Source organism: Syzygium oleosum, unplaced genomic scaffold (assembly GCF_021117445.2).
Source record: "Syzygium oleosum isolate NSW1041296 unplaced genomic scaffold, Sole_v2.1 Sole_v2.01, whole genome shotgun sequence".
Taxonomy (NCBI): Eukaryota; Viridiplantae; Streptophyta; class Magnoliopsida; order Myrtales; family Myrtaceae; genus Syzygium; species Syzygium oleosum.
This window is the reverse complement of record NW_026607485.1, coordinates 19,300,822-19,439,390: the sequence shown is the minus strand read 5'-3', so window position 1 is coordinate 19,439,390 and position 138,569 is coordinate 19,300,822. Positions and strand designations below refer to the sequence as shown.

Below are 138,569 nucleotides of genomic sequence, written 5' to 3'. Positions count from 1 at the left end.
GTACGTGTATCTCCTTGGATTGAAGTCTTGTGCTGTTGGTGCTTAGCCACATGCTGAGTGATTGATTGCTGTTGTGTTAGTTCCCTGCCTAGGACCTTAGACCGATTTAGCTTGGTTTAGGTCTCTAATTCCTGAATGGAATTATAGCAGGTAGGCGGGTAGTGAGGTCAGTAAAGATGAGAAGAAGAGGAAAGGAAACCCAGAGGCAGCCGAGTGCTATGGGCTAAGAGGCCAGAGATTCTAGAATGGATGAGGTTATTCAGACTCTGCAAGAGATAGGAAACCTGATGGGTAGGCAGGCTCAGGAAAGGGCCGCCAATATTGCCCAGTGCGCTGAGGCGCGGCAAGAATCTGCATCGAAATAGAAATCAAGCCAATCTTGGGCGGGCTCGGGTAGGCCGGGAATAGACGGATGCACCGAGTTGGTAGAGCAGCTTCTTGAAGTTGAAACCACCTAAGTTTAATGGAAGGGGTGACCCCGAGGCTGCACCGCGTTGGGTAGAAGAGTTAGAGAAAGCCTTCGAGGTATTGGGGTGCACCGAGACTGAGAAAGTGACCCATTGATATATCAGTTGTAGGATAACGCGAATGATTGGTGGAAGGCCACTAGAGATAGAGTGTTTCCGGAAGGTACCGCCCAGACTTGGGCCGCGTTTACTGAAAGTTTTTATGGAAAGTATTTCTCGGAGAGTGCACAAGAAAGGAAACTAGCGGAATTTATGCGACTTCGCCAAGGACAGATGACCGTGGACCAGTATGAAGCGGAGTTCGCTAGACTGTCCAAGTTTGCACCTAGAATGGTTGAAAATCCGCAAGATAAGGTTCGGAGATTCCGGGATGGACTGAAGCCGGATCTTCGAAGCCAGATGATTTCGTTGAACATCCGAGACTACGGGGAAATGTATGAGCGGGCCCAAGCCATAGAACGAGATCAGTTGGAAAGGGCAGCCGCTTCTGGGTCGCGGTTCGCTCGGAATAGGGACAACCGTCGTTTCGGGAAGAAGCCGATGGCGGGAAACAGGCGATTCGTCCCACCGGCTAGAAAGAACGTTGGGAAGCCGAGCCACCAACCGAATCAATTTGGAGCTTGTTTTAAATGTGGGAGTTTGGAGCACCAGATCAGGAATTGTCCCCAGCAGCGCTCTTCAGGACTTCAGATGCAACTGCAACAGCCCCGAGTAGGGAACCAAACCGGAAATCTCCCACCGGCTAATCAAGGACGACCGCCTGCGCAAGGACGAGTTTATGCGATAGTGCGAAGAGAGGCGGAGGACACGCCGGGCGTGGTCACAGGTACGATTTCTCTATGCGATCATGCTGCGTATGCATTATTTGACCCGGGGGCGACCCATTCGTTTATATCAGAGCAGTTTGTTAGACTTGTTAGGATTGAGCCTATTATGCTTGAGACTGTGCTATGTGTGATGACCCCATTGAATGATAAGGTGTTAGTGTCGTTATGGTGTCCTAACTGTAAGATAGTTATCGGGGGTAGAGAAGAAAAGATTGACTTAGCAGTGTTGGCCATGTTCGACTTTGATGTGATCATCGGAATGGATTGGCTAGTAAGGCAGAAAGCCGTAATGGATTGTGGCAATAGAGTAATCCAGTTTAACCCGATTGGACAGCCTAGATTTGAATTTCAGGAAAACCGAGGAGGAACCTCAATCCCTTGGATTTCTTCACTCGAGGTGACCAAGTTGTTGGACGAAAGTTGTGAAGGGTATTTGGTGAATGTGGTCGATCCGACAGTGGCGGAACCTAAATTGGAAGAGATACCCGTAGTGTGCGATTTTCCCTAGGTCTTTCCCTAGGAATTGTCGGGTTTGCCACCAGAGCGAGAAGTGGAATTTGTGAAAGAATTGGCCCTAGAAACAGAATCGATCTCAAAGGCGCCGTATCGAATGTCCTTATCAGAATTGAAGGAATTGAAAGTCCAGATGCAGGGATTATTGGACAAGGGTTTTATCCGTCCTAGTGCGTCTCCGTGGGAAGCGCCGGTCCTGTTTGTAAGAAAGAAGGACGGGACATTGAGGTTGTGTATCGACTACCGGCAGTTGAACCAGGTGACAGTTAAGAACAAGTACCCACTGCCGAGGATTGACGACCTGTTTGACCAATTGCAAGGAGCCTCAGTGTTCTCTAAGATTGATCTACGGACCGGATATCATCAGTTAAGGATGAAGAAAGAGGACATACCTAAGACCGCTTTTAGAACGAGGTACGGGCACTATGAGTTCATAGTGATGCCCTTTGGTCTGACCAATGCCCCTGCTGCCTTCATGGACTTAATGAATAGGGTATTCAAGGAGTTCTTGGATCGGTTCGTCATTGTCTTCATTGGCGATATATTAGTATATTCGAAAAGCCCCGAAGAGCATGAGGTACACCTGACCGAAGTACTACGGACCTTAAGAGAACACGCACTCTACGCCAACTTCAGTAAGTGCGAGTTTTGGCTTAGCAGAGTAGCGTTCTTTAGACACATAATTTCGGGAGATGGAATTTCTGTGGACCTGACAAAGATTGAAGCGGTAACTAAGTAGCCAAGGCCGACATCAGTGACGGAGATTCGAAGTTTCTTAGGTTTGGCTAGTTATTATCGACGTTTTGTAGAAGGGTTCTCATCTATAGCCACGCCGTTGACACGGCTGCTTAAGAAGGAAACTAAGTTCGAGTGGGATGAAAAGTGTGAAAGGAGTTTCCAGGAGTTGAAGCATAGACTGACAACCGCCCCGGTATTAACCATTCCGTCCGGACCAGGAGGATTTGAGGTCTATAGTGACGCGTCGTTAAGAGGACTTGGATGTGTATTGATGCAGCACGGAAGGGTAGTCGCATATGTGTCACGCCAGTTAAGACCGCATGAGATGAACTATCCGACGCATGATTTAGAGTTGGCAGCGATCATCTTCGCCCTCAAGATTTGGAGACACTATTTGTGCGGGGAAAAGTTCCAGATTTACACGAATCATCATAGCCTCAAGTACCTATTTTCGCAAAAAGAATTAAATATGAGGCAGCGCCGATGGATGGAACTTCTGAAGGATTACGACTGCGACATCATGTATCATCCCGGGAAAGCGAATCGAGTAGCGGATGCGCTAAGTCGTAAATCGAGTATGGCGCATATGATGGTCAGGGAGTAGACCCTGTTAGAAAGGCTCAGAGACTCAGAGTTTAAGTTCGAAGTGAGCTGGATGTCTAACCTGCTAGCTGCATTGAGAATCGAACCGGAGATCCAAACCAAGGTTAAGGCACTATAGTCTACGGACCAAGAGATACAAAAGATTGTTGGAATGGACGCCGCTACAAGAAAATCGGATTTTCAAGTGGGCGAGGATGGAGTTTTAAAGTTTCAAGGACGACTGTGCGTGCCCGATGATGCGGGACTTAAGGAGGAGATTTTAAGGGAGGCACATCGCAGCAATTATAGTATCCACCCAGGCAGTACAAAGATGTACCAGAATCTGCGGCAGCATTATTGGTGGAATGGATTGAAAAGGGATGTGGCCAAGCATGTGGCGAAATGCCTGATATGTCAGCAAATGAAGGCACAACACTGTAAGCCTGGAGGGTTATTGCGACTATTAGAAATCTCTGAATGGAAATGGGAGCATATCACCATGGATTTCGTCACGGGATTACCAAGGAGCCAGAGAGGACACGATTCTATCTGGGTGATAGTAGATCGACTGACTAAGTCAGCGCACTTCCTGGTGGTGCGAAAGGATTTTGAGTTGGAGAAGTATGCAGAGTTATACGTGCGTCAGATTGTCCAGTTACATGGAGTACCAGTATCGATCACTTCGGACCGTGATCCGAGATTTACGGCCAATTTTTGAAAAAGTCTGCAGACGGCCTTAGGAACAAAGTTGCAATTCAGTACGGCCCATCATCCACAGACGGATGCCAATCAGAAAGGACGATCCAGACCTTGGAGGATATGTTGCGCGCCTGTGTATTGGATTTCCAAGGCAAATGGGAAGAGCAACTACACCTGGTGGAGTTCGCCTATAATAATAGTTATCAGCAAAGCATTCAGATGGCGCCGTTTGAGGCCTTGTATGGCAGAGCGTGTAGGACGCCAGTGTGTTGGGACGAAGTTGGAGAGCGAAGTATCACGGGCCCAGAATTGGTACAGCAGACGGTTGAAGCAGTCGAGATTATTCGGGAAAGGTTAAGGACCGCTTAGAGTCGCCAGAAAAGTTATGCCGATCGGAGACGACGACCCTTGGAGTTTCAAGTTGGAGATCATGTATTTCTCAAGGTGTCGCCTATGAAGGGATTGTCCAGATTTGGCAAGAAAGGAAAGCTGAGCCCAAGGTATGTCGGTCCGTTTGAGATTTTAGAGAAGATCGGAGATATAGCCTACCGACTTGCCTTACCGCCCAACCTGTTGCAAGTACACAACGTGTTCCACGTGTCGATATTGAGAAAGTATGAACCAGACCCGACCCACGTTCTAAGGTACGAGGAAATAGACGTGGACGACAAGGTGTCGTACGTGGAGAGGCCAGTAAGGATTGAAGATAGAAAAAATCGAGTACTACAGAACAAGACGATCCCGATGGTCAAAGTTGTTTGGGAGCACCACGGGACAGAAGGTGCCACCTGGGAAAACGAAGAGGCAATGCGACGTTAGCACCCCCATTTGTTTGAATAGATAGGTTTAGATTGCAAATTTCGAGGACGAAATTTTTGTAAGGGGGGAAGAGTAGTAACATCCTGAATTTCGACCCAATCCCGGGATCAATGAAATAGATATTATTTCTCATTTTATTTTAGTGAGTCTCGCCCGGAACTGATCACTCTCGGGATACTAACCAAAAAGGAATGGCTAACTAGGAAAATGGTGCGTGGACCAGGGACCCGATCGCGAATCGGGCACCGATTCCGAGAAACGACGAGGAAATATTTTGGATCAATGTGGGCCGATCCTAGGAAAGTAACGGATTTGGTTTGGCTAACGACGTACGATCGGATCGCGGGTGATTCCGCATGACCGAGAGTACGCGTGGCCAACAAATCCCGAACTTAATCCGAACGATCGCGACCTCCGGAACTAGCGATAATTCATCGCGTTCTCCCGGTAATCGAGACCGTCACGACTCGAGTAACCCTAGGTCGATACGCGTAACCCCTAAACAACCGCCCGTTAGTGAGAGACCCTAAAATTGTAATTGAGCAACTTGGATCGCGAAATTGGATCCGGACTTGGACGTCGAATTTCGTGGACGTACGCGACTATTTTGCGAGGACGACGTCATTTTGGTGTGGCCAACTAAATTTGGGATCAATACAGTCGAAAAATGGAAATTCGGCCCGGAAACGGAAAATTACGATTTTGCCCCTAAACCTATTCCTAGTATTTCGAATTTTGGGTTTAATTGGAGGGTATTTTGGGGTTTAAATTTTGGTCTAATCAGCCCCAATAATTCAAAAAATATTGGTCAAGTCTACCCCTCAATTATTGGATGAGAATTGATCTCAACCCTTGAAGTGAAGGGCAAGATAGGCAATATGGAAAGTTAGCCACTAATTCACTCTCCACTCACTCTCTCTCCCTCATTCTCCCTCACTCTTCACCGGCCAACTCCCTCCCCTCTCTCAATCTCGCCTCTCTCTCCCTCACCTTCCTTCCCCTTCGGTCGTGAGCAGCTGAGCACGTCGGAGCCGCCGCCACTCGCGCCGCCGCACGCCGTGCCGCTCGTCCGCCCGCCTTGCACCACCACCAACCGGTCCGCCCATTTTCTCTCTCTCCCTCTCCATTTCTCCCTTCGGCCGTGTGAAGCAACCGCCGATCAGCTCGCTTAGCCATGAACCGCCCGTGCGAGCACCGACCGCCGGTCCGCCGCTCAAGCCGCCGCCCGTCTCGCCTCACCACCACCACCACCACCCGACCGTCCTGTTTCCTCCTTCATTCCGTCCCGCCATCACCACCGACCAGCATCATCCTCTCCCCTTCGCCGTTTGAACCGCCCGTCGTCACCACCGTCGCGGGAGCCGCCGATCGCCGCCGCCGCGAGGTCACCGTGATCCAGCTCAGCCGGCCCGTTTTCCCCTTGCTCAACCTTAATCGGAGCTTAGGAGCCTAAGTGAGTAATTACCCTAAATCCTAATTAGGCTAATTAGCATTTCTAGATAGGTTTAGGTTAATTTAGTGGTTGATTAAGGTGACTTAGGGTTGATTAATGGGCTGTTGATTAGTGTCTGGTTTGGTGATGATTTGGAGAGCCTAATGAAGTATTTTGAGGGTAATTATTGGCCTAGATTGAACTGATTTGGTGGCTGTCCATAATGTGGTTAATTGGGCTAAGTTGGCCAAATTGAGCTTAACCGTATAATTGCCGTGAATGCCTCGTATTGTCCTCGTATTGGTTGATGCGTGTTGATTGGTGATTGATATCGTGATGCCATGTCGCGTGCCTAGGGTGGCCGAGAATGAGGAGGCATGATGGGTCGTGTGTATGTGCAATGGTGTCGCTCTAATCGCGTGGATTGGGTGTGCCGGCTTTATGCCATGCAAGTTTGAAATTGAATTGCTTATTTGAACATGCTAGTGTGTTAATTGGGCACGTTATGACTAAATTGAGAATGTTGAATTGTTACTAGAGCACGTCGTGGCATTAGTTGAGCATGACTTGGCATGATTTGATCATGTGCCTATGATTGGAATTGCGTGCTCATTGTGAATTGCATGGTTGCCCTAGTGTCGGACTGCACGGCCATGCATTTCACATGCCGAGTATTGGCTTGAGACGAGACTTGTGCGAGTATGCGTGCCTGACATGAGCATGTGATCACTTAACCATCCTGATGCGTTTTACGCAGGACGATGCCCGGTTCTACCGGAAGACGGCCAGCCTGATGCGTTTTACGCGGGTTTTGGTCCGTATATGGAGATCGGTGTCGCCTGATGCGTTTTACGCGGGCTAGAGACACTGGGAATGATGCGTTTTACGCGGGCTAGGAAGTGTTGGAATTGTTATAGACCTGATGCGTTTTACGCAGGTCAGACCTGATGCGTTTTATGCGGGTCGAACTCTTAATGGGAAATTGGCAATGTGCAAGTGTGCATCATAGAGCCGGATCATGAGCATGGACATATTGGTGGCATATGTGTGCAAGCATGTGCGTATCGGTGACTCGTGTGTGATACAAGCATTAATGAGCATTAGTATGTGCATGGCGTACGTGTGACTAAGCTTGTTGCGTATGTGCCATTATGGTGATTATATTATGCCTAACCTGTAGGGTCAATTGGGTGCTCGATCTGGGCCCGAGGGCCTAGGTTAATTGATTGTCAATTGTTGCTGGTTATATGTGTTTTGTTTGCCTGTCAGGAGGTGCATGTTAGCCTAGTTTAGGTTTAGGGGGTTTTACTCGCTGAGATTCATTCTCACGGTTGTTAAAACCAACTTTTCAGACCCCTGGCCCTGAAGATGTCTGAGGTACCAATACGTTTTGGGATTCTGTCCCGGATAGACCGGGATGTGACCGAGTACCCCATAGGGAACGGGGATACGTATATTAGGCATTTTACTACGGTGTGGGTTGACGTGGGTGAGCAGCACTTTCAGTCCCACGAGTATATCGCTTGGTGTTTTAGGGACTATTCCGGGACCTTCGAGCCCCTCTGGACTTTTGATGTCCCGTTCAACGGGCTAGGTGACCTAGATTCCCAGTGTGCCGATGGAGACCTGGCGAGCCCCGAGTACACATCCAAGGGGAGTTCTAGTGCTGACGTCGAACACGGACCTATTGTCTGAGAGATAGACGAACCAGACCCGATGGACGAGGAGCCGGTGGATTGGGACTCTGACCCGGAGCCGATAAAGTCGGATGAGGAGCTAGAGCCTATAGAGCAGGACCCCGAGCAGGAGAGCGAGCCTGAGGAGATGGATTCTGAGGAGGAGCTGGCAGAGGCCGAGTCCGAGCTGGATTCCCTAGACTTAGAGGTCGAGCTGTCTGACAGTTCTTCCGAGTTCTCGGGATCCGACCCGGACTGGGTTCCGTAGGGTTAGCCTTAGCCTCAGTTAAATCGGGCCAGTACCTTTTTGACCGGAGCCCCTTCTAGGCTTAGTATCCCAGACCGCCCTGGCCGCTTACCCCCTTTTTGTTAGTAGTAGCCGTTGACCCGCTTTTGATGTGTTGTATTTTGGTGTAAATGGATAATGTATATGTTTCCCGATGTTAATGCAAGTGTATATTTGTAACCCTGTTGTTTGTTGTTTGTGCTATCCTTGATCTCGTGTTGTTGATTTGTTCGGGTGATTTAATTGTTGCTTTCGTGTGTGCTTTAATCTCTGCGTTGGGTATTGGGTCGGCGACGCGTCCTGGGACGTCGCACAATAATATCGACCACGGTTGGGATGCTCGCGCACCGTAGGGCTCGGGGCGTGACATTAGTCTTGTCAAAGGGATAAAATTTTAAGAAACGTATTTTTTATTTTCAATGCCGCCAAGCAAATTTGTGAATTAATTGCCAAGTAACATGAACAACTTTTTTTGGTACAATCAAATGTTTTTTCACTTTTATTTTTATTTTATATATCACCATCAAATTCTTTCTTATTAGTTATCTTTATATACACATACATATAATCGTATGATGAAACAAAAATGACTTCTCTTTAAAGATTTTCAATGATAAAATCACAGTTACATTGCCAAAGTAAATCAAAAGTTTCCACAAGATAAGAATTTTTCTTAAATGCTAGTGAAACTTTATCATTTTGGATCGACAAAAATTAATATCGTTCATGTTATGTGGGAAAAGGGCCTAATTCCCTAAAAAACTCCAAACTTTAGTTGTAGTCCCAAATCTGCCCTAAACTTTTTTTTGTCTCATAAAAAACTACAAACTTTCATTTGAAACCCAAATCTGCCCTAGGTTAATTTTCTGTCCAAATGTTAACAAATTTTTTCCAACTTGTCATCCACATGTCATCTTCTTTTTCCACGTAAGCTCGGGTTGACATTTTCTTTCTTTCTTTTTTGTTTTTTCATTCTCTTCTCCCTTTCACTTTCCGCCATGGACAACAAGAGCACCATCATGAACACAGAGGAAGGCCAGGTGCTGCCACACGCCGGTCATCGCCGTAACAGCTTGAGTGCGCGTTGCCACGACTTCCTTGTCACCTCGTCGTTGTTGTAAGCCCATATGCTTCCATTAGCCGAGCCTCCACCCCCTCTAGTTGTCGGTGGATAGTCAAATTTGGGATCAGGACGTCGGATCCAATGCCGCCTAGCCCAGATTCGGAGTCGTTGGCCTTGGGCGACCCTGGATCTTGTGTCGCCGGCAGTCGCCCAAGGCCGGCGACACCATCGTCGCTTTCAATCTTCACATTGCGACCTCTCCATCTATCTCTGCATTGGTCAGTCATTTGGGCCAAAATCTTCCCTTTTCTCTGCTTCTGATGAAACTCTAGGACTAAAATGGCGACCAGAGGCAGCAGATCGGAGAAGGTGAGGCGAGTTTTCCAGCATTTGACGGGAACCGTGATGGAGGGCTCAACAGGGAGGAAATGGCCACGCTCGCGGTGGCCGAGAACCCGAGGGTCAAGTTCAAAACCTAGGGCGAGTGCATTGACGGTGAGAAGGGGCTCACCTATGAGGGCTTGTTGAGGACTTACGATAATGGCACCGGCAACGTGGACCGCGACTTCAACGTGCTGGGTCTCGAGCTCAATTCCGACGACACCAAGAACAAGGAAGTGAGGTCGGGTTTGGACGAGGTGTCGTCGTTGATTGCTGACGAGAGGGCAATGGAGATGCAGAAGAAGCAGAGGACAACAACTTGGGCTGGTGTCACTTAACCATGGGATGGTGTTCAACCATACTTGGAAGATTGCGGACGATTTGGAGATCTAGGTGAAGAGGTTGAAGGCGAAGGATGAGAAGCTGAAGCTGATAATTTAGACCATGTTGTCCATGGCGGAAAGTGAAAGGGAGAAGAGAATGAAAAAACAAAAAAGAAAGAAAGAAAATGTCAACCTGAGCTTACGTGGAAAAAGAAGATGACACGTGGATGACAAGTTGGAAAAAATTTGTCAACATTTGGACATAAAATTAACCTAGGGTAGATTTGGGTTTGAAATGAAAGTTTGTGATTTTTTATGAGACAAAAAAAAGTTTATGGCAGATTTGGGACTACAACTAAAGTTTGGGGTTTTTTAGGGAATTAGGACGTGGGAAAAGTGTCCAAAAAGTCCTAAACCTTTTGCATTTGTGCCAATTCAGTCCTAAACCTTTTTTTGGTGCCAATTCAGTCATAAACCTTTTGCATTGGTGTCAATTCAGTCCTAAATCTTTTACATTGATGCCAATTCAGTCCTAAACCTTTTGCATTGGTGCCAATTCAATCCTTCGACACGTGAATAGCTATTAGCTGAAAAGACTGAATTGACACCAATGCAAAAGGTTTAGGACTGAGTTGGCACCAATGCAAAAGGTTTAGGACTGAATTGACATCAATGCAAAAAGATTTAGGACTGAATTTGCACTAATGCAAAAGGTTTAGGACTTAATTGGCACCAAAAAAAGGTTTAGGACTAAATTGGCACCAATGCAAAAGGTTTAGGACTGAATTGGCACTAAAAAAAGGTTTAGGACTAAATTGACACAAATGCAAAAGGTTTAGGACTTTTTTGACACTTTTCTCCATGTTATGTTCACATGAAATTATTAAGATGCGAATCGCGAGGAAATTGTTACCTAATTTGAAAATTCTCGAGCAACCATGTTAAGCGTTATTATTTAATCTTTTGTAGTTTCTATTGATTTACGCGTATTTGGAAAATAAGAATAGATAGAAACGCGAGCTTGGAAGAAGATAAAAAATCATTAGAAGTCCTCGAGAAAATACCATCCTATTATTGTTGTATCCATCTTTATTATTTCATCCAATTATTTACAGTAAAAATATTGAATGCAAATACAAGTAGTAATTTTAATGTTAGGCGAAAAGAAAATTACGGTGTGACGATTAGGCATCCTTAGACGAAAGAGTAATCTTTCAAAATTGGTCATCGTGTGTCACCACCTCCCACCTATCCTACACATTTGATCAAGGTTATGGGCCCCGACAAGATGCCCGCATGATGGGCTATTAGCTCAGTGGTAGAGTGTGCCAATGAGAATTGCGGGTCTTCGGTTGTGCATGTTTTGTATTATTGCCTAAACGTGAACGCACCAAGCTCTTCCCAAATTGGTAGAAAACTATAGAGATCTATATGGACCTGCAACTGTCAACTTTGTGGCTCATGTCGAATCGGTATCAACTAGGACAGAAATAAAGCGCATTACTTTCTTATGTTATGTTATGGGGTCTCGAACCGTAGTCAGCAATCTGAAAAAGCCATTTCCCCGCATGAGATACAAGCAACCCTTTGCCTTTGATCATTAAGAAACAAAAAAGAAAAGAGTTGAACGTAGTAAAATAAGAAATTGTTCGTCTCTTATTCATATGGCTATTTCTATTTCCAGAGTCGATCGAACCCAAAACTAGTCGGTTGGAGTAGATAATTTCTTTGTTAAAATACGTAACAGAAATCCCTCCCCAAACCGTGCTTGTGTTAAAAAGAAAAGTTTGTTTAGGGAAAAAAAAAAGAACAAAAATCATGGAAAAATCCTAGAATATCACATCAACTCATTATCATATGATCCGACGGTTCCTGTGAGCGTTTTTGCATAAAACCGGACGCAGGCAATACACGCTCCTCGCAGACAGACAAGTGGGACCCCCATGGTGGGGACAAGTGGGGGGCACTCACGAGCGACGGCGTCGTTTCTGTCCGAATCAGCGGCCTTGGTAATGAGAACTGAAAGCCGACGTTTGAACCACGTTAATGGAAAAACCGAAGGCTCATCATCCATCCCATCCCCACCAAATCCAAACCCAAAAGCAGCCTTCTCGTCCACGTTCGAACTCCGGATCGGCGCCGGCCGTCCATCTTCATCCTTCGTCCTCCTCCTTCCTCGCCTCCTCACGTGCATCCAAATCGAGGGTGTCGATCACCAACACATGATTCGCGTCCCCACGAACTGAACTGAACTGAACTGCACTGCTGGGTGAGTCCATACAGAATCTACATGTCTTCTCCTGACCCTCTTTTTCCTCGTTATGCATAGCGTTGTCGCTGCATCTTCCGTTTTGGGTAGCTTATTCTTATTGCAAGTTTCGAGCTTGTTGGGTGGTTGCTCTGAATCGTTGCGAAAATGGGGAGTGTCCGTTTGTATGATTTCTTTCTAAAAGTAGGCTCCGCATCCGCGGAGAATCAGCCTCTGGGGTTTCTGCTTCATCTGAGTAGGTGGGAGCTTATTTTTATGGTTGGGGTTCTGTTTTTTCTTTTTTCTTTTTTCTTTTTTTGCTTCCCCATGTTGTTTTAGTGTTCTTCTATGCGTTTCGGTCTCTATTCAGTGCCTTAGTTGACAAGTAGAGGATTTGTTGATTGGTTTTCATTGGTGGAGTGTGCAGAACTTGTGTTGAAGGGACGATGGAGTGCGACGGGATGCGTTTTTGGACTTTTAGTGGGTTGGTGGGTGCATTTCTTGATCTTGCCATCGCGTATTCTCTGCTGTGCGCAGCTACTCTTGCTTATTTCACCTCTAAGTTTTTGGGGGTTTTCGGGTTGTGTTTGCCCTGTCCCTGCAACGGACTATTTGGGCATCCAAATGGCAATGGCTGTGTGAGGAAGGTTTTGGTGGACCAACCGTTTGAGAAAATATGTTCTGTCCAAATGTCTGTGAAGAACAACTTCCCTTTCGATACAGCATTGATTAATGACCGGGATCGTGAGATGATTTTGGAGCCAGAGGAACAGAGGATTTGCAAAAATGGGCGTGTGGAATTGGAAGGTGAAGCATCATGTAGTTCGTATGCGGAAAGGAGAGAACGAGATATAGGTGTAGGAGGGTCAAATCCAACAAATGAATCGGATGCCGTGTCCGGTGCAGTGGACTCGCTTTTGGGGGAAGAAGGAAGGTTTGACTATAAGGGAAAGGGAGCTTTGAGCCAGAGGACAAAGGGTCTTCGGCGGCGTCAAAAAAGGTCAGTTGAATATGGGAAGGTTTCATCAGTCTCTTCGTATGATCCATGGCAAGCAGATGCGCAAGATGTGCCTTCTCCTTCAAGCATGAGAAAATTCAGAGAGGAGTCTCCTGAAGAGAGCTTGTTCTGTGCTGAGTCCCGAATTAACTGTTTACAAGGTGAGTGGGGACTTAGCTTTTAGCACATCTCTCTGTATGTCTTTGTCATCTCTAGTTTTTTTCTTCGGTCGATAATTGTGGCAAAAAACTCTATAAAATAGCACTATTGGTAAAAATAATTTCCAAACAATGTTAAAATGCTGTTCCTACGGATGACTGGAGAATGGATTCATTAAAGCTTTCTCATGCATTAAAAGGAATCTGCCATGATTTTGCTCCTAAAACGTGCAAATCTAATTGTCATTAACTGTTCCGACCAAAAAAAGAGACTGTTAAAATGGATTTGGTACAAATTGATAACATGTTTGCTTGAGTGCCAGAGTTAGAAAAGCATCTATTTTCTTGCCTTTTTGTCAGTAATAGTGCAATCTCTGGCCTCGATTTCTTAATTTGAAGGTTTACCCTAATTGGAAAATATCTAACATGCTTCAAGTGCGACATTTTGTTCAAAAGTAGTTGGTGTTTACGCATCATGTTCAGATTTAAGTCACCCTCATATAAGACTACTTAGTTACCATTTTCCTTAGATAAATACGTTAATGTTTAATCTGCCTTAAATAATAAGCATATGTGCTTGTGCACATTTAACTAAATCACTAATAAATGGTATGGATTATCATGTCTGCTGTGTGCCTACAAAGTGCGTGCTATTATTGTTACAAGTGGTCAAATGTGCACCTACATTGATATTCTTTCTTGCATAAAGAATTTAATTACTCAGCTATGAAAGTGCTAATTACTTCAATGCAAAAAATGGACTTTTGGTACCTTTGACGTGTGCTCTAATGACAGTTGCACCCTCGAGATGATAGTAATGGGTATACCATCACTCAGTGAGTGTTGTGAAAATAGCTACAGAATAATTCCTTCCTTTGTCATTTTTTTCATAGACACGTCATATAGAATCTATCACTGCGTTCAAAGCATCTAAACCACATGCATATACTGGTCAAGTTTCAAGTAAGAGAGATTGTTATCTAATATTGAGTTATTATGCGTGCTTTGCAGGTAGAATTATTTGAGCACTTTTGAAGTCAGTAGATTATTTCTTGATCCTTGAATTGGCTTGAGTCTGTGTTGGACAGTAAAATGGCTTGTTCATCTACCTATATGGCAATTGTCTTACTTCTTAAGGCTTTCTTATGCAGTTTCAGATAAAAGGGATGCTTTAATGGACTCTGCTCTGTGTGATACTGAGAAAACTGCTGATTTACATGATGACACGCAGAAAAATTCATTAGCTTATGAAGAATTCGGAGCTAATGGCAACAGACAGTCTGATTTTGGAGCTAGCAATAAGGACATGGTTAGAGCCTTGGAGCAAATACTAGAAGAAGAGCGTTCTGCTCGCCATGCTTTGTACCTTGACCTTGAGAAAGAAAGAAATGCAGCTGCTACAGCTGCGGACGAAGCCATGGCTATGATACTGCGTCTTCAAGCAGATAAGGCATCAATCGAAATGGAAGCTCGGCAGTACCAGAGAATGATAGAGGAAAAATCTGCTTATGATGCTGAGGAGATGAACATTCTCAAAGAGATATTGTTGAGGAGGGAGAGGGAAAGGCATTTCTTGGAGAAGGAAGTAGAATCTTACAGGCAAATGATATTTGCAAATGAGCAGTTGGACGATGATCTGAATGAAACTATTGCTCCTAGGGCAACGAGAACATCCTCATTGATTTCAAGTGAAGATCCAGAGCCGATGCTGCAGCGCATTGGTGAGTCTCTTATCAAGAAGGAGAAACCTGAAGCAAACAATGACCCATGCTTTCAGGTCCATTTCGTTCCACTTCAGAATTGTACTGTCAATTTTGACAGAGAATTACAAATTCCAGAGTGGCTTGAGGATGATAAGTCTTTGAGAGCAAGCTGTACTAGTGGTGGGCAATCAGATGTTGACATAAGTGATCTGCATCTGGCTGTTAATGAGATAAATCAAGAAGTTCAGGAAAAGGTAATGTTATCCACAGACAATGATTTATCTGCCCTTCAAGGAGATTTGCCGAACCAAAATAAGCCGTTCTCTTCCCAGGGAATTGGTTTCAATGTGGAAACCGATGAGAAGGAAAATGAGCTCCTAATTGTCAACTCAAGCCTGTCTAAAGGTTTAGCGTCAGATATCAATGAGACTTTTAGGGGGAGCCCTATGAACCTTCCCTTAGATGGTGGTGATATGGAAACTGATGGGAGATATGCAGATATCAATCGCGAAGTATCAAAAACATTGGGATATGGCCTGGAGCCCTGTGTCCATGATGTTCATGTTATCAGCGATGAGCCACTCAGTGGACATAGTAAAGTGGGAGAGGGTAAGGGGGCAAAACTGACTAAAAATGCTTCGTTAAATATTCTGACAAGTTCCGAGCATCTGGTTCTAGACAATCAGGGTACTGGGCTAGACATGAACAGAAGCAGTTCTGATGTGCCAATAGTTAGCTTACAGGAGCAAGCCTTGCCCCCTTATTTCCGCAGAAATTCCATGTCTGTTGTCGATTATGAGAGGATGAAAATTGACAATGAAGTTGGGTGGCTTAGGGAGCGGCTTAAGATTGTACAAGAGGGAAGAGAAAAGCTCAATCTCGCGGCAGGGAACAGAGGAAGGGGAAAGGACGAGTTGCAGCTTTTGGAAAACATAGTAAGCCAACTGCGCGAGATCCGAGAAATGACGGGATATGGGAAGGCTGAGCGCCAGGCTTCTCTGCCACCTGCATCCTCCAAGGTGCGCTACTGAGTTTTATGTTAACATGTTATTTGCTGGCACAGGGAAGACAACCAAATTGCTATTTACTGCAGGTATCAATAACACCGTGAAGGGTTTTATCAATAGAATAATGTACCTTTTCATTCCTATTTTGGTCTGATTTCGGGTTTCCCTTTAGCTGAGAGCATTAGATTCATGTGAATTCTCGCTTACAAAACAAATGATAAGAGGACAGTGTTCGTTTGCTATATCTTGGACGAGCACCAGTCTTCTTTTTTCCTAAAGTAATTTTCTATGGTTCTAATGATATTTTGGCGGGGTTTCTGGTTGTCACTCTGCAACGCATATCCGCAATGTGCATTAATGTCTGAGATAAGTTGAATTGTGTGAAATTGTTTAAGTGTCTTCCAGAGTACTTGAAGTTTGGTAAAATTGGAACTGTTTCATCCCTTGTCCCCCTTCTGCTGCATGCCTTGTAAATATAATTATGTATTTTTTAGCTTGCATTGCCCAAATTAAGTTTACTAGGCTTAGTGTGACATCTATGGTGCAGTTTGTAGGATTTGCTTTTGTTCTTCAGAATAATGAAGCTTGTGTTGTTTCCTTTCTCAGGTGAGTGCCAAGAAGAGGCGCTGGCGAAGTGTATCTTTAGGAGTGCACCGAAGCACCTGATCAAGGGTGTGAACAATGAAGGCATCTATGCTTGTGCACACTAGCTTATGAATACGCCCTCCAAGCGACTTCATCTCGTGATCCAGGGTTTAAACGGGTATCGGTTCAATCTTTGAGAAATTGCGATGGTTTTTTGCCACGTCACCTGTGGATTGTATAGGATGTCGTGTGATTTTGGTAATATGGTTAAGTCAGGCTCATGTACATACGCCCTCAGTCTTTCTGATGAGATGGTTCGACTGGTTAGTTCTGAAAAAAGGAGACTTCTGATCCTACTAATGTTGCACAAAGTGACTTTTTAAGGTGCGTTATTGCTCAATCATAAACAACTAAGAATTACTATGAAGAAATGTTATACTCTCCTCCTCTGAGATTTCATCGTCCTGTGATCCTTCTCTTTGCTCCTCCATTGGAGACGTCAAGCCATCATTGACTCGTATTGGGTGGTTGATCCTCATTAATGCCTTGATAACCACTTGTCCTTCAAACCTCCTGCTATGAAAAGTCCTATACCTTTAAGGAATTCTTTGAATCGTCTCCTCAAGATCTTACTAGGAGTAGCTCTCCAAGATATTTGTGCAGGTAAACTTGTGCTGCAGAGATGCTTAATCACTTTGAAAGATTTCGTCCCCGCTTCATCTTGATGATGCAATGGTTATATCACTCGTGTCCTTTCATTTCACATCGTTTCTTGATGTTGTATAGATACCCAAATACCATAGCTCTTTGAATCATTGGCCTACTACACTCACCGCGCATCATTTGGCCGGTGGGAACTTACCCTGATCGCCGCGGCGCGTGGAGCTGGAGCAGGGTCGAGACTTCCTTCCCGTCCCGCCACCCGCCCTATCGCCATCTCTAAACGCAAGCGCATTCTTTGTTTGGTTAGCCTGTGTAATTTACCCCATAAAAAAGAGTGCTCAAATATGGGATTTGTCCTATGATCTATATTTTAATCTTGTCAAATTTGTATGGATCTTGGAGTGTGAACGAGCGGATGATATGAGCACACTTTTCCATGATTGCATTGGCCAAAAAAATCCTAAATCTATTATAATTGTGCCAATTCAATATTAAATTTTTTGTATTTGTGTCCAATTTTGGCTAGTTGACACTGACGTGGATGCCGGCCATCCAACCGATTCTGATGTGGCGATTGCTAAATATAACAATTTTTTTTCGAATTATTTATTTGTTTTTTAAAAAAATTCTTTCCTTTTTCTTTTTCCTTTTCTTCCTTCTTTTCTATTTTTTTCCACAATGGCCAGCGAGGGTCATAGCCCTCATCTGACCTCGCGCCTAGATCGCGAGGCATGGCCGCAACGAGGCCAGCCTTGCGATTCAGACGCGAGGCCTGGGGATCGCGGGCGAGGCCATGGCCGCCTTCGCCTGCTACCGGCAAGGCCATGGTGAGGTTGGCCTCGTCGGCCACTGTGAGGAAAAAAAGAAAAGAAGGAAGAAAAGGAAAACGAAAAAGAAAAGAAATATCTAAAAATTACCGGACTGAATTGGTACAATTGTAATAGATTTATGACATTTTTGATAATTTTGGCTCGTATGATTACGCTGAACTTCATTCACATGTACAATGACCAGAAAAATCAATGAGCACCTTAGGAAATAGGAGACTTTTCAGTGGACTTGGAAGAGCCCGGCTTATTATCCTCTCACATTCAAATAATGCCGAAGATAAAATCAAATGTGCAGTTGATATTAATAATTGACAAGTGCATGGAGTTCTACCACTAGCATATGACCTCCTTTGCATGTGACGTCTCCCCATCGCTGTTATCTACAGCATTCGTTGGTCCTCATCTTTATCACCACATACAACACATAAACACAGCAAATAATGCAAAATAGATCTTATCCTCTTCTTTTAAATGATAATTTCCAATCAAAAATAAGATCATACCCTTATTTTTTATATGTTGGATCTCATCTAACTTGAGATTTTTGAGATCATATCCTTTTTTTGGGGGGGGGGGGGGGGGGGGGGTACTATATTGACCAAATCCCTTTTATTTTTCTGGTTTTAACTATTTTTGTGTTAATGGTTGGACTATTTATTGATCCTTTCATTGTATTCCCACCCTTGAAAACTATCCGTGGATCAATTACTTGGCGGTCTGTTTTTCCTCTTTTTTGATAATCGAAGGGCATGACATGGAGACTCGGCTACTTGGAGACCTATGAAACACTCTGCAAATGGCATGAACCAGTTAAATCCAGACCTTTGGTACGTGCAGGTAGCCATGATTCAGATCAATTTGTGTGCATTTAGAACCATTCAAAGGGGTGACCTCCATTTTCAGAGCTGGAGATACACTCGTATACCCATCACGAGCATATACAATCGATGTTTTTGGAGTTCATTTTCTACAAATTGTCGTCTAGAACTTGTCATGAAGTTAGACCCATCTTTTAGCCTAATGCCATAATGAATTTGGGCTTGATTGGAGTTATACGTTGCGAATGACACGATGCGGACATGCTTTTATCCAGATAATGATTATTTAGAACAAACTATATTTACCAAAATTTTATGTTATGTATAAGAAGATGTGATATTGGTCCACCGTGTTTTTTTTTTTTGGGTCATCGCCCAATATTTATAGATTTAATACCAAAAAAACCCCATACAAATTTACCCAAAATTAATTTTTTGACCACCAAAAACTCCAAATTGGTACACTCGTGATAAATTTACCCAATTGACCACCAAAAATTCAAAACTGGTACATTTGTGATAAATTTACCATTATTAAATTGGATTAATACAAAAAAAAAATCAAAAACTAGTACACTTGTGACAAACGGAGAGTAAAACCCAAACGGGTATATCCGTCAACTATCACGTATCATTTAACTAGACAATTTAACAGTAAAATTTAACGAAAACTAATTGAGGATAAATTTATGGTCAAAAAATTAATTTAGGATAAATCTGTCACATGTGTATAAGTTTGTGATTTTTTGTGGTATTAACCCATATTTATATAGGATGCACCTTTTGTGTCATAATAAATATATACACACGTACATACACGCACCTATCAAGTATCACTAGTTTTTTTGTTTGGTCGAATAAATATTACTAATTTATCTACCATATATCTAGACATTAGATAGAATCATTATACTTTTTATTCGTTTTTGCGATCTTATATAATAGACACACCCAATAGTTGGGTCTGGCTGATGGCTAGAGCTGGGGGCCCCGCACCTTCCCCAAGGTTGAACGTTTTAACAAAAAAAAATTGGAAAAAAATTCCCAATAAATACTATTTATTTAAATATTTCTTTATGAATGAATAATGGACAATAAAAAGAAAGACTATTGCGATCCGATGAAGTTAATCGAGTATCTAATAGATTCATAAGGATGAGCAACGGTCTAGGATAGACCTTGAAACCGGACTGGACCGACCCTACCCGGTTGGTTCTACTCTAATTATTAGTTCCGAATTTTTGGAACCGGCTATATTATCGGTCCGGTCCTGGGTGTGCGAACAGACCAGACAAGACCGAGAAACCCTAGCTCCCTCATTTTAGTTTTATCTTGCATCTTTTATTCTTGTTAATGCCGCTCCTGCCTCTTATAAAGAAATGGATGTTCCACTAAAATTTGTCCTTTCAAGAAATTAAAAAAAAAAGTGAAACAAAAAAAATTGAATTGGCCAATTCCCAGGTCCGGACTAGATCAACAGGATCGGTTCCAAAGACTGGGAACCGATCCCGAAATGGTAGGTTTTAGGTTCGAGGTCCGAAACCTATCCATCATGGAATCGCATATTCCTAATTCATACCACTAACGTTATAATACTTTCCGTATATACGCCATTATCAACGGGGAACAATAGTACCTATCTCACAAAAACAAAATAGCGGGGTGAAGATAGTAAAGATATATAATTGTCAATCAGCCATTCAGCCAAATGGTTTTATCAAAGTGACACTTACCTCTGTCTTTCTTTGGCTAAGTCCATTAATTAGCATCACATCGCCTAAAAAATCTGACGAATTTGAATGGTGGTTACGCAAAACGTGAAGCTGAACAGCCCCGATGGCGGCCCGAGAAGATTGTTATCAAATCTTTTTTAAGTGGGAATGGGAGAGAGGAAGATAGGGTCGGTGATGATGATATTAATGCAGCTATAATCATGCTTTCTCATAGAGAGAGAGAGAGAGAGAGAGAGAGAGAGAGAGACTTGTTCCAAGAAAGCTAAATGCTGTTACGGCGCTCATATCTCTAATTTTGTTTTGCCGTTTCATCCGGGCAGTCAATCGGACACGTTCTTGCCCATCCATCCATCCATCCATCCCAAGATTTTCTCTGCTTGATCAATAACACAAGAAAAGTGAAAGCTTTACATTTGCGTATACAGATACATTCCAGGCATACCCATCTGCGCTTTTCATCAAGTTTCTTCTGTATAAATCTTTGTGTGTGTTTTTCAATCTTCATTGAGCACTCGGTAAAACTTTTCTTCGATCCATGTGGCCCCCCACCACTCGAACTCCCCCAATCAAGAGGCAAGAAAGATCCAAAAATCACCCTTTTACACCTTGACACGTACTCAAATTTTGTTCTGGTGGGGGGGTGGTTGAATTAGTATATATCACAAAGAATAAGATGGCCAAGAAAATAGGCAAGATATATCAGAAACTGAGCAATGCAAATCAAACCACGATTTGCTTACAATAAATAATAGTTTTTTTTTCCCCAAGAAAGGAGAAGAGAGCTTTAGCCACATTTATTGTCATCACCACTCACCAAAGGTGGGCTAAATCCGAAGCGTCTTCTTTAATGCCCCCCCCCATTATCATCATTCGTGAAACCAGCCTCCCACAGTCACTGTAGCTTGTGTCTGGTAAGTTCTGATGTGCTTTATTTTAAGTACTCTTTTCTGCAAAAAAAAGTGACCTTTGTTGTCTATCTTCATCTGGGTATATAAAAAGTATAAAACTTTCTTTCCTTCTTTTCCCCTGCTCTCGTTTTGGATTATTAATTGTTTTTCGTACGGTAAGCAACCCCGTAAGAGGCAAAGATTAGGGGCTTTGAATATCTGGGCACTACTGTTCTGGGCATTTTTCTCGCTTTTTCCCATATTCGTTGTGAATTGTTTATTCTTACTTTATCCCGTTTTCTCTGCCCTCCATGGGAAAGCAAAGAGACGGGACGCATAACGCAAAGTCTCTGATTTGAAATTTCATGGTGGGGGCCTTTCGGAGGGCAAAGGCAAGTTTTGGTCCTTCTTCTTCTAATAGAAATCCATACCCATATATATAGAGATGTGTGTATTGCCTGCGCGACTCTCACAGTGTCAGATGGAAAGCGAAGAGAAGGAAACTTTAAATGATTATAATATAATACTCCTGGAATAGAGTACAAAAGTTGGATATCATGATATCTTAGGAATGTCAGACCAGGTAGTAGGCCATGTAGCCCTGTGTTTTGACAAATAGTTGAACAGAGAGGGAGAGAGAGAGGGGATTTTTGAATCAAGATTTTACAGGGCCTAAAAGGGCGTGGTGATGGATTAATGATAGAAAAAGTTTCTTCGTAAGCCGTGATGGGTTGTTGAGTTGTTGCTGCTTCTTCTGCTGCCATCGTTTGTACGCTGAAGCAATTCATGGCTGTGACAGCTACTAAGCTGTACCACATGCTTTTCTTCTCTTGGGCTTTGAATCAAATCACACAAGACAGCCCTCCTCCTCCTCCTCCGTCTACTAACTGGAAGTTATTATTTCAGCTTTTGGAAGTCGTCGTCGCTCTCATTAAGTTTGGTTCGTCTCTTGTTATTTCAGCCCCACCAGCAATCTGAATGCTAATTTAATGGTTTATTCTTTTGCCTTTTTCTCATCCTCTAGTGTAAAAACTTTCATTTCCCCCCCTCTCTTGGGTCTATTTGTTCTCTGTTGCGTTATATTTATCCCTTTAGTCCTTTGGGATTCTGCATTTAAAAGTTTATAATCTTTCTGCTAAACACTTGATGGGTAGTTACTAACTTCATTGCTTCCTTAATAATTATAAGGGCAAGTTTTGTTCTTTTGTTCATTGCTAATTCTTGGTAATATTGGAATGAAGGTGGGGGTAGATATTGGAGCTTTTCTGGTTGAAGTGGAACGGCCAGTGGATGGCATCAACTTCTGGTGGGAACCAAAGTCCAATGTCTCCATTGAAGGAGCAAATGCAGACCTCTGGGTATCATCCATACCCTCCACCTCTTGCAGAGTATGATGAGGTTGTGGCAAGTCCTAGCCTCTTTATGACTACTTTGGAGAAGCTCCATTCAACTATGGGGACCAAATTCATGTAAAAGCTTCGCTCCCTTTTTTTTTTTGTTTTTTTCTGTAGGAAGTTAGTAACTGTTGAGCATTGTCTGGACTTGGTATATTTTTTCCTTAAACTAATAGATTTTTGAGTTGCTGGATATATACATTTTGCTATTGAGAGACCCCTATATCTCTTTAGCTAGTTAAAATTATATAGGTCCGGACAAAGGACTCCTTTTATTGGTCTAGTTTTAGTTTCTTGTAAGGCGTAGTATTAGTAGATGGATGCTTCATTTTTCCATGGTTGGCTGAGAGAGAAATAATGTGGTTGCCCTTTGCTATTTTTGGTACTAGAAAATAATATTCCAACTGGAAAATGAACTTAATATTCTGCCAAGTGGTGTTTTCTATCTGTTCGTGGACCACATAATGGACATTTCACCCGTAAAACTTGTTTCTGAATCTGGCATGTGGAGCTTAGAAAGGGACTTCAGTTATTTTGCACCATTTTAAGGACATGAACATTGGTGAACCGATTCGCTTGACTGGCTTGTGTTGCAAAATAATTGGCTGTCTTTGTCCATTTTATCTTCTGCAGTAATTGGGACTGCCCCAGTCATCCTAACTGGGGAGTTCCAAAGCTCCTTAATAGAAATTGTGATCTTTCATTCTTGTAAGCTGTGATTCTTTGGACAAGTTTCAAAACGATGCACGAGAATTAGAGCAAAACTGTTGTATGTATGTCTATTTGAAGATCCGCCGAGACTACAGTTTCTAAGGGATAAAAGCATTAATTTATACCGGGGGTGCTTTCAGACAATTAGCTAGGCTAGTTTGCTTTCACTTGCTTCTGCAAGGAGTAAGTCATTCTTTGCCTGGTGGTTGTGTGTGGATTTTAAAAAAAATTATCTGTAAACAGCAAGCACATGTACATGCACCAAAAGCTAATGCTTATGCGGTTATTGAGGATTTTGTGGAGTTGCTAAATCAGTGAAGGCTTTAAGACTTGATTTTCTCCTTCATTACCTGAGAAAGCATATGGGAGCACATTCAGTTGGCAAGCTGTTGATTGGCCAAACAAAAAAAAAGGTTAAGCAAGCTGTTGGCGTTACATATTGAAGTTAGGTATAAATTGCAGAATTAGTTGACAATCTCAACCAGGCGAAAACAGTCATTTTGCTTCTTTGAGAGTACAAAGAGAAGAGTATGTCTTGTTTGTCTCTGTCATCAGCTTCATTGAAAATACAAAGCAATCGCTCTAGCTACTCTATTGATCCTATTAATATCTCTGCAATTAGGTGTGTCTGAAGTTCTTACATAGATAAAACTTGAAGTAGTCTAATGATTTGACATGTACTGATATTCATTTGGTCATCTATGTTGGGTGGTCTTGCTTTGCTGTTGTCTCTCTCTTCATATCCTCAATTCCATAATAACAGGATTCCTATCATTGGTGGCAAAGAGCTTGACTTGCATCGGTTATTTATAGAAGTAACTTCTCGCGGGGGCATTGAGAAGGTAAAGATGTTACATCTTTCCATTATGTTGGGAATTAGTTTGTCATTTCCTTGTCCAAGAGTCTTCCAAATGTTCATCTGCCATTTCATCGGATCAATATAGCATTTTGCCATACACTTTGAAGGAGTAGGGATTACTTCCATATGCAGGTCTTCAAGAGATGCATGAAAATGATGGTCATCAATCTTCTCTTCTTTCAATTATCTTGAATACCATTACTTTGGTCTGCCACTTTTACTTAGAGGAGAATATGAATAGTTTATGTGACAACACTGAAAAATTTAGTTTGGTATGTGACTGATAATCATTCTACCGAGCGTGACTTAACTAGTATGTGCATCTTTCTTTTGTCACATTCAAGGTACCTCTCAACTTTGCTTATTCATGGGCTTTTGTTTTATGGTTTATTTGGCTTTAGAGATTATTCTTCTTTTCGTGTTCACTGAATATTTTTTTGAAAACTGTTCAATCCCTTTATCTTCAAGGAATGTGTTTGGTATGCCAAATTCGGGTTTATTTTTTCAGGAAGTTTTCTCCTAATTTTCGTTTGAAATCAATCTAACGTGTAAAATCTTCCATAAAATGTCACTTTTATTTTAATTGCACCTTGAAATCTGTGAAGACCTAGATAATTATCATTATTGTTCAGAGAAATTTCAAAACCGGACATGCTACCAAATGTATTTGACCAGTTTACTGATGATGAAAAGAAACTTGGATCAGAAATGTATGTTCTATTAATCTTTCTGCTGTTCCTTTGGTCGAAGGGAAGAAACTTTGAGGACAACAAGGTAGATTTCCTTCTGTTAATCTTGGATCAAAGGTGTGTGTTCTATTAATGTTTCTGCTATTCCCACTTGGTTTTGGTCGTTATATAGCTCATGAAACTTTTCATGTATGGTAAATTTACATATTAGTAGTATAGTTTTGAGGGCTATGATGTGGAATGTAATCGACAGTGAAACTTGACATCTAGATATTTCACTTTGATGGATCTTGTAATTATATCCGTCATGTATGGTCCTTCTTGAATAAGGTAAAGAACAGACAATAGATGTAAGCTGTGATCATCTTCTGGTCATCTCGTCTAAAGAATTTTCTGACCAATTGAACCGTCAGATCATTAGGGAAAGACGATGGAAAGATGTGACTGCAATCTTCAATTTCCCCTCCACTGCGACAAATGCCTCGTTCGTGCTGCGCAAATATTATGTTTCACTGCTTCATCATTATGAACAAATTTACTTTTTCAAGGCTCGCGTTTGGACTCCTCTTTCTGCTGGTTTGTGACTGGACTACTCAAATTTTTCATTTGAGCTACTGTCGCAGAACGTTGATGATACTTTTTATCGGATGATTTTCTTCTCCTAGGAACTCTGCAGAGCCCTCCCGTGCCAACATTTTTGGCACAGCAGATGGAAGCTATGCGTCCTGCACAAGAAAGCAAAGTGCCCATGACTGCGCAACCAAGGACAACTGCTTCGGACTTGCGTCGAGGTCTCGTATTGTGAATCATGTGAACTACGAGTAGCTGTTTACTGTGGTTTATATTAACTTGACTATGGCTGTTTTTGAGTGACATTTACGCTCTCTTCTATATTGCAGCAAGCACTGCCTGGCCAGCGAATTCTCCTGTGGTGGGGGTAATCGACGGGAAATTTGAAAGTGGGTACCTTGTAACTGTTTCAATAGGCTCGGAGAAGTTAAAGGGTGTGCTTTACCAAACACCTCAGAGTGCTGCCGGAAAAATGCCTCAGCAATTCAATATCTCCATCAATAACAACAATGTAGCTGGAAGTTCTGGCATTCAACGTCGGCGCAGAAGGAAAAAATCCGAGATCAAGAGGAGGGATCCCGCACATCCGAAACCTAACAGAAGCGGTTATAATTTCTTTTTTGCTGAACAGCACGCAAGATTGAAACCTCTCCACCCTGGGAAGGACAGAGAGATAAGTAGGATGATTGGCGAACTTTGGAACAAGCTAAATGAATCTGAGAGAGCTGTAAGGACCTTGCCTTTTCTTATCTATTCTTTCTTAGAAATTACCTAATTATGGGTCGAATCAGCCCTCTTGTGGTCTGCATTGGTGCTTTTGATGTCTGCAATTGCGTGCGCATTGAAGATACCATTACGTGTAGCCCAGTTTGATAGGTGTTGCTCATGTTTTAAGCTCGGTGGGCATGCTTTGGCTAAAATGTGCTGGCCCTGGACCGGCTTAATCAAAGTGCGTGCTAGTTCTAGGAGTCGATTCCAGCTTATCCACGTTGATCTGGTCCGAATCGGTACATTCGTGCTGTTCTCCTTGTAATCGTTTTGTGTTTGATGGCTTTGAAGGTTTATCAAGACAAAGCGCTCAAAGATAAAGAAAGGTACAAGATGGAGATGGAGAGCTACAGGGAGAGATTGAGGATGGGACAGGTCGTCAGCGATGCTGTGCCCCTGCAACAGCGACTTCCTGAACTGGACGTGGACATGGTGGATGCAGATGCGGATGCAAATCCTGAAGAGACTGAAGAGGGGAATTCTCCCCAGACGCAAGATAACGAGAGTAGCTCTGATAAAAGCTTTTCTGAGGAAGACGACAAAGACACCGAGAAGGAATTGGATGCGGAGCCCTCACCTGTATCCGCTGTGGTCCTTGAGAGTAGCAATTTGGATGTCAATGATGCACATCCTGAGATGGATGATACAAATGCAGAGGAGGGTCATGAGAAGCAGGACATAGCGGTTGAGAATGTTGTAGTGGCAGAAAGCATCAGAGATGGGACTGAAAATGTCGAAGATGGGAACAAAGAAAAATTGGGCCAATCTTCGAGCTGAAGGAGGAATTTTTTTGCTTCGAAATATTTCAGGGAAGATCATTGGCAGAGATATTTCAGTTCTTTTTTTACTTAGTGGTTCTAATGTTGTTTAGTGAGAGCTACATGTTCTTTTGCAGAATTAGTAGTTTTAAGTTTGGCCAACCCTGGACAGTTTGGTCTTTATTGTGAAGAAACTTCTCTTCACGGGTTGAAATTTGAATCAAGTAGGAATGTCAGTGTCTATTTTTACGAACTGCGCATGTTCCCAAGGACTATTTTTCACAAGGCTAGATTCAGAAGAACGGTAAACATTGCTTAGCTCACGAAAACCGAGATCATGTGCCTCTCATACTTAAACACATGATCAAGATATGTCAAGAAATGCACATGAGTTGCTAAGAAGGATCTTCTCTCCTCTTAAGGCAAGAGCTAACCGTTATTGTTAGTAAAAATACTTTTTTTCTGCAATTAGTGAAGAAGAGCACAGATTCCTCGAATTCCCCAAGAAAAACAACTTATTTCAACTTATGTCAAAGATGCATTTGCAGAACTTAAACTTTGGACCGTCCAATATAACAGACCAAACTAAGATATCCGGCTAAAGATGGTGAAGTCAAATCTGTCTAAGGTAATCAATGCACATACCAAAATTTGCAGATTGGATTTGGAAATGAGCTCAGATAAGGCGGAGGACTAGCGAAGCTTTCTTTGATGTTGCAATTCGAATGTAGCCCGAGTCAGTCCTGCACATAAGAGACTTGCCTGAGCATGCTCCCTAGCGAGACATTCCTGGTAGAGAATCCTAGGATGCTGGGAATGACAGTTTCACTTAAAAAGTGTTGCTGATGCTGCGTTGCTAGACTGAGGACAACCTGAACATTCCTGAAAATCCTTCCGGATGATGAAGGTTCCCTTTTTTGGGATAATGTTCCTCTGATGCGGTTTTATGTGGGGTTGTTCAGATATAGATTCAATAGCATAGAAGGAAATTGGACAAAGAGAGAATTTGTGCAATATATATTCTTGGAGACCACCGAGCGTGGTTAGCTCGATGATTTTATGCTCGCCCGACTTTTAGATCATAAGTTCGAGCTATGTTATAATCAACCTCTAGGTAACTTGTGCTCGTGAGCACTGCTATCTTGTGTGAAGACAGTTGTGGACTACAAGAAGCCGGTGGGACTGTCATGATGAGCTCGCCGGCTTCCGACCTTATTGTCTCAGACGGTGTCGAGGAGCTACGAATTGAATAATAAAATATGACATATGTAGACTTAGATAAAAGATTTACGTGCCTAAACTTGTGCATGTTACATTTCAATGTCCTTGTCAGATCATTTTTGTCGTGTAATGCCATGGTTAGATAACATGAACGCTTGACCTGGTTATGATCGAAGAAATGTTGGTAAATGGCGACATCACATAACGCGTCGTAAAACTGGACAAGTGCGGGGTGAATCAGCCGATGGTAAGAAATGAAATCAAGTGTTTGGAGGGTAAATAGAACAACCGTGAGTGATTTTATTTGCAAATAGCCATAAGAAAGATTTATTGTAGTCTCATCTCACTAAGATCAAGCCAATTTGCAATCCATGATTGACGCTAAATATATACACATAGAGACGTACCCTTCATGAATTATGTAGCTCAACAGGTCGTTTTTCTAGAGAGAGTCAGATCTGCCAAAATGCCAAGAAGGAAAAATTACCAATCAACCCTACAAAACCTATTAAAAAGATGCCAATTCAGTCCTAAACATTTCAAATTTTGCCAATTTAGTCCTAAACATTGAAATTTTTCACAAAAATTTAGAACTAAATTGATAAAATTTTCAAAAAATTTGAGATTGAATTGGCATCCATACAATAGATTTTGGGATAAAAAGCTTGTAACAACGGACCCACCAATTGGTGCCCACGACTCATTGCTTCCTGGGTTTTGGGTTTGGACTAATCACTTACCGACAGTTCATCTCTCTTCCTTAACCTTTTATTCCATCTTGTGCTTTTTGAAGATTAGTGCTGGGAGTTTTTCTTTTTAAGACTCTGGCCATGTGCTTTTTCCCATAATCACGCATGTTCTGTCTTCAAACTAAACTTAAAGTTAGCACCAGGTTTCCCAAGTTAAGAGATTTAAAAATCACTAAGATTGAGAGAGTAATCATCCCTCCTTCCAGTTGAACAGAGAAAGAATGGACAATTATTGAATACATTAGCCAGGAGATCTCATGGACTAATCTAAGGTTATTTCATTGTCATATTCGTGTCCTCGCATGATTATGTCTCTCTCCATATCTCACTCTCATCATAGCTTATAAAGTAGGCACATTCTCCTCGTACAAAAAGAGGCCTTATGAAATATCAGAGGCCACGTTTCTGTAGGCTTTGAGGCCTTATGAAATATCAGAGGCCACGTTTCTGTAGGCTTTCTTTTGTTATTCTCTTTTTCCCTCTTATCACAACTCAACCATCTTCATTCTAGCTAAGCCTCACATAAAGAAAAAGAAACTCGAACAGTTTGCCTTTCCATGGAAGCATGCCACAGGCCAACTCCAACAGCAGCCAACTTTTTTGGGCGATCATTTTATGGTTCTTCAAAAAATTTTGAGAGGAATTTCATGAAAAAACTCAATCAAACTCGATCTTTTGAAGAATTACTCCAATATGTTCGTCTAATTGACATTCGCCTGTAGGCCAACATGGAAACTATATGAAGACGCGACGTAATGGATGTATATACCATCTTCACTGAAACAGCGAGCCGCCCAGGATATTTCGACTCCCACTATGACCAAGCAAACTAGCCAATTAAGGCAACTTCGTCGATTCCGAAACTTGTTGGGGACAGTTCCAAGGGTGACAATAACGAAAACCTGGATCCATGACATCAGATCTATTGACATGGGAGTACATAGATTGTTAAGATTAATTTCACATAATGCCACCGATGAGCGATCAATAAGACCCAGATAGACGTAGCAGAAATACTAAAACCTATTAAGGTAATCTCCATGCTTGGAGAGATTGTCAATTGTATTGTCCACTGTCCAATGATACTCCGGACTCATATCTTGGCGATCCTAAAACACGCAATTCTCCCACGGTGATTTTGAAATGCTACAGTTTTCAAGTTCAATTCGTCATTATTGAAGCTCAGTACTCTGATTTTGATTCACACATTGATTTGGCCTTGTTGATCCTCACAGGCCATTCCAGTCAACCCGATGCACAGATCTCACCTTACTTACAATGTCCACTCCGCAAGAACTGCCAGTTTACTTGAAAGCTTATTAGCAGGATAAAATGCCATCAACCCCACCATCCAAATTTTGCCATAGTCCTCCAACATAAACATAGCACAAAATGCAAATTCTCAATGTGCCGTCCTACATTCGGTGAAGGACTGAGTCCTCCTATCTCTCACCTACACTAGGATTGAAATGGGTCAAGACATCCTCACAAAGCCTTACAAAAAAGATCCGCATCGAAATAAATCGACAACTAAAATATGCTCTAGAGTATCATGGACTAGGAAAGACGAAACACATTAAGGCTGACAGAACTTTCAACAGCTGTGCCCACAAAATGTCATTTTAACCAGCAGAAAGGCGTTGCACGGAAATTTAAGAGATTCAAAGAAATCCAAAAGCCAACATCATCATCTCGACCATATGCAACACATACTTTTAAGGACAATGATCTACTGTATTTAACCAATCCAAAAAGATCCACAAGCCAACGACATTCAAGCTATATACAATGAATAGTTCCAAGAACAATGAACCATGTTGAAGGAATATCTGCTGGGCAGTGAAAACTTCTGTAAGAAATTAAGAACCCTCGCTAGTTTATGAATTATTGAGACTTCAATATGATTGAAGCTGCACCTTCGCTGAGAACAATGATAGACTGGCACTTGCTAGATTCACCTGCGTTGTCAGTCACGCAGCTAACTCTCCCAGTTTTCATTAATTAGCTTCATAAAATGCATGAGTTCTAAAAGGACATTCCATCAAGACTAATAGTCGTTGACCCCGATGTACTATGAGCTTCAGCCGACCGGTTCGAATGCTCTTCAAAAGAGTGACTTCAAGACAATCAGGTTTGAAGGAGCTAGACCATCACTGACTCAAGTAAGTTAAGAAGACTAATAATAGACGATCGCTGATACAAGCACACGACAATGATGGGTTAGATTCTTAATAACCACGAAACTTCTCAACATTGTACAATCGGAAACATAACCAACAACCCCAGTCAAACTGACATCGACTTCTTCATATGGAAACTATATTCAACCAGAACACTGAACAAAAGACAACCCTTCACAGGAAAAGGAGAAAGAAACCCCATTGCACCGACATCTTTCATTTTTTGTTGCTGCTTTTACCTCCGGCGTCCCCGCTGGATGCCCCCCCCTGGGCCGCCTTCTTCGCGGCCTTCTCCTGCAACGCCTTCGCATCCCTGATTCGATTCGATCAAACAACCCCCGATCAATTTCACCACCAAACCCACACCAAACATCTCATCAACAAGGACAAAACAAGAGTCGCCAGATCATGATCAACGGAAAAACAGACGACCCTCCATAATTCAACGAGAGAAAAAAGCAGGGGATTTCCCAAATCAACCATCGCTTAAACCCAAATCGAGATCGAGAAAAAAAACCGACCTCTCGCGGCGCTGCTCAGGGGTCAACCCGTCGTCCTTGGTGCTGCCCTTCTTGCCACCTCGCGACTGAGCTCTCTCCCGGTCGCGATCTCTCTGGTTACCGCGTGCAGCAGCAACATCAAAAGATCAAGAATCAAGGAAAAACAACAAGGACCCACGAATTCTTTCGCGCCCCTTTTCGGGAATCAAGCGAGCAAACGACCCAAAAAAAGCAACACGCACAATCGAAACCCCGAGGCAAGAAGACCAGCATCGAAACGGAAACGCTACGAGCAAATTACTGCACCTCAAGAATACCCGAAAAAAACCCAGAAAAGAAAAGGACGAAGAGATCGAAGGATATGAGTCATGATCGGAAGCGGGCGGAAGGGAGGGAGGGAGGTGAGGCCCCTTCGAGCGAGGAAGTCGTCGGCGCAAAGAGGAAGAGACTTGCAGCGGTCGGCGAGCGAGATGTGGCTGCCGGGGCAGTCCGTGCGCGGATATATATTTTGTTCGCCAATAATTTTTGGTGCGAAATGTCGGAATCGCCCCCTGTCTCTCGCCAACAGTCAACGGCTATTTTCGCCCTTCGCGGTTGGCCAAACGCCTCACGTTTTCTCCACTCAAGACTTAAAAGGTAATTTAGATTCCCATTCCTAGCCTGTGTGGTCTATGGGCTAGGTGGGGTGCACACAAGCAATATATATATATATATATATATATATATATATATATATATATATATATGAAAAATTCCAAATCAAAACCTAAAGTGGAGCAAAATTCTCAAAAAATGTCCAAACTGAATATAGTGTCAAATAAAGATCTGAAGTGCCCAATTAATCTCAAATAGGAATTTGAAGTCTTCAATTAAAATCTCAAATAAGGAATTTGGGTTCGCAGGCGGTCAATCTTCACCGTAGGCGAGCGTATTCTTGTTCCGGCGATCGGAATAAGGGCAATTTGATCTTTTACTTTTTTTTTTCTCTTTTCCTTTTCCTTTTCTTCTTCTTCTTTTTTTCCTCTTGTCCCTCCGCCGGCCTCAGGTAGAGGCCACCCTCGCCCGACCCCAGCGAGGGAAACCTAGGGCCGCCCGGCGCCAGCGTGGGCGGCCCTGGGTTTCCCTCGCCCGCCCCCGGCGAGGGCGGCCCTCGCCCGATGCCGGCAAGGGAAACCCAAGGCCGCCCGACGCCGGCGAGGGCGGCCTCCGCCGGCCCCGGCTATGGCCGACGGAGGGACAAGAAGAAAAAAAGAAGAAGAAGAAAAGGAAAAGGAAAAGAGAAAAAAAAAAAAGAAAGTAAAAGACCAAATTGCCCTTGTTCCGGTCGCCGGAACAGTAATGTGCTCGCCGGCCGGTGAGCATTTGATCGGCCGGCGAACTCAGGCCCTTATTTGAGACTAATTGGGCACTTCATACCCTTATTTGACACTATATCCACTTTGAACTCTTTTTTGAGAATTTTGCCCCACTTTGGGTACTGATTTGGAATTTTCCCATATATATATTACACACACATGCATACGTTCATAAAGAAATTAGGTGTCTATATAATAAAAAAACATATTGGACTTAAGCAATGACCTTAAACTGTTTCGTTTGAACTCTAAGACGTAAAAATTTCGGGATATTCCCTTAGGAGAAGGAAGAAAAACTTTCTCTTTAATTGGAGAGTTGGGCGTGCAGGTATCGGCATATTAAAATAAGGAACGCAGTCCTGCAGCCCGCTAGGTGTATACACCTGGACAGGCGAGGTGGCCCCAATCTGAAAGCTTGCTTTCCCTTGATTTGGTGAGGTACTCTCGGTAACCACCACCAATGATCTAAGGCAGTCCCCCGATTATAATAGGGAAAAGACCGTCGAGCATAGTAATTAAGTGATCATAAGACGAGACTTTCTACTCAAGGATAAGCTTGTGAAACTATGGTTTCGGGGTGGAAAGGGTGGGCAGTTTCCACTCGGGAACCGAATGGGAGGTTTTCTCCTTGCAATCGGGAATCGCCCATTAAGGTCCGGTTTCACAAAATGGGAATCGGGAACCGGTCAACACAACAATCATTACAAGAGACAGATTCCCTCTAATCCACAACCCAAGTTCCAATCAAACCAAAGCAGTAGGACAATTCTGATTAAAACCAACATAATCAATCACACATATTGAACACAAAACCGAAGGAGATCCGGAAAGACCGATGACTTCATCAAAATACTCGACGGAAGGGAAGAGGAACTTACCCATATCGAGAAGAGATTGAGAGAGAGAGAGAGAGAGAGAGAGAGAGAGAGAGAGAGAGAGAGAGAGAGAGAGAGAGAGAGAGAGAGAGAGAGAGAGAGAGAGAGAGAGAGAGAGAAGGCAAGAGGAATGGGTCACAAAAAATAGATAATATAATTTTAAGAGGACTTATAGTTGCTCGATTGATTGCGACTGGATTAATAGAGAGAATTGACGATAGAGTACTTGGGAATAAGCTCCCACTAGAGTCATTGGATCACAGCGAGCGAGGCTGCGACTGCGAGAGAAAGGCATGAGACTGGAGAGGTGTTGAATAAACATTAAATGTCCGTTTTTTATTAGTGCGTTATTTCAGCAGTTTTATAGGAAAATGAAAAGTCAAGAGTCAGCAGTTACTCTTACGGGTGATAATGGGTTTTAATTTTGGTTTATGGCTATTAATAGAATTGCCTATAATTAAGTCTATTTCAGTTTTAGAAGGGCAGACTACAACCTATAAATAAATCATTGTATTGCTTGTAAGGAAGACACAGAATCGAGAATAAAGCCTCTCTTCAGAAATTTCTTTCTCCACAAGTCCATAGTTTTGCAGCCAACAATCATTTTTTTACAAATTGGTATCAGAGCCGATGGGGAGTGTAATCAATAATGTGCCGCTGCCCCGCTTAACGAAGGTGAACTACGAGAATGGAACATCAAAATGAAAGCTCTTCTCGGTTCTGTGGATTGTTGGGAGGTGGTTCAAGAAGGTTTCGAAGAACCAGAATCTACCGCAGGATATACGGCGGCTCAAAATAAGGCGTTGAAAGAAACGCGATCAAAAGATAAGACGGCATTGTACATGCTGTTCCGAGCTGTTGATGAGTCGGGCTTTGAGAAGATTGCGAGTGCGCAAACTTCAAAAGAAGCGTGGGACATCTTGGAGACTGCGTACAAAGGAGCCGACCGAGTTAAACAAGTTCGCCTTCAAACTCTTCGCAGCGAGTTGGAAGGCATGAAGATGAAGGAGTCGGAAGGTGTGTCCGATTACATCACGCGTGTTCAAACCGTGGTGAATCAACTCAACCGAGATGGAGAAAAGTTGTCCGATGCGCGGGTCGTGGAGAAGATTCTGAGGTCGTTAACCGACAGTTTCGAGAATGTGGTATGTGCCATAGAAGAGTCAAAGGATCTAGCAACGTTCACGGTCGACGAGCTTGCCGGTTCCCTTATGGCACATGAACATCGTAAGAAGAAGAAGAAGGATGAGACACTTGAGCAGGCACTTCAAACCAAAGCATCGATCAATGACGAAAAGATACTCTATTCTCAAAACTTTCGAGGTAAATGGCGTGGCCGTGGTGGTCGAGGAAATAGTCGCGGTGGGAAAAGCCGCGGTCAAGAAGGGTATCATGAGGAGAAGGGGCAATCAAACCAACAGAATTGGTGTGGAAGAGGACGCGGTCGTGGAAGAGGCGGTCGGTCAAATTATTCCAACATCGAGTGCTATAAGTGTGGCAAACATGGTCACTATGCGAAGGATTGCAATTCCGATAAGTGTTACAATTGTGGAAAGGTGGGGCATTTTGCAAAAGATTGTCGAGTCGAGAAAAAAGTGGAAGAGACAACCAACCTAGCCACGGAAGATGAGGTGAAAGAAGATTTTCTCTTAATGGCATACAACAAAGTCAACACCGACAACGACACGGTGTGGTACCTCGACACGGCTGCAAGCAACCATATGTGCGGGCACGAGCATTGTTTCAAAGAGATGCGAAAGGTTGAAGCTGTATCTGTATCGTTTGGAGATGGCTCGAAGGTTGAGGTCAAAGGCCAAGGTACGATTTATTATTTACAAAAGGATGGTTTAGTTGGGTCAATTCAAGATGTGTATTACGTACCAGACCTCAAGAGCAACATTTTAAGTATGGGGCAACTCATGGAGAAAGGTTATTCGGTTTTTATGAAAGACCTGATATTACTATTGAAAGACAAGCAAGGGCGTTCAGTCGCTCAAGTTGAAATGGGGAGAAATCGGATGTACAAACTGAATTTGAGAAGTGTACGAGAAAAATGTTTGCAAGTCAATGTAGAAGACAAGGCGTCACTGTGGCATCTCCGTTTTGGTCACCTACATCATGAAGGCCTAAACAAGTTGGCAAAGAAGAACATGGTGCACGGACTACCGAACATGGAATACGAGGGAAAATTTTGTGAAGAATGTGTGCTCGGAAAGCATGCGAGAATGTCGTTTCAAAAGAAGGCAGAATATCGGGCTAAGCAACCTCTCGAGTTGATTCATTCCGACATATGTGGACCAATCACCCCCGAATCTTTCAGCGGCAAAAGGTATTTCATTTCCTTTATTGATGATTTCTCACGAAAAACTTGGGTTTATTTTCTGAAAGAAAAATCCGAGGCGTTCGAGGTGTTCAAAAAATTCAAAGTGCTGGTGGAAAAGGCAACCGGTAGACACATCAAATCTGTACGATCCGATAGAGGTGGCGAGTACACTTCGACGGTTTTCATGAAGTATTGTGAGGAGCAAGGCATAAGGCGATTTCTAACCGCACCATACTCTCCACAGCAAAACGGTGTGGCCGAGAGGAAGAACCGGACCATTCTCGACATGGTTCGGTCAATGCTCAAGAGCAAGAAAATGCCGAAGGAATTTTGGGCGGAAGCCGTGCAATGCGCCGTCTATGTTCAAAACCGGTGTCCACATGCGAAGTTGTATAATCAAACACCACAAGAGGCATGGAGCGGACAAAAACCGACAGTCTCTCATCTCAAAGTATTCGGCAGTTTGGCCTACGCACACGTGCCGGATCAGCGAAGAACAAAGCTCGAAGACAAAAGCAAAAGGTATATTTTCATTGGGTATGATGAGAAAACAAAAGGATATAAGCTATTCGACCCGATAAGCAAGAAGATTCTAGTGAGCTGTGATGTACGAGTTCATGAAGCAAATGAGTGGGATTGGAATAAAGCAACAGAGGGTATCATCAAAGTTGGAGAATCATCAACTGCTATACCAACAACCATACCGGAAAATTCTGAAACTATTGACGATGAAGATGAACCGCGACAACCCAAAATGCGAAGTTTATAAGATTTGTATGATTCGACAAATGAGGTACACCTTGTATGTCTTTTGGTGGATTCCGAGAATATAAGTTTTGAACAGGCGGTGCGAGACAAGAAGTGGCAAACTGCCATGGACGAGGAGATTAAAGCAATAGATCGCAACAACACATGGGAGTTAGCAGAATTGCCGAAAGGAACTCAGCCCATTGGTGTCAAGTGGGTGTTTAAGAGAAAGATGAATGCTCAAGGAGAGATAGAACGGTATAAGGCGAGACTTGTAGTAAAGGGATACAAGCAAAAGGAGGGAATCGACTATGACGAGGTGTTTGCTCCGGTTGCAAGAATGGAGACAATCAGATTGCTCATTTCACAAGCAGCTCAATTCAAATGGCCGATATTACAAATGGATGTCAAGTCGGCATTCTTGAATGGTGTGCTTGAAGAAGAAGTTTATATCGAACAACCACCCGGGTACATGAAAATCGGAGAAGAAAAGAAGGTGTTGAAATTGAAGAAGGCACTTTACGGGTTGAAGCAAGCACCGCGGGCGTGGAATACTCGTATCGATACATACTTCAAGGAGAACGGGTTCGAGCAATGTCCCTACGAACATGCCCTTTATGTGAAGAAGAGTGGAGGTAATATGTTATTTGTTGCTCTTTATGTCGATGACCTCATTTTTTTTGGGAATAATAATGAAATGATACAAAAGTTCAAGAGCACAATGACACGGGAATTCGAGATGACATATTTGGGCTTGATGAAGTTTTTCCTTGGTCTGGAGGTAAGACAAGGAAAGACGGGTATCTTTGTATCCCAGGAGGCATATACAAAGGAGATTTTGAAGAAGTATAAGATGGAGTCTTGCAATCCGGTTTCAACACCAATGGAACCGGGTGCAAAACTCTCTAAGTTTGATGGAGGAGAACGAGTCGACGCAAGCAAATACCGGAGTTTAGTGGGAAGCCTTCGCTATCTCACATGCACAAGGCCGGACCTTGCATTAAGTGTCGGCATTGTAAGTCGGTTCATGGAGGAGCCAGTTTATTCACATTGGAAGGCGTTGAAGCGAATCCTACGGTACATCCAAGGAACAGTGTCACTCGGGTTATTCTATACAAATGTGGCAGATTACAAGTTGGTTGGGTACTCCGACAGCGATTGGTGCGGAGACTTGGACGATCGGAAAAGCACATCGGGTTATGTGTTTTTTATGGGTGACACGGCGTTTACCTGGCTTTCAAAGAAGCAACCGATCGTGACACTCTCGACATGTGAAGCTTAATATGTGGCAGCATCTTTGTGTGTACGTCATGCGATATGGCTCAGAAATTTGTTGGGCAAGTTGGAGCAACAACAACTCAGGGCGACTGTGATACGAGTTGACAACAAATCAGCAATTGAGTTGAGCAAGAACCCGGTGAATCATGAGAGAAGCAAGCATATTGACGTTCGCTTTCACTTCATCCGAGATCAAGTGAAGGAAGGAAGTGTGGAATTAGTGCACGTGGCAAGTCGGGACCAAGTCGCGGATATCTTCACGAAACCGCTACCGACGATACTTCTCGACAACTGCAAAAGATTGATCGGCATGAAAGATGGCAGAAACATTTAAGTTTATGGGGGAGTTTTGTTGAATAAACATTAAATGTCCGTTTTTTATTAGTGCGTTATTTCAGCAGTTTTATAGGAAAATGAAAAGTCAAGAGTCAGCAGTTACTCTTACGGGTGATAATGGGTTTTAATTTTGGTTTATGGCTATTAATAGAATTGCCTATAATTAAGTCTATTTCAGTTTTAGAAGGGCAGACTACAACCTATAAATAAATCATTGTATTGCTTGTAAGGAAGACACAAAATCGAGAATAAAGCCTCTCTTCAGAAATTTCTTTCTCCACAAGTCCATAGTTTTGCAGCCAACAATCATTTTTTTACAAGAGGGAGCGACGAGGTTGGAGGTGATCCAAAGCGAGAGTGAGAGAGGGAGCGACGAGGCCGGAGGTGACCAAGAACAAAGAGTGGGTGGGGAGACGAGTTCGTGACTGCAATGGAGGAAGAGCCAGAGGCGAGGCGACGACTATGATGCTGCCATAGAGGGCCAAAGATGAGAGCTCAGCTGACAGGCGACTGGGAGCGAGATGAAGCGAGAGAATTGCGAGGATTGTGCACGAGGAGGACTGAGAGGCAACCTGAGGCTAGGGTTTTGTTTTAAGAGAGAGCGTGTGTGAAGAGGATTGAGCAGTGACAAAGGAGGAGTAGCGAGTGTAAGAGAGAGCTAACTAGGGTTTTCAAAACATAAAAATTAAAAAATATATACATATATCTACCGGTCCGGTTTAGGTGTTCCGGGGAACTAGAATTGGAAACTCGACCAGTGTTCATCGGTTCCCATTTATTGGAATCGAGAATCTCCTAAAATTGGTCGGCTCGGTTCGATTTAGGCAGTTTCCAATTTTTTTGCACACCCCTATGTGAAACATTAGGCATATTAGTAAATTGGGCCAATTTTCCTTGCTTGAGAGTTGGTGAGTTGCACCTTCATAAATTAGTCATGGAAGATTATATTTAGTTTGGGCATCTAATACTCCAAGTGAGACACGATGGGTACTTCAGGATAACAAATGTGTTTTGCTAGAGATGACCTCATTGGAATAATTGTCATCGAATGTCGACCACTTTTTGTACGGATGGCCAACCTCGGCTTCGAAGCTACGATGACAGTCATTGTATCTTCGAAGTCCCAACACAAACACCCTGACATCACTCTCACAAATCAAATGTACCATTTGTTCTGCATTTCTCACACTTATACCTTGATGATATGCAAAGCTCAGTGTCGCACATTGAGAAGAACTTGGAACATGACATTCCCTCCCATCTAATTTTCGTCAAACCCTCGTTGCGGGCGACTCGCTATCACTTCACACCATCATCGCTAGACCAAGGCCTCACATGAAGGGACAAATTTTACTTAATGGATGGAGACTATTAGGGGTGAGCATGGTCCGGGTTGGACCGGTCTAGCACTAACTCAATGACCAACCCGCACAGTGTTGGTCCCTAATTTTTGGGAGCGAGGACTGACTCTGTTGAGCCTGGGACCGAGGATCAGACCAACCCTATAGGTCTTGTCCGGTTCTAGGGTTAACCCGGGATCAACCAATTATTTTTTTGTTCATTTTTTGTATTGCTTGAAAGGACAAGTATACTATTTCAAATTACATATACATCAACAATGCGACATTGAGCAATCAAACTATGAACACCAGTACGTATCAAGCATAAATATAAGAAAAGATAATAACATATATTTCACACTTGCTAAAAGCAACAAACCATGAAAACGAACACGTGAAATACAATTAAACCATAAGAAGTTCAAAATACGTAATATAAACCATGAATTATACAACTTCATATCTTGTTCATTCTTATATGATCGCTTCAACTTTCAAACACCTGAAAATAAAACAAACAACACACATAATTAATACTTAATCAAGTATGTTTATCCAGCTAAGCTACACTCGTGAGGCGAACGAGAAGAGGCCAGAGGCGAGTAGCGAGGCGAGCACGAGCGAGGCAAGAGGCCGAGGCGAGCGAAGAGGGTTTCAATTTTTTTTTTGGTTGAATTAGGGTCGGGTTTCTTTCTACTTTCTAATTTACACGGCAAAATCAACTACATAAAAAAAAAACGGAAGAGGAGGTGCTAGGGTTTAGAGTAGATAAAAGCATATAATATATATAGGGTTGGTCCAACCCAGACTAACCCTAAACTCCCATGATCAACTTGCACAATGTAGGATTCAAGGGTTCTAAAACCAATGACCGACCTAGTTCCCTAAGAATTTGACCAGGACCGGCCGGGTTGGGCCAGTCTAAGATCGGTCCCGGGTTGACCTTGTACCGATGCTCACCATTGGAGACTATCCTAGTCAACATAAGGGCGCGTGCCACTTGGAGAAGAGCAACATGGTGAGTTCACCATGCCTTTTAGCTGGGGCATTGAGTTCCTCGAGCAAGATATGTAGATCACCTCGGCATTATAACCAGCTTTGCCATTTAGCCTGCCATGATCTGTCGTTAGGAGAGCAGCATTAGCTCATTGTCCACAAGGTTAATGGGCTAACGGGCGGGCTAATTGGGCTGCCGCTCGCAAGGTTAGCTCCACAAAAATGAAAGAGAGGCCATGCCAATGAGATTCATTCAAATTCTTCCAAAGTTCGACCCCCCCAAAAAAAATCCCAAAAAAAAGGAAAAAAATATTATCAGCAAAAATATATATAAATGTAGAACCAGACAGATCATCAAAAGCCGAAAAAGTAAAAAGAAGAATAAGAAGAGGAACAGCAAAAAAATAAAAATTATCAGCAGAGCAAAGTTTGTCTCTCTCTTCCTTTACTCCCTAGAAGCCTAAAGATCCCCCCCGCAAAACCTCATCTCACCACGCACCTCCACTATAACACCTTCCCTCCATGGCTCCACCGCCACCCCCACCGCTGTCCTCACACCCCTCGCCGCCGTTCCCCCTCCTCCTCCTCCTCCTCATCCTCTCAGCGGCGGCAACCGCAGCGAGGGCCGCCACGTGGTGCGTGGCCCGGAGCGACGCCAGCGAGCAGGCGCTCCAGAGAGCTCTCGACTACGCGTGCGGGTCCGGGGCGGACTGCGCCCCGATACAGGCGAGCGGCCTGTGTTACCTGCCCAACTCGTTGCAAGCCCACGCCTCCTACGCCTTCAACAGCTTCTACCAGCGCAAGGCCATGGCTCCCGGCAGCTGCGACTTCGCCGGCACCGCCACCGTCGCCGCCTCCGACCCCAGTCTGTCCTCCCTTCCTTCTCTCTCTCTCTCTCTCTCTCTCTCTCTCTCTCTCTCTCTCTCTCTCTCTCTCTCTCTCTCTCTCTCTTTTTCCGCCCTCAAAATAATGCTACGCATATCGAAGCGATAGCAATAAAAAATGAATTTACGTCTTCAAACTCACTTTTTCTCGATACCCGGTTAGATCATGGCTCATCATTCTTCTTAATGATTATCGCAGGTTATGGATCGTGCGTGTATCCATCGTCTCTAAGGTATGTTTGTCTCTCTCTCTCTCTCTCTCTCTCTCTCTCTCTCTCTCTCTCTCTCTCTCTCTCTCTCTCTCTTGTGTGTGTTCATCTCCTGCATCTTACGGTAGGAGTGGGGTACGTTGAGAGTCTCTGCAGTTTCTTGTTTTCCTTTTTCCTTTTACTTTCGCAATGGCACTATTAATACTCTTCAGTAGTTTAGAAATGGACAAACAGAGCAACCTAACTCAAGTCATTGGATGCGAGCGTGCCGGATGTTTTAGTAGTTCGCAGGCGATTTGTAAACGTATCTACGTGCGTGAATGGCGTTCTTGGCTGATGGTTCTCATGCATGATATCATATTTACGTTTGTTTGTAACTCAGCGTTTGGGTTTTGAGCAATACTAGGGTCTATATTACCACTGTTAATATATATAATATAAGTGCATATGTAAACTCACATATGTGGTTAATAATAAGGTTTTACTTAATAAAGGGTGACCAATAATTTAAAGGTGGTTTAGGGTTAGATCTTGGAGGGGTGATGGGGTTCATCAGGCCACCGACCTGTACTGCTTTTCAGGATCCATGTTTGCGTCTTATTTCAATTTCTTTTTCTCTTCTTTTTGTGGGGTTTATCGAGATCTTACGATCTCTCTTTTTCTTTCTTCAGCTTGCATCGACTTGTCCAAATTTTCAAAGTCGGTGTTCAGTCGCATTCTCTACAGGACAACTCTCTGCTCTCTGTTTCTCTCTCTCTCTCTCTCTCTGATAAAAGCTAGCGGTGTACTCCTGCCATGTCCCTAACCCCCACCCGATAATCTTTACTCAAATGAAAAGAAAGAGAAAATCCCTCGATAATCCATATGAAATCAGCCTGTGTTGTGGGAATCAAGAAGGAAAATGTTAAGCAACGAGGGTTTTAGGACGTTCGACCAGCTCTGTCAATGCGTTTTCAAACCCAGAAAAGTATTTCGCGTGTGTATTTGAGGTGCAATATTGCCTTACCTCACTGATTCTCATAGTTGTTTGGACATGACTTCATTGAAATTTTTATTGGGGGTGACTAATATTCATTGCAAGTGTCTTTGAAAAAAAGGTGGATTTGCATTTCATGAGTTATTATTTTGCGGAGAGGACAGAAGTATGAGAACATGAAATCTTTATAATCAACCAGAAAATGTGATTCAAAGTAAGAAAGTGATTGTAACCAAGTTTGTTCATTAGATGGTGTCATACCATCGCATTCGGTATGGTTATATGGAATCGCCGAATTTGTACTGGATTTCAAAGTAGGCTCCTCGATTGTGCGTTGTAACTATCGATATTCCAAATCTAGTCATTGTGATTAAGCTTAACAAAATGAGTTTTTAGCTCCGATGGGTAGGTTATCTTTTGAACCAGAAAAAGCGGGTATTTTTGACTTCTTAGGATATGTTTAATTATGATTGTACTCTTAATTTTTTTAAATTCCTGGTAAAGAATTCTGAATAAGTGAGGCAAATCCCACTTTTAGCTTAATAATGTAATGTTATTACATCATTCATTCGGTTAAGATTTGTTATACTAGGGCTGTTTTGGATATGTTGTTCCATTTTATTTAGGTCGTAAGGACTCGGTTATTTTTCTGGTAAAAAGTTGGGTATTTTCGTGGAGGAATATTCGGCGCGCTTCTTAAAATTATAAAATAAGATAATTTGAAAAAAAAAAAACAAGTGGTATTCGAGCCGTATATGTTATAGATCTCACCCAATTTCTTTTTTTTTTATCTCTTAAATTCTAAAAAAGAAGAAGAAAAAAAGAAAAACTCTCGTGGAAATACATTTTTTTTTTTCAGCATGTAAGGACAGTCTTTTCTTTGAAGTTGGGACACAGCGATCAACGAGGATCTTTTGCTAAGTACTAAGGCAGCATGTGGGGCCCCTTGAGGTCAAATTCTTTGACCAGCTGACGTGGATTTCCATGTCCAATGTCCAAATTTTATTATTTTTTCTTTTGGCTTTTTCCTAAGCTGGTGTGATGTTCAAGGTCCGGCTTTGAGGTTTGTACTCCCATTTTTCAAAAAGAGCTTTTTACACCAATATGCAATTCATTTTCCTAAACAAACTTTGCGTAAAGTATGTGATTTGAGTAAAATCCATGCATTTATTTCTTAAGTCTAGACTAAACTTATATTTAATTGGCATGCTTTTTTTTTTTCTTGTGTATTGTCCGACCGGTTTAAAAGCATTCATCGTAGGAGAACTTATTAAGGTAATTTCGGATATTTAAAAATGCGCGTTTTTTCAAGGGATCTACATGCATCATGTGGGCAAGTTGATTACACATATGCCATTATGAGTTTATGCGAAGAGTTCGATGATTTGTGGCGATACACCCATGGAAAATTCTTGCCCGATCGACTTCGAAATGAAATTAAAATTGTAATTACTAAGTATAAAAGGAAAGCTGTGAATTTGAGTCGATAAGCAATTGACAAAAAAAGACTCGAGCAGTAGAAAAAAGGTACGACATTCTCTTTGCAGGTGGTCCTCTCTCCCACTTTGAACCCCAATTGCCCAAAAAAATAAAATGAAATAGCATAAAATAAAATAAAATGATATTGAAAAAAGGGCATCTTGCAGAAGTGGAATGCCTTCACTGGGAAGCTTTGCTTTGCTTGATTCTTCTGGCCTCTCTAAAGCTTTAGTGTCACAACTCAAGATTCAAAAAGGAAAAGAAAGCCCAAAAAGACAAGTTGGTAAAAAATTTGGCATTGTTGACTTGAGCACACATCTTGGCCATTGCATATCTGGCAGTGAGTGTAGTGTATTGTATGCATTTTCAGATGCATTCTTACACATTTTTTCATTTGATTTGTGCATATATTGCCAAACTAGTATGTGATCCAACCCTTCAGTCTCTATATTTTTGCTTGCACATACTTCAAATCCTAGCTAGAATTAGAAGCTTGGGTCCAAAGTCTAATTCCCTCCTTTGGAAAAATCTTCAGCACAGCAGGAGGGACCACGGGCACGACGCCCACCACGGCTTTGCCGGCGACACCGACCACCACCGTGCCGAACGCGCCGACGATCCCCATCTTGTCTCCTCCCACGAGCTACGGCGGCACTGTAGGGGGGGTGCCGTATGCGGGAGCGACTCCTTCCGTCGCCGCGAAGCCGTTGGGAGCTTCCCGGCGACGTTCGGCGGTTGCGGGCTCGGCGATCTTTTGTATCTGGCTAATTTTCTGAGCTTGGGTTGGCATATATATTGCTGGTAATGCTTCAGTTTTGGTAGAAAAAATTGGGACCCTCTCACTTGATATCTTGAGCACTCCACACCTTTTCTTTTAAGGGTCTGCCAAAAGATTTTTTTCTGGGGGGCATAGCTGATCGGAATTAGGGTTAGCTAAGACAATCTTCAACGTGGTCCATCTTTTGTATGTCTATGAAAATTCCAATCTAAAGGCTAATTGACATGACATCTTCTGGATTCTTTTCATTTGATTCTTTTTTAGAGTTAAATTCATTATTTTTAAGTCTCGTCCATTTCGCGAAAAATAAATAATTTTAAAAAATTTATACTAAAAATGATCGGTGGTATCTTTTGCAATGAATAATTAGTGAAAAATATTCGACAACAATTTATATCTCAATGTCTTCTTGGACGAAAATATTTTTCGTTAATTCATTTTTGCAAGTAATACAAACGACCGCTTTAAAGAAAATATTTCTCAAATTATTCATGTTCCATGTAACAAACAAAACAATTCCAAAGTTAAGTACGTTAATTGCTAGATTGACCAACAAACTATTTAAAGATATGTCGAGCCAATTATATAAAAAAGAAAAAATAGGTGTGTTAAGAGTTTCAAAATTTGTGACGGAAGTACAATCAAATCATTAAACTTGAAAAAAACAATCAAGTCCTATGAATTATCCAATTAGTGCAATCGAGGGCTTCCGTTAGCTCCGTTCATTTTGAGCGATGGAAAATTCTAACAATTTTTTTCAAGCTACCGAATGTTTTGAAAGAGATTAATCCGATGAAGGAGATTAAGCTTGAGCCTAGAACATCGTTGACCATTTACGAGCAATTGCGATCCTCGTTGAGGCTATGCAAGCAGCTGCCGACCTTCGCCGAGCCCCGGCGGTCTTGCCGGCACCCCATAGCGTTCTCTAATCTAGATATGGGCTTTTTTCTTTTTCTTTACTTTAACATTTTAAGCTTTCTTCTACGTGAGCGCCATATCATTATCACTCGAAATATATCATTAGCGTATTCTATCAGTCAGATTTGAGTGAATTGCACTAATTGAATATATATTAAAACTTGATTGCAGTTTTTACAAGGTTTAAAAACTCTCTGATATGTTTATCCCTAAAAAGAAATAATATGAACTTGCTAGAAAAATTACTTCCGACTTCTTGTGCCAGGGTGTCCCTTTCGTGTTGGATTAAATTCATCAAAGTATATGATTAGTCATTTCGTTAAAGAATGCGTCGTGAAGTTTATTAAGCAATCAATTAAGGAAATTTCACAATTTTCAATGCGCTGTATGCCATCAAAATGGCTTTAGGACTGAATTTTCCCACATTAAATACATTAGTCTCTCTTTTTGGTTTATCAATGAAAGAACTGAATAGAACTGTCAAAACAGCTAGACATAATTGCACCATTGAACAATGATCAGAATGTTCTCAATTAGCTGGACATAGTTACAGAGTGGTGTAATCTTTCACTAAAAAGCATAGGAAGATCCAGATAGTGCAGCAACGCAACACAAAAGATTAGCCAGAATCATTCTAACATGCAGATCAAAAAGTCATTTGCAGCGCATGAACATCTACCGAGTTTCGGGGTATACACAACACTTGCTGTTCTCATTGCAGAGAGAAGTCTTTCAGCACGAAGTGCAGCGACCGCGCTGCTGTCTTCCGCCTCCAGACTGGTGGACAAAGGCGCAGATTTCGGCGCCGTCCTCCAATCCCAGCTGCAGGTTGCGACAAAAATCATGAATCCCAAGTGCAACTACTAAGTTATGTCACCGAGAAAACAGTTACCGATCAAATAGGGATGACTTCCTAGGTGCTATTCCGTTCTGTAGAAGATGATCCAAGGATAGTCGATACTTACTCCTTGAGGGGTTTGGTTGCCTGTAATGCGATTGCCTTCGTAGAGGAACTGCACGGTCTGCACTTCCAGTTGCCGCATTTCACAGTAGATTGCGAACATCTTTGATAGCCTCACTGTCCCGTTGATTTTGAAGTAAAGGATGCGATTGTCCTGCGAGTCGAATAAGATGTCTTGAGCGCAGAAACAGAACATGCATCAAAGCGAATTACTAAGCACGCGGCTTATGTGAAGAATGGATGTAATCTTCCCATTTGAAATCGCTCTAATCGCTACATCTTCATTACCACCGTTCCTAATTTCCCTCTGTTGATTCTACTTCGAGGAACTTGATACAGTTTTCTCCTTCCTGCATCTGTCACTTTGATACTAGAGACTAGATCGAGAAATTAAGTGCACGAATCACTATAACTCCTATATTTATGACATTGACCTGCGCGAGCTAAAGGAAGGAACAAAGAGGAACCCGCAGTCAGCATCATACATCGAATTCGCAATGCACGAGCTGATCAGCATCAAGCAGGACAAATGGCCAATATGGTGTCTCATCAAATGTTTTAAAACACAAAAGTCTCCACTTTGAACTCTTTCTTTTCCATTTTAGGGCATTCTGAGTTTTTGCTATAGGATGCCACATTGATGGAAACCCTGCGAACTCTATGCCCTCATCCCGTATTTCTCCTAAATTTTGTGTTTAAACAACTGTAGCTGCACAAGAAAATCGCATGATCTGCTCATGTGTCCTGGCTTGTCGGAGCAAGAACTGAAACCTCGACTATCACTTGCAATAAAAATGGGATCTTTAGCTGAGCTAACCTCAAGAAGCAGAACAACGAACAGACCCAGACACAAACACACAAACAAGTACCCAGAAAGTGAGTCGTGATGAATCGAGCTAAACAGGGACAAGAAATAAAGAGAAAGCATTAAAGGGCGATACCCACTGAAGAAATTGAAGCAAGATCATGACACCATCACAGCCCTGTGCATACATCAAAGATACACAAACCCAGAAAGAAAAAAGACATTAGAAAAGAAGAGAGTAAAGAAGAAGAAGTCTTACCTGGCCCCTGACCACGACGTTTATTTTTTCCGCTTCGTTGTTGTTACTAGAAGCTGGCATCTTCGTGCAGGCGAGAGAGCGAGAGACAGACAGAGAGATTTGAACAAGAGAAGAAGAAGAGGAGGAAATTGGGCTGTAATTTTCAACTTCTTTCCTTGTTTTTCCTTGGAAATGTAGGAGAAGAAGAGGAAGTGGGAGGGGTACTTTCAGCTCTCTTTTTGTACGGTTTGGACAGAGAGAGAGACTTGAACAAGGAGATCAAAAATGGGTAAGCGGGCTAGCAGCTTACATGGGGCCTTAATGCCGGATTTTGATGGAAGAGTTGCGACCCAAGATGAAATTGGGTTGATGATTATATATATGCGCCACAATATTAATCATCAAGAAATGCTAATGACGGTTCAAATGAGAGGGATGTTTTTTTTTTTATGGTCAAATGAGGGATGTTGACAGAGGGTGAAAAAGCACTGAGGGAGTTGCCCGGGATGTGATGGCTGGACTTGACCAGGACTCGGTCCTTTTCGCCTGGGGGCACGGCTGTTGTCGCTTTTATATGGACAAAGGACTCGTCTGCACATGAACTTTTGTAACTACGTTTCTTGTCCCCAGCGAAATGTTCATTAAAGCTGTCCATGTACTCGTCCCGTTCTTCATGAATGTGATCTGCATATGCTGTCCGATCGGTACTACGTTGAGTGATTTGTAGAAGGGACCGTGAACAGATTTATGTGGAGGTGGTATTTCGTGTTAGAACGCAACCGGGTTGTGTTTGATCCCCAAGTCGTTTGGACTTGAATCAGGATTACTTCTCGGACTCCACAAGCGATGCACGCTAGTTCTGTTGCTTTTTCCAAAACATTTCACAGGTTGCTCTGGTGCTAGAATTGAAGTTGATGGGTGCTGCTCTTTTCGTTTGAACAGGAACACAGGCTTATACGTGCTAATTAGCACCTTTTATAAAACTAGCTGCCGAATATGATATTGCAGATAAGTGGGTCTCCTGGAGACATTCCCAATGTACTTTAATCAAGCTCCTGGGGATGGCCATGTAAAAAAGTTTAAAGATTTGGCCAAGAGTGAAAGCGAAGCCATCACTAAAAGTGATAAATATTACAGGATCATATTTTCTTCTAATTTTGGCGGGGGATACCTTCATTCAACCAGCTTCCAAATCAATGAATTACAAATATATACGCTTTTCATTTAATATTTATTAATTTACCATGTGGGTGAACTTTCATATTTATGACCCATCGAAGCCCATTTTGCAACTTAGGCAATGGTGCAAATTAGCACGAAAATGAGACATGTTGATCATTTCTTGTTTTCACCCATCCACATTCATCTTTCCAGCCCAAGGAACAGTCATAACTTGCCAGTCATTTAGTAAACAATGGGATGCGACAAGGAAAGAAGGATGATAAACCGTTACCAAGACAAAACTCCATGGGCTCATATACCTGAAAGATAACAAACCAAAACGATTGCACCGGGCAAGCTTGCGTACGGTTACGACCGATTGGCGGGAAACTATCAGGACAGGGGTTTGGAATTCAATCCCTCAACCATGACCTGAAACTGCATCCAGAAGAAGGAACAATCCCACCTGTAAACATCCGACCCACGTTTGGCCATATTTCTTCTGCTTTATCAACTGATCTCATTCTCCATTTTGAGAGAATCTCCTTGAACCCGGTAAGAGCTAGGTTGATTCAAAAGAGTCTGTCATGCTCACAAGAGACATTTGATATACCAACCTCAAAACTCAAATGCCTGCTTTATTAGCTAATGAAATTCACATAACTGCACATTAACAATCACACAGTTCCAGGAGAAAAGCCAATATCAATTAACAATCTGTATTTGTCGTAGTCAACTTAGACTGATTATAGGATCCACTATAGCATCTGAAAACTGTTAATAACATTGTCCAGTTTAAGGAAAAAAGGAAGTACAGAGTGAGATCTCTTGCACTGCACTTTCCAAATTGTAAAAGTATATCACATATGCTATGTACCAAAAGAGGAGTCAGAGAACCAAAAGAAAACAAGACTGCAACTACTGAAGCGGAAATAGCAGCATCAGCAATTGCAAATTGATCTAAAATCATGTAGGTGCTACCACTTACCACATTGTCAAAATGACTGACTTCAAACCGTAAATAATTCATCCTAGAACCGGACAAAAAATCTAGCTCACAAATCAAATTAATAAATATCCCAAACTATTGCATGACTATCCAATTGCCCTCTACATAAGACTAGAAGGGGGGAAAAGAAAGGTGATTTTTGTTGTCATAATTGCCAAACCATACACTACCTGGCTACCTCCGCTTTTGAGACCGTAACTGAATTATCTTTCACTGCGTCTTTGGCTTTTGAATCTTTACATATGGGAGAACTCCCAAAAAGCAAACAACTTTTGGATTCCATCCCAGTTGCTTGGCCCGACAGAACATCAGGAAAGTGTTTGCAAAATAGGAATTGAACCCCAATAACACGTGCCACAAAGCATGACCCTGGGGATTAATATACCATTGAGTGATATTCTTGCATAACAAACGATCAAAAAGCCAACATAGACTGCCGAGAGATATGGTTGCAACATATAACTTTGCAAGACGCTTTGCGGCGACATCTTCTGTGTGGATGTAGTACTTGTACATCCTAGGGATACAGAGGAGGCAGAGTATTGCATAATGTATTTTAAAGCCAATTCCAAAGCGTACTAGTGAATGGAGGATGGCAAATGCAGCACCATAAAGAAACAAAAAGGTTGGCATTGTACTTTGGTAGTGCCAATCTGGTGAATGCAGAATATAGATGTATAGAAGCATCTCCCATACCCTGGGCGTTTCATCTCCTTGATGTGTACTGCATAAAACAAAATTACTTTCCAGTTAGATAACCATAGCAATCAAATGGAATATTCGACGAATCGAAAATACAAATTAAAGTTTGGTTAAGGAAATAAAAATGTCTCTCAAGTATGATTGGAGAAATTACAGGAAGAAAATAATTCATCAATCTAACCTATTTTGACCAAAATTAACTCAGGCACAAAACTCCAAATCACGATAAGCTTAAATTCAGTCAAAGATCCCCTGGTCCATGGAATCACACTGCATCCTGTTTTACTTCATAGATACAAGCTAGCACCACCTCAATATGATCATCCAGCAAAGGATTCATATTTTGCACAAATATAAGTTTTTCTGTATTTGTCTTCTTCAATTTGTGATGTGCATAGTGTCATGTGGGTAGATAGGTGCATAATGTGAGTCAGGTCTTCCACGTTCTATAACCAATGAATACTGAAGTTGCCTTTTACTCAGTGGTAACAAAAAATTCGACCCCCCGTATGAAAGGAAAAACAAGGGCATTCCAGAAAATGAAGATCATCATATGGACCTTTAACGGCTATATTTTAAGAAAATATTCAAATACAACCAGCCTAATTATTGTGGACAGTGATCTTTCTGATTATAGTAGAGATGGCTTGTGCAAACTAAGCTTGCAATAGCCTACTACAAGAATACGTTATTCCCATAATCTCTAATCGCCAACTCCATTGTCTCCTTTCAATGGGCAATCACACTGCAACATTCGAATCCAACTGCAGCTTCCTTCTTAAATGATATTTCAAGGATAATCCTGCTAAACCTAAGAACAGATGCACATATTTGAAGAAACAATGATTCACAAGTGAAAAGTCATCACAGACAGAAATATGCCTGGTTGGTGCAATTCCAACATACCTTTTTGCCGGTTTTTCACTATTAGGGAGTGGGAGTTACATCACAAACAAATTGCAAAGTTTCTGTATTTATTCTGGGCTGATGTTTCCTCGCTTGGCGAACAACAGAGAAAGAACTCATATATATTTGTTTTCTGATCCGACCAAAGTTCTCATTTTTTCCAAGAAAGAAGGAGAGTTGAAAGTTCCATAAACAACAGACCGTACAAATATATATGGTCTCATCGAGGCCCTCCATGCGGTTTAACGCAGCGACGAGGACCATGGCGAGGCGAGATCGCTTCTCACTCTCGTATCTATTGTATGTCGTGACCCTCCATGAGGTTCAATGAGCAGGCCGCAGTTCACCGCACTAGTGAGGGAGGTAATCGAAAAATTGATGAGGTCTGCTGCAATAAGGTCGAGTTCTGGAAGACAAGGAGTAAGAGCTGAGGCGGGTGGAGAGAGAGGGGCCCAATGAGACTCTCTTGAGAGAGGATTGGGCGGGAGAGAAGGAGGTAGAACATCAGCTGCTAATCGGAGCCGGTCGACATTACCCGTTAGAAGGATTGTGAGCTATGGAAGGCTTTTGCTTGATCACTTCCATCAGCTTGTATGCAGCCGCTTTGTGACAGTGAGTGTTGGTGAACAAACTAGAGGGCGCGTGGACATTAAATATATCCATACATTCGGCATGATTTCAACAACTAATTAAAGAGGAACTTAGCAAGAGACAGCACTTTCGGGATATATCGAGAGAAATACTTACACATGTTGTAGTGTAGCATGATAAAGCATGCTACCAATGGCGAGTATCATATTGGATATGTGCAGGACACTGAATCTCTTCTCAAAACGTTGCCTCAAGGCATTTACCAGGCCAATAAGGGCCAAAAGTATGCCAGGTATGTTTGATACCGTGTTGAAAAATTCCGCTATATATGAAGAGTGGACATAATTTTTCTCACACCAATCAATGGATGTAACAGGACCCCAGAAACTTGATATTCCATCTTCCATCCTTCAACAAGCCTTTGTTAATGCTATTAAGTTCTTGAAGCCTGCATCCATTGCCTAAAAGAGGTAAGATGAAAAACTCAACAGCCAAACATGAAACTGAACAATAGAATCTGTTCAACTGAAAGCAGAATCATGCCCAAAGACATAAGTTGAAAGTCAACTCAACAAAGAAGTAAACTCACCAAATGGACAGAGTGACCAAAGGAAAAGAAATCAACAAAGGGAGCTGGCCTAGAGCCTTAAGTGTAGTCTCCTAATTAAATGTGAACCGTGAATTGAATCCTAAAATTACGAGTCCTAAATCCTGGACCAAATAGTAGAATTCCACGAAGTAAATAAAAAGATGTTGAGAGACAAACACGTGGAATAAAATGCAAAATAAGATGTCTCGAGCAATATCAGGTGGTTTCACCACTAATGGTATACTTAGTCCATGGTGATGCAGGGACACTTTGTCAAGTAAATGATCGCCGGTGGTAAATCAAACATCGAAACCATTCATTTGCCTAAAGTTGACCCTAAAGTGACATATGAACGATATATCGAAAAGATATACATGCATTTTACTAATCGATAAGTCGGCCTAGATTTCCCATCATTTTCCAAATAGTAAAGCAGAACCCACCACATAGTCATAATTGTATTCAGATACGTTCACTTGATTTGAAGCTACCAGATGCCTGCTAAATTTACACAAATTACATGAAACAGTCTATTTTTCATCAGTAAGGTTTTGGACTTCAATCTATGAAACTGAGTTCGTGCATAGCACATGCAATACTGCTTGTTACTCGCGAAAATGATGATTGAAATAGAAGATCTCTAATCCAAGTACCCTCTAATTTTTATTTTCCTTGTTCTTCAACGGGGTGGTCGTTCACATATAACACCATCACACGACCATTGCTTATTGAGACATTGTGATCCCACCCGTAATCGAACTAGAAGTTTACCGTCCATCAACGAAAGCCAAGTTCATCGACCCATAAGCAGCACCCACGTTAAACAGGTTGCCATCAATGGGATTCGACTGAATTTTATTTATAAAAAAAAAAAAACAGAACTTGAATACGCCACAGAAAGCATGCACCAATCAGTACATTAGCAGCCAGGTCCTGGTTCTGACGACAGATTCCAACCAATGCGCATCATTGAACGCGAACCCAACATGAGAACCCGAAGATGTTCAAAACCCAATGAACCCAGCCTGAATCACACCACCCATGCTTCGCGGATCTAGCCCAGTAGCAGCCCCCCACCCCCACAGAAGTGGCCAGAACATCAAGAAAACGGAAACCACAACAACCCCACCTCCCCACTGGGGACAGACTGCAACCCAGCAACGGTTTCGCGAGAAAAGAGTCAGCGGGCGACACGCATTACCTGAAGAAATCTCCAAATTTGTCCACGGTGCACACGAACTACGCCGGCTTCCGACAGCTCCACACGAACCCAATATCAATCTCTCTCTCTCTCTCTCTGTTATGGATGCCGGCGAGCTGCGGAGAGAGACATGGATCTCTCTCTCTCTCTCTCTCTCTCTCTCTGGGTTGAGGTCGTACAGTGTGACGGAAATCGCTGGGGAGCTTTCTTTTACGTGGAGGAGATTCGAGGGAAGAGTGACGAGGAAAGAGGGAGGGAGGGTGTTTTCATTCTCTCTTTAATTAATACCATGTTTGAAAAATTACAGAAAAAAATCATCAAAAATCTCAAATTATATCGTCCGTCGAACCATAACCTTTTTTTTTTTTTAATCATACCAAAACCAATCTTATAACGTATTGACACATTTACTGTCCATCACAATTTCCTCAAAGATCTACGTTAAAAACCTTACACGGCGACTGATGTGGTATTATTAATGTTTTTTTTTTCAGAATAAGTGATGCCACATCAGAAGTAGATAAAAAAAAAAACCTAAAAAGATTAAAAAAAAAATAAGAAAGTTCGGGACCAGAGGAGAGCGAGATTGCAGATGGTCGAGGGTGGCTAAGGGCCATTTGTCCTCCCGCCCTTCGGTCACCGCACGTTATGACTTCCTCCTCGAGTGCGCCCCGAAATCGGAACGGGAAATAGCACTTAAGACACCCCCGACCACCTGCAATCTCGCTCTCCTCTGGTCCCCAACTTTCTTCTCCTCTCTTTTTTTTTTGTTTTGTTTCTCGGTTTTTCCCTTTTAACAATCTTTATTCTGATGTGGCGCTCACGTGGCACCAATTATTCTCGAAAAAACATTACTAATGCCACATCGGCCACCATGTAGGATTTTGAACGGCAATGTTTGATGGAACTGCAACGGAAGGTAAATGTGTCACACGAGTACAAGTTTAAGATTTTAGACGTCACAAAAAGAGAGTTTGGGAGTAAATGTGTCACAGAGGCCACAGTTCAGGATTTTTTTTATGGCTTTTACCCTCAATTTTATTTTGTCTATTGACTTATGATAAGTGTTTGATTAATTATAGACGTATACAAGAGGATTTCCTACAAATTGACTGCACAAACTAATCTTCCCTGTAGAGATAGATCCCAGTTAGGATGAGAATTCAGGGATGATCATTATCTAATAAACGATCTTGGAGTCCGTCAGTTGTTCTATTCCTACAAGCTTCCCTCAGTCCCTATCTTTATTAATGAGGAACTATCTCTCAACTTTACTCGGTTCCTCCTATCTTCATTAGAAGTCACGCTTCCTCAGGAACGTTGCACAGGACCGAGTCCTTGTGGGAGTAGGATTGGTTTGTCCACATTGAAGAAACGTCTCCACACCAACGCCTATATATATACAGTCTTGACCCTCCATCGACCTCAAATCTACGTTTTGTGTCTTCTTTAGTTTGTTCGAGATGGCTGGTGGTTTCGGCATCCAAAGCGACGGCGGCGTTCCCAAGCATTATCCTGGGAAAGTCACGGCTTACGTCCTCATCACATGCATCGCCGCCGCCATGGGAGGGTTGATATTCGGATACGACATCGGTATTTCAGGTAATGCTTTATATCAGCCTTTTCTCTCTTCTGTCGTTCATGTTGAAACTAAGATTCTTTCTTGTAAATTATTCGCGTAGGCGGCGTGACATCCATGCCTCCGTTCCTGAGAAGGTTCTTCCCTGCTGTGTACCGGAAGGAGGCCCTGGACAAGTCGACGAACCAATACTGCAAGTTCGACAGCTTCACCCTGACGATGTTCACGTCGTCGCTCTATTTGGCGGCGCTCGTGGCTTCGTTGGGCGCGTCCAAGGTGACGAGGAGCTTGGGTCGGAGGTGGTCCATGTTGCTGGGCGGCACCATCTTCCTCTGCGGCGCGCTCGTAAATGCCGCCGCCCAGAACATAGCCATGCTGATCATTGGCCGGATTCTGCTCGGCGTCGGAGTCGGTTTCACCATTCAGGTAAAACTCCTTGATGACTGCGCTATTTTTGTAACAAGTTTTCTTTATTCATCGTATCGTAGGTTACATGTATATATACACGCTTGAAGAGATTTGATGATGATACCTATAGACTTTAATCAACCGTAATTGCATAATTGCAATTATGAGTTATGCTTGAGATTGCAAGGAAATCGACCTAACCTAACATGACTGTGTAATTGAACTTCACAGTCCGTGCCGCTCTACGTATCGGAGATGGCGCCATACAAGCACCGCGGCACGCTCAACGTGCTCTTCCAGCTGTCCATCGCGGTGGGCAACCTGTGCGCGAACGTGATCAACTACTTCACCCAGAAGATGGCCAACGGCGAAGGATGGCGCGTGAGCCTCGGCGGCGCGGCGGTGCCTGCCCTCATCATCGGCATCTCGGCCTTCTTCCTCCCCAACACCCCCAACTCCATCCTCGAGAAGGGCAATCCCGCGAAGGCGCGGGAGATGCTCCGCCGTGTCCGGGGGGTCTCCGACTGCGAGGTGGAGGCCGAGTTCAACGACATCGTGGAGGCGAGCGAGGCGTCTAAGGCCGTGAAGGACCCGTGGAGCAACCTCATCAAGAGGAAGTACCGGCCACACCTGATCATGTCGGTGTTCATCCCGATTTTCCAGCAGCTTACCGGGATCAACGTGGTCATGTTCTACGCGCCGGTCCTCTTCATCACCATCGGGTTCGGGAACGATGCGTCGCTCATGTCGGCGCTTATCACCGGCGGCATCAATGTGGCCGCGACATTCATCTCCGTGTATGGGACCGATAAGTGGGGACGCCGCCGTCTCTTCTTCTGGGGCGGAGGGTTGATGCTCATCTTTCAGGTACAGAAACATCTTTTGACTCGTTACGCTCGGATGGTGTTCGATGTTCCTTTATGTGTCTAGTCGCAAATTTCCGATGCCTATATTCTGCGAAAAAATTTAACCGGCTGCGATTGCGCAGGTGGCGGTAGCGTCCCTGATCGGCTGGAAGTTCGGCGTGACGGGCCAAGTCGACAACCTCCCCGGGTGGTACGCGATCGTCGTGGTGATCTGCATCTGCATCTTCGTGTCCGCCTTCGCCTTCTCGTGGGGGCCGCTGGGGTGGCTGGTGCCGAGCGAGATATTCCCCCTGGAGATCCGGTCGGCGGCTCAGAGCATCGTCGTGTGCGTCAACATGTTCTTCACCTTCCTGGTCGCGCAGATCTTCCTCACCATGCTCTGCCACATGAAGTTCGGCCTCTTCATCTTCTTCGCCTTCTTCGTCGCCCTCATGACCGCCTTCGTCTACTTCTTCCTGCCGGAGACGAGGAACATCCCGATCGAGGAGATGTCCCGAGTCTGGGAGGAACATTGGTACTGGAAGAAGTACGTGATCGAAGATGGACCGCCGATCCCGGAGAAAGTTTAGGCAACTTGATTTTTCCCCTAAAGTTTTAGGAAATAATTTGACTATACTTTTTGTCATTCTTGCAATTTCAGTAATGCTAGGTTTGATTAGGTTTGCATGCTTTCACGAAACTAGGGTTTGCATGAAGATTTTTGTCGTTGAATTAGTACGACCGGGTTTAGGTTGATTGACTCTTATCTTCCGTGAACCTTAATGTTCATTGGATGGTTTTTCGATTATTGATATGATCTTTTTTTTTTTTGGTAAATTTGTTCCTTGGGTTTGGTTGTTAATAATTATTAAAAAGCGTTTTAGTTTAGCCTGTGAAATTTTACATAAATTGAAATTTAAATCCTTGACACCTATAAAATTTAGTATTCATGTGGGATGAATATAAAGTATGATCGATCAAGTACCCTCTTTTCCTGCGAGGACAATGTGAGCGCCGCGCATACTTGTACTTTTTCAGGGTTGAAGAATTAGATATTCTAAGTTGATCGAATTAATCAAAAGATTCTTTTGTTATTTTGTCAATAAAGATGGTCCTAAATGCCTCATTAAGTAAGATTAGTAATGTCTATATTACTTTTGTAGTTTCACTAACCACGAGCCTCAATTGGGGCAAAAAATAAAATAAGATTAGATTTGAAAAATAAAGCACAATAATTGCTCACGTTGACCACTAGTTGCTCCTAATTATATTAAAAAATTGCTCTAGGACATAGTTACATATATAAACTAATTACTATTTACCCGGAAAAAAACTTGAATAATAAATTTTAAGGAAAAAACCACCAAAATCCTCAAATTATGCTAACTACGAAACACTTATGCCAAACTTTATTTTGATGATACAAAAAACCTCAAACTTGTACATATATTACACATTTACCCGCCATCATAGTTTCCGCAAAGTTAAAAATCCTATGTGGTGGCTAACATGGCATTATTAAACCACATCACAAACAGATCAAAAAGAAAAAGAAGACGATATGAGAATCACATTTTGTTATAATCACACCTCTTGTTTTTGCTTGCATCTTATGCTTATAATCATACTTTGCGAAAAAAAACAGAAATTTATAACTTTTCACATAGTAACGTAAGCTATATAGGAAGTGAATTTTCCAAATTGGTTACCCTCATTCGAAAAAATGAGTTTTCTCCAATTAGATATTAGTATTTTCGTTGTGTGTTAAGTGTTTTTTTTTAAAGATTCCTATCAAAACTAATAAATAAAAAAGTAAAGTTGGAATATCAACCGTTTATTCACTCGATTATAAAGTATATATCACAGGCAAGATGCGAGTGAAATAGACACATTGAAATTTTCAAAGTTCGAGAAAGAATTGAAAGATTTCTTTAACATATGAATCTCTTTTTCCCCTTATGGCACGTAAGGATTCGGCCGGTAATCCGGTCATGATTCCGCCGGAAGAACGAGGACGAGAAAGGGGAGAAGAAGGAGGAGGAGTAGGCAAACCGGTATGCCTTATTGATCAAATGATCAAGCATCAAGTGGTAATGTAAGATTCATGAATGCAACAAATTACACATGGAACTCACTAACAAAACGAAAAAAGAGAAAGGGCAAATTACATTTTCGTGTGTAGAGGTGAAGTTCTTGATCTTCAGTGCACGCTCGTAAGAATAAAAGGTGGAAAAGGAAGAGGAAAATGGCTGATCTCTCTAATCAAACGATACCAACTGACAAAAGCAGAGTCTATTCTTGGGTTGAAATTTTTCCTATGTCGACCGACATTTACACCCAATAATTTACACGGATTTACAGTACAACAAAAAAATTTGAAAATGCAAAACCAGGTATGAAAAAGGAGGAAAAAGGAGATATAAGTGGGGGTAAAAATTAAGCTGAAGGTTTAGAACGCAACTTGTTGGCTACATACAGCAGATGGCTGATATTTATGGAGGGGTAATGTTGCAGCAGCTTAAGGTTAGCGGTGAAATCGCCGGCAAGGAGGCGTCTCCGTACAAGAATCAGCATTGCGCAGCAGATGCGAAGCAACGTCTCCTGGAATTACAATTAGATATTCTGTTACTTTCATGCTTTCAAGGCGATAGACAGATTTCAAACAGAGAATTATCCATTTACTAACTCAGCAAAACACTACAGTCACATAAACACTACATAATAACCATTGTGGCGGACCGGATAGTAAATAGTATTTGCAGAGTCTGAATGTTCAACGAGAAAAGGCAACATTCGTGAGGAATATCCTAAAACAGTTCACCGGCATTCCCTCATTTTAAAGATGGTTAAATCTCTAAACATCTAACATAAGTCCTTTAAAGTACACAAATAACAGGTTTATAGAAATTATGACTTCACGCACTGATTAGTCTTGTTTTTCCTCCTAGTCCATGTTCCTTACATTTCTTCTAGGGGCATATGTCAACAGATAAATGTTTGGTTTAGGTTCCAATGGACTGATTCCAGAGGAAGATCCCCAATAATTCACAGGCTCTCCAACATTTTAACTACAAATTTTAAACATACTTACTTAAACATGGAGAACGCCCTTTGTTATTCAATGTGTAATTAAGCAAAACCCTACGAGCATTTCTACATTAACCAGTAATATTTTGCCTAAATTTATCATTTCATAATCAAAAGAAAAGGTCTACATACGATGACTCTAGTTGTTACTTAGTCTCGTTTTTCCCCCTATTCCAAATTATCTCGATTCCCTTATATCTGGAGTTTTCTTTGAAAAGGGTTTTGGTGAACTTTCATTGATTTCCATTCCAATCTTTTCTTTATTCTCCATAACCAAGTGAGACTTTTGAGTATCGTGCCATCACATCTACTTAACCATAATAGCATATCACAAAGAACAAAATATGTACCTGAGGACCTTCAGGGTCACTTAAAAGCATGTCCCAGATGTGTAGGATGTCCGTAAAACTAAATTCTTGGGTCAGCAGGAGAGTAATCCACCTAAACGCATAAAACTGTGGATTGACCTGACAATATTCAACACAATTGTGAGGCTTTTGAAAGATTATGGCTTATGCAATGACGGACTTGGGATAAATTCAAGGAGATCATATATCAATAATTAAAAGGAAAACATAAAGCATGATTACAAAATTTGAGAGGCAAACCATAGTGTCACCTGCATCATGAAGTGGCTGACAACAGCTTTATATTTTTAAACAGAGGTACAGGCACTTCACTTAGGTATTTTGTGAGATTAGAATTCTCCAGGCACCTTGAGACACATATTGAGAACTAGTTTTTTTTAGGTTACATGTTGAGAACTTGTTTCTACGTGTATATTTAAAACCAAAAAAAATGTACATACCCCAGAAAATTACCAGAGATGCTGGAAAAACAAAGAAATCCCTTGGAATAGAAGTGCGGATATACGATAATAAAAGCAAGTGAAAAGCAAGGTACAACTTATGTGAAGTTTTCCCCAACATGAAAACTTCCAAAGGTTCAATAGGGAGATGACAAAGATCATGAAGACGTCAAAGACTAAGAATTGTACTGCTCTATCTCAGAGAAGACTCCTTCAGGGCTCATGTAACTTCCGTAAACATCTGGTGTGAAACAGTTGATATCTTCTGATCTTTCTCAAAACTTATTAAGTAATCTCAGATTAGTTCATGTTATTTACAATGCTAAGGATTTAAAAGTGATGGTGTCCAATATCTAAACTTCGTCAGAGGGATCTTTGATGCACGGAAATTGTAAAGGACATCATATATAATAGCAGAGCAATGAGATAAAAGTATTCCCATCACATAATGCAAAAAGACTCAATAATTGTTACTCAGTTATTAATCAATGTTCATCAATTGCCCTTTAATCATTTTGACGATAACCACTACATAGGTCAGTAGAGGAGCTGCACTAACTGTGATTCCTGATCCCAAGAGGAAAAAAAAAGTTGTGGTTTGTTCTTGCTTTTTGCATCCAACACATGCAGAGCTTTGTTTCTTCTGTAGTTTTCATTCATGATATGCATATTCTGTTGCTTCTTTTTTAGCATTCCTATGCCTATATGCTCTGCAGCATCAAACTATATAGTGTCCTTCAGAAAAGAAGCAATCTCCTCTTCCTAGAAGATTTGGAAAGATCTCTCCACTTGAGAGAGTGAAATCTAAACAAGCAGACTTGTATATCCGACAGTCAAATAGATCTTGCGCCCTATGCATCGGTTGAAGTAAACATGTTTTCGCAGAAAAGAACTAAGTCCCATATTTGTGCCTGAACCTTGCAATTACCTTTTGCGCATGAATGAACCTAGTGACGTACGTTAAAGAAACTCAATGGATAAATTACAATTCCTCTTGCAGAATGACGTCGTTCTGAATGATTACGCGGAGAAATGTGCCTTAAATTATGCTCTTGAACAAGTAGTTAATATTCTAGCATACAAGCTCAACCAAGAGAGAGATGGATTGGTCGAACTTTGTTTATGTCTTACCTTTGTTGTGACCTCAAGATGACGCCAAAGCTCTTCATCATGTTCCTTGAGAAGCTGCGACAACCTTGTAATTGTCGAACGGATGCCCACGGCACTGTTGTCCAACTGCTGACAAAAGTTGTCCCGTAAACCACTCAATAACTCAACGAAGCAAAAGAAAGTATCTGCTTCTGTGGCAGCCTGCATCATGCAAAGATAAGAAACAATGAAGCATACAATACTGTACAAGAAAGTATCGTAATGTGACATGATTTTCCAAACTTCAAATTGCATATATTAATACTTTGATGTCGCGATAACATAACCTAAGAGACCTCAACTTGTTATCCAAGTTCAAACACTAAATAGTGAATGGATGATAATCACTTTTCTGACATCTTTTACACTGAGACCAAGACATAAAAAAAGGAGGCAAAGAAAGACGTGTATGCGAGACAACAATCCCCTCCCTCCCCCACCACCACCAGATCAGTCACTCGACCACCGTAGCTAGCTGCATCTGTCGCTGCCAACAAGACTCAGCAAGCTCGAACTCAGTACGGACGATGGAGAGAGGACATCACGATTAACAGTAGCATATGAGTAGAAGCAGTGAATGATGACTAAAAAAATTAACGCCGACGAGATGGTGAGGAACTTTGACGAGCACTGTTAGCATTTAAGAAAATAATCTAATAAAATTAAAAAAGAACGTTTATTCATCAATAAATGGTGGTGTTATACGAGGGCAAGCAAAATGGCACATAAATAAAAATATCAGAAAGAAACTTCCAGAAATTCTCCTGCATCTAACCACAAACTATTGAATTCCTCAAGTAAGTTCACTATTGTAATACATTCACCACTGAAGGTAGGCTACAAAGCTTTCATGAGGCAATTGATCACAATAAGTCGCATGAAAAATAGACAGGATATACCATAATTGAAAAGGAAACATGAAAATGATACAAAACATCACATTTAAAGGTAATTAAAGACAGAGCAGAAAGGACTGAGAAAGACATACCGCATTCTCCTCATCAGGATCATTTCTCAATACAAAGAAAAGAGGAGCCAAGATTTCGTTCATGCCTTGGACATATCTTATGCCAGGATTTAACTTCGCAAACAAAATTAATATGTTCCTCAAAGAATCCTGAGATTATAAACACAATAAATCAGAAAAATGTATTCCTCTGATAATTTAAGCAAATTGAACAAGCATACTTGATTAGATTTTGCATATGCCGAATCTCCGGAAAAAAAGTCCATATCCGGATGAGTTCTTTTCACATCACGGTCAACTTGTTCTACAATCTCTGCATCCTAAGAAAAGGAACACATATTCATACTCAGTTCAAAACACTTACTAACACTTAAAGCAACATAAAGTTTACAAGCCAGTGAGAGAGAATTATTCGTTGAAACTCGTAGCAGACATGACAGAGAGAGATAGGAGTATAAGAAACCGGGTTTTGACACAAATAGCTCATTGTTAACAGACGTTAAGTATCAAGATCATTAGGCAGGTAAAAGAACATCAGACCTCTAACAGAAGCAGGACCTCAACCAATGTATAGCAATTAAATCTAGATCAGTACAGGATTGTCTAATTTAACAATATATTAAAGGAGGTGAGAAGATGACATGGCGTCAAACTCACGTACATCACCATATCTACACACTCTAGATGAATTTGTCTCATATATTTTCTCTATATCTTTTTAACTTTTTAATATAGTTTTAAGTACTTTATCGAGTTCTTCTCCATTGCACACTTTTTTGCGTTTTTTAAGTAAAACCGTACTCATTTAAAGCTCAGCAAGGTAGATAACAGAAAGTAAAAAGAAAAAAAAAATTCTATCGCGGAAGACCAACTCTAGATGATAAGTTTTCAGATTGCATGATTAAAGACACTGAACCGATAAATTAAGAAACCAAGAATATGTTTTACAGGCCTTGTGTGATTAAATAAAAGTTATCATATTTCTAGGAATGATCACCCAAATTAGTTGTCAAATTACCTAAGAATCCCATATAGGGACGTTCGATCTCCTTCCTTCACCCTCTACATGTCAGACATCAAAGAGATGGAAATTACATATTGTCTCCCCACAAGGCATGTTCTTTTGTAGAATACAACTTCACTTGACCCTCATATATCTAGAGGAAGAAGCTCAAAGATTAGTACTACCCTTCAGGTTTACAATTAGAGCCAAAGAGTAAGAAAGGACAAGCTTAAGTGCATAATCAAAAACAAATCTATCGAAGCCCATATTATGGTTTAATTTTGGATTATTCATCTGTCTTTCTCCGTTTTAGCTAATTTCTCTTCATTTCTGATTGTGGTTAGCTTTTGCGCGCTCCTGTTCCTACGTAGTGTGATTTTACTTTTTCCTTTGTGCATTTGATACACTTCCAATATTTATCATCACCTTTGTGTACCTAGAAACCCAACTGGCATTTCAAATAGTGTGAATGACATACTTCCTTCTTTAAAAATTAAAACTTCAATGGATTATACATGTTTCACATATCTTCAAGTTACATATCATTACATGATAAATCAATAATCCAATGACAAGTCAACCAAGAAAAGGTTGCATTTCCCCCGAGATGTTTATACCTCCACCTTTGACAACACACAGCTAATTCCACCGAAAACCTTTACGTCCAATGAGAAGCAACAGCTCAAATTATCAAAAGAAAAAGCAATATTCTGGCCACTCCATTCAAAACTTATTTGCAATGTTCTCTGGTACCTGAAAGAATTGATTCCAGATACTGCTTTTTCCAAGGCTCAAGGGATGCTCCCCATGAGTTATTTCTGATCGCTTGAGTATGCCACGCCTTTGAAATTTTGACTCGTCGTTGTCGCAGCTTGTGGATTTATCCAACCTTCTCGCAATTTCTGACTAACTAACCACAAAAAGTTCATAAGTCTATAACTTTTAATAGATGAGAAATTTCAAGATGAAAAAAGCAAAGTCATTAATAAGAGGCAGTGTTTCAGCATGTTTCATCTAAGTCAAGATCTCACAAAAACAAGATGACAAAACTATGCCCCAAGAATTGCCATGATACCGCAACATATGGAAATTGGCAATCAGAAAGAAGTGTAAAAGATGACTTGTATGTAATTTACTTATTTTACGAGTGTCTGCATGTGTGGCTGGGACTTTCTTCTAAGACTAAGACCCAGTAAATTGGAAATAATTGCTTCGAAATTATCTACAGAGACTCTCTAACTTTTTCTTCCCACAGTATATCGTGTATTACCAGAATCACAGGTGAGAAATGGAGAATTTTAGCATATTTTACCAGCTAAAATGTAATCAAATCTCGGAAAGGTGAAAGTTTTGTGGGGGGATTAGGAAAGAGAAGAATCAATTTATGTAGAAATTGTTGTCGTAGCATCAAGGGTTTCTTGGCTAACACCAACATATTTTGGGAAGTCTCCCTCTCAGAACTGCCGAACAAACCAGGGAATTGGAATGGAAATTCAAGCCTCGCTCATTAAAGGTAATTCAAGCCTCACCCATTAAAGGTTGTATTCAATGAAACACCCCATGCTTGATTTCCCAAAATTAGTTTAACTTAATCTGCCAGCTCTTGGCAACATTCATAATCAATCAGAAAAATTTAAACAGAAGTAAGTTGGTTGAATAAAATAAGGACTTCCACTTGTAAAGAGAAAACTGGAACTTCATTTCAGAGTCTAACATTATTGTTACAGATGGTAGCCATGATATTCCCCATCAAAGAAGAGAAACTGCTTCAAAAGCCACATATAGGGCGTCAAGAACACTGCCTTTTACTTACAGGGTTCATCAAAACCTCCGCTTTTAGGTTCTTATATTGTGACCTCTTCTTCGCAAGTTCAGATGGCCAGAGCCCGCGATCTGGAGGCAAATAACCAAGCAAAAGCTGCCACAAGGTCCACAAGCCACCAGTCACATATTAAACCTTGTTTAATCTACTGGAATAGAATTGTACAGCAAAAAATAGTAAGGGACAAACAAAAACTAAACCCTCCAAATCAAGCTAGTAGAACACTGCATTGTATTAATTTCCACAATTAGACATGGAGGGAAGTCACCACAACACTTAGCCAATAGGTCATACATCCATCTCCTTTTTTACTACTTGTCAGCAACATTTGAACCGCTCCAGAATATGAATTGCAAAACCAACAAAAGCAAGCACAACAATTACCTTCCACGCGGTGGGACGAACCCCTGCGCCATCGGGTATCCCGGGCGACACAATCCTTCTCAACTCCCTCACATTTACCACCTTCTTCGATAGCTACACATCACCAAAACCCAAACAAAATCATCCATCAATCCCAATTCCCAAACCATCCGGAAGCCTCGGTTCAGGCATTTTCCCAATACAATCACCACTCGCATCCCTAACGCTGCTGGGTCAAAGAGAAAAAAACCCTCACCTCGGCCAAGAGCTGAGCCTGCCTGGCGAACTCCTCCCCGTACGGGCCCTCGGCGCCACCGTTCTCCTCGTCATTGCCGCCGGCCCTCGCCGCCCCCGCGGGCTCCTCCCTCGCGACGGCCGGGGGCGGGGCCGGCGACGGGGGATCCGACGACGACGACGCCGGCGGCTCGTCCCCCTCGTCGGCGGCGGCGTAGGCGTACCGGGAGGCGTAGCGGAGGAGGCGCGCGTCGTTGGGCGGGGGCGGGGAGGACCAGAGGGAGCTGTTGAGCCAATCGGGCACCCGCTTCTTCGCCATGATCTCGATCGGCCGGAGCGAATTCGATTTGTTTGCCTCTCTAACGAACGACGTGTCCTCCTTCTCCTTCTTCTTCCTCTCCTCCTTCTCCTTCCTCGTGGAAGAGCGCGTGGCGAAGCGCCTCGAGGAGCGATTAAAGCCCCGGCGGCGGTCACGAAAGGGGCGGTGAACGGCCAATGGGGAAGCGCCACGCCGCGAGGTGCGGGTGCCGTCCTGCGGGCCTATGGGTCAATGGGGATGACAAGTGTTCCCGGCTGTTACTTGAAATTGCGTTTTCTGATTTTTTTTTTTCCATTTTTGAATATTATTATTAAAATGCAGCAAATTTTTATTTGCTAAGAATTATCATGTGGAAGTGGTAAAAAAGATGAACACAGCCGAAGAAGCGTATGACATCGATTTTCGCCGTCCATCGCCGCTCGCCAAATTTCATTAGAAGGCTTGATCCATGGATGATGCATCGAAAGGCACGATTTGATGGACTCGTCGAATTTAGTGGATTATGACGAGCTCGTCGAAATACCAAACATATGCGCAAAAAAGTAGTAGCCGAAACCGATGCGCATAATGCCTGTTCAGATTGTCCGAAACTATGTCGAGATGCACGACCCCATCGAACTCTTCTTCTGTCCGATCTCTCAATGTCGGCATCTACCCTTGCGATCAATTCTCTCCTTTAATAAGAAGATAACCCCCCAGCAATCCTGAGGATGAAAGTCAAATGGTGATCAAAAGTGATTGATTGAGGCATGCACGTGGAATCAATTCAGGGGGTGTGGCATCCCTCCCCTTATCGTGCGCTTGCGGCTTCATCAAGCTGGAGGAAACTGCCTCTCAAGCGATCCCTAATTGGACCAGCCATTTCTTGTGACACTGCACGCTAACAAGTACTCTATATTTTTGCAAGAATTTCCTACCAAGAAAGCATTTGAAAATGAATAGCCAGTGATTAGTGCGGACAAGTACATCTTCGACAGCGTCGGATGGCCTGATCATAAGACCCGGGGCCCAGCCCACTGATCAACTTCGCTTCAGAGTCTTCGTCCGGAATTGGGCAGCAAAATTACCTATCAGTTACCACCGCCGTTTGTACCATCTCTCCTTGCTCATAATCATAAACACCTTGTCCCCCCAATCTCATCTCCTCCAGCCTTCCCCATGAATAATGCTGCACGGCCTAGCAGCCGCACATGGGATACTGCCATGCCGGGCCAACCCGACCAGTGCCCTTTACAAACTCAAAAAGAGTCTCATTCCTTCCATGCTCGCGCACGCACGCGCTTGCTCGGCATGCACAGCCCAGGCGTGTGCTCGAAACAGAAAAAAAGAAAAAGATAATACCCACCCTCAGAGAGAGTCACGTTTCCTCTTGCTTAACTATCAAGTAAACATCCTTAGTAGAGTCAAAAAATCTGTTGGGGAGCTATTAGACCAATCTGTCATTTTACACCATTCCAAGGGCAGAAAAATCATTAGCCCAGACATTGGCAACACAGGTAAACCCATGATTTTAGTCTGCATATTGAAGAGGGGAAAAACCATGAGCCACTATATCTCCAAAATTTTTAAAGCCTACCAGACAATTTACCGAATCGAGCCATCCTGAATAGATGAAGCCTTGCAAACACCAGCTGATGTGGTGAATGGGATGTTCTTGAAGTGTGCTATTAGTCCTGAATCCGTGTGCAGATCTGGTTGCAGCGTCTCCCAAACCTTCTTCTTAGGGTTTAGGACATCGTCAGGCGCTCCTTCGAACCCGGGGAATGTAACTCTCTCTCCAACCTTAGCAGACTCAGGTGGTTCAATAAACTCAACCTGAAAAATCAAATGTCATAGTTTGGTTTATTCGTCCATTGACCATCCATAGTCAACCCATGTAGCACAACCATACTAAAAAGTCCTCGATTATTTCTTTGCAAGTGGACGACTATTGAAAATAGGCTACTTAATTAGGATTGCACAGAACTGTCATCTACAAAAGTAAGCAGCTGGAGAGACGCCAAGCCTCAATGTTTCATTGCAAAGGTTCACAAAGAGAATCAAAACCCATTCCTTTGAGGCCATAACAGGTGACTAATTTCTTGAGCAGGAAAATAAAAATGATTTCCAACAAACACACCTTAGTGTTCTCCTTGTTTGAAGCGCAAAGAACCATTGCCTGTGACTTGATACCACGCATGGTAGCTGGCTTCAGGTTGCACAGAACACAAACCTTCCGATTCTGCCACAGTAGATTCACCAATAATCCAGAAGTTAGCTAAAATGCTGATATCTATGCTGCAAAACAAGGTTGGCAATATAATGCTGTGGAAAATGAACATGGTTAGAAATGAGAAAAAACCTGCATTTCCTCCAGAGGGATATACTTGACGAGGCCACTAACTACTGTTCTATTTTGACCTTCGCCAACATCGATCTCTTCAACATACAATGAGTCAGCATCAGGATGCTTCTGAACTTTCGTTATGAGGCCCACACGGATATCTAGTCTGGTAATGGAAATCTCTGCTTCAGCGGCAGGAGCCTTGGATTTGGCACCAGCTGAAGATTTTGCTGGTTGTGACTTTTTTCCGCTTCCATCTATCACAGAAGAGGTTTCTTTATTAACATACAATGGATAATGTCAGACTGCTGTTCTAAATCTCACTGGAGACAGGACAGAAGCAGTACGTCTCTTATTTGAGTTATGGATCGATGAAATGATCCATCTCCACCATAACATGGCATAGTATTAAAAACTTGGCCACTAACTTGATCTTGTAAGCTGCACCATAGTATTATATCTAAATGCATGTTCATGACCTAATATGCTTCAAATTGGCCCGTTTCATTTTATTATCGTTATCTTCATTTGTCAGATGCTCTCTACATGACCTTTATCCTGGCTGGGTTGATCTTGAACATACTGGGGATTTTGGTGTAGATATGATGATTGCAGAATGAAGTATGTTTTCTTTCTACCATATCTAATTGCATGTCTAAATTATTTTTAATCATGATTTGTTAGTTCTTTTGTTCATGACACATCACAAGCCTTATACTTTTAAAGAAGATCACAATCTTACAAGCAATTTCACGAATAGTAAGTAGGTTAACAAAAGTCTAAAAATTAAGGGGAAGAGGGTGAGGGTTCACATCTTCGTTTGAGGGTATAAATTTGAAGATATATATATACTTATTTGACTAGTGAATTTACATTTATTATCTGCCGAGTCTACATCTTGCATAAAACCTACTATTCATGCAATGATGTGATTATTAAAATCAAAGGGTATCTTTTATTCGTAAATGTTGCTATCACATCCCTGAATTTACATTTACTATCTGCTGAGTCTACGTCTTGCAGAAAACCTGTTCATGCAATGATTTCATAATAAAAATAGAAGGAGCATCTTTTATTCGTAAATGTTGCTATCACGTCCCTTCTAAATAATGACTTATAAGTAGTACAATTCTAATAGATCCGAAAATAAGTAATGTATAGGTAAAACTTATAACTGTAAAAGATTACATCTGTGTGTGTGAGAGAAAAAGTTCATGAAACAACTTGTCCACACCGTTCCATCAGAATATACTATTACAGTTCATGTTGATGGTATGTATAATTTTTTGTGGAATTTTGTCTAGAAGATTAAGGTTGAAAATTGTCAAAGGTTTTGGTTTATGTAATGAAGTAATAAACTATGTAGACCTGTTAAACGGGTGGGTCGGGTCGGGTTTGGGTCGGGTCATAAATGGTCCGACCCAAATTGACCCATTAACCCGTTTATGACCCATTTATTCATAGTGTAAATATCTCGACCCATACCCGACCCGACCCGACCCAACCCATACCCGACCCAACCCATATTGCTAAAACACTTTTATATTTAACCTAATCTAGGAATACTTGTTTCTTATGATTTTTTTTTTAAAATTATACTGCTAAAACATTTTATGTAATACAAAGCTAGTGAAAAAATTTTATAATTTTTTTTAACATTGAGGTTCTGTTTGTTTTACGAAAAATGCGACATTTCTAGAAAATATTTTCCATAAAGTCATTATCCAAGAAAATAAAAAATATTAAATATTTTTTTATTTTTTAAATCGAATTTTTAATTATTTTTTATTTTTTTCTTTTTCCTTTATTTTTGGCCAACGCGTGGACGGCGAAGCTCGTTCTCGCCGATCTGGCGAGGCCGAGGCCTCGCCGGCCTCAGGCGAGGCTCTAGCCTTGCCGATCTGGAGACTCGAGCTCGCCGGCCTCAGGCGAGCTCAACCTCGCCGGATCTGGCAAGGTGGAGCCTCGCCAGAGGCCGGCGAAGCTCGAGCTAGCCAGCCTCGGGCGAGGTCGAGTTCGCCCGAGGCTGGCTAGCTCGAGCTTCGCCGGCCTCGAGCGAGGCTCCACCTTGCCAGATCCGGCGAGGTCGAGCTCGCCTGAGGCCGTCGAGCTCGTGTCTCACCAGATCGGCGAGGCTGGAGCCTCGCCGGGATCGGGCGAGCTCGAGGCTCGCCAGATCGGCGAGGCTCAAGCCTCGCTCGAGGCCGGCGAGCTCGAGCTTCGCCGGCCTCCGGCGAGGTCGTCCCGCCCTGGTGGCCGGTCGTCGTGGCCGACCACCGGCCGGAATAAAAAAAAAAGAAAAAGAAAGAAGAGAAAAGAAAAAAGAAAAGAAAAAGAGAAAAAATAAAAATAATTAAATTTCGATTTTTTTTAAACATCTTTATAAAGAGAGAGAGAGTGTGTGGATGGGTCTAGTGGGTGGGTTGGACATGGGTTCCAAACTCAACCCATTTAGACCATTTATCTTTAAGTTTTAAAATTTAAAACCCATTTAAGGTTGACTCTTTAAAATTAAAGTGACCCATATATGACCCATTTATTTTTAAATGGGTCATATATGGGTTTAAGACCCATTTTGACACCTCTAAAACTATGGACAGGAACTATAAGAGAACAACCAATTGAAGAACTCTGAAGAGTATATATCTTTTTATTGTTACATGCTTCCTTTTTATGCATGAAACGTTTTATGTGATTGAAGACATTATATTATTCTTCACACGGGTGAGGCAGAATTATCAATAGAAATGCTTTTTACATCCCATACTAAAATTCCATGGAAGGCATGCTGCGATTACCAAATAACCAGGACATTCTTTCTTTATCTATCATATTACCAATAAACAAAACACAAGTGAACCTAAGAAGAGAAAATGCAACTATGCTCCACCTGATACTTTAGTCTTTCGCAATTGCTCAGCCACCTTCTCAGCTTCAGCTGCTCTCACAATTCTATCTGCTTGACTTCCAGCAAACTTCTTCCGATAGAATTCCACTTCTTCATCTTTCTAGACAACATAAATTTTCAAATATTAAGCTTGACTGATTATTGATATCTCCAAAAGAATGAAATACTTGGAGTAATTAAGACAGGTTAGAATTTTTTCCATCTATTCTTATTTATCTTCATGAGTGTGTGAGGCTCAAACACGTACCAATTCCTTAAACAAAGGCTCTGGTGCCCCAATCTTGTGACCAGCAGGTATAATCTCCCAAGGTCTTTTAGCTCTCTCGATATCCCCATTTTCATCTCGAAGTGAAACTTGTGTTTCGGGAGGCAAATTTAGCTGCTTAAATACCTGAAGCACCAGCAGACAGAATGCAGAAACATCTTCAGTCTGAACCGACAAAACATGATTCCTCCCGCATGCAAAAAATCATCATCAAATCTATGGCTTGTCTAACTGTAAGGCGAACTTAGTTACCTCAATGGAAAATGAAGGCATGAAAGGTTCAAGTAAACATGCAAGGAGATGCACCAGGCCCACAGAAGTTTTCATCACAATAGAGCAAGACAGTTGGTCTTCTTTGTACAACTTCCAGAATTGGCTTGCCTGAAGATACAATGGTTCAACAAGTAAATGAGAGATCCTTTCCAAAAAAGGAAACATATAAATAGTACAATCACAAAGTATTTGGAACTTCTCCTGGCATACTTGCAGATACGCATTTCCCTCGCTTGAAATGCTCATTGCAGTCTTGAGTCCTTGCTTTAGTTTGACCTATACACATTGAAATTAAATGAGTAAATTTCCTCATAAGTTATTACATGCTGTGGTAGAAAAATGGGGAGCATGCTTTTGAGTATACATAATAAGCACAATTCTTGGCCACACAGAACAGATACAGGATGCTTTGTGATTTCAAGGATTCAATTATAACCCTGCTTGGAATGAGGATATAATGTTCCCTTCCACTGCTAATTGAAAAGTGAGCATTATATGCTCTGAATAAATCCCGTGGACATGTGGCAAACATTATGCTCACATTATGTAGTGATGCAATCCATAGTGAACACTACCCTAATATGTCCTGATTTTATACTATACCACCAATGTAGAACTATGCGGTCTTTGTGAAGAATGACCCTGTGGAGCATTCGATATGGCATAAAGGTATGTTGTACATTTTCTTATTGGCTACGATTTGCTACCGTACTGTTTTCATAAATATTTTATTACTTGTCTACTACCCAGTAAACGTGTCAAAATGGGTTATAGACCCATTTTTCAAGATCAAGTCGTATATGGGTGTTTAAATATATAAAGGGCCACGTCAAAATGGGTTTAAAAACTTAAAGTTCAAACACATTGGGTCTTAATGGGTTTGTAGAGAGCTCATTTTCGGCCCATTTAAAAACTAAGAAGGTTAGCTTCTTTCAGATCACTTCCTTTTCTTCGTCCTCCACTAAGCCCACCACCGTGGCATCCGATGCTGCTGTCACGTCTCCCCTGTTGTCTAATTTGGCCAGCCGTCGTCCGTCACCCATGTTGCATCAAGCCTCGATGTGGCCAGCAATCATGGTCACGCCCTCTATCAACGAAGATAGAGGGACTCCAGGTGGTCACGAGGCCACGACCACAGTGATTAGTGACGTTAGATCCGACATCGCGAGGGAGGGAGGGCATGGGGACTAGTTTTAAATGGCGGCCAATTAGGCTTTTGATCGGCTTAAATAATACCGCCTCAATTCTCTCCTTTACCTGTGCTTCTAAATCTATTTCACTTTGCATCTGTGGTGGACTTGGCACTTCTCTCTCACGTCGACACAGAGAGAGAGCACCTTGAAGTTGAACTATTGAGCCCAAAAGAAGGAGCATGTCATTTGAAGAGCCAATTTGTCCCAAGCCCCAATTAGAAGCCCAAAACAACCACCTGCTCTTTTCTGTTGTATCAATATGGCCAAAATTATCCAAATAAGAAAAAACCAATGTGGCCATCCAGGGTTGGGTTGGGTTCGGAATGTGTTACTGGATTGCTAAAGCCATGTTTGTTATGCGGAAAATAAATAATTTGGAAAACATTTCCTAAAACAGATTGCTTTTATCGCTTGAAATAATTAACCAACAAAAAATATTTTCATTATCGATAACAATTTATGTCTAAACAATTTTGTGAATGATAATTTTTTTTTTCGTTTATTCATTTTTATAAGCAATATAAGCAATTATTTTTAGGAAAATATATTTCAAATCATTCATTTTCTACATAATAAACGGTGCCTTAAACTACATAATATGGGTCAAATTTGAGTCAAACCCATTCTTGACCCACCTAAACCCAACCAGACTCACCCGTTTGCTAGCTCTACAACCGAATAAGGTGATCGATTACTTACTCAGCTAGTGATCTGTTTTCTATGTGGTGAGGCTAGCTTGTTTAGAATACTAGCAATTAGACAAGATCGCAAAATCAAATAGCATGGCAGAAGGTTGCTGAAATATGTATTTTGAATTTGATTATTGCATGAGACTAACTATTGCCTTCTTTGAGAGAATAAAGAGAAATAAATTGTGCATTTCCCCAAGGGAATACCTTTTCCATGGCCTCCACATATTGCTCTACCAACTTGCCAACTTTCTCAGCCAATTCTGTCGTCAGGGAATGTAAATCAGCACCTGGAGCATCGGGAATAACAGAACCATATCCTAGACCTGCAGTCAAAAAAAATATTTTAGAAAACTACCAGTTGATAGATAAGTGACATATCAGTTGCATTAAAAGTGACATATTCCATTTCTGAACCAAAAGAGGGATAAGATCTACAAACACTGCCAAAGCACCAAACTAACCTGAAGGCTTTGCGACAAAGCTCAACACCCGATTAACAAAGTTGCCCAAATTATTTAGCAACTCACTGTTCAGTTTTGCTTGCAAATCCGCCCAGGTAAACAATGTATCGGAAACCTAATTTGCAAATACAGATTAGGAATGTGAATGGAAATTCAGTATGCATTGGCATATGTAAAACAAGTTAAATTGATCATACACCTACAATATTACCTCTGGCCTATTAGTTAGCAAGTAATATCTCCATACTTCAACAGGAATATTTGTATCTTTAACATCATTGCCAAACACTCCAATCCCTTTACTCTTGGAAAACTTTCCTGCGGAAAAAAGAAATTTATGCTCAAGCTGATCTGAGATACTTACACGTGTACAGAAGTATTATATATGCTCGGAAAAACTCTCTTCATCTCATTTCTAATCAGATCATTATTAGCAGAATGATTGTTGGCATTTCCAGATGCAAGAATCATGAAATTTACCTGCTTCATAGTTCAAGTACTCTGTGACACTAATTGTCTTCATCAGGGTCCACTTTTCACCAGTTCCAAGAAGAGTAGCTGGAAAAATCACCTGAAACCAGAAAAATTTGCCTCTAAGTTTGAAATTGTGTGCCACACCTGCTAAAGAAAAGGTATTTACTTTACTTATGGAACTTGGTATCACAATAGTAATCCTCACTAGAACTAGTCAAATCTTCCTTTTATACAGCAGTATATTAGAATTTAGGCCTTCAAAAGAAGGGTGATATATTTTTTTTCGATCGGTACTCTTTGAATGTTGCATATCAGCTGGTAAAATCGAGTCAGTTTTGAGCTCATGAATTTCATGGATCACAAGAAATGAATCACGGAACACCATATGTTGAGTTCTCCTGGTTTGAAGCAGCCTCGAGTTTTTATTCAATATCTTCAAATTACAGGTGCAGAAATGTAAAGTATATTAAAAGTGATTTTCTATGTGCCACATGACAACTTCCTTCTTTGATGTTTAAGTGAATTTGATTAAAACCAAGAAGTAAACCAAAGAGGTGGAAAGAGAAATAAAAACCTAGACTCAACCTTGGGAAAATTCAGGGCTGGTCAAAGAGTTCCATTTAGGAATGATATTGGGACAATGGAAATGAGTCTAGAGCAAGAAGATTCAACGAGATCTTTAACTGAAATACTATACAAGGAATCTGATTGATTCGAAATATACCTAAATAGCTTTTTGTTGGTTTACCAATTATTGTTATTTCCCTTTTTTAATATCACCATACATTGAGATTATTTAAAGAAAAGAATGGACAGTTCAGCTGCTTAATTGATAAAATCCACGTTAATTTTTCGAAGGATTTCAGCATAAGGAAGAGCTGCTGATTGTTGTATTATAAAGCTGAAAAAAAAATCATGGACAACCACCATCGTGATTAAGTAATCAAAACGTGGGCCATAACATGAAGAAATAACAAGAGAATTCACATTGAGAACCAATAAAACACCTACTACAAAATGGACCTCATCTTGGATAACTAAGAGTAATATCGCTTTGAGTTAATGCCATACACACCAAAGCATAAGTTGAAAATTGAAACTCTCCAATGGAATATTCTATAGAATCGGTTGAAAATTGTTTAGACTAGAAATTTCTATCAATAACATGATAAGGTTTAACAAAAATTAGCAATTGTGGTTCTCGCATCCGAGCATCACAATTAAATTTAGCAACTGCTGCATGAATCATACAGGAAAAACATTCCACAAGGTGATTTAACACTGTAATATAAATCAAGATTTGCGTCGAAGTTAACGACAGGATGCGACTAATTTCAACATGAACAGGTTTAGGCAAATATCAGTAAGAAGAGGTAATAGCATTAGCCATCAGAGCAGAGATAGGAGATTCAAGATTGTCGATACAAAGAGAAGGAAGAAGGGGATCAACGCATAAATAAGACCTTTAAAGACTGTTGATGTAAAGAGACATTAGAAAAGTCTTGACACTTACAGTGTGAAATGGCACATTATCCTTGCCCATAAACTGAAACAACTCCACATTCTCAGGATTCTTCCACCACTGCTCCCATTCTGGTGTGTAACATGAAGTTATTGAGACGTACCCAATTGGTGCATCGAACCAAACATAGAATACCTTACTCATTGCATCAACAGACAAGCAAATGCACATGTCAAGATCATTCTTTTAAGGAATGAAGACTAGAAAGAAAACAGAACAAAAAAAATAATTTCTTTAACCCCGTAACGAGATTACTCATTATTTCAGTTGTAGATAGTTCAAATTATTTGAACAGATAACTTCCAACCTTGTCTTTAAACTTCTCATGGGGTACAGGAACTCCCCACTTCAGATCCCTTGTAATACATCGAGGTTTCAGTCCTTCTTTTAGCCATGCATGAGTTGTTTGAATGGCATTCTGGCTCCAAGATCCAGCTTCCGACATCTCATTAATATATTCCACCAATTTATCCTTCAGTAGAGGGAGCTCGAGGAACAAGTGATTTGTATCACGGATTCTCGGAGTTGTCTGACAAATCTGTAAACAAGCATTAAGCTAAATTGCACCTAAGAACAGGACAATATGTTAAAGTCACTTAAAGCATGCATGAGAAAGTGGTTGCTCCAGCATCTGTTTCTTTCATTCACTTCTCAGTAACATCAAAGATGCAAAACAGACATTCAGAGGAGCAAAAGAGAGAGGCTCTTATGACAATGGCTGATGTTATTATATATCGAAAACAAGTCCTAAATTTCTACATTCCAGCTAAACAATGATCTCATCTTGACTAGTGGTAATCTGCCTCGCAATCACAATTCATTAAAGTGCATAGCAGACGGCCTCTCGTGCAAGCATGACCTACACCAAATAAAATTAAAAATTAAAAACTAGTGAGAATGCATGGTACCTTACACCTAGGATCAATTAACTCAGTTGGATTCAAAAGCTTTCCACACTTCTCACATTGATCACCCCGTGCAGAATCATAGTTACAACCTGGGGTAGGACAGACACCCTCCACAAGCCGGTCAGCTAAGAATCTTGGGCATGTATCACAGTAAAGCTGTCACAACGAAACATTGTTCAATTAAAAAAATGTGAGCAACTTGTACAAATGAATCTGTAAAATGAACAAGTAAATAGGTTGCCAAACTTTCAAACCTGCTGCATTGTGTTCTCAGAAAGCCAATTGTTCTCAAACAATTTCTTGAAAATAGCTTGGCAAACTTCAGTCTGCTGTGGGGTTGACGTACGTCCAAACTTATCGAAGCTTATGTTGAACCAATCGTAGACTTGCTTATGCACCGCATGGTATCTGAAGCATGACAGGTGAGAAGATCGAACTGAAAATTTCATAAGAAATCAATTTTTATGATTATATGAAACAAAAATGAATGTAAACAAAACAATTTTCGCGTCAACAACGTTCCCACAGAGATGAATGCCGCGGCCCACTGCACAATTTTTCCAAGATAACACGGCTGTCAAAACCATGTGCACAACCAAGAACACAGAAAACCCGGAATGCCTTTAAAAGGACACACCCCATCTTTTTTTACCAAGGACATGTCCAATCAAGAAGAAGAAACTTTATTATGCTTTTCACGCATTTCTAAGCATTGTCCATTCTTTTGACGATGTAAAGAATTTATGAGAAATTATAATTACTTGTCACAAATCTGCTGCGGCGTGCACTTCTCCTCCATGGCTTTAGTCTCTGTTGCGGTCCCATACTCATCAGTCCCGCAAATATACACCGCGTTGTAGCCTCTAAGGCGGCAGTATCGAGCAAACACGTCCGCGCTCAACACACCTGCCCCGACAACGTAGATTCAATCAAATGCCAAACAGGATTCAGATTACAGCTTCTAAAGACAAAACACCCACACGCACATCTCTTTTCAGATACTTTCCCAATACACACGAAACTGAGAGACTACAATATTGAGCAAGGGGCGTGCGTAGAAAAGCAGAATACGAAGGTAATTGCCAATATCGAGGTAGACAGCGATAAAAACCAGAACAACGATAATCTGAGCGGCTCGATCAATCGGTTCAAGAACTCATCCACGTTCGCGACAGAAGAAGAACCACTGACAACAATCCGGCGCATGCGAAAAATCGAATCGACCAGACGTACATCCGATGATGTTGCCGAGGTGCGGAACGTTGTTGACGTAAGGCAGCGCGCTGGTGATCAGGATGTTCCTCTTGCCGGGGATCGGGAGCCTCGTCCCGCCACCGCCGCCGCCGCCGCTGCTTCCCATATTCTCTTCAGCGTACCCGCCGGAACCGAAGAAATGAAGCTCGAGGGTGTCGGGGGGGCGAGATCCTTCTCGTCCGGCGGAGCCGCCGTCTTCAGGAGGCCGGCGCGGTGCAGCGACTGACGGATTCTCGCCTCCGGCGAACGGGGAAGAAGCTGTCAAAAGTTTGCAGCTTGGAGCTGAAGGAAGGAGTCGTTAGGTTAATGCGTGCAGAGAAGAGAGAGAAAGGATTCTGAACTTGGGCTTCTTGGAGGTTGAGGCCGAATTGCGGGGACGTGCCCTTTTTATAAGGCGGCCGTTCTTTATTCTCGATTCTAAAATGGGTCGGTTCCTCGTTTGTGGAGCATAGGATATATGCTCACCCGGTGCTGGACCCACCCGGTCCGGTCCTGAAATCGGGAACCGAACCGGAAAGGCTAGTTCCCGGTCCGTGGGATCGAGGACCGGCTTACTTGCTTATGGACTCGCCTGGTATGGTCCGGTTCCCGAGTGGGGTCCAGAAATCGGTCGTATCTCTCTCTCTCTCCCTCTCTTTTCTGTTCCATATGAGATTGCAAGTGTTGTTGCATAATCTAAATTACTACACGAATGATGTTAATAGAGCATGATCGTGATAAACTAAAACATGATGATCACCTCCGCGAACAAAGCTAGAATGATCACCAAGAAGCTCATCTCCAGGAAGGAGGAGTCGAGCCGCGAGGGAGACGTGGGCTCTGCATGATTGAGACCAGGAGAAGTGAGAGTGAGCAGCGTGAGCGGTGAGCATGCGTGACTGAATCTAAGCAAGAAAAGAATGGAAATTAAGGTTTTGGAATTTTAAAATAATAAGAATTAAGAAAAAAAAATTAGTTTGGTCCAAGGGGGCCCACACTTGGAACCGGAAAACTGGACTGATATTCACCGGTTCAAAATTTTATGTATCGGGAGCTGCCTAATTTGATCCATTTTCAATTCGGTCCGATTCTTCTTTTTTTTAGGTGTATTGGTCCAATTCTTTTGCTCACCCCCAGTGCAATTATAAATTTGTTACTTGGTAAGGATTTAACCACCGCCGTGTATCTAAAGATAATATGAACCGAATATATGCAACACAGTGTGTAATAGCTGCCCTTTTATGCTTTATATGATAAAAATAATAATAATAAAAAACTAGAAAAGATACTCTCTGCTCTTGGCATTTCATCTTTATTCTTTAATTTTATTATTCACATTTCCTTAAATCCTATAAAACAAACATCCAAACACTTTGGAAAAGTATATCAGTTCTATCATCATCAAAACTCCCCCCACCAGGGATAGCTTTCTCAAATTTTCTTTATCAAAGATGTTATCAAAAAAAAGAGAGAGAGGGTATAATCTATCAAGTCAAGCATATTTCGAAAACTCCCATTATATATATGCACGAATATCTACTATTCTCTCCTTTTTTCTAAAGTTTTAATGTAATTAAATTGTGGGTCAAAAGCTATATGCTATAAAAGCTGTGTTTGGTTGTGCTTTTAGGAAAGCCTACCTTATATTAAAGCGGTTTCTCGAAATGCAAATTTTGTTTGATAAAGCATAATTTAAAATACATTGGGACCAATCTTGGTTCAAAGGGTGGTTGGAAAAACTGATTTGTAAATGACTTTCGCAATTTTTTTTTTAAATAAAGAACTAAATCCGTCGCCGGTGACGTCTAGTGAATGATTCATGCTGCCGCCGAGCTAGATCTAGCCATGGTGGCCATCACCTGAGGTCGCGCGACCTCGGGTAAGGCTCACCCGCCGCCAGATCAAACATTGCACAAGGTGGTTGGTGGGGAGGATATTTTCGAAATGCGCTTTAGTATTTTTGAAAATGCCAATACATTTTTTTCTTTTAACTTTGCCCTTGCTAAATTTTCGAAGCTCAACGGGCTTGGAGACTTTAGAAATGCAATAGATTTCCTCAAAACTCTCCAACAAAATTTGCCAAACGCCTTACTATTTGGCAAAGGCTAATGCAACGTCATACACAAAAAGTCACGAGTAAAAAAATTGGAGTTTTAAACATTTTTTTATTGCTAAAATCAAATTCCAATCGTTTATCTAAAAGTTTAATCGATTTTTAAATTTTTAATTAACGCAATCAAGTCTGTTTGCGAAAACATAACGCGGTTCTTAAGGCTGCGCATGGCAACCATTATGTGCCCGAGAACAGATTATGCTCAGAAATGATTCTTTTTTATTCCGTGCCCGGAAACAATTTCTAAACATTTGAAGGCGTTTGGTAACTGCCTGATATAAATCTGTGTGGAAGATTATCATTCTACGAAGATCTATGAGTTACGAATTGCTGACCTCGACCCCCAATCGAACCTGTGATTGGTAATCTCGGTATGAACGCGACCTGTTGACGAACCTGTGTCAACCAATCCACGCTATAACGCCACGAACAAGAGAATTCGCGATCTTGCTCGATAAGTTGAATTCGATCGCCACAAGGGAGCCTTGATAAGATCTAGTCCTCAAGAGAACTCAAGAAGAAAACTTCTCTATATAAAATTCTGCCTCCTCCTCTTAGAAATCTATAAGTAACCTTATATAGGGTGCTAACCCTGATCATAACCCTACTAGGATTAAAATTACAAAAATAACCTTAATTACTAAAAATTCGTCCAAAAATGGAAAAAGGCCTAAAAGTTCATTTAAACGACTCCAAATTGCTAAAAAACGTCATCAATCACTACTAAAGTAGTGCGTATTGATCAGCGGCCCGTTTCCAAGCGTCCATCCAAATTTGAGCCAATTCGGAGTTCATCAATTCTAAGCTCCTTCGGAATTCGCTGGACTAAGAGTAATCATGTTGCGCCAAGGAGCTTCAGAATTTTCAAGTTTCGAATCCAGATTGTCTCCATTCCAAATATCTTGAACCATGATGCCGACAGCTTGTTTGAATTCCTTCGCTCTCGCTCGAGTGATCGGGCCTAGCGGATAGAACAACGGGTCCCTAGCACCTCCTCCTCGATAGGGTTCGATGTCCACATCATTCCCTCCCCCGTGCAAAGGATTTGCCCTCAAATCAGCATCTGCATCAAAAAGAGTCAAATCAGAAACATTGAAAGTAGCACTAATACCATACTCACCTGGAAGGTCAAGCTTGTAAGCATTATCGTTGACTCTTTCCAACACCATAAATGGTCCATCCCCTCACGGTAGCAATTTAGAGTGTCGCTGTTTGGGGAAACGCTCTGTGCGCATATGAACCCAAACCCAATCGCCGGGCTCAAACACTACTTTCTTGCGCCCTTTGTTAGCTTGCTTTGCATACTGCTTTGTCTTAAGCTCAATATTCAGCCGCGTCTTCTCATGCAAAGTCTTCACAAATTCAGCTTTCTTAGCACCATCTAAATCCACACACTCAGCAACAGGCAAAGGGTTAAATCTAACGGAGTTAAGGGATTAAAACCATAGACAACCTCAAACGGTGTGAATTTAGTAGCAGAATGCACGCTCCTATTATAAGCAAACTCAACATGCGGTAAACAATCTTCCCAAGACTTAATATTCTTTTTAATGATAGCACGCAACAATGTCCCTAAAGTCCTATTAACTACTTCAGTTTGACCATCAGTTTGTGGATGACAAGTAGTAGAGAATAAAAGTTGTGTACCTAACTTCTTCCACAATGTCTTCCAAAAGTAGCTTAGAAATTTAGTATCTCGATCAGAAACAATGGACCTAGGCATGCCATGCAAACGCACAACCTCACGAAAGAACAATTCAGCAACATTCGATGCATCATCAGATTTATGACAAGGTATAAAATGAGCCATCTTTGAAAATCGATCAACAACCACAAAATAGAATCCTTGCCATGCTTAAACCTAGGTAATCGTAATACAAAATCCATAGAGATATCAACCCAAGGATGCATCGAGATAGGCAAAGGTGTATACAAATCATGTGGTTTAATCGTAGACTTAGCCTACTTACATGCGATACATCTCTCGCAAACTCGTGTGACATCTCGTTTCATGTGTGGCAAAAAAAAATGTCCATACAGCACTTCATAAGTCTTATTGATTCCAAAATGTCCCATTAAACCACCACTATGTGCCTCTCGCACTAACAACTCGCGCAAAGAGCATCTAGGCAAACACAACTTATTTTCACGAAAGAGATATTCATCATGCCTATAAAACTTTTCAAACGCAGCATGCTCACAAGCTTCAAATACTCTTCCAAAATCATCATCGTCAGCGTAAAAACCTTTGATATGCTCGAAACCTAGACACTTTGCTCCTAGAGTAGTTAGAATTGCGTACCTTCGAGAAAGTGCATCGGCTACCATATTTTCCTTACCTTTTTTGTACTTGATTAGATATGGAAAAGTCTCAATGAACTCTATCCATTTGGCATGTCTTTTGTTCGACTTTTGTTGCCCCCTCAAGTACTTTAAGGTCTCGTGGTCGGTGTAGATCACAAACTCTTTTGGCCACAAGTAATGTTGCCAAGTCTCCAAAGCTCGCACCAAAGCATACATTTCCTTATCGTAAGTCGGATAATTCAATGTCGCTCCGCTTAACTTCGCACTGAAATACGCTATGGGACGTCCTCCTTGCATCAACACAGCTCCAATTCCTGTATCAGAAGCATCGCATTCTATCTCAAAAGTAATACTAAAATTCGGTAAAGATAACAAAGGAGCATTAGTCAACTTATCTTTTAACAGATTGAATGCTCTCTCTTACTCTTCTCCCCATGTGAAACCCACATACTTCTTGATAATCTCGGTTAAAGGTGCGGCAATGGTGCTGAAATCTTTTACAAATCTACGATAGAAACTGACTAAACCATGAAAGCTGCGCACCTCTCCTACTGTCTTAGGTGTTGGCCATTCACGGATTGCTTTCACCTTTTCTTCATCGACCTGTATTCCATCAGCACCAACAACAAAGCCTAGAAATACTAATTTGTCAGTTACAAAACAGCACTTCTTTAGGTTAGCATATAATTGCTCAGCCCTTAAAACCTGCAAAACAGCTCTGCACGTGCTCAATATGGTCATCAAGGCTTCGACTATATATCAGGATATCATAAAAATAGACAATTACAAATCGACCAATAAAAGCAGGCAGAACATGATTCATAAGTCGCATGAAAGTACTAGGTGCATTAGTTAAACCGAATGGCATGACTAACCACTCATATAACCCGTACTTGGTCTTAAATGCAGTTTTCCATTCATCCCCTTCTTTCATCCTAATTTGATGATGACCACTTTTCAGATCAATTTTAGTAAATATGCAAGTTCCGTGCAATTCATCCAACATATCATCTAGCCTAGGAATAGGATGTCGATACTTTACCGTTATGTTATTGATTGCTCGGCAATCAATACACATTCGCCAAGACCCATCCTTCTTTGGCACCAACAAAACAGGAACAACACACGGGCTAAGAGACTCTCTCACATATCCTTGCTTTAGTAATTCGCTAACTTGCCACTGAAGTTCCTTTATCTCTTCAGGATTGCTTCGATATGCGGGTCGGTTAGGCAATGGTGCACCAGGAATCAAATCGATTTGATGCTCTATGCCTCGAATCGGTGGTAAACCTCTAGGAAGTTCATCAGGAAAGACATCTTCAAATTCCTGCAACAAAGACACGACAGAACTTGCCAAATTCGGGTCAAGTTCGTTAGTAGTAAACAGTGCCTCCTTGTACAAAAGTACAAGTATCGGTCGGTCCAGAAACAAAGCTCTCCTCACTTCGCTTGATTTTGCATAGAAATTCTTTTCTCTCTTTTCTTTTCTCTCTCCTTTTCTCTCGATTTTTACCACTCTACTCTTATCTTCCTCTCCTTTTACTTGCGTTTCAGAATTTCCACGCAGGCCCTCAGTTTTATCACTCTTTCTCTCTCTCTCAGCCTCACGTTGTAGTTTCAATTGATCTTTATACACCTCAGTAGGTGTCATTGGCACCAATGTGTATGTCTTCTGATTCATCACCAATGAATATCGGTTAGTGTACCCGTCATGATGTACCTTTCGATCATACTGCCATGGCCTACCAAGCAAAAGATGCCCTGCTTGCATAGATATAACATCACACATCACCTCATCCTTATATCGCCCTATCTCAAATGGAACTCGGACTTGCTTCGATACTTTTACTTCACCACTATCATTCAATCACTGCAATCTATATGGTCTTGGATGCTTTGTAGTCTTCAATCCCAACTTCTCCACCATGGTACAACTTGCTACATTTGTACAACTACCTCCATCAACAATCAAGCTACAAATCTTACCATTCACCAAGCATCTTGTATGGAACAAGTTATCGCGTTACTGGTGATGCTCCTCCTCTTTGACTTGAACACTAAGAGAACGCCTAACCACCATCAATTCACCCTTTGCTGGCATCTCAACATTACTACAATCCTCCAATAGTGGCATGTCATCATCCTCTTTCTCCCTCTCACTTTCTGATTCAACATCATTATGTCCAGTCATAATTATCACCCTCCTATTAGGGCACTGATTTGCCATATGACCCCTGTCCAAACACTTGAAACATTTAATATCACGAGTCTTAGTGTTAGGGTTTTCAGTTTTACCTGAAGCCGGATTCGAACCAACTTTACCATCCTTCTCCTTCTCCTTCAAAGTTTCAGTCTTGATATTGTTTCCCTTCCAATTCGGCTTCTCATCTCTCTTCCAATTAGACTTCCAATTCGAGCTTGAACCTCCACCACTCTTGTAATTTCGATCCAACTTCAATTGCCGCTCAACTTTGATGGCTTTGTCCACTAATTCCTCCAATTCAACGTAGTGTTGCAGCTCTACCACCCTTGCTATATCTCGGCTCAAACCACACAAAAATCGTGACATTGTGGCATCACGGTCTTCCACCACATTAGCACAGATCATAGCAATCTCCATCTCTTTATGGTATTCTTCCACACTTCTATTACCTTGTGTGAGATTTTGCAGCTTATGGAATAAGTCTCTGTGGTAATGACTAGGTATAAAGCGCCTCCTCATCACTGCTTTCATCTCATCCAACGTTTCTATTGGTCTTTCACCATTGCATCTCCTGCTAGTCACAAGTTGATCCCACTAAATTATAGCATAATCAGTGAATTCAACAGCTGCAATTTTTACCTTTTTGAGCTCCGAATATCGCTGGCAATCAAATACCATCTCCATTCGTTTCTCCCATTCTAGATACGCATCAGGATCATTCTTTCCTTGAAAAGATGGAATCTTCATCTTGATGTTGCCAAGCTCATCATCTTCTCGACATCTAAATCCTCGGCGTCCGTTTCTCCTCTCAAACCTGCCATCTCGATCATCTTCTGTATCGGACACATATGCATCATCAAATTGCCGCTGCCATCTAGGTTGTGCCCTAGGCTCCTCTCGCTAATTTGTGGCCTCCCTCGTGGTGGCTCTCGGTCATCTTCAAGTCTAGTCTCACATCTTGCAACTCGGTTGCTAAGTGCTTCAATTTGTAAACTCAATTGCTGGATGCCTGCTAGAATCTCATCATCCCTTCGATGAGTGCGATCCTCCCTTTGATTCACACTTCCCTTGCCTGAGCCTGACATTTTTTTTTTTAACCTACAAGAAAATATTAGAGATAAAAAGAAATCTCACTAGTCACTCCCTCACGTTTTCTGCTCAAAGTGTTTGTCACTCCTCTCGTGTTTAACTCAATTTCGGCTTTTTCTTCCCTCAATTAAACTCACACACTCTTGCCTTTTACCTCTCGTTTCCTTCTAGCAAGCTCTTTTTTTGCAGACTTGAATTCAGTCTCACAAGCTCCTCACAACAATCGATAACCCACCAAGCAAGATCAAATTCAGCAATATACCGCTCAACTCAGCAATTCAGCAAATTTTCGCTAGATTCGGATTCAGATTCAATTTCTGCTACTGAAATTTTTTTTTTCTATTCGGTCCAACTATCAATGATAAAAAAAAAAAAAAACAAGTCGTCATCTTGAATTTTTTTTTTGCAAAAACTTTTTTTTTTGGCTTTTTTTTTGTCAATTTTTTTTTGGCTTTTTTTTTTGCCGATTTTTTTTGGCTTTTTTTTTTACGAACTCAAGTACAATATAAAAAAAAACAACTAGGACTGAAAACCCTAAATCAAAATTGAAATCACAGCAAGAACAAATTCAGAACCCTAATTCGATTAATAACGAAACCCTAATTCTATAAACCCTAGTTTCTATAAACCCTAGATTGATGAATGAAAAGTAATAAAAGTAAGATAACTAGACCCAGCTCTGATACCAGATGATATAAATCTGTGCGGAAGATGATCGTTCTACGAAGATCTATGAGTTACGAATTGCTGACCTCGACCCCCAATCGAACCTGTGATTGGTAATCTCGGTATGAACGCGACCTGTTGACGAATCTGTGTCAACCAATCCATGCTATAACGCCACGAACAAGAGAATTCGCGATCTTGCTCGATAAGTTGAATTCGATCGCCACAAGGGAGCCTTGATAAGATCTAGTCCTCAAGAGAACTCACGAAGAAAACTTCTCTATATAAAATTCTGCCTCCTCCTCTTAGAAATCTATAAGCAACCTTATATAGGGTGCTAACCCTGATCCTAACCCTACTAGGATTAAAATTACAAAAATAACCTTAATTAGTAAAAATTCGTTCGAAAATGGAAAAAGGCCTAAAAGTTCATCTAAACGACTCCAAATTGCTAAAAAACGTCAACAATCACTAGTAGTGAGTATTGATCAGCGGCCCGTTTCCAAGCATCCATCCAAATTTGAGCCAATTCGAAGTTCGTCACTTCTAAGCTCCTTCGGAATTCGCTGGACCAAGAGTAATCATGTTGCACCAAGGAGCTTTAGAATCTTCAAGTTTCGAATCCAGATTGTCTCCATTCCAAATATCTTGAACCATGATGCCGACAGCTTGTTTGAATTCCTTCGCTCTCACTCAAGTGATCGGGCCTAGCGGATAAAACAACGGGTCCCTAGCACCTCCTCCTCGATAGGGTTTGATGTCCACATCACTGCCCAAAATTTCTATTCTTAGAATAGAAAAAGAACAGAAATGCATTTGGTAACTACACAAAATTTCATTTTATTAATAATATTTTTATAATATTGTAATAATATTTTGAATTTTTTAATATTTCTTTCTTTTTTTCTTTTTTTTTCCTTTTTTTTTTCTTTCTTTCCCTTCCCTTCCTTAGCCATGGCCGGTCGCCGACGCCAGCAACCGACCACAAGCCAGGGCTGGTGAGGGCGTTGCGAACCTCGCCGTTCGTCGATCGCAACGGCGAGGTTGGCCTCGCCAGAACGAACCTGGGTGGCGACGGCGAGGTCAGCCTCACCTTGGCTAGGCGAGGCCTCGCCGTCACGGCCACGAGCCGCCCTCGTCAACCACCGGCGAGGGCGTCGCGGCCCTCGCCGGCCGGCCTATGGCTGGCGGCCAACAGGCCGAAGAACAACAACAAACCAACAAAAAGAAGAAAATCAAGAAGAATCAGAAATGAAAAAATTGTTCCATAATTAAGAAGCTACTTTTTTTGCTTCTTGATTCTGTTCCAAAACTGATTCTGGGAATAATTTTTTGCAAAATTGTGCCCAGGCAAAAAAAATTTAACAAACGGATTTCTACTCCCAAACTGATTCTAGGAATAAAAGAAAAGAAATTTTTACTATTTGGCAAATTGCCAAACGAGCCCTAAATCTTTATCAAAAATGCTATTTAAGTTTGCCAAGTAGGCAATTTGCATGATCAGAAGGAACTTTTCAAAGATAAATTTTGGACTTTGATTCCATCAATTGAACTTCAAATTTGATTGTATCAAACATAATCTCATTCTTTATAGAATTTTGGTGCACAAAGAGAAGGACTTTGGCCCTTTCTTTCATTGACACCTACCCTACTTTCATTTCTTCTAATTCTGAAAGGAAAATACTATAGCATTTTCGTCACATATTTTTTTTGGGTCAGAAATAGCTCTAAAAAATATCATATATTCACAAATTTTAATTGTGAGAGAAAAAAAAGTAGAAAAATAATTTTAATAAACATAAATTCCACAAATTTTGAAATATATAACCCATAGGAAGCATGATCAACCGCCCTAATGAATTGCAAATCCCAACACGATTCATGGTTGGGATTTGGGAAGAAAAAATTGTATTATGAATTTTAGGATCCTTCTATTTCATGAAAAATGAACGATTCAAAAAATATTTTTATAAAAACGATAGCTTATATCAATTACAAAAATGGAGAAATGATAAATATTTTCACCATTTACGAAAATGTTTAGATATACATTGTTCTTAACAACGAAAATATTTTCTATTAACTAATTATTTCAAGCGATAAAAGCAATCATTTTTAGGAAAATAATTTTCAAATTATTTATTTTCCGCAAAATAAACGGACCCTTTAAAAAAAGACAGAGATTGAGAAAGCTAAATCCAAGAAATTGAGGTCCAAATTTAAAAGGGCATGCACAATGAGGAAGAAAAACTATGGTGTCCTCCTAGCCTCGAATGCAATCAAAGTGAAGAAAAAAGAAGAGCATATAAAGGGGACTAACGGAATTTCAATATTTCAATAATTAAGGAATGAACAAAAAAAATAAAGGATTAAATTTGAAGAATTGAATAAATTGACAACAAAAGACAAACCCAAAAAACATTTCGCGGATTAAAATTATGCGAAGAAAAAAAAATGTTCATATGACGAAGGCAAATACATGCCGAGAGTGAAATGCATTTCGACCATCGAATCCGGTATATTGCATGAAAAACATTAGCTAAGTCATATGATATTAAGTTTGTCATTAACTTAAATTAAAAAAAAATTAACATTGAATTCTTTCCATTGCCTCCTAGACAGTTACTACATGTTTTACCAGGTGATAAAATAGGAATAATAGATTTACGAAGTTAAATTTTTGTATTCGACTTTAACCCTTTATTTCATAAAAAAAATTTAAAAAGTCATTTTTTTCCCAAGTGCATGATGGCCTTAAGGCTAGTCCCATGGATAGAGTTTTGGTCTCTGTCTTGACTCCCAAGTTTCTTGATATGGCAACTTTGAAGATGGAAACATCAAGATCATACATGCCCAGATAGCGATGATGAGCTAGTATTCCTCTAAAATCAATGCGAATTACTATACCTGGATTTCTTTCAAATTAAGACTTTGATAAAAATCGAAAGAACTTTATAGTATATAGTTGCAACTGAGGTCCGTCCTCCAGATATCCAGCTATAATTTCCACGAAGGGCCGCACCGGCCTCGCGAAATGGAAGCTTTTCGCCTTTCCACATTCGCCGTTTTACCAAAATTATGATCAGCCCTACGTTGCCCTCTCTCTTTTTGGTCATTGTGGAGTCGTGCACAAGACATCATTGCTCCAAAGGTAAGGAGCACATAAGACCTCGTCATTTATGTGATGAGAGACCCCCTATATATTGTCCTCTAAGGTCCATTGAGCTAGCCACCCATTTCCATCAAATTTGTGCTTTGTTTGACGAACATGGGTCGGAGAAAGGTTAGGTTGGAGCTGATCACCAACGATTCGGTCCGGAAAACGACCTTCCGGAAGAGGAAGGGCGGGCTGCTGAAGAAGGCGAGCGAGCTCAAGACGCTGTGCGGGGTCGACGCGTGCGCGCTCATCTACACCGCGAGCGACGCGGAGCCCCACGTGTGGCCGTCCCCGGACGAGGCTCACCAGGTGCTCGAGAGGTTCCAGAGCTTGCCCTCGAAGAAGCAAGGGAAGCACATGCTGAACCACGAGGACTACCGCCCCAAGGACGTGTCGATGCTGGAGCTCAAACTGGAAAACGGGGTGAAGAGGAACCGCGATCTCGAGATCGAGCTGCTGCTGATGGATCATCTCTCGGGTAAGAACGTGGTCGAATCGATGAAGGATGATGACATGAAAATGCTGTACGAGTCTGTGGATGACAAGATCAAGAACCTAACCCTTCAGATGGACAACCTCAAGGCGTCTGCTAAGGTTGAGGAAGACGCGCACAGCGTTGTTCCGGCAAGTTGAATCTCTTCCTTCGAGGAGGATTTATAGTGCAAAATTCGATGTGACCTTGATGAGTTCTCATCTTTTCTCTTCATCTGATTAGTCAATAAGCCAAAACTTTCTGGGATTGAATAATGTGCACAAACATTTGCAGGGATGCCCTTATTTGCTTCCTTTTATGCCCTTATTTGTCTTCCTTTCGGATTGATTTTGATGGATCTGTTGGCATTTTCTCGTACAAGTTATCTGCATCATGCTCTGTATGTTATTTATCTCTAGCCATTGCTTCGATACCTCAATTAGGATCGCTCGTTTTGCCCGAGGAAGGTTCTTATATCGCGGTGATAAGAGATAAATCTATGTGGTTTGCGCGTTTTAATTAGAGGACGATCATAGGGATGGCAGATTAAATGGACCGACATAAAAGTAGCCCAAGTCATAATGTAAGCGAAACGCATAACTCTCCAGAAACCGAGAGCCGGTTCTGATAGGTAAAGATTCTAGCCATTTCGGAACCGACTAGCGATCACAGGGATGGCGGATTAAATTGACCGACGTAAAAGTAGGCCGAGTCATAATGTCAGCAAAACACATAACTCTCCAGAAACCGAGAGCCGATTCTGATAGGTAGAGATTCTGGCCATTTCGGAACCGACTAATGATCACAGAGATGACGGATTAAATTGACCGACATAAAAGCAGGCCGAGTCATAATGTGAGCGAAACGCATAGCTCTCCAAAAGCCGAGAGCCGGTTCTGATAGGCAGAGATTCCGGCCATTTTGGAACCAACCAGCGATCGCCCCTATTGTCTGTGATGCTAATGTAGAAAGTGAATATTAGGAAACAAATCTGCACCTAAGGGAGTGTGAGTTGCCAGTTTAAATTGGGGGGTACATTCAATTTACCTCAATTAAGAAACAGTCACATAAGCTCATTTGAAATTAATGGATCGTAATGAAGCAATCCCTTCGACTACTAAATAACCCCAGATCCTCATAATTCATGATCCTTGTAGCCATAAGATGATCCATGACAAAGGAAGATTGATCGGGGAATATTGACAACAATCTTAGGAAAAAAATAGCATGCATTGCAGAAATAAAATCCCAACTTTAGGATTGGTCCCAATTATGTCCCGAACTTTTTTTTTGTCTAAAATAAAATCATCAACTCTAAATTCAGTCTCAAATCTACCCCTAATTTTCTTTTGTCTAAAAAAAATCACCAACTTTAATTATAGTCCCAAATGTGCCCCTGTTAACCTTCCGTTCAAAAATCCCCCATCAGTTGTCCCTAATTTCCGTAATTTTCATATCAAAGAACGATTTTGTTATGGAAATAATTTTCTACGTCACCTTGCTAATGTGGATTTGTTACCGACGAGAAATTGCCACGTTAAGCAACTAATGGTGAACCATTGGGGGGTTGCCCCAATGGCCATCCTTCCCATTTGGTTAGGGGAATGTGAAGAGTTCGATTCCCCATCTTCTCAAGGGAGCTAGGAATGAGGATGCGTGAGTGAGGGAGCAGGGTTTCAAAACCTAAGCATAGCACATAGCACGCACAGTAGCTTGTAAAATAGAAACGGGATAGGATAGAAACAAACCCCAAAAAAAAAAACACAACTAATGGCAATTTTTGTATGGAGGGATAACGGGGGCAAATTTGAGACTAGACTGAAAGTTGATTTTTTTTTAGAGAAAAAAAATTCGGGGGATATTTAGAACTATAGTTAAAGTTGGTGGTTTACTAGACAAAAATATTCGAGGCAAATTTGGGACTATAATTAAAGTTTGGGTTTTTTTTTTACCAAAAAAGTTCGGTGCAGATTTGGAACTGAACCTAGAGTTTGGATTCTTTTTAGTAAAAAAAAATTGGAGTAAAATTAGGAGTTGATCTAAAGTTTGGGATTTTTAGGGAATTAGGCATTTGTTAATTAAAGTTGGATATTACTCGCATATAGTTGCCCCATGTGACTTGCTTATGTGCGAGCTTTGCCCATCAATTTCTTTTTCCTTATCACTGAACATATTATATTGATGTTCTAAATTTTGAACATTTCATATACTTCAATGGTTTTTTAAAGTTGAATATTTTATGATATCAATGAATTTTTCGAAGAACTTAATTATTTCAAGACTAACAATATCTGTTGAGTAAATAATAATGAGTTTTTTAAGGAACTATATAACTATTCATATATATATATGTTTATATAAATGCACATTTTAATGTCAAATTATCGTCGAAAGGTAATATATGACATAAGAACTTTATAACCATTCATACGTAAATGCATATTTTAATATCAAAGTATCATCGAAAGGTAATGCATGACATAACTTTATGATGCATGTTAACGAAAGACATCATACTTTGATTAGTAAGAATTGTTTTTAAGTACGTTTTGGTTTTTCCTTCGTGACTCTCGCAATTTGACTTTTCATTAGTTTTAGATCCAATTGAATTTACGAGAAACGCGTGATTGTTGAATTTTAGAATTTTTAATAGAAATGAAAAAGACCCTAAAATACATTTGTTGAGTTTGTTCTAGAATTTCGAACGCTTCCTCTGCTTTCCGTCGAAATTATGAAAACAGAAAAAGAAAAGAACGTTTAGAAATCTCAAATTATGGCGAAAGAATCCTACAAAATTCTAGATGCAAACATCTTTACCTTCTTCGACATATTCACAGTATTCGATATTAAAAAAAAAAATCTAATTTCGAACCCTAGAAGAATGCAGCAGATCTCGGTCGTTCAATAGATCTCAAACCTAAACAGATATGATTTTCTATTTTTCAGATACGACGGCAAAAAGTCCGAGAGGTGCGATACCTCCTAGGGCTGCAGACTCATCTCATTTTTCATGAGCTACTTATGACTTTGCTAGAAGTCTAGAAGAAAGCATCCAAGTGGTTCTTGCATGCGTGGACATGGAGTTGTCTTTTCTACTTTTGTTCTCAATGCCTTCATCTTTTTGTTGGTTCTTCAATGACATAGGCACATTTGATCAATATGGCATCGAATTAAAGAGCAAATCAAAGTGGGTTAGATCCAATGTGGATTGAAAGTGGCCTCTTTGGGAATATTCCCTTTGTTTTCGTTTGTCCATGTTGGTTGATTCCTTGTCCGCAATCCACTTCAGCTTTTCCATAAGAATAAAGGGGGAAGATCACCTCAACCTTGCACTCTTGATCATTCGTTTCACAGGATCGAAACCCTACTTTGATTAACAGTTCGCAATGGGGGTATAGCGAGCACAAAAATCTTCGTGGATAAGACAAAAAGGATTGATGCGACGAGTCCAGATCGTCACAAAAAATGTGCAATATGACATGCGATATACGAATTGGTTTAGGGTTAGGACTACATTATCGTAAGTCGATCTTTGAATATCTAAAATCGTGACTAATGTTGCTTTTATTATGGAATGAATTGGAATGAACCCCCAAAAGTCAGTAACAACGTAACATACTCGTCTCCATAATAAAAATATACTAAAAAGAATGATAAAATGACCCTCTAAAACTTAACGGTCGTAATACTAGGCTCGTTGCTGCTTTGAGTGGTACTGGGCTCGTCGTTGCTTTGATTGAAAAGGTGACCGACGGTTCCTGACTTTATCCGGCTCTTGTCTTGATTGAATACATCATCAAAACGATCACGCGAGAGGTCTAATAGAGTGGGTCGCTTTCGGCTTGTCTTTCTTACCTTCTATTCCAAACTCCAAACGGGAAAATTGTCAAATCAGTCCTAAATCTATTGTACGGCGGCCAATTCAGTCCTAAACCTTTTAATTTTGCCAATTCAGTCCTAAACCTTTCTAATTCTTGCCAATTCAGTCTTTCCTGCCAATTTTGACCGGCCGACGCTGACGTGACCGCCGACCGTCCGGCCAACGCTGACGTGGCAATTTTTTATTTTTATTTTTCAATTTTTTAATCTTTTTTATTCTTTTTTTTCTTTTTTTTTTTTATTTCTTCCTCTGGCCAGTCCGGCGACCGGCGGCCGGCCAGAGGGGAGGGCCGGCGAGGTCGACCTCGCCGGCCTCGCCGCTGTTGAGGGGAGGGCCGGCGAGGTCGACCTCGCCTGCCTCGCCGCTGCTGAGGCGAGGCAGACCTCGCCGTCGCCTGGTTCACGACGGCGAGGTCGAGCCTCGCCCAGATCTGGCGAGGGCAGGCAAGGCCGACCTCGCCGTCACCTGGGTCGCAACGGCGAGGTCGGCCTCGCCTCAGCAGCGGCGAGGCCGGCGAGGTCGACCTCGCCGGCCCTCCCCTCTGGCCGGCCGCCGGTCGCCGGACCGGCCAGAGGAAGAAATCAGAAAAAAAAAAAGATTAAAAAATTGAAAAAAAATAATAAAAAATTGCCACGTCAGCGTTGGCCGGACGGCCGGCGGCCACGTCAGCGTCGACCGGTCAAAATTGGCAGGAAGGATTGAATTGGCAAGAATTAGAAAGGTTTAGGACTGAATTGGCAAAATTAAAAGGTTTAGGATTGAATTGACCGCCGTACAATAGGTTTAGGACTGATTTGACAATTTTCCCAACTCCAAACGTATGTCTGCTTAGCTCATCTGCTCGCTCTAATATGAATGCGACACTCCGACTGTTATTCTCGCCGAGCTAATCCGATGTCCGCCCCGCCTCATATTGACTAGGAAATCGAGATCGGGATCCCATTAATCCATATGGTCGCCCCTAGAATTCCTTCCGGAGCCTTAATTCCTGGGCCCTGACGAATGAGCCTTAAAATGACCCTGTAAAACTCTCACATCCAATACATCACTAACCTGCCAACGATTACTTAGCCCAAAGAGAACTACAGTATAATAACAGAAGAGTTCTTGAATATGTGTCGCTAGAGCCCTCAATTATCTCAAGTCCAAAGCCACAATAACATTGGCAAAAGTACACTATAAGTGCCATAACTTGTGTACGGCGATCACTTTGGTGCCATAACTTTTTTTTGGATCACTTTAGTGCCAACTTTTTTGAAAATCGATCACTTTAGTGCCAAAGCTGACATGGCACGCCGGAAATCTGATGTGGCTCTTTTTTATTAATATTCGATGCTGAGATGGCTGGCCGGAGCAGGCCGGAGAGTCCAGTAAGCCCTTATAGCGAAAACGACGTCGTTCAACCTTTCTCCCCCAAATATAGAAACCCTAAATCGGCTAATTGGACATATTCTCCAATTGCAAACCCTAACCGGCCATATTATTTCCTTGTTTTCCCGAAATTGACAACCAAAGGTTACAAATGGATGGCAGGAGCTTCACTAGGGGCTCAAATTCGTTTGAACGAAGTAAAGAAGAAGGTCGGTTCTTCTGCTATTGTGGATTACCGAGTCCAAGAAGAACATCTTGGACTCGATTGAACCCCGGGAGAAGATTCCATGGATGCGCCAGGTATAGAGAAGGCTCGAAGTGCAAATTCTTCAAGTGGGTTGATGCGAAATTTTCAGATCGAGCAACAGAGGTGATAGTGAAGCTACTTGAAGCTCGACATCAACCTCCACCTGCATTAATGGACGAGTTGGACGAGTTGGACGTTGTCGACTCATTGCAAGCTGAAATGAAGGCTTTAGCATCTCTGGCCAACCATTTGAAGAAGGAAGTTCGAAGGATGAAAATCGAAAGAAAGTGTTATCGATTGTTGATTGTGTTATTGATATTTTTCATAGCCTATTTTATGGTCAAATGTAATGTCAGTTATGAGCAAAAGTTTCTTAGTCTACCATAATTTAAGATAGGCTTGTACTATGTACGTGTATTTGGCAATTTGTAGCTACGGTTGTGTTATTAGTTTGCTGCAATTTTTGTATGTAACAAGAGGTTTGCTGCAATCTATGACAAATGGAAGGTTGGAATTTATTGGTTCTCAATGTTGAGTTGCTTAGTATTTTGTTGCTACATATTTTGATGCAGTTTTGCCTCATTGGCAGCATATTTATTGCATATTTTTGCTCATTTGCTGTCTTTTGCTGCACTTCCTCATTTGCAGCATATTTTGCTGCATATTTTTGCTCATTTGCTGCATATTTTTGCTCATTTGCTGTCATTTGCTGCACTACCTCATTTGCAGCATATTTTGCTGCATAATTTTGTTCATTTGCTGTCATTTGCTACACTTTCTCATTTGCAGCATATTTTACTGCATATTTTTGCTCATTTGCTATCATTGCTGCACTTTCTCATTGGCAGCATATTTTTGCTCATTTGCTGTCATTTGCTGCACTTCCTCATTTGCTTCATATTTTTGCTCATTTGCTGCACTTGCTCATTTGCTGCATATTCACTTGCTCATTTGTTGTATTTTTTTCATCTGGTTAGATGGTTGCATATTATGGAGTAAGGCTCACTACTAAAAATGAGGTGCCGCAAGTTAACTCTGCGTAGAACAAATTATGAAGTCGTCACAAGTTCAAAGCTTGACATTTTAGTGCCAAATGTTTCTAATCGTGATCACTTAAGTGCGGTCGTGGTTCAAAAGTGATCACTTAAGTTCTAGTCATGGTTCAAAAGTGAGCACTTAAGTGCCAGTCGTGGTTCAAAAGTGATCACTTAAGTTCCAGTCGTGGTTCAAAAGTGATCACTTAAGTGCCAATTGTGGCCGAAAGTTGATCACTTAAGTGTCATGCCGTGTGTTTCTTTGAAAAATGGAGACTTTGGTTCCAACAAACCAATCTTTAAACCAGATCATTCCAGAATCAAAGCAGTAACTGTACGAGCACTGCTCACCAGCACCAAACCATACTCATAAACTGGTTCAAACAGCCCCCAAACCATATTCAAAACCGGTTCAAAATGCGTGCACCAGCACGTGCTGGCGTGCTGGTGCAAGCACTATACTGCACTCCCAAATATGACAAAATCATCAGCTACCATACTATACTCCCAAATAGTAACCATACTATACTCCCAAATAGTATAAAATCAGCAGCTAGTACAAACACCATACTGCACTCTCAAACAACACAAAATCAGCAGCTGGTGCAAGCACCATATTGCACATGAAAATAGCACAAAAAATCAGCACTAGCAGCACTAATTCCCACCCTCCCCACCAACTGCATCAGTAAGTTTCTTTGAATATTAACTTACTGAGGCAACTTACAAGCACCCCACTACACCAGTACTATACTAAAACAGAACAAACACGTGTCCAAAAATATGAAAATCACAACCACCTTAACCAAAACATCGAATTTAGTCATTACACACAACATCCCATTAGTCAATGACATTCCAGGACTACAAAAAATCAACCTCCTATTAGCCAATACGGTAAACCTCCCTAATTTCACAAAAACTAACAATCACCTCAACACCCTCTCATTAGTCAATAGTGATAAATCCACCATTTCCTTTTCCTTTCGACGGCTTCTTGAATTGATTCATAATTCTTTGACTCTTTCGAACTGGACGAACTGCAGGTTGTTCTTCTGAAGATGCAGGTTCTTCAATAGCTGGAGCTGCTTCTTCTTGATCTGCTGGAGCTGCATCTTCTTCAACAACTGGAGCTGCTTCTTCTTGAACTGCTTGAGCTGCATCTTCTTCAACAGCTAGAGCTGCTTCTTCTTGAACTGCTCCAACTGCATCTTTTTCAACTGCTGGACCAGCAGGTTGTTCTACTGGCCTTCTTGCTCGAGATTTCTTCTTAGGCGCAGCAACTATCTTCTTCTTACTGGTGTTGGTGGCTGTTTTGGAGCTGTCAGCATGTGCTGGTTGATCAGGAACTAATGTTGAGTTTTTTGTTGGTGGCAGTTTACGAACACTCTTCTCTGCAGCCACCCTTCTTCTCTTCGGACCAGCTGCTTGCGACATTGGTTGGATTCTTTTTGGTGCAGCTCTTGACTCTTGGCTTGGGCCAACTTGAGATATGAGAACCTCTGAACTCCTCCCAGGCTACAACATAATCATGGATGAGAAGAAGCAATATTTTCATAAAAGTGAAAAACTCACGAATGAAATGCATGAGATGCACAAAACTTACATGCAAAATAGTCACTCCAGTATTGAAGTCCGTATAAATTCCATAACCATATTGCCTTAATCTTCTGCCAAGGACCCCTCTTGTTTGATATGGTGCCTCACTTTGAGGAACCTGAGCTGCTTGTTCAGTTGGTTTTCTTCTCAACTGATAAGAACAAAACAATGTCAACTAAAGCCAAAGTCTGCTCACTAAAGATTAATACAAATACATATAGCTTACTGGATATTTTCTCCTAGCCTGTGCAACAGTCGAGGAGGAGGTTGCCCTTAAACCTGGGCCTCCGGTTGGCTCTTCAGCTGGTTCTTGAACTTGGCCTTCAGCAGGCCCTTCAACTAGACAATCAGCATGCCTATCAGCTAGCCCTCCAGCAGGCCTTTCAGCAGCCCCTTCAGCTGGTTCTTGTGCTGGCGCTGCACTTGATCCAATTTGAGTCCCTCCACTTGGCTGTTGAAGCAACTGATGTTGCTTCTTCAAATGACAACCACTTTTGTTGTGACCTACCTCACGACAATATGAGCATTTTATCTCTACACCTGACCTGCTCATCTTCTTACTTCTGGGCTCTCCCTCCTGCTTTCTTCGTCTCCTTTTAGGCCTTCCCATTTGTTTCTTAAGTGGTAAAGGATGAGGGGCTTCATGATTTGTTGGCTCCCAGAATTTTGTACTTCTAATAGGCTGCATCATGTGCTGGTAAGCAGCAAGATATGTGCTTTTGTGGTAGTAACCATGCAGGTAATCCTTGGGATTTTGGTACTTCGCTTGGATGGCACAAATGGCATGTATGCAGGGAATTCCAGAAAGTTGTCAAGCTCGACATGAGCACTTTAGTTTGTCCAATTGGACAACATACTTGTCTGTTTTTTCCATGACCTCATAGCCATCATCTCCATTCCAGATAGGATGACAGAACCTACTACTCGCCAAGTTGTCATCCAATCTTTTAGCAATCCTAGGACCACACTGTCCAGTCCACTTCGCAGCCTCATCTCTCTGTTTTTGCAGCCTTGTCATGACTATCACTCGAATATCCTCAAGCATGCTGATGATTGGTTTGCACCTCGCCTCTAAAATTCTGCCATTGAAGGCTTCACTAAGATTGTTATCAATGATATCGCTCTTGAATTCTTCACTGAAGAAGGCCTTGCACCAATGCCTGGGTTCAGTTTGAAAAAGTGCTTCATAACCGTCCTTCGTCAAGTCAAGCAGCTGCTGTTTGTGAATTCTAAAATCAGCCATGTTGGTGCTCTTAGCTATCATCCAAAATTGCTTCTGTAGTTTCTCCCCTTTGTAGATCTTTGCCCAGTTTGCATATATGTGCCTCGCACACATCCTATGTTCAGCAAATGGCATCAACTCAGCTAGAGCAGGAAGAAGTCCCTACAAGAATTCATACATCAAGGCATTAATAAAGGCATGTGCAAGATAAAATGTCATAAATATTGTTTGTGCAGTTGCACCAGCATTACCTTTTGTTGGTCGCTCATGAATGCCCAACCTCCTCCATTAGTGATCTCAAGGTCCGCCATCAAATTTTTCAGGAACCACGACCAAGTGCCCTTGCTCTCTACCTTCACAACAGCCCAAGCAATTGGAAACATCTGATTATTGCCATCCCTCCCAATGGCAGCCAACAATTCTCCCTTGCACACACCCTTCAAGAAACATCCATCTAACCCTATGACTCGTCTACAACCAGCAACAAATCCCCGCTTGCATGCATCGAAGCAAATATAAATTCGGTCAAAGTTAGTCCCATGGTTAGGCAGTGGCCGGTCCACAACCTCAACAAAAACTCGACTACCCGGGTTTTGCAGCCTACATTCTCCAACATATTCCCAAATTTGACCATATTCTTCCTTGTACCTCTCTAGAATTTTTCTCATCACCTTATACTTGGCTCTTTTACACTGATTGAGTGACACGTTAATCCCTACCTGCTCTCTTACCAACTGCTTCAGCTCAGCACTCTTCACATCAGGCATCGCTTTGATGGTATCGAAGAAGTGCTTCGACAACCAAGCACTCGTTACCCTTTTGTTGTCAAACATGATGGAACAAGTATGTTCCTCCTGTAATGACCTAATTTGGAATGACCCGTCCCTCTTTGAACGTGCGCCATATATCTTCCACGAACAACTAGGTTGAGAACACTTTGCTCTAACATAGTCCTGCGTATTTCGAGTGAACTGAAGAGTCCTCTGTTCAGCTATTGAATACTTGATAATCCCTTCTTTGAATTGTTTGGCATCAGAAAATTTCAGACCTACAGTCAACACAGAAGAAGAAGAGCCAGGATCGTATAACGGATACTTACGTTTCCTTCTGCGCACAACGGGATCATCATCTTCATGCTGATTTTCAGAATTATCATTCTGTTCATCAGAGCCACTTTCTTCATAATCAGTGTCATTACCTTCAGCTGGAGCTCCATCAATGCTATGTCCTGGTTCAGCTTCATGCAATCCTCCAAGTGCAGCTGTTGATTTTTTTCCAAATTCCCTTTGCTTTTGCCTTGATTGTGCAAGTTCCTCATCGTCATCTTCACTTGGTAAATTTACATTTGTCACACCCTCATCATCTGATTCACTAGATGCAGCAACTTCCCACGACAATCCAGTGAACTCAAATCCAGTGAACTCTTCACTCACTGCATGGCTTGCCTCCCTCTCATCCCTCTCATGTCCAGCTTCATCTATAATAGAACTAGCACCAACCTGAGTACTAGGTAAAGCAGCACCATCACCTACGTCTCCTCCCTCAGCCCCTTCATCAGATTCACCATCACTATAGGACTCAACGTACACAACAGCTTCTTTTCCATGAAGATAATGGTAGATGATATCCTTAACACCATTATCATCATGAAAGTTTCTAATACCGTCCTTCAAGCTGCTTCCAGGAACACAATAATGCAAACTTCCTATTTTACATCTTAATTGTTGAACTATATCCCTCATGAGATTAATATATGCTGGCTTGCTTTTATCGAAATAAACAGTACCTTCAAGTCCCCCAAAGTATTCCCACTTGTCAGTGCCGATGACAAATTCTCCTCCATAGAGAACAATGATGCCGATAATTGTGTCTTTATTCCCCATATCGACCCTGCATTGAAGGAAAAAAGCCAAAAAATTCAATATTTTAGCTTTCGGGACCACACCACATAGGAAAAAGAGCACAGTTTCACATGAAGGTCCCCCACATGGTCGACAAGATTGAAAAAGCCACCATCAGACCACATGGGTGACAATGACAGAGGTCCCCACATGGACTATAGTCTATCGCATATACTCAGCCCGGCACCAACACAATCGAATCCACTTCAAGCCCTAATATCCGAACAACTAGCCATAATTTATGAAGTTCAAGCTTTAATTTCAGAAGTTCAAGACCTAATTTCAAGTTCGAGCCCCAATTTCCCAAGTTCGAGCCCTAATTTCCTACTTCAAACCCTAATTTCCCGAAGGCAGCCCTAATCTACCAATTAATTGAGTGAAACATCCGACAATGAAGCACAATGTGTCGATCAATTCAGCAAAATAGAAATTAACAGCCCTTATTTGAAGACCGACCTTCGTAATTTGCCACGGAGACGGGACCGACGCCGACGGGACGAGTGATGCTCAGTCCACGGGATGAGGGAGCGACGCCGACCGACCGCGAGGGGAAGGCAAGAGACGGCGTTGGCGATGGCGACGGCGACGAAATGAGGGCGCCACGAGCGACGAGCGACAGGCGACGGCGACTGGACGAGGGAGACAAAGCAGGTGTGACGAGCGACGCGATGCTAAGACCTTTGAACTGAGCGACGTCGTTTGCTATCCTAAATGGAACGACGTCGTCCTTCTTGTCCACGTGGACTGAGCGACGTCGTTTTGCTCGTCCACGTGGACATCAAATGTTGACCCCAATATCCACGTCACACTCTTTTTTTAAATAAAAATGCCAGGTCAGCTTTTTGGCCGGAATTTTGGCCGGAGTCACTAAAGTGATCGATTTTCCTCCGACTTGGCACCAAAGTGATCCGAAAAAAAGTTATGGCACCAAAGTGATCGCCGTACACAAGTTATGGCACTTATAGTGTACTTTTGCCCAATAACATTCAATCAACTTTAAAGTGACATTTGGTTATCAAATCGCGAGGATCGAACCTGGCCCGTCCTGTTTTAGATGTACAATAATCACTATATCGAACAAACTCTGGTAGAAAAATCCAAGTTTAAGGTAAGAAGGAGCTTTCGGCAAATGTGAACTTGATTTCCATACTCGAAAAGGTGGAAGACAAGAGAAATTTATGGATAGCTAATCCGATGAAATTCCATGCTTGCGCTCAAAATGGGGCAGTTTGCATTCCCGCTACGACAATTTAAAATTCATCATGACCGACCAAACGGCGCATATAGAACTTGCAAGTTCATATATGACAACTACCAAATAAGGTATGAAGTTGTTAGCCATCTTTGGCAAATAATGCTGTAGCTGAAGCACCTTTCTTAATGTTGTTAGAAGGTGCATCAGAAAAGAGAAATAAGTCAAATGCGTTACTATTACTATCACATCACATCCCAGGGGCTGATTTAGAGCCCAGCTTGAGAGCACCAGCAATCTCATCTGGAGTTGCACCCTCACTCAGGTAAGTCACCAACGGGCTCTCCCCCGGGACGATGTCATCCCTCAGGTAGCTTCCCGTCATCCGGAGCAGCTCCTCCGACCCCCTCGACACCACCCCTTTCATTATGACAGTGTTGTGGGCCCCGGCGATCATCTCCTCATGGTCGGTGTCGCCGCTCTCCCCGAGGATGACATACATGTTTGCAACGTTCAATCTCCAGCGCACGAACAGGTACCTAAGGAGAAAAAAATAATGCAAACCCTCTGACATGAGAAACAATGACAATCTGCTTAAGAAATTAAGGAAATCGTCCATGACGACGGTTATTTGCACGAAAAGCAATCCGTCCTGTCATGGAGACACTAACTTTTACTTCAGCCAAATATAAGAAAACAATTTTCCTATTATCTGACCTCTCTAACTGGAAATCCTGGACTGATAAATCATTCGGGACAATGGTCAAATAATGCACTGTTGTGCCACGTATGGTCTAATAAGCCAATGACCCAATTATGGATTTGATAGAATATGTTTCAGTTTTCAACTTCAAAATCACACCAACCTACTAAATCAGCAAGTATAGTCATCTGGATTATGTCACGGAACTTCTACCCTGACGAACAGTTAATTTGGGCTAACTTGACCCATTCAACTACGAAGAAAAAGAAATTTACCTGAGTGCTTGTGCTCGAGATGCCAGAAGAGGAATAATGTGCATTCTAGTTAAGTTCCGGCAATACATCGGATGACAACGGAGTCCCCGCATTCTGAGTTTCTGCCTCAAATCATCCACTTTCTTCACCTGCAAAGTATTCCACTATCAATACCCTTTTGCCATTACTGTTAGAGTCAATTAGTAATCATATTCTAATGACCGTTCTGCACATTTTCAACAATAGACTCTGCTCACCATACTAAGCTCCTTTATAAAGTATGAGATGCAATGCGAATTGCTTGATTCCGTATCCTCCTCGATGGGACTAAAAGGTTCCTCAAGTTTCTCTTCCCCTTCTGATGTATTCAACAGCTTCCAAATGGTCTTCTTTAAGCCCTCGCAACCCCAACGGTAGTCGATATGTGATGCATAATCCGGGTCCCGAACAAGCTTTCCATCTTCCTCTGTGTAGGCCCCGGGGTAATACACTTCGCTCCCGCTGCTACAGATCAAAGCATCGAACTCATTCACTTGGATGTCCCCCGACTTCAAGAATTCCATGGTTTCTGAAACTGGCATAGCTGTCGATAGAGCGAATCCAGAGACCCTAGCGGCTTGTGGGTCCGATCGGACAGCCTTCATAACATCTTGCACCATCTGAACAATCTTATTTTCGGGGGCCCCATCACTGTCATAGCAGTCAACAGCTATAACTATTAACCTACGTCGCCGCCTCAATATGGGATACTTGCTCACCGAACTCTCAAGTGGTTTGTTTCCACCTTCAATGTCAATCGATTCAGAAGATTCTTGCTTCTTAATTTTGCTAAGAACTCTTTTCACTTGGTCCTGGAGCTCTGGGTCTCCAGAAGCAATTGCGGCATAGTCAAGAGATTCATTTAATGAAGATTTTTCTCCGTCAACTGAGAGCCTAAGGGACATATCTTGCACGTCCTTCAGGGAATCATTGAATGACTCTTCGGCTGGGATTTCGTCCTCTGGAGTAGCAGTTTGCCATTGCGGGTGTCTCATCCGGCATGCTGCCACCCTAGTCAAGTACGTACGGCAATGCTCAGGCCATGAGAAGAGGTGTATGTTTTTCCAACCATTCTTCCTGCATTCATGCCACAAGGACTTCTCTGAGACCAGCTTGAGCAGTGCATCGGCAATAGCTTGTTGATCATGAGGGTCCACGAGCAGCCCATTATTCAGTGCCTAAATCACATAGCAATATATAAGGATTAAGAAAGAAATTCCCAATTCAACATCTCGTGCTGAACTGAATACAAAAAAAAAGGGGGTGTAAAACTTTGTGGGACACATATTGCATGACATCGCTGTGGGCAGGTCAAACTTACTTGGTGAATGTCAACTGGTCCACCGTTTTTAGTAGCCACCATTGGAAGCCCGTGTGCTGCTGCCTACATTATTCATAAAGCAGATGAAGTGGTACTCAATACTTCTAGGAACCATCTTTTACAAACAAGAAATAAACTTTATAATACCTCGATCAGAGTAAGACCAAACGGCTCAACTAGAGCTGGATTGATGAAAACGCCCTGCAACATGTGAGGTGCGATTAGTTTCCTATCATGTTAAGACTGAGGCCGTGGACCTTGAATACGGTGAAGAAGAAAACCTTTGTTTTCGCCGCTAGACGATAAATTTCTGGAACATCAGACTGCCTGTGATGCTTGGGGAAGGCAACTTGCCCATAAAGATCATACTTGTCCACTAGTTTCAGCACTGTTGTAAGAACGCTGGCGTTTCCAGAAGACATCTCATCTATATCATCCCTGTTGCCCATGATCAATGTCTGCGGAAAAAGCTTGCCACTTAGTTACATCTGGATTTTCATGTCATAGTTATACAGAGCAAACATCATTCTTACAAGATTTGCAAGCTCCCTTAGAGGGCGGCACTCTCCAAAAGCCTTCACAAGAGTTGTTATATTCTTCTTCGGGTCTGGCCTTGATAAAGCCAAGATCATCGGCTTGTGCGGGTTTGTGAGGAATCTCATCACCTGACAGAAAAGACGCTCTAAGTGAGCAAGGATAACAAAAGCTACTGCATAAACACGATGGCAATGCAAAATCCTAGACAATCACTCCAGGAATGTACATTGGAGAAGAAGGTTTGTGAACAATTCTTTCAAGGAAGGCCAAAAAAAGAGGGCCATTATTTCGTGGCATGAGTTAGACCACAAAGCACGCCAGTCAACCAATTCTTATTAGTAATTACCACAGAGCTGGCCAGTCAACCTTATAGTTGCTTTCTAGTGCGTTGTTTAGGAGTGCCATCAGAGCGTTTCTTAGATAAATTTCTTATTAGAAATAGAAAGAAAATTCAGATACTCACTTCTGACCATATTGCCGGGAGGGATTTGGGGGAAGAGCCGTCAACACCACCAATAAGTGCTGCCAGTTCCCCATCAACCTCAGGGGTATCTTCCTGGACATTGACATTGCTAAAATCCATGCCAGGAGGAATGACCTGTAAAAGAAGCAGTGATATCAGAAACTAAATAGACGAGCGCCCTACGAATGACTATTCAACTATTAATTTTAATCCCTTCTTTGGACAAGTACATCAATTCTAGTGATCCACAGAACGATTTAGTAACCTTTAGAGTAACAAATCTTGTGTTATTTCCGTTTGAATATGATTATGAATATAAATGACATTAATAGACCTTTGAAATATACGAACAGCCAACAAGATAATCATGTTTGACTGAGGTATGACGAACAGCAAGAAAGGATAAATCCCTACCACCATCCTCGGCATGTACCGCCCATGACAGTTTACCCCGCGTCTAGCACGAGCGCGCAAAACTTTCTCAAGCTTGACATCAAACCCATCATAAAGACCCCACTGCTTGTCGATTTCCTGCTTTGTACTAGTAATGACAAGCTCAGCGGCATCAAGAGAAAGTTCCTCTGCTTCGATTCTCCTCATGATCTTGTATGTCGAGTTTATATCTTCCTTTGATTGCCGTCCCTGCTTGAGGAGCTGCTCGAGTTTGTTCCTCCCAAGTGAGTGACCCGTTAAGACCATTGGGATGTTAAGAGCACCTGAGAGAAGAGCAGCACTATCTCCCGCATCTGCATAATGACCATGAATCACATACGGCCATACAGGCTGGCCCCCGCCTATTTGTTCGCCGAGAACTTTTGACATATTCAAAATGTGAGCTAAAGCCCCGTCGACAAATTCTTGAATATATGGCCAGAGCAATTCCTTGTGGAGATACTTATTTCGTGGACCAAATGGAATCCTTATAATGTAGGCCCCACTACTCTCTCCCAATTCATTGGTATCGGCATCTTCTGGGCCAGCAGTTAGCATTTCCGTTGGTTCGCCATAACTCCAGTCGACTTCTGGGGAGGAGATTTGGCGGGTGAAAAGATCAACCCTGTATACACCAGGCATTCTAGCAAGTGCACGAGAAAGCTCTACCACATATTTAACCTGTGCACAGTTTTCGATTAGTCAATGCATGAGAATCAATATAAATTAACGTAGGTGTGCATACCTGTCCACCAGTATCAGAGTCCCGACCAAGTTCCATTTGATCCCCACGGACCAAACCATGCAAACTGGTCAGAACAATAAGTTGGATCAATGAGTTGAAACAGCATCATTTTAGGCCCAGAGTGAATTATGAATTTACAATTCGTAGGAATGCAGACGGATCGTATGAGAATAGATAAAAGATCGATGCTGAGATCTAGAGTATCTTGGAGTTCATAAATGGGCCCAAAATTTAAACGATGTGGTGTTCGGGATGACGTCCAAATGGTTTATTCCTCTAACTTCAAGTAGCCTAATGAACTCAAGACAAATGACCTTTCTGTTAGATCAGCATATCTGGTGTAAGATTAAGTTATATTATGATGGTTTATCCTTCGGTTACGAAAAGGGTAACCTACTTCAGTAGAATTTCAGAAGGGAAATGAAATAAGATACCTTCTTTATTTGACAAGACAACATTAACGGTACCTTGTAAGTTGTATGTCTCAGCTGATATTACTTCCAAAACATAAATACAAGAAGCTGAAAGCTACACTCTCTCGCCTGCTGACATGCTGAACATTCTATATATATATCTCCTCATAGGCACACAATTGCAAGAAGTTGACTAAATAACACTTAAGCCAAAGAAAGACTATACCTAATTAGGACAATGTAAAGCTTCTTTTCCTTTTTATCATCTGACCATACTTCCAGATTGGAAAAATTCCTCTGAAACTTCTTTCTTGGGGTCTCGCTCAGCATTAACTCTCCCACAATGTCCCCTTTCTCTCCTTCTGATAAGTCCTCAGACATGTCTTCTGTCGCATCCCTCCGTCCTTGTTCCCGTTCCCATCTCCGTTTTGCCAGCCTTTGCAGTTCCTCCCATTCCAACTGATGACGAAGGCTCCTTAAATTTCAGTTGGAAAACTAAGAAGATACAGGGAAGGCAATTGCTTTGCCTTGATAAAGCTAATAGCAATATAACAATGAATGGTCTCTAGCACAAGATACAGAGAACAAAGTAGTGCTTAAAAGGTGGACCACACATACTTGATTGAGAGACACAAGGCATGGGAAAAGATGCAAGAATGGGTAAACAGAGAGCCGAACATGAAATCTTTGACATCATCTAGTACTAGTATCTTTGTGAACTCAAAGCCTTCACTATCTACAATATTCCGGGTTTATATTCTGTAACAGATAATGCACGTTGGGTTTGTCCAATGCGCAATATGTCTAACTAATAAAATGACTCAGGAAGACCAATCAATCACACGGCTGGAAACATGTTAATAATACCACATGCATCATAGCAATTAGTTTTCCTGGTATATTGAACTTATGACTAGAAGCATGTCACAACAATACTTTTAACTCTGCTTTATAGAGAACTGAAAAATTGGGAAATCGGAAAGGATTACACTGAGTCAAAAACTCAGTTTAGTGTGACATGATACTTCAGAAACAAAACTCAATTGAATCGCAATATGTTGGGTTTGCTCATGACACATACATGTTTGTCTCAAAATTCCTAAACACGAAAACAATATTATTAATGACAATGCTCGAAACATGTGGGCGCCACGTGCACCACAGAGATCTGTTCTGGTCATGATATGTTGGGGGTTGAATTTCAATTTATGATGCAGTTCCAACTTGGACTGCACTTCCTACAGAATGTGCCGAATTATTGAACAATTGGCTAATAATACATAGGCCAAACACCTCAGTCAATTTGAGTTAAAAGTATGAAATTCATAGAAGCGAAAACCTCTGTTTGGCATGATATTCCTGGTCCATACTAAATATATGTCCCCCCATACTGGTTTCTCCTTTTTCCCCACTCCTTACTTGTAAGTGTCCCCCAAATCTGGAATCCTCGTATAACTGAATCATTTCTCGACAAAATCCTCGTTTTCTTTTTGTTTCTCATGCATTATAGGCACTCAATTCCAAACAATTACTTTTAATAAGAGCTCACAAAACAAAGAGGCTCCCGCTCATCTGAAAACTTTTGCCGCTTAGGAATCTATAGAAATTCAAGCTTCACATGTAGATAGCCTGTCGCCCAAGCCAACACGCGCATGTACACTCTTGATTGGAATTTGCACGTCGATGTGTGTGTGAGGTAACCATGATTTTGTAAGGAGAACGGACCCAGGACAATGCATATATCTCACAATTTCCCCTTCTCAATTAATCAAGCTGGACGTCGAACACGAACCCAAGGATGAAGCAACACAACAATAACACAAAAAGGCAAGAGCTGACAATAATAAATTAATTCACAAAAGACTGTGTTGGGATTTGAATTCTCGACCTCTTATGCCGACAATCAACGATAAGCCCAAAAAAGCTTAACGTCGCGAAACGAGCAGTTTACATTAATCAAACATACTTCTTGCAACAATCACCAAGTAAATGCACTAGGTATATTTCCATCCAACTCTAAAAGGACCATAAAATAGAGTGTCAAAATTCAATCTCTAGACCTGTCTTCTTTTATCCCGAAACGCTTAATACACCATGAAACAAGCCGATAACGATCACCGAATAGATGCACCAGATATTCTCGGGAAAAAGAACAGAAGCATCGAAAAAGCCGACTCGGGAACATCACCTGCTTCTTCTTACGGGTGAGGTGCCAGATGCGCCAGCACATGTTCTCGAGGCGGGAGCTGCGGTCGCGGGAGTTTCGGGTGGCGACCACCTTGATCCACGTCCGGTGGAGGTCGGTCTCGTCGACGCCGGTCACCACCTCCTCCACGAAGTACTTGGTCGGGTTAAAGTCCCCCCTCTCCCTCATCTTCACATCCTTCTGCACGTTCTGCTCCGACGACCCCCCGCCGCCGCTGTCCAGTATCGCCTCCAAGTACCCGTTTATCCATTCGTTCCCCGCCATTCCAACCCACTATATTTCTATATCTATATCTATATCTATATACTTCTTCCCCTTCGAAACACGTCGCTCAGCCACAATCACAACCGCGCACGGTCACAGTCCCTTCATCAGACGGAGGAGGAACAGGAGGAGGAGGAGGGGAACGCGCGACGTGGGTCGTTCTATCTTTCGCTCTCTTTTGCATGCGCAAGGGCGGGGGACACCCACATGCGGGTTTTCACGGATTCTGCAGGCGAGAGGAAGAAACAAGAATCAAGAACCGTAAAGCTTCGACCTTTCCTCCTCCGTTCCGTGCCGTCACGGGGGCGACGGTGACCATGGGTTTCCCCCCCTCTCTCGTTTTCTCCTTAAACCAGAGGACGGGAATGTCGCTGGCGGTGACGAAAGGTGACGAGGCGAAGCTGACATGCAGGGAGCTTTCTTGCTCGGGGTCCCTTCATCGAACGACGGAGCTCTTGCGTTCGCGTTGCGCTCGTGCGCGTAATATGAGGAGGTGAGGAGGAGCTAGGGAGAGACGGAGATGGGGTTTGAGGGGAGAGAGAAGGCGAGGAGGGAGGCGGAGGAGGAGGAGCCACGTGGCGGGCGGCGGTGGGGCCAGGGCGGGGGGGACACGTGCGCAGCGGCCGGCGGATCAAGGATGATTGGGGTAGTGCACCATTTCCGATGCTGTCCGCTTCCCAATGCGACCTTCCCGCCCTACTCTCTCTCTCTCTCTCTCTCTCTCTCTAGAAAGCATGCACAATTTTTACCTTCTCTCTCTATCTCTTTCTAAATCTAATCACAATCACTAATTAGAATGTCGTTCCCTAATCTCGTTAATAAGCTAGTTGATTTTCAGATGGAGGGAGGGATCGGAAGATCCTGACTCCCAGATAACTGCATGATTAGAATGCTGCGAAACAACGGAGTTTGAGATTACTTGGCCCTGTGATTTCCGAGCGCCCGAGCTAATTTGAGCCTTATGTTATCACGACCCATGCATGCTCCTGAAAGTGTAATTTTTTTCCCTCGTGGGTGTGCTCACATTTCTATGTATGCATATGTGATATTTACCTTCGAATGAAAGTTTTAGCTTCGAATAGAAGGATGCTAATGGCCCGTTTGGCAAGTTACCAAATAGCGAAAATTTCTGTTCTTTTAATTCCCAGAATCAGTTTGGGAAACAGAAATGCGTTTGTTAAATTTTTTGTGCCCGGGCACAAATTTGCAAAAAATTGTTCCAAGAATCAGTTTTGGAACAAAATCAAGAAGCAAAAAAAAATAGCTTCTTGATTCCGGGAATAATTTTTCCATTTCTGATTTTTTTTCGTTTTCTTTTTTCTTCTTGGTTTGTTGTTCTTCTCCTACCGCCGGCCGGTCGACGAGGGTCCCCCTCGCCGGCTCGGGCGAGGGCGGCTCGCGGCCGCGACGGCGAGGCCTCACCCAGCCACGGTGAGGCCGACCTCACCGTCGCGACCCAGGCAAAGGAGATGGGTCGCGACAGTGAGGCCAACCTAGCCGTCTTGACCGGCGAGGGCCGCGACGCCCTCACTAGCCATGGCCTGTGGCCGGTCACCGGCGCCGGCGACCGACCATGGCCAAGGAAGGGAAGGGAAAGAAGGAAAAAAAAAGAGAAAGAAATATTAAAAAATTCAAATATATTATTAAATAAAAAGAAATTTTGTGTAGTTACCAAACGCATTTTTGATTTTTTTTCTAAGAATAAAAATTTTGGGCAGTTACCAAACGCTTTCAAATGATTAGAAATTGTTTCTGGGCACGGAATAAAAAAAATCATTTATGAGCAGAATCAGTTTCCGGACACGGAATCGTTACCATGCACATCCTAAGATGGTCGGCGTCGATATCAAAAATTGCAATCCTCGTTGGAAAGGTGTGTACTCTTTGAACATTTTTCATATAATAGATTAATTTCTTATGTCACTGGCGACTGACAAGTCCCTTTCCGATCGATTTTAGAAGGAAAGTCTAAACCTGTGAACGTAAAAAGCGCTTTCACTTTTGGAAAACATCTTCACAGCCTTTCATTCTAATTAGTGAATTTCTATTATATGAAAAAAGAAAGGTTCCGGTCCTTTTTTCTCTTTTTTCCCATAAAAGAATGAATTATTCGACTGCAAATATTCAATAAAGGAAAAAAAAAATAATTGAAGTGGAACGTTAAAGTGCACTTAACTGAACTCAATTGCTCATTTTCCATCATGAGAAAATGAATAATACCCAATTTGCCATGACTTGTGAAAGGAATCCTTTATTGGAACAACTAGCTATTTAGGAAACACTTTAATAAATTATTTTGTTACCAAATAAAACACGAATTAAATTTACTGCCTTTTTTTTGCAGTAAATATCTTTTTTTTTTGTGCATAATTTAGAATTTGGTAACTTGATAAATGGCAACACCATACCAATTACTAGCACCCAATTTATGAGACCGGTTATTCCATTAGTTTAGCCTCTTCATTTGAATCCGAATGGTATAACCAAACTTCAAATTCTCCGGTCGCGCCTTGTGAAAGTATCATGATTGAGGTTTTTTTGGTATGCACTTTTACTTCGTGTCGAAAAGTTTAATTAAAGTGAAGGATGCGATATTTACTATTGCAATATGCTTTCATTCCATAAAGAAAAACATATTCCCTTTCCGAGATTGTTTTGGGAAAATTGTTCAAAAATAACCTAAACTTATTGTACGACGGCCTAATCAATTATTAATATTTCAATTGTGCCAATTTAGTCTTAATCCTTCTCGTGATTTGCCAATGTAGTCCTTCCGATCAATTTTGATCTGAAATCATGATGTGGACACAGGCCATCCTACGTGGCATAGCCGGCACTGACATGGATAAAGTTTGCAAATTTTTTTTTTAAATTTTTCGAATTTTTTCTCTTTTTTTTTTGTATTTTTCTATTTCTCTCTGCCGGCCGGTGGAAGTTGCCGACCATAGGCGATAAATCCCAGCCCCCGCCAGATTTGGGTGAGACATTTACATGGAGCAAGGCAATCATTTACTTACAAATGGACTAATCGTGCTACAAGTCAGTTATATCAATATATATATCACTAATAAATATGTACCATTCGATTCGCCTAAAAATCTCCACTTCCTTGTCTAGCACTCAAAGAATATACCTCAACATCTTCTCATATTTTCATGCCAAGAGTGATTAGGAAAATAGTAAGAGAAAAATTTTATTTTTTTCTTCTTGTATGAAATATATATATATATATATATATATATATATATAATTGTTGAATTTGTTTGATCATGTTTGATGCAAAAGTAAGCGGTAGGGAAACATGATCCTGCTTTAGGGTGACCACTACCAACCATTCTCTATCTCCATGTCACCTTTGGCCTTAAATGGATCAAACCTTTTTCACACAAGTACCTTTCCAACCTACAAAACAATACCTCCAATTTCATGTATTGTGACTTCAATGCAACCCCTCCATGGTGAAGCTCTCATGCACTTCACATGCATACAAAGTGTACCATTATGTCAACTTTTGTCGCTCCCTATTCTGCCTTTTGTCACCATAGGAGAAGAAGAGCTTTCCTTCTTCAACTGAATTATTGAAACAAGGAGATCTAACTTTTCTTTTAAGGTCCTTCACATGGTTTGCCTTCTCTCGTGCTTGTACCAAATTGGAGGTCTCTTTGCCTCAAAGTTGAAGCCTTTTAGGGGAAAAGTGTCCAAAAAGTTATAAGCCTATTGTACGGCTGTCAATTCAGTCATAAACCTTTCAATTGTGCCAATTGAATCATAAACATTTTGACAGTTTGCCACTTTGGTTTTAAACATTTTGACGATTTATCAACGTAGTCTTTCTGACCCATTATCCAAATAATATATTTAGGACTAAATTGGCAAAATTTCAAAAGGTTTAGGAATAAATTGGCACAATGAAAAGGTTTAAGACTGAATTAGCTGTCATTCACTAGGTTTAGGACTTTTTTGACAATTATCCCGCCCCTTTAATTAGAAGGAATGAACGGGAAAACATCTTTCGTGTTTGAAAGCCTCTCGCTCACGCGCACGTGCGGTTGGGCACGGTCTCGGGGCGGGGTGGGAGGGATCGTGCTTGAGCTCCTATAAGTTTTGAGTTCGACCGAAAGCACAACTACTATTAGCAATCGCGACTCAAGTTTGAGTTTCTGAATTTTTTTTTTTTGTCTATGATCAAATCTCGACTTGATTATGATAACTCTAGATGATAAAATACCGACTTAGCTACAATTAGCAAGTGGTAACTGTGATTAACATAGTTACTCATTCACTTGGCCAAACAGCTGACCCAACTACCCATGTCCCATTTCCAATTGCTACTTTCTGGGAATAAAGAGGAAAAAAGAAGGGCTCGAGGTCCACGAAACAGCAAGCAATTTGTCCACATTCTCTGATGGAACACGAGAATCGAATCTCTGTTGCTTCACCAATGGTACAAAGTACAAACGACGCTTTTAGGGGTCTAGAGGACGATTCATTCGTGCCGTCTCATCGTTTTTTCGTGTTGTCGGTTCGTTCATTTTAGTATTGTGTCATGAGGGGTGGGGAAAAGTGTCAAAAAAGTCCTAAACCTTTTGCATTAGTGCCAATTTAGTCCTAAACCTTTTTTTGGTGCCAATTCAGTCCTAAACCTTTTGCATTGGTGCCAATTTAGTCATAAACCTTTTTTTGGTGCCAATTAAGTCCTAAACCTTTTAAATTGGTGCCAATTCAGTCCTAAACCTTTTGTTGTTGTGCCAATTTAGTCCTTTCGGTCAATTTTGACCGGAATTTTGCTGACGTGGACGGCTGCCGGCCGGCGACCGGTCACCGGCGCCGACGTGGCGCTGATGTGGACAAATTAAATAATATTTTAATATTTTTTGAATTTTTATTTTTTTCCTTTTTTTTTCTTTTTTTTTCCCCTTTTTTTTTGGCTTTATCCTTCCTCTGGCCGGTCGCCGGTGGTCCGCGACCGGCCGAGGCCGCGGGCCGGCGAGCTCGACCTCGCCGGCCACTGGGGAGGGCGGCCTCGCGGGCGAGGCGAGGCCCGACCTCGCCGGATCTGGCGAGGTCGAGCCTCGCCCGGCCGCCGGCGAGGTCGGGCCTCGCCGACCATGGCGAGGCTCGAACACTCGCCGGAGGCCGCGGCGAGGCGAGCCTCGCCATGGTCGGGCGAGGGCCTGCTCGCGGCGGCCGGGCGAGGTCGGGCGAAGTGGCGAGGCTCGAGCCCTCGCCGCAGCCGCGGCGAGGGCGAGCCTCGCCATGGTCGGGCGAGGCCCGACCTCGCCGGATCCGGCGAGGTCGGGCCTCGCCGGCGGCCGGGCGAGGCTCGACCTCGCCGAGATCCGGCGAGGTCGGGCCTCGCCCGACCATGGCGAGGCTCGCCCTCGCCCGGCGAGGCCGCCCTCCCCGGTGGGCCGGCGAGGTCGAGCTCGCCGCCTCTGCCTGGCGGTCGCGGGACCGGCGACCGGCCGAGGAAGGAGAAAGCCAAAAAAAAAAGGTGGAAAAAATAAAAATTCAAAAAAATATTAAAATATTATTTAATTTGTCCACGTCAGCGCCACGTTGGCGCCGGTGACCGGCCGGCAGCCATCCACGTCAGCAATTTCCGGTCAAAATTGACCGGAAGGACTGAATTGGCACAAAAACAAAAGGTTTAGGACTGAATTGGCACCAATTTAAAAGGTTTAGGACTTAATTGGCACCAAAAAAAGGTTTAGGACTAAATTGGCACAAATGCAAAAGGTTTAGGACTGAATTGACACCAAAAAAAGGTTTAGGACTAAATTGGCACTAATGCAAAAGGTTTAGGACTTTTTTGGCACTTTTCCCTGAGGGGTGGGGCGATTGCAAGGGCATGCGCGAGTTCCGACGCAAATTTTGCGAGTCATAGGGATAATTATCCAAAAAGTTCTAAACATGGCGGTCACTTCCGTCTTAAACCTTTTAATTATATCAATTTAGTCTGAAACTTTTTGACGACTTATCAATATAATCACAAACATTTCATTTGTGTTAATTTAATTCTAAATCTTTTGAAAATTTATTGATTTAATCATAAACTTTTTGACGACTTGCCAATTTAAACCTCCCGACCAAATTAGGCCGGACGTGGATACCGGCCAAGCACTAGCCATCCTATGTGGCGTGACAGATGTTGACGTAGATAATTTTTACATTTTAAAAAAATTCCTTTTTTATTTTTCCGTTTTTTTTTTCGCTTTGGCTCGGGGCCTAAGCGATGGTGTCCCTCGCCAAATACAGCGAGGGTGACCCTTGCCTAGACCACAAAAGTCGAGCCCTTGCCAGATCTAGCGAGGGTCGCCGTCACCCGTGGTCGATTGCAGGCCATGGTCGAGTACCGGCCACATGGCAAAGGGAAAGAAAATGATTTTTTTTAAATGAAAAGTATGTCCACATCGGTATCGGTCACGCCACATAATAAATGATGTCCACATTAGCGATTTCAGGTCAAAATTAGTTAGAATAACTAAATTTGCAAGTTTTCAAAAGATTTATGACTAAATTGACAAATCATCAAAAGATTTAGGACATAATTGGCACAATTAAAATGTTTATGACTAAATTGACAAATTATCAAAAGGTTTAAGACTAAATTGACACAATCGAAAGGTTTACGACTGAATTAGTCACCGGACAATAAATTTAAGACTTTTTGGATAATTTTCCCCAAATCATAGAGGAATTCCTTTGTTTTTTTTTTTTTCATGACTGTACATCGAGAAAATTGGGAGACAATAGGTGAGGAGATGGCAGGATATGAAAGCAAAGGAGGTAAGGAGATGGCAGGATATGAAAGCAAAGGAGGTAAGGAACTCTGTTAATCCCTTCCGATAATGAACCAAAAATATGCGAACAAATTGCCATCAAGAAAGAGAAATTTTTCATTAGAGTGAAAATATTACCAAAAATTAGACGGTGCGTAGGCCGGGCGGGATGGTTCCGAGGATGGAACTGAAAACTTCCCCGGGCCTAGCCGGTTCGCCAAATTTTGGAACCAGGAACCGCTAATTTTTCCAATAATTTCTAATTGATTTTAGGATTTTCTTTTAAAAGAAAGGACTATAACCAATTTCAATGGCGTTTCTACCTTGCAACCAGCAGTGTTATGCGGGTAGATCCGTTGGTTGTAAGGCCGCAACCGGGAACAAACTGATCCGAGCTAATTCCAAGTATTTGAGAAAGCGGAACCAAACCTACTCTTCTTGCAACCAGCTGGAACTAGACGGACCGATCCTGTTCCATCCCGGTCCCAATTCAACCCCGGACTCATCGCTCGCCCCTAGGGAGAATAAATTGTACTCTTTCCATAGGAGGCTCTTCCCTTTTTTTTGTCCGGCTTGTTCACGCATTTACCTCGAACCAGCATGATCTGAAGACTGATAAAAGCCTAAGCACCGCTTAGAAACTTTTCAACTGCAGTGGTGGATGGAAAAGGATGGCCTAAACCATGGATAACAGATAAGGTTTTGATAAGGATCTTCACTTCATACACAGCATGTGCAAATATTCGCTTAAACACGGCAAGTCCAGACGATTGCCATGTTTTCTGAAGAATGTCATAGAAGGCGAAATCAACTTTTCTCTAAATTCAAAGAAACGCAAGTATATGGCATTCATTCTTGAAATTTTTGTGTACAGCCAAAAATATAAATGATTGACAACTCGTATAAACGAAATATTGCACAATCTGCATATGCAGAAAAAAATTCTTTTGGATGATCGACCATATTTGTCCATTATCTATGGTATTCATGCTATTTCAAACATTCTTGGCCAGTCCCTCCACATTAGCTGAGAAAGGAAAGTCAAATATGGCAAATAACAGAAAGGAAGAATATACTATGCCACTGATATCGAAAAAGAAAAGCTTTAGGGAGGAGTTCCATGGAAAATATGCATACTGATGCAGAAGGGACAAATAAGCATCAGCTTGAATCTGAAAGTAGTTGATACACAGGGTGCAATCAATCCTTATCCAGCCATATGATGGTTTCCCTTCATTGTCATTTCCAAATTGAAGAGAATTTTCGATGATGTTCAGAAGTATGAAAACACCCTTCACTGGTAAAGCTTAACCTATGAAGCTGGATGATAATATGTTACAAAGCTAGGCCAAACCATCATTAAGCAATTTTCATGCCAATCACAAAAGATGGTAAACAAATAAAACATCTACCAAGAGTAAAGTTGATCAAAATTCTATTATCTCACTCCTGTTTTAGGCTCTGTTCAAAACTATTTTGTTTCAACAATTGAAATAAGGGAGAGTATGTGTGGTTGCTAATCAAAAGGACTAGGACAGAAGTGTTAGCAGCAAGGAAAACTAAGCTAGCCATCCATAACTCTACAAAGACATTCTTGCCTTTAAACTCAAGCAGGTAACCCCACATCAGCCAATGGGTCTGAGCTCCCATCCACAAGAATATGCAGCATAACCCTTTCCATTTGAAATTTATATTGCTCCATGGCAGTATTAGGGGCAGCAAGCAGAAGAACCATACAAAGTACTGCGCAGTGATTACCTGTTAATAGAGATTCAATACATATGAGTAAGATGCAGCACATATGACAGTGATTAACTGTTGGGAAAGAAGGTAATGACGGCATCCACTTAGTCACTCTTCCTTTTAACAGGTAATTTAGCTAGTCCGGAATTGAGAATTGTGCAGATAGACAAACTAACCTTGTTAAATGCCACAAATGCTACCGTCTGCACAAAAAGGCAGAATGGCAAATCTGGAGCAAAGCGGAGAACAAGAACGAGCTGGACCATGAATTGTGGTAAAAAAGATATGAGCTTCTCTATCACAGAGAACTCACGCTCATAGTGAAGATATATGTGGTAGAAGTATATAGAGAAGTTATGTCTCGGATCTGTGCGGGTTAAATGGTAAAGCAATGCCTCATGTAAGAATTCCCACTTGTACAAATAGAAGCTAATTCCTGTACAAAAGAAGAAAACAGCCGCAGAAATAACACCAAAGATAATCCTCTCTGCAGAGAATATGCATTTTATTGCAACCAGCACATTGAGCTTAGTCACTGCTGTGCTGCATTCGGGTTTCTTGCTAGGGCCAGAACTCCAGATCCTAGGAAGAGGCTTCTGTCCCAAGCGGAAGAAGTGGTGATTAAGAACCAGGACAAGGGTTGGTGCATATATGATTGGATAAATCCTAAAATGGACTACAAGTCCATACCAAACTGCCGCTTGCAAGAGATTGCCTAATAAACAGAAAACAGAACAGCTTCATAAGTATTAGATATAACCAATCCTTACACCAAATCAACTATTATATATAAATGTAGTTAAAGATAGACGACAAAGAGAAAAAAGGAAGACCCTCGTTTATACTTGTATTATTGTAGTAAAGACCAAAAGAAGCCTACTAGGCAAAAATTTCCTCATCATCATCTCCAAAAAAATGCGACAAGTTTCCACGCGTTGTGTGCTATACCGATTTTATGTTGAATCCTGGCATTGCATGCGTTTTCACAATTTTGTCATAAATTGAAAAGGCACTCTATATAAACAGTTATAAAGGAAGTCTAGAAACAAGTAATCCCCAGGGCCCAGACATATGTCCACGTACAAAAACTCTAGCAGAATTACTAGGGAGAATGCAGTCCGAAATAGGTCTTCATGAAGTTCCTTAAGGGACTTCTCAGAATTGATCATCACCAGCTAACATATTAGATCAGTTTCAGTGAGAACAGGGTCAAACTTACATAGGCTACAAGGCAACATTTGTAACTTCTTCTCTCAAAAAAGGATAAAAAGAAGAATAGCTGCCAAAATATTAAATAAGTTGAATACCCATGAAATCCTCTTAACAAAGGCAAAAGCTGTTCCAAGGAGAAAACATACCATTCATCAGACAAATAATGATCCACAAGATAATGGCACAGACAACCGGCTCACAGTTCCCACGGGTCCCAATAGTGAAGGTAAAGGGATTCAGAAGCCATGCCATGACACTATAGGTGCAAATATTCTTGGGCACACTGCATTTCTTTAAGATGGTGTAGATGAACACGCCAACAAGTAAATCTGCAGTGTTCGCATAAAAACAGAGTAAGTCGCACAAGTGAGGAAGATAATAACATTCATTCACCCTGTACTTGTATTTTCCAAATAATAATTCAAAAACATTCATTAACGATTTCCAGTTTAAATTTCCAACATAAGAATGCATAACCAATTGATTAAAGATAAAAGGTGAAATCACCATCTTAATGAAAAAGATCAAATAAATTTGTTATTAGTTTTACATGCATGTTCAATCACCTATCACATACCAGAGGTTACAATACAAAATATATCTGAACATTCATAATACATCCGATATGCTCCCACAAAGATGATAGGCAAAAGATCTACCATAATTACAAAAAATACAGAATGGATGGTAGCTATTAGTGCGAGGACTGAAAAAAATCCTTCTAGAGCTATCTATAATCTATCAATATCGGATTTCTCTACATAACAACATGCAAGAATACTAGTCTCGAGATAGCCAGCTCATTCCCTAAGAAAAATATGCCACCCAGCTCATCAGTAGAACTTTTATAACCAGGAGGCTTGTCGAACCTCTTCGATCAAGATAGAGAAGATGCAACCACATCCTATTCCTCTTCCAAATTCTCTATATTACATGGAACATTTTCCATCTAAACGGAGACGTGGAAGATGAGAAATGGATCTAGAAATCAATACCAAATAATTATCTACTTCTCCATGCATTGGATAATTGCAGACCACACGTACCAGAGGCTGAGAAAAGAAACTTGCCCCACGAACGATGGAGAAACGTATTCGGCAAGAGCAGAAAGGCGAGCAAAGGTGAATATCGGTACGTGGTCCTTTCATAAGGAGACTTCCCCGATGCCATCAAATCAGCAGCATCAGAGAATACGAAGTAGTCCACGTCTGTGTACCTAACCTCCATGTGCTTATCTTGCCATTCACCATACACGATCAAGAACACCCGCAAGAACGCCGAAAACAACAGCAAGGAGCGCATGTCTACAGTCGCCATTGCCGAAACACAAGCGGGGATAAACGTCCGATTAACATATACTCCCAGCACTTGGAATGGTTTCGGAGTTCACACTGAAGCAAAGAACAATAGAAAGAACAAGAAGATCAGGCTCATAGAAACTGAATATCTTGCCACACTACAAAATTACCAATAAAAAACCGAACATACAACCCAAGAAGCACCACTATGTTGAAAAAGAAACCGGATCAAATGATGCCCAAAAGAACTCTCATCCCCACACTCCAAGAAACAATTTTTCCAACGTTAACAGTGTCTCCTAGACAGCCCATCGAACATTTGAAACACGTTAGGCAATCACCGAAACCCACCACACAGACCTACACATTCAGTCCGAATGAAGCATTACTCAATTAATGCAGCACAAGAGCTTGAATCCGAACCAACTTCTATACCCGAATCTATACAACATGCAAGTGCATTTGAAGTGGCTTGATTTCTTGGGAAAATCGCCTCAGTACCCAGGATTAGATCTCTCTACCTGCAACAATCGATCGCGAGCAAATCCCAGCGGCCTCAGTCGCCGAAGATCAGCCGCGTCTCCGGCGTCAACTATCGGCGAGCTCCTCCGGCTGAAGCTCTCCGGCGACGCGGGAAATCGATGAACAGAATGCCGACGGCGAGGAGGAGGAGGAGGAGGAGAGTTCTCTGCAGAATACGGTGATGTGGTCGGAGAGGGAATGGGAGAACAGGAAGAAGAAGAAGAAGACGACGCAGCAGCAGTGGCTGAACTCGCAGCAGAAGAAGACGATGGTTCCCATTTGGAAAACTGCTAAAAAAAATAATAATAAATATGATATATAGTAAAAATAAATATAGGATTTACACAAAAAAAAATGAAGAGGATAATAATACAGATGGTCCTGAATTTTGGCCCGAGGTTTCTCAACTTTTAATTTATTTAATATAATTCATGATCTTTTTATAAATATTTAATATAGTCCTTCTATTTGCTCAAACGACAAATCGGTCGTTATTTTATGACTTGAATTATTATATGTTGAGTTGAATTCTTAAAAATAATAAATCACCATGTTTATTTTTTTTATCCATTTACTTTCGAAAAGGACAAAAAAAATTAATAATGTGAATTATTATATTGTAGTTTGTATGAATATCTTATTTGGATAGCCTACACGTGATTTTTTCTTTTTTGTTGTCCATTGTTCAAATTTAACAAATTGGAAGTCATGTCGGTAGATTTCATTAACTTGTATTAATGAAAAGACAATACTGAACATTTTTATAATATTTACTAATAGTTAAAAGATTACATTAAACAAAATATTACATTTGATCAAAATTCAGAATTTATTTGTGTTATTTTTACAAAGTAAATTGAGGTTTAGGAATGACCTTGAATTTGGCTTTTCATTTTTGTCTTTCCAAAATTAGGTTTTAATTCCTTTATTCATAAGTCTTTTTCTTGCTTTTTGCACGGCTGTAATATGTTCTTATGCATAAAGTTATGAATGCCATATTAGTTTGATCGATCAAGTTTTCAATAGCTTTCTTAATTCTTCATTACTTTGTTTACCTATCTATACTATGGATCACAATGAAAAAAAAGTACAAGAAAATGAGTTTTCTATAAGTTTATATACGCGACTTGGACATGGATAATTACCTCAATTATCTCTAAAAATGAAAAATAATTCTGTGGGAGACTCTTTCAATTGATCAAGTCACAATAAATAAGTTGCCATTCGAGACTCTTTCAATTGACTCAGCAAATTCTACGAAATACTTGACATATATACATCTAAGAATTATTTATTATTGTAATATGATACCTTATAATTAGATGCCGACGAAGTATGCTAATTTTAAATGTCTTTCTACAGCTAAGCACGGGCATATTTTCAATTAAAACCTAAGTAATTGGTATAGTGCACCAATGCATTATACGATGCATTATACAAGATCATTTTTGCATTATACAATCCATTCTTCTGTTCACTATACTCAGTTTGCTGCTTGAAAACAATCCCTCTTTACTCCTCTTCTAAACCTCATCTGCAATAATTCCCAAAGCCCTTTTGAGCTCCTAAATAGCACATTGGGTGAAAGTTTTTGTGTCTGGTAATTCGACATTTTGAAAATTTACATAATGACAATATTGTTAAAACAGAGCAGATGATAACTCCATGCAGCATTGAATAGTGATTAGAGAGTACAACGAGAAAATAAACAGATCAACAAACAGTTTCGTTTTCTTTTAGTACATTATAACATACTGTAAGCAGTGACATCGCTTTCGAAAGGGATGGAAAGATGGAACAAGAAAATAGATATTACGCCGGGGAATATAGTCTGCGAACCATTAGTCACTGGGATGATATTTGGTGAATCATACAAAGTATCCCTGATGGTTAGACTTGTAAAAAACCATGCCGAGAGAATGATTCGTGATATTAGAACGCAACTCGATGGGACATATAACCTTAGTGACATCCACGGCTTGGTTATAACCTCTAGCTCTTACTCGACTGGAATTCGAAGTCCTTTTCTTTAAGTAGCTTCTCAATATCATCCACAAAGCTTGACAAGTTCAGCCTTCGCTGCGGATCTAAGGAGTTGGCTGCTTCCTAAATCATTTAACATCCGGAATTAGAAGCATGTAATTGTCAAAAAGATTGGCATATCTTATATAAACTGAAGAGGAGCAAAATGATATTATCCAACCGCTACATAAAATTGTTAAAAGCCCTCCAAAAGTTAAAACAGAAAAGCAATAACCTGTGCAATCAACCTCTGATGAAAACAGTTGCAATGGAAATACACATTTTCACATAAGTGATCTATGACGATATTCATAGGGGAAGGAAGAAATAAATTCGCCGTCTCTTTCCTTTATATAGTACCCTCTAATGTTTTTTTCGAATAGGATTTCTACCTACTCATAAATCAATCCTCACTGCCAGAGTGGCAGAAGGACCAATGTGCTGATAGAAGGGCGATTTACACCTGCATCGAGACTCTGTGGAAGCAGCGGTGGAGGTAGACTGAGAGCATAACAATACTAACCTCGACCTTCCGAAGATAGCTTGAAGAGATATTTCTTGCATGACGATCCGAACTCTGCAATGATTTCAGCTTCAGTGCAATGTTCAGCACTGGCCAACCATGAGGTACCTTTATTAATGCATCCAACCCACCGACCCTATGAGCTATAATAGTTTCATCCCGATCAACGTACTCCAAGGAGTGCCTGCATTAGTCAACAGAAAACAAGTATATATGAATAAAACTTCTCAGTTAAACTAATCATGATTCAAATGAGGACAAAAATCCATTTCTTCAGTGAACTTTAAAGGTCAGTTTAAGTCCGACCTTGATCTAGCCGCAGTCTTGACTGCAAATCGCCTCAAGGTTGACATAATAACCCTTTCCTGCACTTTCCTCACGAACCACTCCAATGGTGTCTGATGTATCGTCAATTCTGAAAATGACTGCCTGGATATTACCAATCAAGAAAACAATGACATTCTCATTTGTCTGTTCACTGACTTCCTATTCCTCCGGAATGAACTTAACTGCTACCATGTATGGAGAAGTAAATAGTAATGGGAATCAAGAAACTCTATGAGTAAATTGGAAGTTCTGAATTTTTAGGCCATTGCAATAACCACTCAAAAACAAATGTCTCAAGTGAGGTTCAAAATTCAGTTACAGAGATCTGAAAATACAAAAATTAATCTTCAAATTGCCTAACTTGGAGGTAATTAATGATCAATAAAATGAAAAGTAGATACAACCTAAATTCAGCCACCAAAAATGAAAACAAAGCAAAGCAGGGACAAACCTGAAAGCTTTTGCAGCGTCAACAATATCATCGATATGCACGTCATTGGGAAAAATCTATAGAATGCAAGGCTGTTATGTTAGAAAGGAATGGAGGATCCATATGAAGTGAAAAACATGCCAAAACAGTTTCTGAGTTAAGGATGTGCAGCTATGTCAATCTTGAAATTTGGCAACATTCAGGAGAAATGTCAATTCAATTTAGCAGATCCTCAAAGAGACATGTACTGTAAAAACACAAAATTCAATCTCCACTTGTGCACGAAAACATGGTTGGGTGATTGTACAATAGCACTCTCTGTAAAATTAATGTTGTAATTGCTGGGTAGTCAAATGACAATGATGAGTGGTGTTTTAGTCCTTGCATCTGTCAAGAGTTACGCTCGTAATGTAAAGATTAAAATCTCATCACCAAGTAATATCTTGCACTTAAAGGATGGTCATTACTGTTTGAACCTCTTTCTCTCTCAATAGGAGGATATTGTGATTGCACACACATAATTCACACCTCAACATTTTTTAGCTCCAAACACCCGTCCACAAGTTCAATCAGCAACTCATGGTTCAATTCCACTGTCTCAACAGCCTCGTCTATCTTCTGCTGGTAGCTTTCGTATTTTGGAAGATATGTGTTCAGTGACAAGCGAATACTACTCCCATCAATTTCAATGACCTTTAATCCTGTCAAAACATCCTCAATTTGTTCAACCGCATCATCCCTATAAAAAGGATAGAGGACAGGTGATAAAAAACTTTAGAAGCAGAAAAATTGCTGGACGGTGAAAAAAACTGCGAAGAGCACCAGAGGATGCATTACTTTCTTAGTTGACAGTCTATATGCTCAAGAGATTTCAACAGCATCTTTTTCTCCTCAATTTGACTTTGAAGTTCTAGGGCCTGCAAGGCATGAGAGCACCATAGTCCAAGTAACCACGAGAACTAGATCAATTTATAGCAGTGAAGGACAAGAAATACAGTAAAAAGGCTCAAAGGAAAATCTCAAAAGTAAACAATAGCACAAATAATGAACTAGAAATAACAGTTTTTCAGACATAATTAGTGTTCTGATCAAATCCTAGGTTTCTTACAATTGTAGTGGAGAAGCAACCTATGTGAGACTCCATCTCTACAGCATGTATAATAGCAAACAGTGTATGCATGACTAAAATGAAAAGGCATCAAGATCAAAGGACAAAAATCCATTGAAATGAACCTCGAACTTGTGGCACACATCTGTATTCATCAAACTCGACTGGTAATCCATGCCCACATTTTCAGCATTTTCCTTCATTAGACCCTACAATATGTCAAACCATAGTAAGGCACGTGGGTTCAAACTCAACATATATGAACTTAGCAGAAATTGGATGTCACGACAAAAAAGGGAAGCAGAAACAGTCAACAAACCATGGAGTTGACCAGCCCAACGAATGTCACAAGCAAATGAAAAAAACATTTTTGTTTTTTCACTAACCTGTGAACTAATAAGATCCAGAGAATATTCCAGTCCTTCAAGATCACTCTCTAAAGCACTGGAATCTGCAGTCGATATGATCTCATAAGTTAAGTTCATCTACAAACAAGTAGACTAAATTAATATGATTCTTACCAGCCATTATAGATCTAGTGATAACCTCAACTTCATTAGAGATTTCATTGTTTTCAGCTTCCACTGCATCCAGCTCCTCCTTCAACTGTCCTAAGAATGCATCTACACAATCAACTTTGTTTGTTGTAAAATCAAGAGACAAATCATGAATCAAAACCGCAAGTTCATGAATCATGAATATGCATATCAAATCCATATCTATGATGAAGCACCCAAAATTAGTTTTCCTAGCATAAACGAATATAAGTTTAGTAAACACTTTCCCAAAAAAAGATGCTTTAAATTAATTATTATCAATAATCAATGGAAAAAAAATCCAAAAACTCCCAATTTCTACTCAAAAGTTATCGCAACACATTATTTTCTGCACAAGTATCATAATTAAAGTAAAGACAAAAATTTTATGAGCCATTTCATGTAGTTTGGACTATATATCATAAAATTTCAACTGGGGTGGCTAGGGTTGAGAAGAAGGATACAATCAGGTGGCATTATATTTGTGAATCTATCAGAAGATAAGATACACCAAGAAATACAATATAAATACATTATTTGATAGGTAAGGACTATAATAATATATGAATGAATAGATTCATATCAGCCATGACTCAAGTATAAGATACGAATCAAGCTCGATGCTTTAACCACCATCCTAATCAGACACGAGATGAAAGCAGAAAAGTGATTGGCACTACACTTGAACTACAGCCCCCTGTTTTCAAGTTGTATGTCACCGCAAATGCTACAAAATTGAACTAGTCCATATAGTGAAAGATTTGTCGAAAACTATCTCATCTCAAAATATATAACCTGGGAATGGAAACAACGGAGCCATAACACGAAAAACAGTACTTCCTTTGATAGGTTCTATTCTGCAGCCCCTACTTGTCAATTTCCTACTACTGCTCTTCAACTCTCATGTGGATGTTAAACCCTCAACCAACAGATGCCACACCATGAACTCAACCTCTATCGTAGAGAAAAAATCAAATAACGCCTAAAAGCCCGAAATTCTGTGAAATTCCTTTCAACGAGTCTACAAAAGGTACGAAAGAAATTCGATAACCAAGAGCCTCTAAGCAGTCATCCGACTTACCCAAATCTTCATGCCACAAGCCATTCACATCGGAATACTCTGACACAATCTGCTTCACTCCGCTCTGCACAATTTTCCGCCAAACAAAAAATGGGCAAAACCCAAAATTTAGCAACAAAAAAAGAAAAGAAAAAGAACACTAACCCGGGAACTTAATTTCCAAAATGACAAAATTGGCCATGAATGGTGGAATCGCAAGCGAAACGCGAGGATTACCTCGATCTCCAGAACGCACCGGTTCAGCAGATCTTCCAGGTCGGCCGGGGACAAATCCGGCGGCGCGTGCTCCGTGCAATCTCCGCATGTCCGCTTGAGCTCCCGCACTCGGCTTCAGACCGAGAGAAACGCAGTGGACATTTCAGGTCATAACTTCCACAATCGAGCATGGGGAACGAGCGCGCGCGCGCACATACATCGTACACGCGCAAAGGAAAGACACCTGCACTGCAGTAGTACCTTCGAATCGCGTCCACGTCGAGATCGCCGGTCGCCGGCACCGCCTCCGTCTGGCCTCGCGTCGCCATCAAGCTCGCTCGCGCTCTCCCTCTCTCTCTCTTCCCGCGCTCGTCTGCAGAGAAACTGGAAAATGTTTGAAAATAGGAGCCAAAAAAAACGGGGTTTAATACCAAGAAAAATCCTAAACAGATATTCCTATAATAAATTTACTTCAAATTAATTTTTTGATCATAAAAATTTCTAAACTGACACATTTATGATAATTTTACCCTCTGTCAGTTTCTGTTAAATTTTACCTTCAAATTTCTGAGTTGGATGACACGTGACAGTTGACGGATATACCAGTTTAGGGTTTTATCATCCATTTGTTATAGATGTATCGATTTGTGATTTTTCGTGATATTAATTTAATTTAACGGAGAGTAAATTTGTCACAAATATACCAGTTTGGAGTTTTTGGGGTCAAAAAATTAGTTTGGGATAAATTTATTACAGATGTATCAATTTAAAATTTTTCGTGATCAAAAAATTAATTTTAAATAAATTTATTACAAATACATAAATTTAGAGTTTTTCGTAATATTAAAAAAAACGAAAGCCTTAAAAACACAGGGATGACTTAATGGGCCGAGGAGAGCAGATAGATTTTCATTTACGTGGATCAGCAGTATTTCTTAAATATAGATAATTATTTAAATTAGTCAATGGTGATATAAATATTAGTGATTTGTGTAAATTACCCACCTTATAACATGATATAAAAATCCGTGAATAAACAAGAAAAATGACGGCATAAGCTCCCTCGCTCTTTCTCGCACGGAGAAAACAAAACACGCCATTCCCTCTATTTGCGACAAAATTAAGCGAATATTTAAAGAAAAAAGTGAAATAGCGGACCAATAAAACCAAGTATTCAAAGTCCGTTTAGATTTATGATTACTGCTACTTACATTATAGATTATAAAATATGTTTTTTAATTAAGAGAGTAATATGAAACTTTCAATTAATAAATAATGCTCTGTTTGTTTCACAGAAAAAAAACGATTTAGAAAATTTTCCTAAAAATAATCTCTTATATTGCATAAAATTATTTAGTCCGTGAAAAATGTTTTCATTATCGACGGCAAGACGATGAAATATTTTTCGTCATTTCATTTTTTAGGCGATACAAAAAATTATATTTTTCAAATCATCCATTTTCGACGAAATAAACGCACAAGTTTCATTTCCAATAACATGTAGCCTTTTTTTTTTTGTAAGAAAATGGGGCAAAGCCTGAGTGTTAATCCATTAATCTCCAAATAAAACTCGATCCGGTTTGATCTCTCCTATCAATAGAGGAAAGAAAATCTCTCAGTGGCCTATCTAATGTTGGAATGTCATTTACATCACAAGATTAAATTTTTTCAATTTGCTAATTAATCTGCACATGAGTTTTCTTTTTGGAAATACTCAAACGGTTTCCCAAATCTAAGAAGGGAGAATTTCGAAAAGGAAATTCTCTAATGAGGTAGCTTTCGATTTTTATCATTATCCCTCTAATAGGTAAAAACAAAGGGAAATTTCAAATCAGTACCCAAAGTGATGTCATTTTCTAAAAAAATGGTCCAAAGTGGACATAGTGTTAAATAAGGGCATGAAGTGCCTAATCAGTTTCAAATAGGGGCCCGAAGTGCCCAATTAGTCTAAAGTAACGGCCTAGGTTCGTCGGGCAGTCAAATGCTCACCGGCCGGCAAGCACGTTACTGTTCCGATCACCGGAACAAAGGTAATTTTGTCTTTTACTTTTTAAACTTTTTTGTTTCTTTTTTCTTTCCTTTTCCTTTTTTTCTTTTACCTCTTTTCCCTCCGCCAGCCATAACCGGGGCCAGCGGAGGTTGCCGGCCTCGGGCGGAGGCTGCCTTCGCCGGCGTCGAGCAACCCAGGGTCGGGCGAGGGTCGCCCAATGCCGACAAGGGCACACACCAAACATCCATCCATGGCGATTTGAGTTCTAAAGAGAGATTGAAAATCATCGACACGGAGAGAGAGAGAGAGAGAGAGAGAGAGAGAGAGAGAGAGAGAGAGAGAGAGAGAGAGAAGGAAGCATTCGAAGAAGACGACGAAGGAAGAAGGAAGAAGAAGAAGACAAAGGACGAAGGAGGAAGAAGGAATTTGGTTTTTGAATGAATCCGAGTGTGTGATGTGATGCATCAGAAGAAATCAAAAGTCCAGATGGAACAGAAAGCACTGGTGTCTCTTCCGATTTCAACCCCATCCCCTCCTCCTCCCTCCACCACTCCCACTCCCACTCCCACTTCCACTCCTCCGGCGGCCACCCCCACCCCCACCACTTGCCCCTCCTTCCTTGCTGCTGCCTTCGACCCCCTCTAGTTCGTCGCCCTCGCGCTGGGCCTCCTCTAGAATGACCCGATCGCCCCTCCACCCCTTACAAGCGCCCACTCCTGACTCAGCCCTCCCTTCCTCCCGCCGCCTCCCTCCCCAAGTCCCCCACCTTGTATTGCCCTCGTCGGTGTCAGGCGAGGGTAGCCTTCGCTTGGGCTGGGCGGGCAAGGGCGACCCTCACCAGATCCGGCAAGAGCAACCCTCGCTGGATTTGGCGAGGGTCGACCTTTGCCTGAGGCCGGCAACCCCCGTCGGCCCCGGCTATGGCCGGCGGAACGAAAAGAGGAAAAAAAAAAGAAGAAAAGTAAAAGAAAAAAAGAGAAAAAATAAACAAAAATATTTAAAAGTAAAAGACGAAATTGCCATTGTTCCGGCAATCAGAACAGTGATGTGCTTGCTGATCGATGAACATTTGACCGCCTACGCGAACCCAGGCCCTTACTTGAGATTAATTGGGCACTTCGGGTCTTTATTTAAGACTGATTAGGCACTTCAGGTCTTTATTTGATACTATGTTTACTTTGAACCCTTTTTTGAGAAAATGACCATTTTTTGAGAAAATGACTTTACTTTGGGTACTGATTTGAAATTTTCCCAAAAACAGATGACAGGGAAATTCAATAAATAAATTGCACGGGGCAAAATGACCCGACCCGGGAAAAAGACCCGGCCGGTGACCCGTCCCTGTCGGACGCAATGATATGCTGATCGTTTTGATCGGTAGCTACGAAGGTGTTAGGAGTAAGGACGCTCTCCCTCTCTCTCTCTCTCTCTCTCTCTCTGGTTCGAAGAGCGGAACAATGGCGGAACGAAGAAGTTCTCCGCTTCCGTTCCTGCTGCTGCTCGCGATCGTCCACTTCGCGGCGGCGGCGGCGGCCAGCTCCGCCTTCTTCGAACCGTTCAACGTGAGCTACGACCACAGGGCGCTGATCATCGACGGCAAGCGCCGCATGCTCAACTCCGCCGGAATCCACTACCCTCGCGCCACGCCGGAGGTAATAGGCGATTCGGCCTCGTCTTTCGGAGTTTTTCCTTTTTTTGTTTTTTTCGCGTTTCTTGGCGCGTGGATGATCGCTTGCGTGCTTCGTTCCTAGCGGAATTCGAGCTAAGAGACGATATGAGGTCTTTACCAGTCAAGAAGTATCGTTTTGCTTCGAACTCATGTCGAGCAAACTTCTGTGTGATACCGCGCGTTACACACTTAAGTACTATTGTCGAGTTGCGAGGTTTCTGCGTTTTCGTTTCAATTGCCTTGTCATTCCGCCCGATTAATTGGAATTTATCCTTGAGAATGTTGGTGAGACCGAAATGACTGGATAAGCAGACGGAGCGTGAAAATGATAATTTGACTCTTAAAATGAGCGCAAGTGGGTTATGCACGGTGAGGATTCTTGCCATATTGCTCTCGCGTAAGAGTTGAGGTAAACTATTTTGTTATATGCAGGGAATGAATGGACATAAACCGACAAAATAGGGGCGGAGTAAGAGTCCGAGACAAACCTCAAGTTGTTAGGGGGTGCAGTATAAGAGTCCGAGACAAACATTAAATGTCTGGAGAAGTGACTTTCCCATTTAAATCTGTGGTGTTAAAAAATTTAGGGCCTTGAGATGCGCAAACTAGTCCGTGTTTCTTTCTTCATGTCATGACTACCTCCCTCTGCGTTTATTTCACAATCTCTGCACACAATGTGACAACGTGTACCTCCGCTGGTTTTGCACTGATGGTGCATTTCCTTTCATTAATTTGTTTTTAATGTACCCCTTATTTGTTTGTCTAGCTAGGTGGACAGTGCCTCTCTTGTCTAGGTTGCCTTGTTAGTATCATACTCTGTTTCTTACAGTATCTTGTGTGATGCTGATGAGAGCCTTGCTCCATTGCAACTTTATGTGAATAATAAGTTTGTGCCCTCACATTGGTTTGCATCATGCAGATGTGGCCCGATCTTATTGCAAAGAGCAAGGAAGGTGGTGCGGATGTAATTCAAACCTATGTCTTTTGGAGCGGGCATGAGCCTGTGAGAGGACAGGTACTGCAGATTTTCTTAGAAAGAGAGATCGAACTTTTTGGATAAAGTATTTACTCATTCCATTATCAACTGTCTGTACAGTACTACTTTGAAGGGAGTTATGACATTGTCAAGTTTGTGAAGCTAGTGGGATCCAGTGGAATGTACCTTCATCTCCGGATAGGCCCTTATGTCTGTGCTGAGTGGAATTTTGGGTCTCATCTTCTTTCTGATTACTGAATATTGATTTTACTTGCTTCTTTTTACTTTACAATCTATCCATTGTCTATTATTTATTTTTGCTGCTAATAGAGTGACAGTTTATAACTTCCTCTGCCTGAACCCTCTTTAGTTTCACCTTAATGGAAAAACTGAAATTTCTAAACCAAATTAGACTAGAAATAGGGGACAAGGGACGAATGAGAAATTTATGGCTCTTATCAATGGTTGAAGCTGCTCTGCATTCCTTATTTGGTTTTTCCTCCAGTTTTGACTGCAAAGGGAGGATCTAATATAGGATCGAGCGCAATGGGTAATAGGATTCATATATGCAGCTCCACCTAGTGTGCTAAGGCTTGGGTTGTTGTTGTTGATGCTCGACCTTGATATTTCCCCTTCTAAGTCTACATGAACATCATGTCTCTTTGCATTGCAATGATAAACAGGCTAAAGAGAAACATCGAACTATGTTAGTTGTCAGGTGGACACCAAGACTTTATGAAAGGAACGACTGTCATAGATGTTACTCGGGAATTCTTGGTGAGATTTCAGAAAACCTTCTGGAAACTTTACTACTCAAACTTGTTATCCATATCTGTATTATTAAGCAAAAAGTGGAGTTTGTCTCTGTGAGATTTTGTGGGACCACTGCCAACTGTTCTAAAAGCTTAAGTTGTTAGATGAAGGCGTAGTTTAATATTTAATTATTTTAACACTCCCCCTCACGCTTAGTCTGGTCTTTTTTTTTTTTGCCTACTACTAAGCGTGGACATATTTTATTGGGGAGGCAAATGGGGCCTGTAAATATTTGAACTTAGGACCTCCAGCTCTGATACCATGCGAGATTTTGTGGGACCACTACCAACTGTTCTAAAAGCTTAAGCTGTTAGATGAAGGCGTGGTTTAATATTTAATTATTCTAATAGTCTCGCTTATTGAGCATTCTCCAATTACCCCTACATATATTAATAAGAAGTCAAAATAATAAGGGCATAGTCATAATTAAACATGTCCATAAAAGTTAAGACCACCCACTTCCTGCAACTCCTCCACTTCAAACGATAATTACCCACGAGAGCTAGAAGGAAAATCATCTTGTTAGTACTTAAATTGTATTAATTAGGAAAATTAAAAGTAATTGCACATGGGTGCCTCATGTTGGGAAAATGGGAGCACCATGATTCATTCCACAATTTCCACTATATTCAAAATCTCCTAAAGAGCTAGGAATCTTAGTTCCCTTCTCACAAGGCAAGAACATATAACTTCAATCGTAAATTTTCCTCATATGGTCATTATCTTTCATCTGTTTTTGGAATAAGGCTATCCATATTTCCATGGTTTAAAAGGTTATAGTTTTTGAGATTTCATATTTCTTGTGATTTGAGTTCCCCCAATGTAAACTACCCCATGTAGAAGATGCGTGTGTGGTAAGTCTTGCCGAGAGAAATAATCAGTGCTAAAATTTTCAACATTTGATCACTTGTGGCACACCATCTATTAACTAACTCTCCATAAATATATCCATCTGAATAACCGAATAATCAAACCATCATATTTTCTTATAAAAATGGCTTTTCAAATGTTGTATGAAAGGTATTAAATTCTAGACATCAAGTAAGATCTATCTTGTAAGCGTGCAAGATGCAGGTTTTCAAGTTGAGAGAGCATTCTGTAATTTTCCTTTATTAGATCATATGCATACGGAGTTCTAGATAGTGCTTCATTGACTCTAATAGGCTGATGTCAATATAACTGAAAATGCTTCCTCGAAATTGTGAACTAACTGTGGGCTATAATTTTTGCAGAGGCTTCCCAGTCTGGCTCCGGGATATCCCTGGCATCGAATTTCGAACAGACAATGTATTCTTCAAGGTAAATTCGGCATCTGTGCTTGCTCCGGGTACCTCTTTAGAGCACACAAGTTCTTTTTTCCTCTGTCGAGTATAGAATGAGGTACCGACATTATATAGATTCTCCAAAGGTCTTGATTATATGCATCATTCACTAGGCAGGGTCTTAAATAAAGGTGAGAATGGGTCAGATGGATCAGCTCAGGAACCTGTAACTAGGGAAGGACTGCTGGTCCTACAACCGACAGGTCCAAGGCTGGTTCCCTTTCCACTTCAGAACGGGTTAATTTTTATGTGTTTTTAAACGTAAAGATTAGCTAAAGTGGGCCTAAATTAATAAGATATCGAAATTAAATAGCAAATAGGAATCTAGATTCAAACAGAAAAGAACAACTGGCCTAAGATCAGAAAAGTGGCCCTGAACAATCCAAAATTGGACTTGACTATGATGAACTCGTAATAAGCTTTCCAACAACTCTCGTGGAATGGATTAAAAAGTTTATGAGCTGTCAAAGCTAAAGTGCTGGGAAACCTGCAATGGGTAGGCCTAATAGATTTTGCTGATCCAACTGCTCTTTTATTTTCTTTAACAACCACCAACACATAAAAATATACCTAGTGTCTTGGTCAAGTGGTGAGTGAGAGAATTTTTCACGGCCTAAAGTGTCTTATCTGGCTTTTTGTTGGCGGGCATAATTTCTATTAAGAAAAAGAAAGTGTAATTTTTGGAGTACTAGTTTTACTCATGTGTCACCCTCACAAGTACATTTTGATAGGTGGATTTTTGCAGACATAACTTTCTTTGGCATTTACTGTTGGAGTTTTATTGAGTCCTGTAAAATTTCTGAGACTAGTGTAATTTAAAGGGAAAATACCACAAAAAACCCCAAACTATGCCACTTGTGACAAATTTACCCTGAATTTTTTTTTGTGACACGAAAAACCCCAAACTATACCACTTGTGACAAATTTACCCTGAACTTTTTTTTGTGACACAAAAAACCCCAAATTATGCCACTTGTGACACATTTACCCCACAATACTTTGGCCTATGGGCGTTTTCGTCTTTTTCCTTTTTCTGTTTTTTTTCCTTTTTTTTCTTTTCTTCTCCGGCGAGCATAGTTTGGGGTTTTTCGTGTCACAAAAAAAAGTTCAGGGTAAATTTATCACAAGTGGCATAGTTTGGGGTTTTTGGTGGTATTTTCCCTAATTTAAAAGCATAAACTGTTAGATGAATGCATAGTTTATTTTTAAGTATTCTAATATTCCCCTCATGAATAGGCTGAACTGTAAGTCTGTAACCTAAGACTAAAGCGTGGAATGTATTTATGGAATAGATTTGGACTCGAGACGTCTTGCTCTAATACCATCTAAAATTTTGTGCGACTACTGCCAACTGTTTTACCAGGTGCAAATTGTTAGATTAAGACATGTTTTGATATATAAGTATTCATAGAACTCTACAACTTCCAGGTCGAGATGGAGCAGTTTGTGAGAAGGATTGTGGATCTAATGCGTAAGGAGATGCTCTTCTCTTGGCAAGGTGGCCCCATTATCATGTTGCAGGTTTGTAGAAGATTTTAAAACGGTAGTATTCTACAAAATGCGATAGTCAGTACTTATATGCTCTCCAAGTCATGGGACATTTTATTTGGACAAATATCACCCTCTTCACATTTCTGGCGAATCACATCTAATATCCTTTCTTATGGGGACCCAAATGCATCCTAAATGTATATTGAAAATAAATAGCCAAATCAGATGTCTAAAGTCAGTTCCTGTCTGAATGTTCTATCTGACATTCAACTGTGATTTATTTTTCAAGATGCTCAATTATGTCTTATGCAATTGTAATGGTTTGATTCAGTTAATCAGTTTAGTGGCAGTGGACCTTCTCATTACCGAAACATGACTTAGAAGATTAAAAATATTCTTTGCTGGGCTCTTTGCCCAGTTGCCTATTGTGTCTTACTACATGCATAATAACGAGAAGAACTATCAGGTTGAGAATGAGTACGGGAACATTGAAAGCTCCTATGGGCAAAGGGGAAAGAATTATGTCAAATGGGCTGCAGGGATGGCTATTGAGCTTGGTGCTAGGGTTCCATGGGTCATGTGCCAGCAAGCTGATGCCCCAGAAACTATTGTAAGTTATTCCCCCCTTTTCACCACACTAACTCTGATGGAAATCTTGCATAGCAATGAGTGCATTGGGCAAAGAAACTTTTGGTAAGTGAATTATTTTTTGTTTTTACTGTAAATTTTGGTAATTGTGATGATTTTTCAAATTTTCTTTAACAGATAAATGCTTGCAATGGTTATTACTGTGATGGATTTAAGCCTAATTCCTATGGCAAACCAACACTTTGGACAGAAGATTGGGATGGCTGGTAAGAAGACACGTCTTCTTTCGCATCTTTACCAGGAACATGTCATGTACAATATATTGTTTTTAGTACGAGGCACGTTTCATTCCAGAGAAAATATTCATTTTGATGGCTGAACATTACTGTCTCTGTGGTGACACTTCTTCTTTTGTGATGAGTAAGTTATATATTTGAAGAAGGAACTCTGTAGAACGATAGAAAGGGTTGAGGACCAAAAGTCTAAGAAAATTACTAGCAAAGAATAGTAACCGAGGTGTATAAGGAAAGGAAGAGATTGGTTTTAAATTGGAAATAGCAAACCTTGTTCTATTAAATTTTCTTTTTTTTTTCTCCTGATGAGATGTCGAAGATGTGTGGAGGTTTTACCCTCTGGAATGTGGTCCTACCCTGTTGCAACTGTGGAAATTGTTTGAGGTATGTGTTGATGGCATGACCCAGAAGATTCTGACACATCATCAAAATGCTGTTTATGACATTTAATTGTTTCTGCTTCCTCATTCATAAGACCAAAATGACATGTATGT

At 41.4% G+C, this 138,569-nt stretch overlaps 15 protein-coding genes and 1 pseudogene across 31 annotated transcripts in view; 6 read left to right on the top strand and 10 right to left on the bottom strand.

Moving 5' to 3' along the window:
* The first annotated feature begins 11,859 nt into the window (after positions 1–11,859).
* LOC115683462 (uncharacterized) lies at positions 11,860–16,947 on the top strand. Of its 2 annotated transcripts, none has more exons than XR_008817853.1 (4): positions 11,860–12,075; positions 12,482–13,212; positions 14,361–16,005; positions 16,526–16,947. XR_008817853.1 is itself a non-coding variant. In XM_030607991.2 (4 exons), exons 2-4 carry the CDS (start codon positions 12,501–12,503, stop codon positions 16,583–16,585), a joined length of 2,343 nt encoding a protein of 780 aa, XP_030463851.1. In that variant the 5' UTR covers positions 11,861–12,075; positions 12,482–12,500; the 3' UTR covers positions 16,586–16,947. The 2 variants fall into 2 exon arrangements, 1 of the variants encoding a protein (XP_030463851.1); XM_030607991.2 differs by having other exon boundaries at positions 11,861–12,075; positions 14,361–15,931.
* A 4,018-nt stretch (positions 16,948–20,965) lies between these two features.
* LOC115683472 (high mobility group B protein 15) lies at positions 20,966–27,431 on the top strand. 8 transcript variants are annotated; one of them, XM_056321112.1, is made up of 8 exons: positions 20,966–21,459; positions 22,687–22,904; positions 24,304–24,382; positions 25,150–25,173; positions 25,502–25,664; positions 25,754–25,879; positions 25,988–26,385; positions 26,718–27,431. In XM_056321112.1, the coding sequence occupies exons 2-8, from the start codon at positions 22,726–22,728 to the stop codon at positions 27,201–27,203; spliced, it is 1,455 nt and encodes a 484-aa protein (XP_056177087.1). In that variant the 5' UTR covers positions 20,966–21,459; positions 22,687–22,725; the 3' UTR covers positions 27,204–27,431. The 8 variants fall into 8 exon arrangements, with proteins under 8 accessions (XP_056177087.1, XP_056177067.1, XP_056177060.1 ...); XM_056321092.1 differs by having other exon boundaries at positions 22,677–22,904; XM_056321085.1 differs by lacking the exon at positions 20,966–21,459 and adding an exon at positions 22,124–22,386 and having other exon boundaries at positions 22,687–22,793.
* Positions 27,432–31,348: 3,917 nt separating this feature from the next.
* Positions 31,349–32,219, bottom strand: LOC115683516 (uncharacterized). Its single transcript, XM_056313803.1, has 3 exons — positions 32,199–32,219; positions 31,856–31,959; positions 31,349–31,647 (listed from the first exon to the last, which is right to left on the bottom strand). The coding sequence occupies exons 1-3, from the start codon at positions 32,202–32,204 to the stop codon at positions 31,551–31,553; spliced, it is 207 nt and encodes a 68-aa protein (XP_056169778.1). The 5' UTR covers positions 32,205–32,219; the 3' UTR covers positions 31,349–31,550.
* Positions 32,220–41,510: 9,291 nt separating this feature from the next.
* Positions 41,511–45,655, top strand: LOC115683496 (major pollen allergen Ole e 10-like). The gene is made up of 3 exons (XM_030608025.2): positions 41,511–41,949; positions 42,168–42,201; positions 45,168–45,655. The coding sequence occupies exons 1-3, from the start codon at positions 41,607–41,609 to the stop codon at positions 45,406–45,408; spliced, it is 618 nt and encodes a 205-aa protein (XP_030463885.1). The 5' UTR covers positions 41,511–41,606; the 3' UTR covers positions 45,409–45,655.
* Positions 45,656–46,806: 1,151 nt separating this feature from the next.
* On the bottom strand, positions 46,807–48,764 carry LOC115683501 (small ubiquitin-related modifier 1-like). Of its 2 annotated transcripts, none has more exons than XM_056318090.1 (3): positions 48,354–48,764; positions 47,294–47,443; positions 46,807–47,188 (listed from the first exon to the last, which is right to left on the bottom strand). In XM_056318090.1, exons 1-3 carry the CDS (start codon positions 48,411–48,413, stop codon positions 46,958–46,960), a joined length of 441 nt encoding a protein of 146 aa, XP_056174065.1. In that variant the 5' UTR covers positions 48,414–48,764; the 3' UTR covers positions 46,807–46,957. The 2 variants fall into 2 exon arrangements, with proteins under 2 accessions (XP_056174065.1, XP_030463891.1); XM_030608031.2 differs by having other exon boundaries at positions 46,807–47,150.
* Positions 48,765–50,415: 1,651 nt separating this feature from the next.
* On the bottom strand, positions 50,416–54,731 carry LOC115683495 (alkaline ceramidase-like). Of its 4 annotated transcripts, none has more exons than XM_056309771.1 (3): positions 54,492–54,731; positions 52,858–53,162; positions 50,416–51,226 (listed from the first exon to the last, which is right to left on the bottom strand). In XM_056309771.1, the coding sequence occupies exons 2-3, from the start codon at positions 53,106–53,108 to the stop codon at positions 50,713–50,715; spliced, it is 765 nt and encodes a 254-aa protein (XP_056165746.1). In that variant the 5' UTR covers positions 53,109–53,162; positions 54,492–54,731; the 3' UTR covers positions 50,416–50,712. The 4 variants fall into 4 exon arrangements, 3 of the variants coding, with proteins under 3 accessions (XP_056165746.1, XP_056165738.1, XP_030463880.1); XM_056309763.1 differs by having other exon boundaries at positions 52,858–53,149; XM_030608020.2 differs by lacking the exon at positions 54,492–54,731 and adding an exon at positions 53,944–54,142 and having other exon boundaries at positions 52,858–53,149.
* Positions 54,732–55,954: 1,223 nt separating this feature from the next.
* Positions 55,955–64,516, top strand: LOC115683433 (sugar carrier protein C-like). Its single transcript, XM_030607976.2, has 5 exons — positions 55,955–56,093; positions 56,174–56,496; positions 56,710–57,345; positions 57,467–57,874; positions 64,505–64,516. The coding sequence occupies exons 1-5, from the start codon at positions 55,955–55,957 to the stop codon at positions 64,514–64,516; spliced, it is 1,518 nt and encodes a 505-aa protein (XP_030463836.2).
* On the bottom strand, positions 59,381–67,191 carry LOC115683447 (uncharacterized). The gene is made up of 9 exons (XM_030607986.2): positions 66,779–67,191; positions 66,544–66,636; positions 66,151–66,255; positions 65,091–65,243; positions 63,556–63,654; positions 63,356–63,484; positions 62,350–62,529; positions 60,761–60,877; positions 59,381–59,924 (listed from the first exon to the last, which is right to left on the bottom strand). The coding sequence occupies exons 1-9, from the start codon at positions 67,073–67,075 to the stop codon at positions 59,760–59,762; spliced, it is 1,338 nt and encodes a 445-aa protein (XP_030463846.2). The 5' UTR covers positions 67,076–67,191; the 3' UTR covers positions 59,381–59,759.
* A 1,231-nt stretch (positions 67,192–68,422) lies between these two features.
* On the bottom strand, positions 68,423–79,743 carry LOC115683434 (probable methionine--tRNA ligase). Of its 2 annotated transcripts, XM_056312409.1 has the most exons (17): positions 79,328–79,743; positions 78,856–79,000; positions 78,349–78,502; positions 78,095–78,250; positions 77,494–77,724; positions 77,178–77,321; positions 75,671–75,761; positions 75,402–75,508; positions 75,191–75,305; positions 74,934–75,052; positions 73,055–73,120; positions 72,824–72,952; positions 72,554–72,697; positions 72,289–72,406; positions 69,417–69,655; positions 69,195–69,296; positions 68,423–68,890 (listed from the first exon to the last, which is right to left on the bottom strand). In XM_056312409.1, the coding sequence occupies exons 1-17, from the start codon at positions 79,452–79,454 to the stop codon at positions 68,660–68,662; spliced, it is 2,418 nt and encodes an 805-aa protein (XP_056168384.1). In that variant the 5' UTR covers positions 79,455–79,743; the 3' UTR covers positions 68,423–68,659. The 2 variants fall into 2 exon arrangements, with proteins under 2 accessions (XP_056168384.1, XP_056168389.1); XM_056312414.1 differs by lacking the exon at positions 79,328–79,743 and having other exon boundaries at positions 78,349–78,530; positions 78,856–78,974.
* A 2,338-nt stretch (positions 79,744–82,081) lies between these two features.
* Positions 82,082–87,032, bottom strand: LOC130135368 (uncharacterized; annotated as a pseudogene).
* Positions 87,033–90,930: 3,898 nt separating this feature from the next.
* Positions 90,931–91,668, top strand: LOC115683505 (agamous-like MADS-box protein AGL80). The gene has a single exon (XM_030608035.2). It carries the CDS (start codon positions 90,971–90,973, stop codon positions 91,490–91,492), a length of 522 nt encoding a protein of 173 aa, XP_030463895.1. The 5' UTR covers positions 90,931–90,970; the 3' UTR covers positions 91,493–91,668.
* Positions 91,669–100,273: 8,605 nt separating this feature from the next.
* LOC130135357 (uncharacterized) lies at positions 100,274–101,163 on the bottom strand. The gene is made up of 2 exons (XM_056304320.1): positions 100,936–101,163; positions 100,274–100,846 (listed from the first exon to the last, which is right to left on the bottom strand). The coding sequence occupies exons 1-2, from the start codon at positions 101,065–101,067 to the stop codon at positions 100,274–100,276; spliced, it is 705 nt and encodes a 234-aa protein (XP_056160295.1). The 5' UTR covers positions 101,068–101,163.
* Positions 101,164–103,819: 2,656 nt separating this feature from the next.
* On the bottom strand, positions 103,820–111,631 carry LOC115683500 (probable sucrose-phosphate synthase 3). The gene is made up of 12 exons (XM_030608029.2): positions 110,873–111,631; positions 108,911–109,143; positions 108,272–108,335; positions 107,509–108,207; positions 107,095–107,229; positions 106,628–106,759; positions 106,376–106,552; positions 106,242–106,295; positions 106,095–106,157; positions 104,992–105,951; positions 104,756–104,883; positions 103,820–104,316 (listed from the first exon to the last, which is right to left on the bottom strand). The coding sequence occupies exons 1-12, from the start codon at positions 111,152–111,154 to the stop codon at positions 104,028–104,030; spliced, it is 3,216 nt and encodes a 1,071-aa protein (XP_030463889.1). The 5' UTR covers positions 111,155–111,631; the 3' UTR covers positions 103,820–104,027.
* A 7,502-nt stretch (positions 111,632–119,133) lies between these two features.
* On the bottom strand, positions 119,134–122,983 carry LOC115683506 (GPI mannosyltransferase 1). Its single transcript, XM_056318592.1, has 5 exons — positions 122,711–122,983; positions 121,938–122,282; positions 121,038–121,220; positions 119,856–120,394; positions 119,134–119,694 (listed from the first exon to the last, which is right to left on the bottom strand). The coding sequence occupies exons 2-5, from the start codon at positions 122,206–122,208 to the stop codon at positions 119,380–119,382; spliced, it is 1,308 nt and encodes a 435-aa protein (XP_056174567.1). The 5' UTR covers positions 122,209–122,282; positions 122,711–122,983; the 3' UTR covers positions 119,134–119,379.
* Positions 122,984–124,416: 1,433 nt separating this feature from the next.
* Positions 124,417–129,328, bottom strand: LOC115683425 (uncharacterized). Of its 3 annotated transcripts, none has more exons than XM_030607965.2 (12): positions 129,195–129,328; positions 128,955–129,066; positions 128,739–128,802; positions 127,643–127,744; positions 127,508–127,572; positions 127,247–127,330; positions 126,851–126,930; positions 126,542–126,752; positions 126,035–126,090; positions 125,563–125,685; positions 125,257–125,440; positions 124,417–124,817 (listed from the first exon to the last, which is right to left on the bottom strand). In XM_030607965.2, exons 1-12 carry the CDS (start codon positions 129,260–129,262, stop codon positions 124,704–124,706), a joined length of 1,263 nt encoding a protein of 420 aa, XP_030463825.1. In that variant the 5' UTR covers positions 129,263–129,328; the 3' UTR covers positions 124,417–124,703. The 3 variants fall into 3 exon arrangements, with proteins under 3 accessions (XP_030463825.1, XP_056172611.1, XP_056172613.1); XM_056316636.1 differs by having other exon boundaries at positions 127,643–127,732; XM_056316638.1 differs by lacking the exon at positions 129,195–129,328 and having other exon boundaries at positions 127,643–127,727.
* A 2,983-nt stretch (positions 129,329–132,311) lies between these two features.
* Positions 132,312–138,569, top strand: part of LOC115683428 (beta-galactosidase 9) — a 20,763-nt gene continuing 14,505 nt past the window's right edge. The window contains exons 1-7 of one of the 2 annotated variants that reach the window (XM_030607969.2): positions 132,312–132,575; positions 133,512–133,607; positions 133,689–133,801; positions 135,614–135,680; positions 137,132–137,224; positions 137,661–137,804; positions 137,960–138,048. In XM_030607969.2, the coding sequence (XP_030463829.1) occupies positions 132,381–132,575; positions 133,512–133,607; positions 133,689–133,801; positions 135,614–135,680; positions 137,132–137,224; positions 137,661–137,804; positions 137,960–138,048 (797 nt within the window). In that variant the 5' untranslated portion in view covers positions 132,312–132,380. The remainder of the gene's footprint in view (positions 132,576–133,511; positions 133,608–133,688; positions 133,802–135,613; positions 135,681–137,131; positions 137,225–137,660; positions 137,805–137,959; positions 138,049–138,569) is intronic. The other variant, XM_056303090.1, reaches the window with a different exon arrangement.

What these genes read in the sequence shown, in the direction of transcription:
- LOC115683434 (XM_056312409.1), bottom strand. Translation starts at nt 79,454, where the DNA reads ATGGGAAGCAGCGGCGGCGGCGGCGGTGGCGGGACGAGGCTCCCGATC. An exon ending in CCGCAGCAGATTTGTGACAA is followed by an intron (nt 78,503 to 78,855) that starts GTAATTATAATT and finishes GTCATGCTTCAG; the next exon opens with ATACCATGCGGTGCATAAGC. An exon ending in TCCCTCTGGAGGAAATGCAG is followed by an intron (nt 69,297 to 69,416) that starts GTTTTTTCTCAT and finishes CTACTGTGGCAG; the next exon opens with AATCGGAAGGTTTGTGTTCT.
- LOC115683495 (XM_056309771.1), bottom strand. Translation starts at nt 53,108, where the DNA reads ATGGAAGATGGAATATCAAGTTTCTGGGGTCCTGTTACATCCATTGAT. An exon ending in CATGCTACACTACAACATGT is followed by an intron (nt 51,227 to 52,857) that starts GTAAGTATTTCT and finishes TGTTTTATGCAG; the next exon opens with TACACATCAAGGAGATGAAA.
- LOC115683516 (XM_056313803.1), bottom strand. An exon ending in CCTGAGCAGCGCCGCGAGAG is followed by an intron (nt 31,648 to 31,855) that starts GTCGGTTTTTTT and finishes GAATCGAATCAG; the next exon opens with GGATGCGAAGGCGTTGCAGG.
- LOC115683462 (XM_030607991.2), top strand. Translation starts at nt 12,501, where the DNA reads ATGGAGTGCGACGGGATGCGTTTTTGGACTTTTAGTGGGTTGGTGGGT. An exon ending in CCGAATTAACTGTTTACAAG is followed by an intron (nt 13,213 to 14,360) that starts GTGAGTGGGGAC and finishes TTTCTTATGCAG; the next exon opens with TTTCAGATAAAAGGGATGCT. An exon ending in TGCCACCTGCATCCTCCAAG is followed by an intron (nt 15,932 to 16,525) that starts GTGCGCTACTGA and finishes TTCCTTTCTCAG; the next exon opens with GTGAGTGCCAAGAAGAGGCG.
- LOC115683501 (XM_056318090.1), bottom strand. Translation starts at nt 48,413, where the DNA reads ATGCCAGCTTCTAGTAACAACAACGAAGCGGAAAAAATAAACGTCGTG. An exon ending in ACGTCGTGGTCAGGGGCCAG is followed by an intron (nt 47,444 to 48,353) that starts GTAAGACTTCTT and finishes TTCGACTCGCAG; the next exon opens with GACAATCGCATCCTTTACTT. An exon ending in GCAACCAAACCCCTCAAGGA is followed by an intron (nt 47,189 to 47,293) that starts GTAAGTATCGAC and finishes ATAACTTAGTAG; the next exon opens with TTGCACTTGGGATTCATGAT.
- LOC130135357 (XM_056304320.1), bottom strand. Translation starts at nt 101,067, where the DNA reads ATGTTTCCAATTGCTTGGGCTGTTGTGAAGGTAGAGAGCAAGGGCACT. An exon ending in TCATGAGCGACCAACAAAAG is followed by an intron (nt 100,847 to 100,935) that starts GTAATGCTGGTG and finishes GAATTCTTGTAG; the next exon opens with GGACTTCTTCCTGCTCTAGC.
- LOC115683505 (XM_030608035.2), top strand. Translation starts at nt 90,971, where the DNA reads ATGGGTCGGAGAAAGGTTAGGTTGGAGCTGATCACCAACGATTCGGTC.
- LOC115683496 (XM_030608025.2), top strand. Translation starts at nt 41,607, where the DNA reads ATGGCTCCACCGCCACCCCCACCGCTGTCCTCACACCCCTCGCCGCCG. An exon ending in CGTCGCCGCCTCCGACCCCA is followed by an intron (nt 41,950 to 42,167) that starts GTCTGTCCTCCC and finishes TGATTATCGCAG; the next exon opens with GTTATGGATCGTGCGTGTAT. An exon ending in GTGTATCCATCGTCTCTAAG is followed by an intron (nt 42,202 to 45,167) that starts GTATGTTTGTCT and finishes AAAAATCTTCAG; the next exon opens with CACAGCAGGAGGGACCACGG.
- LOC115683433 (XM_030607976.2), top strand. Translation starts at nt 55,955, where the DNA reads ATGGCTGGTGGTTTCGGCATCCAAAGCGACGGCGGCGTTCCCAAGCAT. An exon ending in ATACGACATCGGTATTTCAG is followed by an intron (nt 56,094 to 56,173) that starts GTAATGCTTTAT and finishes TTATTCGCGTAG; the next exon opens with GCGGCGTGACATCCATGCCT. An exon ending in GAGTCGGTTTCACCATTCAG is followed by an intron (nt 56,497 to 56,709) that starts GTAAAACTCCTT and finishes TGAACTTCACAG; the next exon opens with TCCGTGCCGCTCTACGTATC.
- LOC115683472 (XM_056321078.1), top strand. Translation starts at nt 22,222, where the DNA reads ATGGCTGTGACAGCTACTAAGCTGTACCACATGCTTTTCTTCTCTTGG. An exon ending in TTGGACTCCTCTTTCTGCTG is followed by an intron (nt 25,665 to 25,753) that starts GTTTGTGACTGG and finishes TTCTTCTCCTAG; the next exon opens with GAACTCTGCAGAGCCCTCCC. An exon ending in TAAATGAATCTGAGAGAGCT is followed by an intron (nt 26,386 to 26,717) that starts GTAAGGACCTTG and finishes ATGGCTTTGAAG; the next exon opens with GTTTATCAAGACAAAGCGCT.
- LOC115683506 (XM_056318592.1), bottom strand. Translation starts at nt 122,208, where the DNA reads ATGGCGACTGTAGACATGCGCTCCTTGCTGTTGTTTTCGGCGTTCTTG. An exon ending in GTTTCTTTTCTCAGCCTCTG is followed by an intron (nt 121,221 to 121,937) that starts GTACGTGTGGTC and finishes CGAACACTGCAG; the next exon opens with ATTTACTTGTTGGCGTGTTC. An exon ending in CATTTGTGGCATTTAACAAG is followed by an intron (nt 119,695 to 119,855) that starts GTTAGTTTGTCT and finishes CTCTATTAACAG; the next exon opens with GTAATCACTGCGCAGTACTT.
- LOC115683425 (XM_030607965.2), bottom strand. Translation starts at nt 129,262, where the DNA reads ATGGCGACGCGAGGCCAGACGGAGGCGGTGCCGGCGACCGGCGATCTC. An exon ending in GGTGCGTTCTGGAGATCGAG is followed by an intron (nt 128,803 to 128,954) that starts GTAATCCTCGCG and finishes AAAATTGTGCAG; the next exon opens with AGCGGAGTGAAGCAGATTGT. An exon ending in CTTGTGGCATGAAGATTTGG is followed by an intron (nt 127,745 to 128,738) that starts GTAAGTCGGATG and finishes TTGATTGTGTAG; the next exon opens with ATGCATTCTTAGGACAGTTG.
- LOC115683447 (XM_030607986.2), bottom strand. Translation starts at nt 67,075, where the DNA reads ATGGCGAAGAAGCGGGTGCCCGATTGGCTCAACAGCTCCCTCTGGTCC. An exon ending in CGGAGGTTTTGATGAACCCT is followed by an intron (nt 65,244 to 66,150) that starts GTAAGTAAAAGG and finishes GTGGTTAGTTAG; the next exon opens with TCAGAAATTGCGAGAAGGTT. An exon ending in CATATGCAAAATCTAATCAA is followed by an intron (nt 63,485 to 63,555) that starts GTATGCTTGTTC and finishes TTATAATCTCAG; the next exon opens with GATTCTTTGAGGAACATATT.
- LOC115683500 (XM_030608029.2), bottom strand. Translation starts at nt 111,154, where the DNA reads ATGGCGGGGAACGAATGGATAAACGGGTACTTGGAGGCGATACTGGAC. An exon ending in TCACCCGTAAGAAGAAGCAG is followed by an intron (nt 109,144 to 110,872) that starts GTGATGTTCCCG and finishes CTTCGTCATCAG; the next exon opens with TTGGAATGGGAGGAACTGCA. An exon ending in ACTCTGATACTGGTGGACAG is followed by an intron (nt 108,208 to 108,271) that starts GTATGCACACCT and finishes AACTGTGCACAG; the next exon opens with GTTAAATATGTGGTAGAGCT.